The 144,179-nt window shown below is 38.2% G+C and overlaps 4 protein-coding genes across 4 annotated transcripts; 2 read left to right on the top strand and 2 right to left on the bottom strand.

Moving 5' to 3' along the window:
• Positions 1-39,930: 39,930 nt before the first annotated feature.
• On the top strand, positions 39,931-58,997 carry LOC139719374 (cation channel sperm-associated auxiliary subunit epsilon-like). The gene is made up of 22 exons (XM_071630789.1): positions 39,931-39,975; positions 40,622-40,746; positions 41,259-41,354; positions 42,376-42,525; positions 43,723-43,795; positions 44,806-44,923; positions 45,712-45,779; positions 46,583-46,741; positions 47,340-47,514; positions 48,811-48,974; positions 49,813-49,895; positions 50,493-50,574; positions 51,138-51,251; positions 52,416-52,553; positions 53,125-53,219; positions 53,795-53,840; positions 54,524-54,606; positions 55,464-55,563; positions 56,114-56,203; positions 56,746-56,906; positions 57,614-57,798; positions 58,906-58,997. Exons 1-22 carry the CDS (start codon positions 39,931-39,933, stop codon positions 58,995-58,997), a joined length of 2,442 nt encoding a protein of 813 aa, XP_071486890.1.
• Positions 58,998-62,460: 3,463 nt separating this feature from the next.
• LOC139719373 (cation channel sperm-associated protein 1-like) lies at positions 62,461-79,540 on the bottom strand. Its single transcript, XM_071630788.1, has 12 exons — positions 79,272-79,540; positions 78,457-78,698; positions 76,158-76,271; positions 75,215-75,353; positions 73,825-73,916; positions 72,319-72,468; positions 71,930-71,993; positions 71,308-71,392; positions 67,332-67,398; positions 66,686-66,761; positions 63,291-63,405; positions 62,461-62,478 (listed from the first exon to the last, which is right to left on the bottom strand). The coding sequence occupies exons 1-12, from the start codon at positions 79,538-79,540 to the stop codon at positions 62,461-62,463; spliced, it is 1,431 nt and encodes a 476-aa protein (XP_071486889.1).
• Positions 79,541-81,104: 1,564 nt separating this feature from the next.
• LOC139719341 (alpha-soluble NSF attachment protein-like) lies at positions 81,105-110,362 on the top strand. The gene is made up of 8 exons (XM_071630756.1): positions 81,105-81,296; positions 86,338-86,417; positions 95,776-95,892; positions 96,948-97,128; positions 98,192-98,339; positions 99,148-99,258; positions 106,556-106,606; positions 108,154-110,362. The coding sequence occupies exons 1-8, from the start codon at positions 81,205-81,207 to the stop codon at positions 108,250-108,252; spliced, it is 879 nt and encodes a 292-aa protein (XP_071486857.1). The 5' UTR covers positions 81,105-81,204; the 3' UTR covers positions 108,253-110,362.
• Positions 110,363-119,567: 9,205 nt separating this feature from the next.
• Positions 119,568-132,572, bottom strand: LOC139719340 (golgin subfamily A member 5-like). The gene is made up of 13 exons (XM_071630755.1): positions 132,365-132,572; positions 130,340-130,942; positions 129,387-129,602; positions 128,635-128,854; positions 127,291-127,414; positions 126,468-126,564; positions 125,837-125,943; positions 125,126-125,290; positions 123,950-124,177; positions 123,183-123,332; positions 122,331-122,418; positions 121,321-121,481; positions 119,568-119,988 (listed from the first exon to the last, which is right to left on the bottom strand). Exons 2-13 carry the CDS (start codon positions 130,896-130,898, stop codon positions 119,893-119,895), a joined length of 2,211 nt encoding a protein of 736 aa, XP_071486856.1. The 5' UTR covers positions 130,899-130,942; positions 132,365-132,572; the 3' UTR covers positions 119,568-119,892.
• Between the last annotated feature and the right edge of the window lie 11,607 nt (positions 132,573-144,179).

Below are 144,179 nucleotides of genomic sequence, written 5' to 3'. Positions count from 1 at the left end.
TGAACCCCACCCCCTGGGTCTGTGTACTCTTGCTCTGAACCCCACCCCCTGGGTCTGTGTACTCTTGCTCTGAACCCCACCCCCTGGGTCTGTGTACTCTTGCTCTGAACCCCACCCCCTGGGTCTGTGTACTCTTGCTCTGAACCCCACCCCCTGGGTCTGTGTACTCTTGCTCTGAACCCCACCCCCTGGGTCTGTGTACTCTTGCTCTGAACCCCACCCCCTGGGTCTGTGTACTCTTGCTCTGAACCCCACCCCCTGGGTCTGTGTACTCTTGCTCTGAACCCCACCCCCTGGGTCTGTGTACTCTTGCTCTGAACCCCACCCCCTGGGTCTGTGTACTCTTGCTCTGAACCCCACCCCCTGGGTCTGTGTACTCTTGCTCTGAACCCCACCCCCTGGGTCTGTGTACTCTTGCTCTGAACCCCACCCCCTGGGTCTGTGTACTCTTGCTCTGAACCCCACCCCCTGGGTCTGTGTACTCTTGCTCTGAACCCCACCCCCTGGGTCTGTGTACTCTTGCTCTGAACCCCACCCCCTGGGTCTGTGTACTCTTGCTCTGAACCCCACCCCCTGGGTCTGTGTACTCTTGCTCTGAACCCCACCCCCTGGGTCTGTGTACTCTTGCTCTGAACCCCACCCCCTGGGTCTGTGTACTCTTGCTCTGAACCCCACCCCCTGGGTCTGTGTACTCTTGCTCTGAACCCCACCCCCTGGGTCTGTGTACTCTTGCTCTGAACCCCACCCCCTGGGTCTGTGTACTCTTGCTCTGAACCCCACCCCCTGGGTCTGTGTACTCTTGCTCTGAACCCCACCCCCTGGGTCTGTGTACTCTTGCTCTGAACCCCACCCCCTGGGTCTGTGTACTCTTGCTCTGAACCCCACCCCCTGGGTCTGTGTACTCTTGCTCTGAACCCCACCCCCTGGGTCTGTGTACTCTTGCTCTGAACCCCACCCCCTGGGTCTGTGTACTCTTGCTCTGAACCCCACCCCCTGGGTCTGTGTACTCTTGCTCTGAACCCCACCCCCTGGGTCTGTGTACTCTTGCTCTGAACCCCACCCCCTGGGTCTGTGTACTCTTGCTCTGAACCCCACCCCCTGGGTCTGTGTACTCTTGCTCTGAACCCCACCCCCTGGGTCTGTGTACTCTTGCTCTGAACCCCACCCCCTGGGTCTGTGTACTCTTGCTCTGAACCCCACCCCCTGGGTCTGTGTACTCTTGCTCTGAACCCCACCCCCTGGGTCTGTGTACTCTTGCTCTGAACCCCACCCCCTGGGTCTGTGTACTCTTGCTCTGAACCCCACCCCCTGGGTCTGTGTACTCTTGCTCTGAACCCCACCCCCTGGGTCTGTGTACTCTTGCTCTGAACCCCACCCCCTGGGTCTGTGTACTCTTGCTCTGAACCCCACCCCCTGGGTCTGTGTACTCTTGCTCTGAACCCCACCCCCTGGGTCTGTGTACTCTTGCTCTGAACCCCACCCCCTGGGTCTGTGTACTCTTGCTCTGAACCCCACCCCCTGGGTCTGTGTACTCTTGCTCTGAACCCCACCCCCTGGGTCTGTGTACTCTTGCTCTGAACCCCACCCCCTGGGTCTGTGTACTCTTGCTCTGAACCCCACCCCCTGGGTCTGTGTACTCTTGCTCTGAACCCCACCCCCTGGGTCTGTGTACTCTTGCTCTGAACCCCACCCCCTGGGTCTGTGTACTCTTGCTCTGAACCCCACCCCCTGGGTCTGTGTACTCTTGCTCTGAACCCCACCCCCTGGGTCTGTGTACTCTTGCTCTGAACCCCACCCCCTGGGTCTGTGTACTCTTGCTCTGAACCCCACCCCCTGGGTCTGTGTACTCTTGCTCTGAACCCCACCCCCTGGGTCTGTGTACTCTTGCTCTGAACCCCACCCCCTGGGTCTGTGTACTCTTGCTCTGAACCCCACCCCCTGGGTCTGTGTACTCTTGCTCTGAACCCCACCCCCTGGGTCTGTGTACTCTTGCTCTGAACCCCACCCCCTGGGTCTGTGTACTCTTGCTCTGAACCCCACCCCCTGGGTCTGTGTACTCTTGCTCTGAACCCCACCCCCTGGGTCTGTGTACTCTTGCTCTGAACCCCACCCCCTGGGTCTGTGTACTCTTGCTCTGAACCCCACCCCCTGGGTCTGTGTACTCTTGCTCTGAACCCCACCCCCTGGGTCTGTGTACTCTTGCTCTGAACCCCACCCCCTGGGTCTGTGTACTCTTGCTCTGAACCCCACCCCCTGGGTCTGTGTACTCTTGCTCTGAACCCCACCCCCTGGGTCTGTGTACTCTTGCTCTGAACCCCACCCCCTGGGTCTGTGTACTCTTGCTCTGAACCCCACCCCCTGGGTCTGTGTACTCTTGCTCTGAACCCCACCCCCTGGGTCTGTGTACTCTTGCTCTGAACCCCACCCCCTGGGTCTGTGTACTCTTGCTCTGAACCCCACCCCCTGGGTCTGTGTACTCTTGCTCTGAACCCCACCCCCTGGGTCTGTGTACTCTTGCTCTGAACCCCACCCCCTGGGTCTGTGTACTCTTGCTCTGAACCCCACCCCCTGGGTCTGTGTACTCTTGCCGTACAAAATGATATAGAAAATATTAATTTCTTAAGACACAAACACTCGACCTGACATGACCCAGTATCAAAGAATGTGCCACACTTAGTTGATGGGTTGTAAACAAGAGTGTATCTTGTTTAAACTCCACCCCTGGATGTGGCATGTGGCACATGGTGCTGTCCGTTGGAGTCTTTGTGTCTTTTAAGAAATTAATATTTTTCTATATCTTTTTGTATAGTCTTGTTTACTACGTGATATGGGACACGCGATGCAGTCACACCAACACACACTTTATTTTGAAATCATTTTGTATACTGTGATGTATACAAAGTGAAGTGGATGTCACATGTCACATTTCACACTTTCACAACACTCCCGAAATTAGAAGCCTGAATAAATGAATTTTATTTTCCATTTCATTTTGTATGCCAGAGTATATAACATAGATATGTCAAAGTGCAGAGTGTACAGACCCCAGGGGGTGTGCTGTCAGTGCTGACTGGATAGGCACTGGACAACACACCCCCCCTGGGGTCTGTACACTCTGCACTTTGACATATTTCGTCTTATATACTCTGCATACAAAATGAGATGGATGTCACATTTCAATCTGGGCACTCTGAAAATAAAGACAAAACAGGTTCTGAAAATATTCTTTTAAATTTTCATTTCGTAACGTTATTTCATCTTTATTGCAATCAACTGTACAAGATATCTACAAGAAGTCCATGAAGCAATCTGCATTTCCACTAAAGATTTGATGCTTGAGCAGGTCTGTGAGATTGAGCGATTTTCAAGTCTTAAGATGAAGCTGTCGTTATTAGAGGGTAAGTCATGTTATTCAGCTAAATGTCTTGAGGCAATGGTGAATACGTTATAGGACATGCATCACAAAGCACGTCGCCAGCTATTTTGTTGGTTTCTTGGGAAGGTATTAAAACCAAAAGAATATAGGGTCTAAATTCATTTATTGGAGAGCCTCCATTCAGTCTTATGGTTTAAGATATTAGTAGATTTATATCGTCTGTCACGAAAAGCCAAAATGGATTGTGGATCTATCTAATTATTATCTAACCTTACTTGATGTACAAATGGTTTTAACAGCAGTTCCACCCGAAAGTATATAAAATTACAATTAAAAGCGAAACTTGTTCGCAGTCATTTGCCTTCTAAGATCATTCAGATTCTATCATAAAGAAATAAAGTTATCTGGGATGAAGCAAAGAAACAGCCAGTCCCCAAAAAGACAGCCAAGTCACTTACTAAAAACTTTAAATGCATTGCCCGGGATCGTAAAAGTCGTCCCCACCGTGCTGACCAATGTGAAGTGCGGGAGGGGAGGCCCCGGCCGTCGAAGATGGCTCTATGGTCAGCTCTAGTAATGGGTTGTTTGAGCGTGGATTAGTCTCGTTGGTTGTATGCCCCACTAAGGCAATGGGATGCTCGGCATTCTGGGTCGTAGACTGGACAAGTAACCTGTAGAAGTATTATTAACTAGAGACATAAAAACATGATATCAATCATAACTTTTCCGCAATCTACATCTCACTACACTGATCAGAATTGGTATTACTTTTTCACTTGTTTTTTTAGTTTTACTTTTTCAAATTAAAAACCAAACGGAAGTCGAGGATATAGATGATACGGTGGCACATGGCATGTAGTAGCATAGCAATTTTCTATAATTTCTGTCCCAAATATGGAATTCAAAAACCAAAGGCAATGAGAGCTTCCAACCAATACATTATCACCGCTTAAAACCGTATTCTGCTAAAATGATGTCCACTTGAGCTAACTGCTAGATTCTATAAATGGTTACGGAACCTGTACAAGAGATAAAAGAGATAAAGTGGCATATTGGACACACCCTATACCGTAACACAAGTGACACAATATATTGCAAGCATAGATTTAAAAGACACAGACTAAACTACTAAATGGCCCATTCGTGGCGGGTACAGGTGGACTGGTGTCTGCTGCCGGGGATGGCTCCGTGGTCGGTCCAGCAGGTGTCCGAACTTGGATTGGTCTCACTGGCTGCACGTCCCCCATAAAGGCTGTTGGGACACTCGGCATGGTGGGCTTGTCGACTAGCATTTACCTTTGATACGACAGGTATTAAATAGTATAAGTAACCAGTTAATACAGTTTCCACACAAACAATGCTACATAACATAACTTGTAAACATAAAAGAGCATTGGATGCACACATTGTGTGTAGTTTTTTCCTCACTAAGACCATAGATCTATATAGTCTACAGATATTTCGTGAAGCAAATAAATAGATAGATAAAGAAATAGAGTGCTACATGTGTTTTACTTATATTTGCTTTGAATGCCGGTACAAAGGAGCCAAAGTAGACAGCTGCCCAACTCCTGGGAGAGATGATGTCCACGAAACGGTCGTGTGATCCTCCCCGCTCCTCACCGGTATGATGTCGGATGCCTTGCTGCAGGGAAAAATGACTCGTTCCTCAGCATGCACGACTCCTCCATGTAGCATAGACTCTCCTCCAGCGGTGATACAGGCTGGTCTCTATCCACGCTGTCCCCTTTAATACTTTTCACTGACTCTACCCCCTAGCCAATGACAGGAGTAAAAACTCTCTTCAACGCCCAAATGAGAAAATCCCTCGTTTTCATTGGTGCTCACAAAATCAGCAGTTTCTCAATATATTCTGTCACGCGACCCAAAGTGGGTGCGGTTAACATTCCTAGTCAAGGATTCCAATCATAAGTCTAATTTTATTCAAATGCATGCGAATTCCCGCCAACTGATGTTATGTGGGGCAGACTATACTAGAAATAATACAAAAGGGGCAAAATGTCCAATGACAAAATACCGTGTCTTCATTGGTGCTACGAACAAAATCAGCTGTTTCTTAGGGTAGGCCTGGCCTATCACACGAACCAAACTGGGTGCGGTTAACATTCTTAGTCAAATGATTCCTTTCAAAAGCTGAAATATATTCGAATGCATGCAAACTCCCACCACCTGGTGCTATGTGAGGCAAGCTAAGGGGCAAACTGATGCTGTGTGAGGCAAACTACTACGAACATCACAAAATAGGCAACCTGACCACTCGATCGATGCCTTATCGAGAAAATGCCGTGCTTTCATTGGTGCTAACAAAGTCAGCAGTTTCTCAAAGTAGGCGTAGCCTATCACACGACCCAAACTTGGTACGGTTAACATTCTTAGTCAGTTGATTCCTTTCAAAACCTGAATCGTATTCAAATGCATGCAAACTCCCACCACCTGGTGCTATGTGAGGCAAGCTAAGGGGCAACGTGACCACTCCCTGCCTCATTAACAAAATACCGTGTCTTCGTTGGTGCTATCGAAATCACGCAGTTTCTTTTAAAAAAAAGTCGCACAAGGATCCAAACTGGAGGAGGTTAACATTAATGTGCTTGCTTTCAAAACATGAATCGTATTCAAATACATGCAAACTCCCGCCACCTGATGCTATGTGAGGCAGGCTCCCATCTACGGACGGTACGAAGGGGCAACCTGATCACTCGCTGCCCTAATGACAAAAAATACCGTGTCTTCATTAGTGCTATCGAAATCAGCACTTTCTCAAAGTCACCCAAGTATCCAAACTGGGCGAGGTTATCATTTTTAGTCAAGTGTTTCCTTTCAAAATCTGAATCGTATTTAAATTCATGCAAATTCCCGCCACCTGATGCTATGTGAGGCAAGGCACTATGAACAATACAGAAGAAACAAGATGTCCTCTGGGTGCCCTATATGGACAATTCCCCGTGTCTTCATTGGTGCGATCGAAATCGGCCGTTCTTGAAAGATGCCTATCACGACGTCCGTCTGAGAGGTGTTATTTAAACAATCTATCCTTTCTTTTTCATACCCCCAGATTTCTCCGTATCGTTCAGATGTTACACGCTCTATCGCAGGTTTTATACTGAATTGCTTTGACCATGGACATTCATCACCCGTTAATTACAGTTTCTGTCAAAAGCGTTACAATAATATTTTAAACATGCTTTCCTACTTGGATCCCATCATAACCGCCGACAGCCTAACTGAAGGAAAAAAAGGAGGCGTTATAGAGTGGCTTGGAACATGAAACACCAAAGCCAGAAAAATGCTACTTTTTCAATTGTCATCCTACACATATAGGGCCTACGCATAAATATGCAAAATCGCGAAGAGATGTCACTTCTTTTCTAGTAACCACCTGCCTGCGCCACCAAACTGAGTGCAGATAACACTTTCTAGTTAAGTGAATGCTTTCAAAAGCTGAATTTTATTCAAATGCATGCAAACTCTGACTGCCTGTTGCAAGCAACGGTGAGCATTACAAAGGAGGAAAACAAGCAAACAAGTCTCTTCCTTCAAGACAAATTCCTTGTCGTCTCCAATGCTAACAACCAGAGATTCAGCAGATTTTGTATACTATATTACCCAATCAAAACAGCTTGTGCTTTACATGGGGCCTGTCATATGAATCCTGCAAACTGTAAGAAATTGAATTCTATGATTAAAGCGATTATCGGCACCTGTTGCCTTTGAGACCAACTTCTGAAACCAAAGGAGCAAGATGTGTAGACCTACTCCCTGCCCTCATGACGAAATCCTTTTCTTCACCAATGCAAATTGAATCAGCAGTCCCCCCCAGCTCCTATTATATTTTTTATGTAATTAGTCGTAATACTGGTCTTAGCAGCCATATTGGAATTCAAAATGGCGGGCAAACCGTTCGTCAGACAGATCACATTATTCCATTTCCTAACCAAGCGTGTTATAATATTTATGAGCAACCAATTTCAGCGACATTCGTCATTTAGAACTTAAGATAGGGATTTTCAACTTTTTGGTCGAGGCGGCATACTGAAATTCAAAATGGCGGCCATTCGATATGTTTGTCAGACATTTCAAATCCATCCGTCACATGACTTTAAAGTTAGCATGTCCAAAAGCCCTTGTGTACGAAATATTAATGCCACAAGTCATTTAGAAGCCAAGACAAGAATCTTTAAGCCCTAATTGTTTCTTCATGGCGGCCATGATATTGGAATTCAGGATGGCGGCCGACCCAGTGGTCATGTCTCTTTGATCCTGCATTTTTTTTAAACTCAGCGCCCCCAAAATACTTCTAGAAACAAAATGTACTTATTAAGATGCACATAATCAGGTGTCGGCGACGATCATATAAGAAAGACTGCAGTGAACAGTCCATGCATATTAGGTCCATTGAAGGGCCAGCCTCCGGCAAGCTTTGCAACTTTTGTGAATCATAAGCATGCATGATATCTTAATACATTACCTGTCTATTCATATCAACAAAGAAAATATAATAAAAACAGCGAACATTATGCAGGAGAGGAATATGAACTTTTACGGATTCATCATCTCATCTGATTTGTCTATGGTTGTTCATTATGACTTTGCCGGGAAATCATGAAAAAAAGCTCTGATTTCCAAATTTTCCATAATTCAAAAAACATACATCGTTAACGTGTTTGGTTGATATTTTACTTATCAAAAGTCATGTTGAACAAAGACTCGATTTTCCTGTAAATGAACTATAGGGCCTATAATGCAAATGCATGTGGACTTTGCGTTGATTCATGATACCTTCGACGGCATGTGCAATGACCAAATGAATGTCTAAATACATGTCATATGTTTCATAATAGTCTTCTATTATTTTTCTTATACGCCCATAAAAAAAAAAACACTTCAAAACCAAGATCCTACCAGTGGCCTTAGTCAGTCAATTAGGTACTAATGATTAATGAAATAATTTGGAATTCAGCTTTCCCTAGCCTAACTGTCATGCTTCCATGTTCAAAAGACATTGCAGTTGAACACCCAAGTTATTTCCACTATACTGTGAAGACGCATTCCAAAGTCTTTTGTTAATAAAGTAGTTCCTAAATTTGGGAGCGTTGTGAATGTCAGGGGGGCTGAGAAAATAGAGGTACATTTATGTACTGTATACAACAGTTTCGTAATCAAAACGTCACTCTGTTATGACAATCGCGTCTAAAATAACAGATAAATAATGCTGTCCACTACTATACCCCCCCCCCAAAAAAAAAAAAAAGTTGGAGAAGGAGTGGAGTCTTTTCGCAATTTGTGCGAATAGCATATGGGTTCTACAGTATAGCAAGACAAACCCTAACGCTTACCCTAAAGGGGGTATCTCACTGAGCGGCGAACGTTTGCGAACGTAGCGAATTTGGGATTTCGCCAGGGTTCGTAAAGGGTTGCAAAAGGTTCGTTAACAGTCGCAAGAAAGTTCGCAAACGGTTTTTATTGTCGCAAACAGTAACTCTTGTCGCAAAGAAATTTTGAACATGTTCAAAATTTCTTTGCGAACCTTTGCGAATTTGTATTTTCGCTAACAGTTGCAGACATTCGCAAAACATTCGTAAGAATTCGCAAACAGTCGTAATACGGTGTCGCTAACATTTTTATTTGATTCGCCACTGCTAGCGAACAAGTAAGCATAATGGTTCCTATATAAAAGCTTCTGAAACAGACAAGGTTCCACTCTAAGAAAGTTCTTGAAGCTCTTGACATCTCCATCATGTAATTGCTACAAATGCTTTTCATATTGACCAAAGTCTGTCCTCTGCAACAATCACTCTCTGACCCAAACAGTCTTTCTTTTCTTCTTCCTTTCTTGTTTTTCTTTATCTTCCTTCTCTTATGCTGCACGATAGCTGTAGCAGCAGCCTGACAAAGCAGCTCTTCAAGGATAGCAACACGTTGAGCCTCTTCTTGGCAGAAATTTATCTCCATATAATGGAAATCCACCTTGAACGGATGTCACAAGAGATCTGAATTCAGTGGAAGGTTGTACGTTCGTTTTATAGGTCTGACTATGTCATAATCGCCTCGTACTTTTCTAGGTCCCAGAACATTCGCAAATTGTCTGAAAGGATTTGCAAACAGTTGCTAATATTTGCAAAACTGTCGCTAACATTTGCAAAATTGTCGCTAACATTTGCTAACAGTCGCTAATAGTCGCCACCTGTGTTTCACAAACACTTTAGCAAACATTCGCTGAAGTGTTGCTAATTGTCGCTAAACATCGCTAAAAGTCGCTAACTGTCGCTAATGGCAGAAGCGAACCTTGATTTTTCGCAAACATTCGTCAGAAAAGTTGGCGAATCTCAAATTCGCTATACGTTCGCAAACGTTCGCCGCTCAGTGAGATACCAGCTTTAGCATTTCACTGGCTTTGATGTTCCATGCTCCACGCCGCTCTTCCATAGTGTTTGGATATGGAGACCAAAGAAGAGGTTCTTGATTTAAGTAATTTTTAACTGTCTTTCAGAGGAAATTTTGAAATCTTGTATGCAACTTGGTGGTAATCGTGTATGGAATAATATTTTTTTTTCTTCTTCAACTCTCCTTGTTATTAATACCCTTTGACTGAATATTAATATCTCATAAAAAGGTAATATTTAACAATCTTGCGTATATTTAGTGCATAGTTGTATAAAATGTTTGCCGGGTTTAACACTCAATTATCAAATCTTTCGAATTTAGTATTTGGCAATTGCGTGTTTCTGCCTGTTTAGTCGCATTTTACAATTAAAGAAGTACATATTATTTTACTACATTCCTTCGTGTGTCCTATATAGATTTATATTCTTTGCACATTGTACAGTTGCTGCTGAAAATATTGGAGGGGCAGCGCATTGCTACTGGCTAGGATGTTGTATTTTAGGAATGATGCATATACTTAAACAGAAGTGCTGTCTTAGGTGAAAGCAACACCTGCGGTAGAGTGCATAACTTCTCGGCGGCATGGAGCATGGGCGAAAGAAAAGATTCTCGTTTCTTCTCCTCTGACACCCCCATGCTACTGTCAATGACGGGTAATCCCGGCTCGTCAAGTAATGCGTGATTTGCCAAAGCGGGTAACGTTTCTTTATTCAAAATGAAGCCTTCGACCGTCGAATATCATGCAAATAATGCATGTAAAGCTCGGGGCTGTTGCTCGGCACACTGAAATTCAAAATGGCTGCCTTTCGATATGTTTGTCAGACATTTCAAATCCATCCGTCACATGAATTTGAAGTTAGCATGTCCAAAAGCCCTTGTGCATGAAATATTATTGCCACAAGTCATTTAGAAGCTAAGACAAAAATTTTTAAGCCCTAATTTTTTCTTCATGGCGGCCATGATATTGGAATGCAGGATGGGGGCCGACCCAGTGGTCATGTCTCTTGGATCCGGCATTTTTTTTTTTCTTTCAGCGCCCCCAAAATACCTCTAGAAACAAAATTTCATACTCTCCGCCGATGCAAGCATCTCGACCAATCTTTACAGCTACATATCTGCGTTACTACCATACATACCAACAGCATGCATGAATTCCTGAATCTATAATGCCTAACAAACATGCTATGTTTGGTACTTTTCCAAACATAAAGAGTCTGCAATAAACATTTGAATCAAACACATCATTTCTAATCAATTGTCCATTTTGCTACTCGTCCATTTATTTCTATTTGCTATTCGTCCATTTATACTACAGTGTATAAGGGTTTGGAATAAATCGTTCCACAGTATATAAGTAACTAATTACTGTACTTGCTTCGTTCAAATAGCTAACGAATCAGCGATTCCGTTAGATTTTCCATTACTAAGCCTAAACTGCACGTATATGGTATAACCCCCTGTCAGATAAACCCTTGCAATGTCGAATGTCATAAAAGATTCTATATTGTTGTGATACGGAGAATAGATTCTTTGATATCATGCGAAATCAGTGCTCACTATGATTCTCGGTTGCCAGTATATAATTATTTGAGGCACTCGTATAGACCAATTCGGTTTGGGTACTGTTTTTCTGGTAATTTCTAACCGGGGGCTTCAAGTATGCCTGACAAAAGATAATTCATGCACTGACATTGCAACGCACCTGACTTATCTCATAACCCATCGAAAGTGCTTTTGTTCTTCTTTGGAAGCCCCCAGTTACGGCTGCCATTTTTTTAAAGCTACAGTGCTCTGAAGTCAGATTTATCTATACTATTACCATGTGAGGCGGCTTGCCCTCGGGAGTGCTAACATCGCTATAAACTATCTGTTACGAATTAGTCCATGGGCCAGGCCAGATATTGGTACCATCTCAGGTGGCAAAACCTTTTTGGTGTCGGTTTGTTTGTCGGGCATAGATATGCTTATCAAGCTATGATAGCATTTCCAAATGAGTAGCTTAGTCATAGTAAATGAATTTTTAACCAATTTGTTCTCGTTGTTATATCCCTATACTTCTGAATCGAAACTAACCGCTATACAAATAAGAGCACTGTCTTCTGTATGTTCCATAGAGCTGTAAAATGCAGCTCTATGGTATGTTCACAGGTGTTCTATTGTAAACGCGGTGCGCTTAGTCTTTATTCAAGGCAGCGAAGGGAATATCCAAAGGTTATGATGTCCACAGCGCTTAGTCCTTATTCTAGAAGGCGAAGGGAATATCCGAGGCGTATGATACAGTGTATATCCTTTTATCTAAAAACAACAACAACAACAAAAGCAATTCCTCGTGAATTTTACCGTATCTTTCAATTATTTATCATTTTTTCGCGAAAACGCTACGGTGAAAACGCTGATACCACGCCAATGTCGCTTTATTTCCCTCCAACAATATAAGATAATGCAAAAACAATGTACCGGTACACTACGATACATTATAATGAATGATATTGTAAATGAACAGAGTGATTTTTGTTTAAAACTGATATATTTGTTGATAGGGTAGTATAAAAACATTATAGATAATCGTTATAAATCCCTTTTATGAGAAACTTTAGATATGATAACGGTACATTGGTCTAGATAAAGACTAAGCGCACCGCGTGACAGCTGTGGACATCATAATCCTTTGGACATTCCCTTCGCTGCCTTGAATAAAAACTAAGCGCACCGCGTTTACAACAGAACACCTGTGGACATACAGAAGGCAGTGCTCTTCTTTGTATAGCGGTTTAGTTTCGATTCAGAAGTATAGGGATATAAAAACGAGACCAAATTGGTTAAAAATTCATTTATTATGACTAAGCTACTCATTTGGAAATGCTATCATAGCTTGATAAGCATATCTATGCCCGACAAACAAACTGACACCAAAAAGGTTGTGCCACCTCAGATGGTACCAACAACCCATTTTTCGGGTCTTGGCCCATGGACTAAATAATGTGGTATTGTTAGGCAGAACAGTAAGGCCAAACAAGCAGATATTGGTAGAAGTTGAATCCAGAAATTAAAGAATGGAAAGCTTATGACTATCGAAGTTTATTGCATTTTCCAAAACTGCAATGGCCGTCTCAAGCACATTAGTAATATGTGACGAGGACATTGTCATTGCCTCACAATTGATATCTGACTTGTTTGTTCATTAAAAAAAAATCTAATAAAAGTGTGTGTTTTTTTTTCCAATATGGACAGGGAGGTATCACCTCCCTGTCCATATTCACAAACAACATTGTAAAGCCGAATGCCCCGTCCTACTAATTGACGCAGACTAATGGAAACTGAGGCAAACTGATGCAAACTAATGCAAACTCAATGCAAACTACTAGTTAATGCAAACTAACGCAAATTATAGTGCAAACTAATACAAACCGTTAGCGGTGAAAATTAGGGAGAAATACAGCACCTGGACCTGGCTCTTTGTAGGCCACTTAGTTGTCTCGAAACAGATATCGATCAATAGTAAACCATCCTATCAACGAATGACTAACGTCACGTTTACTTCAGTTCTTCAAGCATCTCATCTCAACAGTCAACTAAAACGTGGAAAATCATTTGTATTGAAATACTAAGATATTTTTTGACCAAATAGATGTCACGTAGATTCTATTTTGCTTTTAAAATGTGGAAAATGTAGAACAGACAAAGGTCGAAATACTAATTAAAGCAAACTCAACACAAATTCCCAAGACACAACGCTATCCTATGTGAAAACCACGTAATATCGATTACAAATATCGAAAAATGATACCCCGAAATACTAATTAATGCAAACTCAACACAAATTCCGAGACACAACGCTATCCTATTGAAAACCACCTAAATCGATTCTAAATATCGCAAAAATGACACCCCGAGGCCAAGAGACAACGTTATCCTATGTAAAACTGACCTAAATCGATTACAAATATCGGAAAATGACACCCCGAAATCCTAATTAATGCAAACTCCAAGACACAACGTTACCCTATGTAAAAAAGACCTGATTCGATTACAAATATCGGAAAATAACACCCCAAAATATTTTAAAAATCTAGATATTTGACAACCTAGGTTTCACGGAAAGTTGGTACAATCAAGCATCAAATCTCACTCTAGCAGAAGCAAAAATTTAGTTAGCGCCAGATTAAATGAAAATTATAAGCAAGAGTGGCGCAGTGATGTATAGAAGACATTTTAATCCCCAATGTTTGCACTACCGAATTTTCAAGCAGGAGCTTCATTTTAAGAAATACCTCCAACACTGGAATAATTCGCAGGGAAATTTTCATGCAAATTCCGTTGTGCTAATCACAAATTCCCAGCAGTTTCTGGAAGATATTCAAATACTTTAAAATCAAAGATTGTGTGAATAAAAGTGGTGATGAATTCTATTACTTTTCCATTGCAGCCTCTGAATAAACAGCGAAAGAAATAGACTTGCTTAATAAGATAACACAGAAAAATACCCAAAACGAAGATGGATCATTTAATTGTGAAAAGTATGAAAAGAGGGCAGTTCTTTCTAGTTAAACTAAGTTTTGTAGTTATCAGATGACACATGTTAAGATGACTATATTTCGTCCCTTTCTTAATTACTGCATAAGCTTTTTTTTTTTTTTTTTTTACAGATTGTGACTTCTTTATCTGTAACGTGTCTTTTCACTCTCCCCCTCTTTCTCTTCATTTTTCTTCCTCTTTCTCTCTCTCTCGTTTCCATCTTTCCTTCATTCTTTGTTCACTTATCATATGCATATGTTTCCGTACGTCTTTGTTTTTTTTTATTTTCGCGTTGTTTTTCTCAACTATAATTATTATGTGACTCGTATTTCTTTCATTCTAAATTTGTACAGCTGTGCTCATGTCATCAGTTTTGGGTCCTTCTCACTCTTAGGAATTCCCTTTCCCCTCTTTTTATCTCCCACCGCCTCTCTCTCTCTCTCTCTCTCTCTCTCTCCATATTTTCCTTCTTTTTTTTTTTGTTTACGGGGTCGTGTATTATAACAGGCCTATACAATAACTGTACATTTTCTTGGTTCTTTTCATCAATCGTGATTCACTCTGATTTACTTATATACTTATATTTTATATTTTCAAAGTTACTTGCAACTCTGTTTGTATTATTGAATTGAAATATGACTTTACATTGGACTCCGATACCAAGTATATGGGTTATATAGTGAAAGAAATAAAATTTTAACTTTCCGCTAATCACAGTACTGCAAACTTGTGAAAGGAAAGTGTCTATCGATTAACAGGTTCTGACATGCAAACTCCTTAGCGCAGTTGGTCTTAAAATGAATCTGTTTCCCCACAAATTACTGACAATTACTGTACCAAAACAATCAAAATCACATTGGCTATATTAATAGTTGCCTTTGTATGTTAGTACTTTTATCAATGTTTGTTCACAACATCAGGTTAAACAAAACCCCACATACAAAGAATATTTATATACTAACCAATTTATATTCAACTTTGACACATCGACAGTCTATCATTTATTTTAAAAGACAATTTAGGAACCAAATATCACAACAATGTTACGTTCGAAATGTTAAATCCTTCTGCTCGATATCAGCTCCCCTCTCCATCTCTTCTTTCCCTTCTAATCTTAAGTTGTCTCATCTATTCCTTTGTTTCGTATCCTTCCATCTCATTTTCTGTAATCATTGCGGGGCTTTAGTTTCAGTTGTTATAGTTATTGGCTTGTTTCTAAAGGTATGAATACTTTGCTGTTGTTGTTGTTGTTTGTGTAAATTACGGTTCTGTTATGATGGGATTTTTTTTCGGGGGCCTATCTAATATACTGGCTGTGCTTTTGATTTAGACTCCTCCACTTAGGTTCTTAAACTAGTTATTTACGGTTTGTTGCAAGCGTCTATAATTTGACCATGTTTTGAGATTATTATGTTTTTTACATAAAAGACAGATTTTTACTTTTTTTCATAATCATTGTAACTCATTTTTTCCTGTTCTTGTGAACACAAAGTGGAAATGAATTCAGATCAATTCAATTAAAGTAACGATGTGATTTTTTTTTTTTTTTTGGGGGGGGGCAGTTAATACAAGCTTCGTAGGCTCCTTTGACTACATAAATGCTCTTCTGTTGCAAAAGTTTCATGTGCTTTATCATTTTTTGTACGTCCAAAAAAATGGACAAAAATGCTATTGTATAATCATTGTAAGTCAATTATGTTTGTTTTTGTGCTAGCGAACACAAAGTGGAAATAATTTCAAATCGAATAGAATTAATCAATCATTCATACAATCAATCAATCAATCAATCAATCAATCAATCAATCAATCAATCAATCAATCAAGCAATCAAGCAAGCAAGCAAGCAAGCAAGCAAGCAAGCAAGCAATCAAGCAATCTCCTAGACGGTGCATTTTGTTTTACCTATTGTTGTGAACAAGCATTCATGAAAGTATTAAAATACAAATATAAGTCAATTATCAGTATTGATATTACCTATTATTCCATCGTTTCGGCACAGTAATTGGCAGCAATTTGGAGGAATCAGATACAGTATCATAAAGAAAATCGATCTAATGCGCTCGGGAGCTTGCGTTGCACGATCTGTTAATCGATCGACACCTTCCTTTCATGACGTGTTTGCGGGACTGTAGTCGAAAGTTGAAAGTTCATTTTACTCAACAACCCATATTCTGGCTATCGGAGTCCAATTTAAAATCATATTTTATGTTATTACTTCAATAATACAGAGTTGCACGTAACTTTAAGTCTATACAAACAACTATGATAAAGTAAATAAGAGTGAAATACGATTGATGAAAAGAAACAAAGAAGAATGTACAGAAACACACGCTTTATTATCATAAACGACATAGTGAACAAAAAGGAAGGAAAATATGACGACAGATGAGAGAGAGGGAGAGAGAGAGAGAGGATACACAAAGAGTAAGAGGAAACTGTAAGAAGGACACAAAGCTGATGACAAATTCCTTGGACAAATTAACGAAAGAAATATGAGTAACATAATAATAAAAAAAAAACAACAACAAAGAAAATTTAAAAACGTTAAAACGTACAGAAATATATTCATACGATGAATAAAGAATGTTAAATGTTTCTTAGGGGCAACATGTATGGGTTCACATGTCTACGGGCAATAGTAAATAACTTCTGTGTCCCCTGACCATCATTTTGGCTCCATTTATTTCATTTTATTTTGTGTGACATATACAGTAGGCCTACAGTGCATTCCTTTGTAATGTTCATTCTGGTTTTGTTTCATGTTTGAAATGTTTATATGTATCCTATATTCTTTACTTGATCGAATGATTACATGAAATATGGACACAAGAGCGAGAAGAGAAAGGAAGAGAATGAGGGGAGAGTGGGATACATGTTGCAGATAAGGCACAGGCTGTAAAAAGGGTTATGTAGGAATTAAGAAAAGGTCGAAAAAATATTAGTCATCTAAACAATCATATTTCCTTAGTAACTTTAAAACTTGGTTTAACTAGGAAGGACTGCCATCTTTCCACAATTGAATAATCCACCTTCATTTTGGGTATTTCCTGTGATATATGATTAAGTATTTCTTTCGCTGCTCATTTAAGAGGCTGCAATGAAAAATTAATCACCAATTTTATTCTTATTGCAATGGGTATAAAATCTTTAATTCCTAAAGAATGTGATTTATCTTCCAGAAACAATTGGCAATTTGGGATATGCCCGACGGAATTTGCTTTAAAATTTCTCTGCGAATCATTGGAGTGTTGGAAGTATTTCTTAAAATAAAGCTCCCGCTTGAAAATTCGAGAGTTCTAACATTGGGAATTAAAATTTCCTCTACATCACTACCCCACTCTTGCTGGAAACTGTTATTCAGTCTGGTGCTAATTAAATTTGCGCTTCTGCAAGAGTGAAAATTTGATACAGGAAAATAATAGTGTTCTGGAAGAATGGTTTTACATGTCCTATATATAATATCGTGTTTGTTTGTTTTTTAATATCGAGGTGTTATTTTCAGATATTTGTAATTGATGTAGGTAGTTTTCAGGTAGAAAAACTTTTTGTTTTGGAATTTGCGTTACTAAAGTGTTTCGATGTGTCATTTCCCGATATTTATAATCGATTTAGGTTATTTTAACATTGGAAAACGTATGAGTTTGCATTTGTACATCGGGTGTCATTTTCCGATATTTGTAATCGATATAGGTGATTTTCACATAAGATAGCGTTGTATCTTCGGGTTTGCATTTTAGTACTAGGTGTTACAAAAAAAAAAAAAAACATTTCCCACTCTTGATGCTTAATAGCTCGAAAACTAGGCCTATACCGGGTGTCCCAAAAAAAGCGGAACGGTGGATTTTCGGTACCTTGCGTTCTAAAAGTGATACATTTTTTGACATCATTAGAAAGAGCATCTTCCGCAGAGGACCATGATACCAAAATCATTAAATTTGGTTCAGTACTTTTTACTATACGCCAATTTCTGTAAATGCAGTCATTTTCAATTTTTTGCGACTTATGAGATAATGATTTGGGTGCGACACGCGTTCCATACTTTGAATTGTGTAAGCTCGTTGATCCATGTCAACAAAAGATAACGCTTTCATATTGGGAGCGCGCACACACAGACACACACACACACAGACACACACACACACACTGTTTTTCCTGGCCGTGCCCAATGTGAAAGCTGTATCTTTTGTTGACATGGATCACCGAGCTTACACAATATTCACCGTATGGATCGCGTTGTCGCACTCAAATTATTATCTCATAAGTCGCAAAAATCCGGCGAAATTTGACAATGACTGCATTTTCAGAAATTGGCGTAGAATAAAAAGTACTAAACCAAATTTAATGATTTTGGTATCGTAGTCTTCTGCGGAAGATGCTCTTTCTAATGATGTCAAAAGATATATAACTTTTAGACCGCAAGGTACTGAAAATCCACCGTTCCGCTTTTTTTGGGACACCCGGTATATCAGATAAAACTGTCATTGATATGAGTAATAGCTGAATAGTGTACATTTTAGTTGGAGGTGATTTGAATATGAAAACCTATATTAGTTTTATGAAATCCATGATTAATTTCAAAGTTAGGTTCCAGATTTTGGTCAAATTTTAACCCTCTGTACAAAACCTGAACTTTACATAGGAACTAATGACGTGTATGTGAGTGTGTACATGCAATGACCCTGAACAATGGACCTGGATACCACCTGTTCAGAGCTCTGCTCCAAGGCACATGAATGCTTAATTAATTATTCATGATGGATTACCTGGGCACTGCTAGTTTAAATTCCTAGCAAAGGGTGAAATGCATGCACATGAAAAAAGTAAGCACATGTTTCCATCACCATGCATGTGCTTGCGTACACCACATTTCAGAATGAATAAAGACTATGTGATAGTGGGATTTCTCATGAATAATGTAGCATTCAAATCCTGGTCATTGTCCAGGACCATTGATTGTCTGGGTGTCAACTACACACTTCCGTCAAGGAGGTTTAATACAATGGAGTTCCAACTGGCTGCAGTTATTCAAACAGTTGTCAGATTTCTATTGATGTACAAAAGAATTCAACAGGTGCACTTGTGCCTTTGATGATCGATGTTTCAAGCCGCCGTCTTGCTGAGCAATCTGAAGATTCATTTTGAACGTTATCATAATGTTGGCCATATTTTGTTTATTCATTTATTAAATGAAATGAAATTTAACGTAATGATAAAACATGTAAAACAAAAGTAAATTCCGTCCAGAAATTTGCGCAAAAGTGTAAATCAGAGCTGTATCATGTGAAAATGTTTAAAACTGTATACTATCCTGGAAAGCTGCTTTTATCACTTTTCCGCTTAATTTCAACAAATGAAACTAATGTGGAATAAACTTCAAGTATAATTCTTTATTTATAGATATATCAGATTAGTGCCCGGGTATGCCCAGTCGAGTAATTTTCATCTTTGTTTCAGCATTTTTTGCTCAATTTCTATTCGCGCATCTTCGTGTCTGTACCACCTACCTTTTATAAGAAAGGATAGCGAAAAGTAATTACCATCACAAAGACTTAAGGGCTGGTGATTATGCAATGAGACACGAGTCAATTGTCTTCCTATCTGAGCGGCAGATCCAGTTTGCCACATGCTTCAAATATTTTTGAGCGGCGGCTTCGAACATCTAGCAAAGGAAATAAGACGGTTGTGACTCCATTCTCTAGAACCTCCTTGCTTCCATACACACCAGCTGACTTCTGTGCAAAGTTAAAGTTTTGTATAGAGGGTCGAAAATAGAGCAAAATCTGAAACCTAGCTGAAAAATTAATGTTTAATTTAATGAAACTGAATTATGCTGTCATTTTGAAATTGCCTCCAACAAAATTGTAAACTATTCAGCTATTGCTCATATCAATGTCAGCGTTATCTGATATATAGTTTTTTGACTATTAAGCATCAAAAGTGGGAAATGTTTTTTGTAACACCTAATAGTTAGGGGTGTCATTTTCCGATATTTGTAATCGATATACGTGGTTTTTACATAGGATAGCGTTGTCTTTTTGAGTTGAGTTCGCATTAATTAGTAGTTCGGCCCTTAATGATCGATCATTAAAATCCGTATTTTTGTGCCTCATTCTGTTCTACATTTTCTGAATTTTGAAAGCAAAATAAAATGTAAACGACATCTGTTTGGTAAAAAAAAATATGAATTCGATGATATTTCTATAAAATGGTTTTCCGAGTTTTTGCTGACTGTTGAGGTGAGATGCTTGAAGTAGCAAGTACTGAAGTAAACATGACGTTTGACGATAGGATGGATTTAATTGATCGATATCTGTTTCGAGACGACTATCAAAGTGGCCCAGGAAGAGAAACAGGCCCCAGGTGCTGTAATTCACCCTAATTTTCACCGCTAACGTTTTGTATCAGTGTGCATTAATTAGTATTTTGCGTTAGTTTGCATCAATTAGTAGTTCGCATTGAGTTTACATTGAGTTTGCATTAGTTTGCATTAGTTTGCGTTGCTAGTAATACTACATCAGCACTGATTTTTGACATTAGCATTCACTGAGGTGTTGTCCGCATTTTGTGCTCTATTGGAAATATTTTTGGATCATTCAACAGAAGATCGAGTCTGACTTAAGTGACTAAAATTACAGTGAAGTCCACTCATCAACATCGCCGACAACAACGCGATGACTCACTATCTTCCTTTGATAGTCGGTGTGATTCTGCCGCACTGCTCTTTACTAGGTCTAGATATCGCAGCTGGATCTCATTGGCGGTAAGTATGATCAAGACTCCTTCATATTCAAACTAGATCCATCTTTTGTGCAATGACGAATAACTGTGATGATGAATGCCCTTTTGTTTTAGGCATTTTTAAACTAGATCCCTAATCAATATTGTCTTTTGTTACACCACTTACCCCCATTGTCCATGTCGATCATCCATCTATCTCATGATCCAGGAACTAATAATAGTCACATAAGTGTACAAGCACTCCCTACTCAACATAGGCACAGCATATAATAATAACAATTAATAGGGCCTAGGGCCTATATGGTAAACGCCCAGACTAACACAGCAGGTTCATGAATATCTCGGCATTTGGTGAGAACAATGTGAGAGGCTTCATATCAATTTCAATATCAATTCATTGGCATTCACATCTCTGAACAAAATGTCATAAATATTAAAATACAATTAGAATCTATGCATAAAACAACTACAAAGTACAAATTGGATGGAAACTTCACCTGAACGCTGAGAGAATGCACTGAACTGTCTTGATAGGAAAATAAACATTGAGTGTGTAGGCTACAGACACAGTTCTGGTTGAGGTGAGGATTTAGCTTTTAACGTTTTGCGAGATATTCAGAAACCGCTCTACAAGATGTCAAAGAGCATGCAATTCTAAGCAGGGCTATCAAAAGTTTATTTGATGAAAGTCGGTTTTCAAATGGCTGAGATATCCAAAAACAAGGTGAAACAAGTTGAGATCCTGATAAAAGGCGTGGCATGTCGCCTTTTTTTATTATCACTTTTTTGGATATCTCAGCCATTTGAAAACCAGTTTTCATCAAATAAACGTTGAACCCTTCTTAAAATTACATGCTCTTTCATATTTCATAAGAGGTTTCTCATTATCTCACTTAGAAATGTTCAAAACATGAATCTCCACCTCAACCAGTACTGTACAGTCCCTTTAAAAGGTCTACTGTAATTGAGTAAACAGACCTTTTAAAGTCTGTATTCTTACAAAGTAGGAGAAATGTGATTAGGGCTAGCTATGTAATGTTAAAAAGCAACCTTGTTCAGTCATAGGTCCTAGAACAATATAGCACAGGAAAATATGGAGCTCAGATATTTATTTTGATCATATAATTGAGGTTAAAAAGAATGATGAAAAAAAAACAACAACTAATGATAAGACTCGGAAAAGCCACAGAAAAAGCCACAAGCCAACAGTATCAGTACTACATTGTACATTACTAACAAGTGGAGACATTGACAGAAAAACTACTAATGTCATGATGATTCAGATGGATATGGTCACAGTTCTCTTTAATACTTATCAGGGTGACATAACAAAATGCATAACATAGAACGTAGGATAGTTAGGAATTTATCGGACACATAAATATGACATGTAAACATGAACTATAACAGCAAACAGAACTAAAATTTTGAACTAATCAGTGCCTTTCCTGTTAGAGTGCAGTGTGACAGAGTATCATAATTCTACTAGTTTGTATGATCATCCTGTTATACCCCATGAAACAAAAGTTGTTCAATAGATTTTTACAGCAATGTTGCATACGATTTTGATATTCACCTGCTTCAGAGATTGGCTTATAGTAGGCTTAACACTATTTTTAATAGTCGTGATTATTAATAGTATTGAAGAAGCTTAGTGCTGAGGTGGTGAATTGATGCTGGATCAAGTAACAATACCAATATCATTTTTATGCCTAATATCATGTGATGACAATTGCTTTTTTTACATGACTTGGAATTTTTACAAACTTTGAAGAAAATCATATTTCTTATCATGCAAAGATGTAAGGCTCAGGTTATTTAAAGAGGCCACTTGATCACTCAATTTTTGAGATACGTATAGACATATATTGCATGTAGTAGGGAATAGAGAGATAATGAAGTCTGATATAAGACTTGATCTAACTCCATAATAAAAAACATACAATTATACAGTTGTAGCCCTAATGTAGCAACATGTACATTGTCACTGAGACTTGTCGCCATCAATACTGGTAAATTGTAGTAACTAAACTAGCTGTACAGTCATACCACAAAGGAATTCTAAAATGCTTCCTAAAGTAGTTTAGATTATTTCTCTCCTTCAAGGCTTTCTCCTGACACCATATCTAAACTGTATTTAAATAACTACTGTAGTAGTGAGAATATGTATCAGTTGGAAGTATGATGCATCTCATTTCAGGGCAAATCAAGAAGCTCTCTCCAGTGAGGCAAGACTCTACTCAACAAGATTACCGGTAAGTCTGTAATTTGCTCTAGGACCACTGGTCTAACAACTAGCAAGTGATGTTTTAACAATCCCAATCAGTGAAATTCACTTTTCAGGTTACACATCTTATGATCCCACATCTTTGATAAAAACAATGTAAGTAGACATTTAGTTACTGAAAGATGTTATTATCATACTTATCTAAAAGGAATTAAAAAAACTTTTACTGATATATTCTCTTTATTTGTGCATTTGGAAATTGAATTTTAGATTTCAGGAAATAGTCTAAAGTTTGCATTCATTCTTTCAAAACATTTAGTGGTTTTTAGTCCTACGGTGGTTTGCTATGCTTCACTCATTCAATTCAATTCAATTCAATTCAATTCAATTCAATTCAATTCATTAATTTCATTCTCATTTTTCTTCCAACAAAACATAACACAAAGTGAATCAGGAATTCTATCATGAGCATACATACATTACAAAGTACAAAAAATAAATGATAGTCATCAATCTAATAAAGATAAATTATGTATACATACCAGAAAATACAAAGTTATGTTTATGTCTTACTCCAGAAGTAAGGCTGAAGTTGGACTGTCAGTGCAAATCTATTTATATTACATCAAACGTCTATCACAGAATAAAAAATTTGAAAAGACTTGGTAGACTTTGTAAGTATCTTTTCTAAAAAATATGATGCATGAAATTTTCTTTAATGCTTGTATGTATGGGTTGGAATATATCAAAAGATTTGACTGTATTAAGGCAAATTACACAGTGTATAGTCATGAGTGGTGCCAAGTGCATAAAGACCTATGGTATCCAGTGTCTTATTTCTCCTTGTTGCAAAATCTTTGTTACGTCATTCATCATAATGCAGGGTGATCGTTGATTTTCTATGTTACTCCATGACAATTAACCAAGTTTGACAGTCCCCTATTTTTATGCCTCCGCCACGAAGTGGTGCCGGAGGCATTATGTTTTCGGGTTGTCCGTCCGTCCGTCCGTCTTTCCGTCCGTCCGTCCGTCCGTCCGTCCGTCCGTCCGTCCGTCCGTCCTTCCGTCCGTCCGTAATGAATTTTGTGGACAGGGTAACTACCAAAACCTTTTGAGGTATCCTAATGAAACTTGGCATGTATGTGTATTAGGGGGTGAAGTTGTGCCTATCAACTTTTGGGTGCACATGCTCAAGGTCAAAGGTCAAAAGGTCAAGGTCAAATGCTTAAAATTTTACTATTTCCCCCATATCTATGCAATGCCTGAAGATATTTTGTGGAAACTTAGTGTATACATGTACTACCCAATTAAGATTCTCTGGTGAAAGTTTGGGGTCATGAGGTCAAAAGGTCAAAGGTCAAAAGGTCAAGTAAAATGTTAAATTTTCACTTTTTTCTCTGTATCTTGGAAATTGTTCAAGGTATCTTCATGGAACATAGGATATATATGCATCTACTGACTGGCAGTGGTTATCTAGGGAATTTAGGGTTTATGGGGTCAAAGGTCAGGGGTCAAAGGTCAAGGGCAATACTTCAAAATTTTACTATTTTCCTTATATTTATGCAATGCCAGCAGGACTTTAAAAAAAAAAAAAACTTGATGTATGCATGTATAACCCAATAGAGATTCTCTGGGATTTTTTTTTTTGCCAAGAAGTCCAAAGGTCAAAAGGTCAAAGATCAAGTGAAAGTGCTGAACTTAATTCTTTCTCCATATCTCGGAAGTGGCTCAAGTTATCTTAAAACTTAGAACATGCTGAATTTATGTATGTTCTGCCTGACAGTGATTCTCTTATAAATCAAAGGCCAGATGAAAATGATAACAATTTACTGTTCAATACAGAAATTGCGCTTTTTCTCCATACCTTGAAAATTAAACTTATGAAATGGTCAAAGTCAAGTTAAAGTTCTTAAATCCCCAAATACATGCTCTCCTATTCATCCAATTAAACATAGGTCAAGGAAGGTAAACATTCAATACATTTGTGACAAACATGTCATTTTAATATTTTGCCAATTTTGTGAAAATGTAATCACACATTGTCCACATGTACTATAGACCTATCAGGAGAATCATGCATTATGGCGGAGGCATACCAGTCGCCATAGCGACATTTCTAGTTCTCTATTGGATTGTTTTTATCTTTTGACACGTTATATCACATTGATTTGAAATTTATTCATAAATTAGCCCTAGATTGATATCTGCAACCTTCTGAAGGGTCTTATGTCTAATAAAACACAGTGTGTGGACATATTGCTACAATATACTTTATTCTTTCCACCACAATATTATATTGCATGATTCATGTTCATACATAATACGCACACATAGAGATTTAGTACATCATTTTTCTATATGAAAATTTATCTACACAGATTTTTTTTTTCTCTCAAATAGCATTAACAATGATAAAATAACAAATCTGCACATCCAATAATGCACTTGCACCCTAATTCACCATTGCACTGATGCATTTTGTAGCTGCCTTATTTGGTTACACAATTTGATAGGCATTAAATGATTTGTAAAGAAATATAAGCCATAATATGCTTTTCCAGAGGCCGCCATCAAACTCAAGCTTCAGCTTAAGATGACGGTCTCCTGCATTTTGTATGTATTAACTCGATTGAATAAGTAACGTAGAGGGCGTCAATGGAGTGAGCACACAATTTTTTGCTTGTCTCAAAAAGGCATCTAATTTTTCCCAAATTGAGTCAAAAGGACACATTCTGTGGAACTCACGTAAAGCCTGCTTTGAAACATCGACGTAAACTTTCAAAATGGACCAGCAGCTTCAGAAAAGACCAAAGAGGCTGGCCGCCACGAAACCGAAAAACTACGGCACAACTCACACCATCCGCAAGTCGCCTGTTACTAACTCGAAAAGCCCGCCAAATTCAAATACGTTGCCCGGGTCTGCTGCCGTCGCAAGCACCTGTAGCCCTGGAGCTGAACCAACGCCCACACCTACGGCGCAGCAGGAAGACGGCGCTTCGTACATCGCTGAACCTGATATTCAAGACAACATGGCCGCCGTGGACGACTCTGAAGTCCCGCTCGCACCACCTGATATCTCCGACTCCATCCTGTCTCCTATGTCCCTGAAGCTTGACGCATTCTTCACATCTACAACAGAAAAATTTGAACGCATGATCAGAAACGCGGTGGATAGCTTCATTTCAAAGCTCAGTGACTTGGAAGGAAAAATTGGTGCCTCCTTGGAGTTTGAGCGGGAAAGAATCGACAACCTGCAAACAAATCAGTCCAAGCTGGAGGAGAGAATGGAGAAAATGGAAAGAGAAATGGAAGAAATGAGAGCCAACGTGAGCAGAAACGCAGCAGCTGCAAACAAGAGTGAGCGGTTCCTGAGGAGGAATAACTTCCGTCTTGTTGGAATACAGGAGGTTCCATTGGGCCAACGGGAAAATTGTGTCGACATCGTAGAGGAAGTCCTGCGAGAGAAATTTGATATGAGCTGCAAGGTGGAAAGAGCCCACAGAGATGGACGACGATCCGAAGGCAAGCCGAGGCATATCCTGGTCAAGTTGCTCTCCTACAGGCAGAAAGTAGATGTGATGAAACGTGCGCGTGAAGTCCTGAAAAACGAGCCATATTTCATGGTTGATGATCTCACCCCAAGCGACCTACAGGAAAAACAGAAACATGTCAAGAAAGTCCAAGACCTGTACAAACAAGGTACTAAACTTCGATTTTTTGCAGGAAAGTGGCGCCAAACCGGTGGTGTCCCATTTAACTTTGAGTGAGGATTCTCTTTACACCACTTAAACTTACCTTACTAAATGTAGGTTTAAATTTTCAAGACAGGCAGGAATCCGTTTAACAACCATGTATTGAGTGTATAATTCTGATAGGGAATCAGAATTGTATATAAAAGTTGACGCTGAAAACTTATGTTAAAATTTCTTATAAGACAAACCGACAGTTTTAAAAATAACTGGTACTGATGCAGTGCTTATATACTCACCTTTTTTGTCCTCAATCACTTTTGGGTGATTGAAAAGTGATTTTGAAATAGAAGGAGTATTTTTTTTTTCTATAACATGGAGTGATAAAGTAGAAAAATTACAAATTTACCGTATTTGTTTAAAAAAAAAAACTTTTTGATCTTCATGCCATGGCATGATTGCTTATTTTTTTTTTATCTCTCCCATTCTTGTTGCATTGATAGGAACTGCATAGTTGTTGTTTTTTTTGGGGGATAAATTAGCCTGTCTGTAATCTTAAGATATAATAAAACAGTCACGTTTAATATGAACGTATTCATATTCTGTAAGTATTATTACTAACGGTAAAAACGGTGACCTATAAACGATTATCTATAATTTGAATAAGCCAAATGTTTATTAATTTCCGATTCTCTTTCGTTAAAAGAAACAATAACCAGAGTTAAATACGGATGCTCGGACATTTGATATAAATTGTGTAATTTGTTTTATGGAGTTTTGATATTGCATCCAATCCGTTGTACAAGCTCAAGCTGGTTATACACTAGCTGCTTGGCATTCAGATAGTTTCCTGACACCATCCTATCATGGCAACATTTACTGAATAGAATGGAGTTACTGCATGGATATCTGACACAATATGACAGGTGTACGTAAAATTTTCAGTCATATTAAAGGAACATTCACTATGATTGTTGTTATAGTTGTTCTATGATGTAAATTCATAAAACATTCTAGATAATGTACATGATTTTTTTTTTTCGGAGGGCTTCTGCAAGCGCTATGTTTGATAACATACGCTTGTAATTAGCTGATTTGTGTGTTTTTTTTTTCTTTGAGTCACTACAGTCGAAATGCAAACAACCATAATCGCCTCTTACAATGTATTTGGCCATCCAGGACCGACTATACAGTCTCTCAATCTGTTCGCCCCCATCAGTATTTATTTATTTTTTTTTTTTTTTGCATAATTTTGCTAGGTTGTTCTCATGTATCCATTGAGATCATCGCAAAAAGAAAAAGAAGCTATTTCCCACTTGTTACAACATGCTGTGTTTTTCACTATCCTTTTTTATTTACAGCTGCATGACGGCAGGTGCTCGTTATTGAGTCACTATAGCCCTGTTGTTTTGATCCTTGGTATTCCATCATAGCTAAAACGAAACGGTTGTTTAAAAGAAATGGATCAAACAGGACACAAATTTTATAACTGTTGTTGACCATCACTCAAATAACAAGCGATACACCTTTGCAAAGTTTTCACGGTGACTTCATTTTTTTTCTTTCTCTCAATGGAAAAAAAAAATATATATCAAGTTTTATGAGCTATAAATGAATTTCTTTAGAAGAGCTGTTTTTATATAAACTGTTCCTCTTTCTCATTTATAGATGCAATAACGGCTGTAAATTTGAATTTCCATTTTGTTGCACCCATACAACGTCTATCTGTTTGATGTAAGTTGTATGTATAGCAGTGTCCTAGTTGACTTGAAGTTATAAATAGGAATACTCATCTTCTACTACACCATTATACGGAATAGTTCTTTAGTTGACTCGTAAAACTGATGTGCATGTGCAATCTATAAAGCAAGTCACATAACGCACGTTTATGACTAGGTCGTCTACGTGTACATTACGAATGTCATTTACGAATATTTCTCGCTTTTTTTTCTCAATGACATGTCTACTTTCATTTATGCAGAAACGTTAGCCATCAATCATTTTCTTTTTCCCCGCAACTCGAATATATAATGTTTCTTTTCCATACACGAGCGCAACTATATTTATAGTTATGGTAGACATGATCCACGTTTTAGTGAACTATTGTACAAAGCGACTTACTGCCGATTTTCTCCGTAACTTTGTTTTCTCAAAGTTTTCCATGGTGTTCAGTAAAGCTGGATAAATAGGCCACAGAAATGTCCGTCCTCAATTATGATATTTGTATCACACGATATTTACAGAACGCCCTCGGAAATTTGCACTTTGTTCATTCTTAATTTCCTTTTCATTTAAGTAGTATTTTTACTTATACGATCATTACTGGTCCCTGTCATTGATGATTATCTACTTACCTTGGCAAAGCAATCGGCTCTTTAATCAGTGATTATGAACCCTACCCCATAGTTTTTGTCTGCCGTGGTTGCCCCTCGTGACACTGCAACGACGGGGTCCCTCTGAAATGTATTGTCATACGGTTCCTTTGTTTGTTAGAATTTTGTTCGAGAATGCGGGCATGTGAGTTCGATTTGCAAATTCTTGTTTCGTGTAAGCCTCTGCTGATAAACAACCCAGTATTTGCATGGGTCGTTGTATCATGGACTCATATATAATCAAACGATCTGATTTTTTTTCTCATTACTATTATCCTTATAAGTTTGCATCACAATGTCAACCTGCCACACACACACACGCATCTCATAGTTATGCAGTTCTGTTATAATGTTAATTTGAACAGATTGCAGTTGTGTTAAAATGTTATATAATAGAGATCTGTGTACGGTTGTCTGACACCGGGAAATTTTTTCCAGTTATGTTCTAAGTCTGTAAACACTCTCCTAAAACTTCTGGCTTTGTAGCTCTTTTCTTTCTCAATAGTGATTCGTTCATCGACCCCAAGAATGTTCACGGCTACTTTTCATTTGTTTGAGCTTACGTGTGGGTAGGTTCTATTTGTATGCTGTTCACATTAATGGAGTCGTGGTCACTTACCCTGTGTCCCGGTATGCAGCCTACTAAATTGGGATAAAGAACCCTTTGTTTATAATGTGAACAGTCATGTATTATATGTATGCATGACTGTCCCATTAAGTTATCCAGTTAAGTTTTATTCCCACTACATATGATTCTGATTACCTCACAATAATCAAGGAATATAGTTTGATATATTTGATTTCTTCCCTTTTTTGCGTATACATGACTACCTTTTCCGTGTTTGCTACTGTTTACTAAAAAAAAAAAAACCCGTTAACGGTGTTTAGTTGTCCTTTTTGTCCCCTACTTTGAAAATTTATCTGATTTGAGACTAGCAATGTTCAATTCTCATGTTACGACACGATTTGCGTATGTATGTATGTATGTTGTCTTTCTGTCCTTCTTTCTCTGTCATCTTCCTTATGTTTGTCCTCTCTCACCTATCTTCTTTTTCAGAATTCTATGTTTATGTGTATTTGCCTACTCGCTGTACGATTCGCGAAACCGGAATTGTTTGTGCTTCACCTACATGTATGTCAAAATATCTTATACCTCAACCCCGGCAGTTGATATGCTTTCATTTTGGATTTTATGCTCCTCCTTATGGCTAGTCAACTCAATTCAGCGTTTGATTCCCTTAATGATGATGAACTCTATGATTTGTTTAGATGCTCCCCTACAGAATTAAGTCGGATAAATTCACGTTCTTCCGCTACTTTTGATAACCTCATTGCCAATAATGTTAATTCATCTTCGAAAGATTTATATGATGATTACGATTGTGAATATGATTCCTCCCATATTTCTTCAAAGTATGTTACAGTTGATCAATTCACAGATCTTGTTAAAAGTTTTTCAGAAAGTACATTTTCAATGTTACATCTGAATATCAGGAGTATAAATAAGCATTTTGATGATTTACAGATATTATTAGGTAATCAAATGAAAAAACAAATTTCTGTAATAGGTTTAACGGAAACATGGTTATCTTCTGATATTAATTTACCATACGCATTAAATGGTTATGAGTTAATTGTCAATAATAGAGTGAATAGGACGGGTGGGGGTGTTGCGTTTTATTTATCACAGAAATTTGAGTTTACTGTTTGTGAGGAATTACAAATTATGAATGATACTATAGAGTCCTCGTTTGTGGAAATTTCCATTCCGCAAAATAAAAACATTATTGTTGGTATTGTTTATAGACCCCCAAGTTCTAATCCTAAAGATTTTTTGAGTTGTATTGTAAATTTATTGAAAAATCCCCTGTTGGTAAATAAAAATATTTTTATAATGGGTGATTTTAATATTGATTTGATTAAAAATGACGATAATACGTCACAAGAATTTTTTGAAATATTTTTGTCAGCCTCATATTTGCCATTAATTTCGAAACCCACACGTGTTACAAATCATTCCGCCACCCTTCTTGATAATGTTTTCACTAATGTATTGCAAATTTTAAACTCTTCTATTATTTTATCTGATATGACTGATCATTTCCCTATTATAGCGTGTTTTGATCTCGGGTATTCGGTAGATAAATTTGGTTTTTCTCCAACCAGACGTAGAGCTACACCAGAAAATTTGGCTAGCCTTGGTGCTAGCCTAGAAAGGGCTGATTGGTCTAGTGTTTACGATAGTGATGACGTTAATATATCATTTAACAATTTTTCAGGGATAATTAGTAATTATTTAGATGAGTATATACCTAAATCAAAAGATAAGTTAGTTAATTATAAAACATCCCCCAGATTTCCGTGGATATCAAAATCTCTTCTTCGTTCAATCAATAGGAAAAATAGGCTATATTATAAATTCAAAATGGAAAAAACTGAGAAGTCAAAAGAAAAATATACTTCCTATAGAAATACTTTAACTAAGATTATACGGTTAGAAAAGAGGAAATATTATATGTTTCAGTTAGAAAAATATAAACATGATATGAAGAATACATGGAAGGTTTTGAACCAGGCCATGAATATATCAAAAAAGAAATCAAATATTACAACAATTAGATATGGCAACAAAATATATGAAGATCCAAGTGACATAGCTAATATTTTTAACTCTTATTTTTCAATGATTGGGGAGAATTTGGCTAGAAGGGTACCACAGTCAAATACGCATTTTTCAACATTTTTAGGTCAACCAAACCCAAGTTCTATCTTTTTTGTTCCAACTACGAAATATGAAGTTATTGATATTGTTACTGCAATGAATGACAAGCGAAGTGCTGGTTACGATGACATAAGTAATTTTATTTTAAAGGGAATTATATTTTCAATCGCTGACCCACTTTCACATATTTTTAATAGATCTATATCATGTGGTGTTTTTCCTGATTTTATGAAAATAGCTAAGGTTTTCCCTTTATTCAAAAAAGGCGATAGTTCTGATATGAGTAATTACAGGCCCATTTCTTTGCTTTCATCTTTATCTAAAGTTTTGGAAAAATTGATATTTAAAAGAACAATTAATTTTTTAACTTTTCATAACGTTTTTACAAATTCTCAATTTGGGTTTCGACAAAAACACAGTACCATTCATGCCCTTTTGAAGTTTATCGACCACGCAGCGCATACTATTGATAATCATTCCCATCTTATTGGTATATTCCTGGACTTCTCCAAGGCCTTTGACACAATAAATCATGAAATCTTATTTTACAAGTTGTCTCATTATGGGATAAGGGGGAAGGCCTTGGAGTGGTTCAGGAGCTACCTGCAAAACCGCAAACAATACGTATCTCTGAACGAGAACGTTTCAAGTCTCGAATTCATTAAGTGTGGCGTCCCACAAGGTAGCTTATTAGGTCCTTTACTTTTTATCATTTATATCAATGATTTTTGCAGATCATCCGACGTGTTGTCATTTATACTTTTTGCTGATGATTCAAATGTTTTCTTTTCACATCAAAATCCAGATGAACTTGCGCACATTGTTAATTCCGAATTAAAAAAAGTGACCCAATGGATAAGAGCTAACAAATTATCTCTTAATCTTTTGAAAACTAAGTATATGTTATTTAGTAACTCTACAGAAGTTTTACGTAAAGAGATTATTTTTGATGACATTCAAATAGAACGCGTATCTCATATAAAATTCCTGGGGATTACAGTAGACGATAAATTTTCATGGAGGCCGCATATTATTAACATAAGTACAATAATATCACGTAATATTGGAATCATTAATAGACTTAAGTTTCATATTCCATTGTCTTCTTTGCTAACGTTATATTTCTCTTTAATTTTACCTTATCTTAACTACGGTCTTTTAGCATGGGGTAACGCTCATCAAACTTTATTAGATAGATTACTGGTATTACAAAAAAAGGCACTTCGTGTTATTTGTGGCGTCCCGCCACGTTCCCATACAGATCCATTATTCACTAAATATAAGATTTTAAAAATTAAAGATTTGTATTTTTTTCAGCTTGGACAGTTTATGTTTAATTTCAACACAAATGCACTTCCCTGTATATTCAATTCAATGTTTGCAAGGAATCAATTTTTCCATAATTATCCCACCAGACAATCTTCTGAGTTTCATCTACCTCTTCTGAGAACATTATTGGCTCAGAATACATTTATATACACAGGCCCTAGATTCTGGAATTCATTAAGTAGCGAAATAAAAAATTCTCCTTCTTTGTATTCCTTTAAGCGTAAGTTGAAATCCTTTCTGTTAAACCATCTCTGATGTTCGTTTTTGTTAATCAAGTTCCAACAACCACAGAGTTTATCATCCAACCATCAATCAATTGATTTCTGAATTCATTAATTTATGAAATAGCCATTATAATTTCTACACAGCTGTATGCAACCACCGGCTGTTTAAAGAATTTCTTCAATTCCCTCTTCAATTCTCTCTATCGTTTCTTTGATCAGCGTGTAGGCATTCTCCTTCTTTCTTCCTTCCTTCATTTCATTTTCCACCTTTCTGTCTAGTCGTGTCATGTTATTGTGTGTCTCCCGTTTGTTTCCGTCTTGTGTAAATCATACTTGTGTCCAGCATATACAAATAAGTATTTAGTTAGAGTTTCTTGAGTGGTTCACAATCTACAAGCTTGCTTTTTAGTGGACCTCTCAGTTCTCCTTTTTTTCAACTGAAACAAAGACTTATATTATTTTGCGTATACATAAAATGTTACTTTATTATTGTATCATTTGATATCATTTGCAAGTTGTGTGTATACGATTGTGATAATAACCTAATTCATACTGTGTTGTGTTTTGTTGGAAAAAGGAGAATGAAATAAAATGAAATAAATAAAATAAATAAATAAATAATCAATGATTTTCCAATTGTTTTTGTATGAATATAATTCACCTATACATTATTTCATTATTGGTACATTATGACTGTATTTCTATTCATCTTGTGTTGGATATAATATGTTATAGTACTGGAAAATTGTTTGTTATGTTGTATAACTTTGGGCAAGTCCAAGATAACACGCGCGTTACGTATGGGACATTCAGAGACTTTTATGACCTGAAAAATAGTGTTAATGGCTTTTGATCATATTAAACTTTATCATGGTGATTGATATCTAGGAGAAGTATAATCATGCAAAAAATGGAGAAAAATGACCTTCACAATTATATTCTAGAAGAGAAAATATGTGCCGTTACGTATGGGACTAGAAAATTTTTGTTTTTTTGAACATTTTTTTCAACCTCAAAACTCTCTGAAAGTATTTCATTCTACAACTTGTAACTCACTGTGATGAAAGTCACAACACTTAAGATTATCACAGGTAAGTTTTGTGTCATTAGGTAAAAAGCTCTAATTACAGGTTCTAATTAAAGACGGACATGACATGTTACGTATGGGACAGTTACGTATATGACAGTTTGTCCCCCATTCATTTAGTGTGTGAACAACCATGTTTATGGGTATTTTGCATAATTATTGAAGTAAAATCAGTTGAAACTACTCAAATACTGATCCAGATTGTCAAGGAAACAATATTTCCCAAAAATTCACCATCCTAATCATATTCAATCATATTTTTATATTTTTATGACCAACCTGAGTATGCATGCCCTTTGTCCCCCATTCGTTTAGTGTGTGGAGAGACATGTTTATGGGTATTTTGCAAAATAATTTTGCAAAATACCCAGAAACAAATTTTTGCATAATTATTGAAATGGAATCAGTTGAAACTACTCAAATACTGATCCTAATCCAGATTGACAAGGGAACAATATTCCCCAAATATTTACCATCATAATCATATTTAATCATATTCTATATTTTTATGACCAACCTGAGTATGTATGCCCTATTTTTATCAGGATAGTTACTACTGAAAAATTGAATAGTTTAAAGTGTTTACTTCCATTGATGAAGGGCAGTTTGCCATTTCGTTTCAATAAAAAACAACTTGACACAAGAAATATTAATTTTTATAAATAAGCAATACCTGCTGCGTGGAACCCCAGTGATCAAGTAGATATACACGTGTATGATGTCTGTCTAGCAGTCAGGTCATTGATTCGAGTCACACCTCAGTATGTATACCCATGAATTTTGTCGTGGCTATTATTGAAACCTGAATAAGGACAATTTGTGTATCACTTGCAATAAAAAAAAAAAATCATTTTACTTTATATTCTGTTTAAATATTTATATCACAACCATTTCAACTTGGATCTCCATCACTAAACTTTGAATTCCTCTAGTCTTAGGATTGTATGCTCTTTAGTAATTCATATAATTGGTTTCCAATCATCTCATTAAATGTTGAAAACTGAATCCCCATTTCTACAAAAAACTATACCATCCCTTTAATGCTGATTTTTCATTGTGTATTTTGCCATTTTCCCCTCCCCCTTTCTGAAAATTGTTCAGTCAAGTACATGTATTGTTTAAAGTGTCTATAACTCAAAAAGTAGCTGCAATGTTGGGATGCTTTCTTCAGGATGATTGACCATTTGTGTACTGAGAGACCTTCCCAGCTAGCTACATGCATTCACATGCATTATGTATGAGTATGTCCCATACGTAACGCATTTGTCCCATACGTAACATTATTTCAATGCCTAATAAAAAATATTCCTTTTACTGTTTTTATGCCTCCGCCACGAAGTGGTGCCGGAGGCATTATGTTTTCGGGTTGTCCGTCCGTCCGTCCGTCCTTCCGTCCGTCCGTCCGTCCGTCCGTCCGTCTTTCCGTCCGTCCGTAATGAATTTTGTGGACAAGGTAACTATCAAAACCTGTTGAGGTATCCTAATGAAACTTGGCATGTATGTGTATTAGGGGGTGAAGTTGTGCCTATCAACTTTTGGGTGCACGTGCTCAAGGTCTAAGGTCAAAAGGTCAAGGTCAAATACATAAAATTTCACTATTTCCACCATATCTTTGCAATGCCAGAAGATATTTTCTTGAAACTTAGTGTATACATGTATTACCCTATTTAGATTCTCTGGTGAAAGTTTGGGTCATGAGGTCAAAGGTCAAAGGTCAAAAGGTCGAGTAAAAGTATTAAAACTTCTTTTTTTTCTCTGTAAATTGGAAAATTGTTCATGGTATCTTCATGGAACATAGTATATACATGTACTGACTGGCAGTGATTATCTAGAGAATGTAGGGTTCATAGGGTCAAAGGTCAAGTGCAACACTTCAAAATTTTACTATTTCCCTCATGTTCATGCAATGCCAGCAGGATTATTATTTTTTTTTTACACTTGGTGTATGCATGTGTAATCTAATTGAAACTCTCTGGAGAGTTTTGTTTTGTTTTGTTTGTTTTTTTTTGCCTCAAAGGTCAAAAGGTCAAAGATCAAGTGAAAGTGCTGAACTAACTTTTCCTCCATATCTCAGAAGTGGCTCAATTTATCGTGAAATTTACTGCATATTTATGCATGTTCTACCTGAAAGTGATTACTAGTATCTTATGAATTTTAGGGTCAAAGGCCAGATGAACATGGTAACAATTTACTATTCAGTACAGAAATTGCACTCTTTCTCCATACCGGTACCATGAAAATTACTCAATGCATAAATGTATGAATGGGTCAAAGTCAAGTTAAAGTCCTTAAATCCCCAAATACATGCTCTCCTTTTCATCCAATTAAACCAAGGTCAAGGGAGGTGAACATTCAACACATTTGTGACAAACTTGTAATTTCAATATTTTGCCAGTTTTGTGAAAATGTAATCACACATTGTCCACATGTACTATCTAGACCTATTAGGAAAATCATGCATTATGGCGGAGGCATACCAGTCACCATAGCGACATTTCTAGTTTCTTTTTTCTATGGTATTTAATTTCTCTAAACAATAAATTAGAACTTTCCAAAAGGGCATTAATATAACCTTAGCAATTTCAGAAAAAACCTAAAAAAATGACCTCAATTTGTTACGTATGGGACATGTCATGATAGGACACGAGCTAATTTGCATAATTAATTTGCATAATCCCTAAATTTTCATACCAAGTTAAACTATTTGATGAACTTCTTATGTCCACATATTAATCAAATATCATTTGCTTTCCTTTGAATTAATATGAATTTTTATAAATGTCCCATATGTAACACTGTGTTTCACATTTATGCAAATGAAGTCCTTGAAATTTGCATAAATTTACGTGATATAATTTTTTTCCTCCATGGAAATAGAAACTTCAACTCATAAGCTTCAAAATGATACCAAACATGTCAATATTGAGCAAAGATGAAATTTTGCCTTCTGAGGGGACCTTATCTTGGACTTGCCCCTTTGTGAAAAATGCAGAAATAAATCAAATTACAAAAAAAATAATAAGATCTACATTTTTCTTTGCAGTACTTTATGTTTGTACTGTGCCATCATCAAGAAAATGTATTGCAATCAATTTGACTTTGTCTTTCTTGTAACACACCTATTGTGTATAGCTACAAGTTGACTACTTTGGAGAACGAGAAAATTTCCTCAGATGGGGAGTGCCGGCTCAGTGCAGGATTGCAAATGCATCGTAAGTCCTTCCGTCTCAATAACTTGTAGAGGTTATGGGCTTACCATCTATTTGAGTACATTGTTTCAACCATGAAAGCTTTTATGTGCAGCAGTAGTCTAGACTTTTAAAACTAATGAAACGATTTAATTCTTTTATTCTGACTCACATAAGCCACACAAAATGCGTGCTTAGCCAGAGAGGCTTTATCATCCATTTTCCTTTTCTATTTTATGGCCAATGTTTTGACACAAAATCAGCTTGTAGAGTGTTGATTGAAGAGTATGAAGAAAATTTTTATCTTTAAGATCTGATGTGAACATATAATATCTTGATTTTAAGCACATGAACAGGAACATACTTGAAGGTGTATCCACATTATCATTCATTTAATTTCATGTTAGTACTATGGTTCTCTTAAGAACTAAAATGTTCATACTTTGACTATATTGTTTAGACTTGGAAATTTAGATTGGAGAAGATTTCAAGCTTTTAATGTTCAAAAAGATAAGACCTCAGTTTGCCCATTTTTCACTTAGATCATTTCATTTCACATCTTGCTTGGCTTTAGGGTTTACAACTCTATCAGGGCAATGTAGTAGTAGGTCACATTATTTTGTAGTTGAAACCTTACACACATTAGATTCTGTTGACGTGTATTGAAATAACAATAAAGACTTTTTTCTTTCCTTTACAGTCACTTGAACACCAGGATTAATTGTAACAAAGCTGGCTTACATGAAGTGAAATTGCAGTATATGGAAGGAGGTGGAGAGGTATGATTGTTCTTGATTGTAGTACACTACAATCTATTCAAGTAAATGCTGGTTTCGGAGAATGATTTCCTTGGAGTAAAGTACAACATTTCTTATTGTAGTGTGTTGAGGCTTATATGCTACAGGCAACTCTCGTTATAAAGAAGTCCTTAGGACTGGAATTTTCTTTCACTATTTCAAAATTTCATCATTGCTGAGCAATTAAAGTATATGTAAAGACATAAATAATTTAGATTATAATTTGGGGACGTGATGTTAACTTTGGTGTAACAAATATTTCATTGTAACCATGTTTGTTGTAATGGGAGTGCACAGTGGCTATCATCAACTTTCATTGATCACTGTTGTTGATTTTTATTCTACCTTAGTTCCTGGTATTTCTGATCATTAAAGAAATGTCATCACTTTTCCTACAAAAAAAAAACACTGCTTGGAGATCTTGTTGTACAGAAGTTGTAATCAATCATTAGCCCTCAATCAAAACTTGGATAGAACAGCTTTGCATTTTATTTGAGATCATTCTATAGAATGTTTTCATTATCATTTTTTTTATTTCAGAAAGAAGATAGCCGAATCCTGATCATGAAAAAGAGTCCATTATGCTATGACTGGTATGTGGCTGCACTGGAAGGGTGAGTATGTACACAAGCCAATTATTGACAAAGTAGTCTGCCAGATTGATTCTCCTCTTTGACCTCATGAGGCTAACTTTCAAAAGTTCATTCTTTTGTAAAACAAAAATGTTGTTTATACATCCTTTGCAAGTAGGTTCTGCTATCTCGCTGAATATTATCTCAAAATGTATATATTACGAGTCAAATATCTCAAATGTTTAGTTCACTTCTGTTAGTTGAATTTGTTGATGTTTGTTTTTAATCTTACCATATTTGTACAAGTTATTTGGGTATATGTATTGATATCTTCTCTGAATAGTAGAGTTCATTTATAAGGTGATTTTGTGTATTTTTTACACAAAACAGGCAGTGTTGACCTAACAAACATAGGTTGGATGGTGTCTGGCTTCTTTCAAGATTTGTGGTCAGTTAACTTGACTCATTCAAATAAAATCACAGACCATTCAATACCAGTGGATTCATTAGCATGTAATGGTTTTCACATGAGCTTTGTTTTTGTGTTTGTTTTTACTTGTTGATGTCTCCATGTGAAAGAATATCTACCAAGAAATGTCAATCTTATGCTAACATCTTATGTTGAAAGTAGAAACCAAACAGCAAGACAACCTTCAATCACTGTGCGAGTGTGGATAGTGGATGCTTTGCGTATGGATGTGGATGAGGGGAAACACTCTGCCGACACTCCTTCAGAGGTAATCTTGTGGTCTTCCAAATTGAAAGGAAAGACATACTTTTTTTTCTAAGATGTGTTGTCAAATGCTAGATAGATACATTGTACATGTAGATAGTTAGATAGATAGATAGATAGATAGATAAATAGAAGATAGGCAGATGGATAAGTAGATCTTAATTTGAGTGCTTGTAGACATGAATAAGTAAATTCTAAACTTTATGCGTGGTGCATAGTTGTATATAGCATAGACCTAAAGGGATGATTTATGGGTAAATTCTTACATGTTCTGCTAAGGTAGGCGGCTGCAGGTTAAAGAGAGAGAGAGAAATAGAGAGAACTACCGTAGGTTATGTATGAGTTTTGTTTCGTTTTATGGCATTTGCAGTCATATGTGCTGACTGACTATACATGCTGTTTACAAGATACAGAATCAACCATTTTCTTTGAGAGGAGGGGGATTAGAATTTTGACTGATGGGCATAACAGAAGATATTCTCTTTTATGAAATAAGAACAGATATTTAGGAGATCATGGCACATCGTTGAGAGAAAAGTCCAAGGTGCATTCATTTCCTCCTCCTTTCCCCAAACAATATGAGCCCCTTTTTAAAACCAGCTAGAAAATAATTATATTTACTGCTGCTTGTTTGTTTGACATCCCCTCAGTTTTCTGCCGATTTGTCTGCCATCTTTGCTGGCAAGGGTCAGATGCCCCACCTCACAGAGCTCAACCCAGACCCAAGATTTTCCCAATGGGAGTGGTCAGATGGGGTTTTCCTCACTCAACAAGGGTAAATATTCACTCAGCTTGAAAATGGATACAGGCATATCTCTCAGTGGACATCAAACCAGTATTTCAAAATTTGTATGGAGTGCACAGCAAGTGTTCAGGAGCTACAGAGGAAGAAATTTAAAACAGACAACCATTATAATCCCTCTTTCCTAAATGTTGATATTCATGCAAAAGTTTGGACGAAATGATAGTTTCAAAAATGTGGTGATTAAAACATATCTGCAATGTACTGTCAGAATAGCATAATTTACTTTGATTTGTTTGCACTACACACTCATCTCCACACAAACACACATGATTCATTTTATCTTCATTTCAGTGTGTGTGACTATGTGACTTTATAACAAACTATGATATAATATATGCACAATCGTAAGAATAATTTGATTCTTTTCCCCAAGTAAGAGAAAATCTTGTCATCATACCGTAAAATAGTCACAGATGTGCTTCTATCTTTCTGTCTTTGTTCAATTTCAACTGTGGTTCTGGATATATGCTCTTCACTGCAAGGTTCTGGGAATTCAGCATTGATGCATCAAAGAGTAACACCAGGACTGTGTTTGTCACTGGCAAACCCAGCATAGCTGCACGTGGCTGCTTTATCAGGTGATCTTAGCTAGATGTATTTGTTTGCAAACTATTATATTGTTGCTGGGGCAACAAGACCTCGTATCTATAAAATGTCAAATGTTTACGAGAGCAAAAAAAACCCCCCAAAAACATGGCAGCCAAAGCATCATATCAAATGGGATCGCCTTTCCTTTGACATGCTGTGGTGGCTTCATTTTTGGGGTAAGACAGCTAGGATTTGGACAGGACATCACTTAACTGATTATCTGACCATTAATCAAAGAATGTCATTTTCACCAAAATTTGAGGTACAACATCTTGCCACCCCAGCAACAAAATGTAGCTTTAAAGCATATTTATTAGTTCTTCTTCCTCGTTATTTTCTGTTAAGTTGTTGTTTTGTTTTGTTTTTTATCTGGAAGAGCCTTGCCAGTGATCAAGCACACATTTTATCGAGGGCCCTGTTTATCAGTGCACCTGTGTGCATACATATGATACTCATCATCCAACATTGCCCTTTATTATAAAAATCATGTCAAGTAAATACTGTATTCACAAAACAAATCGATTTTTTCAAAATATGGTTTGAAGTACTAAGTAGTTCTTTTGAAACCAGTACATACAAGTATTTGATTGCCTGTAGTTTGATATTAAGACTAGATAATTGAAGACATGATTTAAGTATATGCTGATGCAGAATCATTTTTTTATTTTCTAGGAGAGATAGAACATAGTGGAACTATTGTAAAATGAATACAATAGGGCAATACCCCTACAAGAATGCCCCTTGTGCAGTTTAATCGTGGACAAGGAGTCCACTCTTACGCTGTTCACAGTGTATGTCATACACAATTTGCTGCATTTCTTTCAAATGAACTTAAGAAGAAAGTCTATTTCTGACAAGGCGTTACACATCAAATTGAATTGTAAAATTCATTTGCTAGATTATGAAATGTAGACAGTATGAGATGTACAGCTCCAACAATGAGAAGACTGGTAAGGTAACAATCCATCAGATAGTGAGAATGTGAATGATGGAATTTCCGTCTTCATACAGGGACACTAAGGAGCTCATTCCATGGCCCTATGTGGATGAGAGGAGAGAGCTACTGAAGGGAGGAGGTACAGTAACCCTCAGGGGACAGCCCCACATTAGTCTGGTTGTTACAGACCCTTGTGAACTCAACACAGCTGCCCTCATCATAAGGTAAGTGCATCTTAGGAGAATGCTAATGTAACCAGCTCCACTAAAAGCATAAACACTTCTGGACACTGTTGCTGAAAGTGTTGCACTTCAGTGCAACTTTTAGAAATTAGATGCAAGTCTCCCTCCACCCCCCCCCCAAAAAAAAATATGTTCAATCTTCATTATCATACTACTAATTACTGTAAAACATGATATATTCGCGGCATGAAATTTTCGCGAATTGGAGCTGACAGCCTTTTTCGTGGCATGAAATTTTCGCGAATTGCTTCTGGCGTTCAATGCATGTAGTGTAGACAAAAGCTTTTGCGTGCATTTTAATTTCGCGAATTTTGGCGCTCGTGAAATTCGCGAAATTAAAATGCACGCAAAAATTCCTCGTTTTACAGTATTGTTGCATGTATTCCACTAGATGACAAATTTTGAATCACATTTGGTAAAACCTCAGATATTTTTTTTCCAGCACATTGTGCAAAAGTGAAATGTAATTTGCAACCAAATGCATCTTGCAGTCTACAACGCTTAGTGCTTACTGGCAATTGATTGCAAGTTGTGTTTGATATTTGCATCTTATCCACGTTTGAAAGGTTCAGAATCCCCTGGAAAAGGAGATTGACCAATTTTACCAAGAATACACAGCTGTGATATATGAAAACTCTTTGTGAGTGCTCCATCCATTTACGGTATGATTTGTATATTGTTGCAGCAAAGAAAAAAAATGGTTCCTAAAAACTTGTGTATCATTGGCAACACTGACTGCTTCTAAAGCTTATTGCTGAATGTTTCTTTTTTGATCTTGTGATAGCTGCTGTGTAACCCATATGTAGCACAAGTATATTAATTTGCAAATTGGAACTTAAGTTATGATTTCATGAGCGATTAAATTTGCAACTGATAGCCATTGTGATATGGAGTGATAAGTAAATTTTCCATTTTCAGGAGAAAAGTTTAATTATTTCCCACCTTGGCTTACAATACACAGCGTATTTGTAGTTACACAAGGCATCAATATAGTGAGTTATCAATTTCGTGAATTTGGGATCTTTGTTTGAGCAACAGCTGTTTCCTACTGACTGGGCATATTTGTCTAGACCTTGACATGGCTTGTTCTATAAATAGCATCTTTCTATGCAACCTTCACATATTCCTTTCACAATAAACAATGACATGCCCTACAAAGTTTCTCCTTTCTCTTGTCAGTGGGAGATGTGTTCTTACTCTTGATGGATTCATATCTACTCTTGATGTTGCAGTCCCTGACATTGTGATAACAGTGAGTGTACTTCTCTAAATATGCAATCAAACTCAATAAATAGTGCCAATAGATTCAAATCAAAGTTTGTAAACTGATTCAATTTTTCCTCTCTCTGTCTCTCTCTTTCCCATGAAGAACACATGATTGAATTATTTTATCAAAGGTAAAGAAATGTAGTGTCATGTAAAGAGAAAACGCTTTAGAATTTTTGCTCCCATTGAGAATTATGAAGAACTACAAAGAGTACAAACATTCACAGTTCTTCCTGATGACTTTACATTATATATTCCAGTGAATTAATATAGATATTTCATTTTATGAAATTAAGTAGTTGTTTACTTGAGCCGTTTCTCTTATATAATGCATTTATCATGCCATAAACCCTGACATATTAGGCGTTTTCACATCAGCCAGATAAAAATCTAAGCTCGAGATATTTTTCGCGAATGCGAATTAGCGCGCTATTTCATTTCTTATTCACATCAGCCCTAAGAGAAAGCCCGAATTTTTTTCGAGCTAATTCGACAGCTGAGTATGTGCAAACAGCATCAGTAATGTGTGTGCCCTCTCAAAAATTCCTCATGGTTTGTGTGCAGTTTGCCTCGATCGATCGGGTCACACACGCTAGGCATGATGGGATGCATCGCGCTAATTTCTCGAGTCGTTTTCACATTATCAAATAGCGCGCTACTATCCCGCTATTTCAGAAATTTCCCAAGTTGGACTCGAGAAATTTTCTCCATCAGAGCGATACAATTAGCGCGCTAATTTGTGTTCACATTATGAAATAGCGGCTGCGCGCTATTTCGCTATCGGGATAATTTCTCAAGTCAGAAAATAGTGCGCTATTTTGAAACATCGGGCTGATGTGAAAACGCCTATTGAAAGTTATTCAATGTATTTACCCCAAGTTTTTTCCAGATTATATTTCAGTCATTTATGTTCATATTGCATTGTGGTGTATAACGAGAAAGAGAAGAAAAGCCTGGAATCAGTGTGATATCTTTCTCTATGCTGTACTTTCTCAGAATGGTATGCAGAATGTGACAGACATTGCCATTACCTCATCACACATTTTCTACCTGATGTCTGAAGGGGCTCTTCTAGCACAGAATCGCACATCAGGGGACTTCAGCCTTGTAGAAGGTATCTGAATGATAAGTGTTGATGTTGACATTTTTATGGCTGCATTTATCTAGAGAGAGAATCATGTTTGAAACATGATTTACAACACGGTTTGAAAATGCGATTATTGGGCTGCCGTGTGTATCTAACCATTATATAATTGCAATGCTGCTTTGTTCCGTTCGACCCTGGAAGTAGAGTTCAGCTGAGGCCCAAGCTGTAACGTGCGAGGTGTATACTGCATGGAAGTTGACTTTGCAGCTGGAGATATAAACGCGGCTCCAAACAGCATTGCATTTACCAGAAGGGCGATCATGGTCTCAAACGCATTTCAAATTGCCCTTCCAATGGCATTTCAAATCGGCGTTTCTAAACACGTTTGAAAACACGGTTGCATCTATCTATTGCCCCAAAATGCCTCAAATGCGTTTAGGATCGTGATTCTGCCTCAGATAATTTTAGATAAAAGCACCCTAAGTTATCAATTTGTTCCGTATTTGATCATTGCAAAAAAAGTGTTGTTTTTTGGTGGATGGGGGGGGGAGAGAAAATTGAATACAGAATTTCAAGAACAATCAGTGAAGTTACCAAAGGGACTTTTATATTTGAAAAGAAAATTGATGTCAAATCTCTAATAATCATGGTATATCTGTCCAAGGAAATGAGTGTTGCATACACAGAGTGCTTTAACTTGAAACACATCCAAGGTAACCAAATGATATGAGTGGTAGTGGTGATTATGTGTGTGAACGAGGCTTTGATGAAACATTACTCATAACACATAATTCTTGTTTGCTTTTGACTGTTAGTTCCACAGAGTGTAGTACTCCGACAAATTCAAGGCAGGGAATGGTGCCAACATTCTGAAATACACATGGTAAGAGTTTTAACTTTCATCTTTCTTTCTTATTTCATTTCATTATCTGAGGTGTGTCTTGAAAAAAAAAACAGCAACGAAGGTCTTCTCTTTCAAACTATGAATAGATGTCACACAAATAAGCACATCATTATACTTTGACAAATCATTTCATTATCAGAAGGAACATGGAACTAGCTGAGAGGGGTTAATTTGTATTGGTGTAGCAATGGCAAAATTATCTGACAGTTGATTTGATATTGTTGAAGAGACTATACATCATGACCCTAGATGTGACAAATTCATAAGGTACATGTACATATCCAGTTTTAAAATGCTATCAACAGGTGGATATACAGTGTGTCTGTGATTTGTGCCTGAACATCTCTTTTCACATGAAGTTATACAAATGCAGGCATGATATTGCATGTTTTTTGTATGAGGAGATATACATGTATACCTTCAGAGAAATTTATATGATAATTTCAATGATCGTATGATTTTCTGTATCTGCATGATGTCTGTACAATTATGCCATCACAGCATAGGTGTTACTGTAAACATATGAGGTCAGTTACTCAGTAACAATTTGCATTAAATGTAATCTTGACATGACAGATGAAAATGTTAAGGAGGGTGAAATGGTTCAGTAAAAGCTGGATTAATGACTGAACAAGGGATCTGATATTCACATGCCTTCTGACATTCCAGGACTTCTTCCATCTGCATAGTGATGCATCAAAAAGGCCTTGCCACTTTGCTGTCAAAAGCCTTACCTAGTTGTATTAACAACTTGGCTCGTTTTTCCTTCTTCCTCCTTACAGTTTGAAAATGCCATGTTCATTGGGTGGAACGAAGAACAGGTGTACATCTGGGAGGGACCTGAAATGAAATGGAAGATCCCACTACACCAGCAGCCCTGGCCTATTCCTCTGTGGCTAGATCTTGATCACCTACAGGCAGGTGTCATAGGTCACAGCAGGGTCAGGTCATCATTAAATAAAGATAATTGCATAGCATTCATGGAATACCTTATGATTTTGGGATAGGTAATGTGGTGTATACATGCAACTACGTCCTATCTATTCTTTTAAAAAAAGTAATAGTAAATCCAAATGGGATACTGCCTTGCTTCAAAAAGATATCTCAGTAATAACTGATGACAGCTATATTTGTTGGAAATTTTTGTTGTATCATAATTTGTAGAAAGTGGCCTGTTTTGAAATATAGTCATTGATCAAATATGATTTGCATTTGCAATCGCCGTAAGTGCTAACGATTGTTTAATAAAACGGGTTGCTGAAGTGAAAATTCTCAAGATACATTGGACTAGCTTGTAATTAGTGCAATATTGATTTTTAACCACTACACGTCCTCTATAGCCAGTGTGTAAAATGATAAACAGCTTGAGTAAACACAAGGTATGATAGTTGGAGCCTGGTTTTTCATTTCACAGACACCCCATCCCAAGAAAAAGCCCAGTTTTACAAAGATGGCAGCTAGCTGAAGTCTGATACGTGACTAAAGTGCATGTGTTTGTGCCGTTCTTTCATTGACTATAAATTGCCTTCATTCCTATAGATCTCTGTTGAGAATGCAGCATTCACCACTGACCCCCAGGAGGTTGCTATTCTCCTGAGACTGAGTGATGGTGATCATGTTGTCTTCACTGTCATCAAGTTTGACATGGTGTCTGTTGGGTGGAAGGACCATGTGCCTCTCTTTTACAATCAAACACGACCAGGGAATGATAGTGGTGAGTTGTCATGCTCATTGGTACTCTTTGTTTAGAAGAGGACAGTTCAATACTAACCTTCATGTCTCTCTGTACTTTGCTACACTGAGTGCCTATGTTTTATGTGACCATCATTGACATCTTAAGAGTTACTCAAACTTTATCAAAACATACGACTCAAAATTTGTGAGACGACAACGTGCACACTGCTAACACACATTAGCGATAACGGTATGCAGCACACAAGTTAATAGCTTATTTCTGTCACAGCAGATGAATAACTTGTGGATATATTCCTTTTTATGCCTCCACCACAAAGTGTTGTTGGAGGCAATATTTTTCCATTTGATGAATCTCGGTCCCTCCTTCATTCCCACAGATTCTCAGAGATATGCACCTGTCAGTTTCTTTTCTAATCTAATGTGAAGAAAAGAAATCCCATCATGTGAAGGCTATGACTATTGTATTGATGATTGAAAACATTTAGGGAAATCAAGAGAACTTTGAAGTGAATGTAATGTTTGTCAGTCAGTTTGTCAGCTTCACCTTGTAATTGGTTTTTGTTTCCTGCAATGCTTAAGTTTTACTCCATCCTTTTGCATGAATGTGACTGTCATGTTTACACCACCACATTTTAATTTTGACCAGGTCTCTCACTCATGTTTATTCATGGATCAGAGGAAAATCTCATCATCTGGGACCAGGAAAGTGTATACTACAGCTATCATGCAGGTTAACATGCATTTTAAGCAATACTGTATAACCAGAGATTTTCACATATGCAGGAAGCCAGGATTCATGAAAGTAAAATGCATGCGAAAGGTTTTGTCTGCACAGTGCATTGAATGCCAGTGGCAATTTACGAAAGTGTCATGCCGCGAATGTTTCTGGTTTTATGGTATTGTACTCTAAATGATTTAGTATACCTGGGGCCCCATTTAATCAAAAGATAAAATCAATTTCAAATTTCCTTACCACACAGGCTGCCATAGACTTAGAGTTGAATAAAACAGGGCCCAGGAATACAGTCATAGAATAAACTCAATCAAATGTGAGCATTCCTATGGTGAGGACTCAGTTTTGATAGTAATTTGAACTTAAAATGATAACACATTTGTCTAAGCAGTAATCTCTATTGCTACATGTTAACATTTCATTTTAGAAATTAAGCTAGATAGGTAAATCTAGATCATCATTCAAAATATTTGAAAAATCAGGAAAAATGAGGAGTAAAAGAAACTTTGATTACAATATTGCAGTCTGGGAAAAGCACTTCAATATCATGCAAAAAGACATCTGTTTTTTTTTTTCCTCCAGGTTCTGATCTTGGCAAGATGGCTATTCTCAATGACCCAGCTAATGACTCTTTGGTAGAGTCTTCCATCCAGCAGGTCATAGTGACTGAGAGCGGTCCAGTAGCTCTTCTCTCCACCACCAATATCCTCTATACCTCCATGAAATACCAGCAGAATCTCATTAAGGTAAAGAGACAAGGATCAAGATGATGGGAAGTCTGTCATTGATGATTTGCCTTCTTTATGAAAGTACATATTACCACACCCTATTGTCCTGTGCCGTTCTTATGTGTAGTGTATTTGTATTGATCTTTTTTTTTTTACTGTACTTAATTGTTTGTTTCTTGGTCAAATAGATAATGAGAATGATGATAATGATAAGAATGCACACCAAATGAGGAAAATATCTCAAAAGAGTGGGCAAACAATAGGCCTACATGCAATGGTGGATTATAGCAAAATTTCATTCTGTGGCACTTCTTATTGAAAGTGAAGGGTAGTTGATAATAAATTCTGTGCTGTACGTGCCAGTCATTCAGTAATACAGCATATACATCGTAAAAATAAACAGTAAACTTTGCATACTCTGAAATCATTGAAATATGGACAATATGTTAACCTAGATATTTTGGACAAATTCATTATGATAATGTGGCCTGTTCCAGGCAAGAATGAAAACGCAGAAGTTATAATGCAATTAATTAGGCAGATCTTAGACCTGAAAATGGTAGTCGGGTATTTCCAGCAATTATTCATTCATCCATTTTATTTTTCCAGTGTTTAAAATGCCCATCTAGCTAGAAAGCTGTTTTCAGAGGGGCAGTGACACTGTGTACATTGTTCAATAAAGTGAAAATTATTTTCTAGCACAAAACAATGCTGCCAAACAATACTGTAATGTAGATGCTGCAGTCATACATCTCAATTCAGAAGGAAAATGACCATATTATTACACGTACCAGCCATGCAAGCAGTACATACGAGAAAAGTGACAAGGTTGTTCATCCATCATTGTATTCCACAGCATTCTTCTCTTGCCTCTCCTGACTCTGACTTGGCTCTGTATATTGACCAGCTTGATAGAGTCTACCTCCTTTCTTTCAATGAGTGAGTACCTCCACTACCTTTACCTGCCACATGATGTTTTATGTCCACTCTGACTCATGTATTAGTCCTCTAACGATGGTGGGTAATATGAAGTTTTAGCCTGGACTTTCTCTGAAGTGACACCTTTCAGACTTTATGGATGTTCTTCATTTATTGACATGCAGGTCTGTTGGTTCTATCTGCTTGGAACTGTTTTGGTATTTAATTACATATGTGACTTTAGAACAGATCAAGCCTTGTTCTCTCTTTAAAATGAAACAGTGACATCAAATGCAGTCATAAAGAGTGACATGAAAAATGAATGAAAAGAGGTACCTGTCTCCTACTTCATTTGAGAGGTGTGTTTTAATAACATGGTGATACATGGCACATCTCAAAGTTGTCCTTTGATGATATTTTTTGATATTACATTGTGATCTACAAACTTATCCTAAAGATTGATAGTTATAAGTCTCTGCAATCAAACAAAAAAGTCATTGTGCAAATCTGATACTAAGGCATTTGACAGAGGCAGTGTCGAATTGAATGAAATGCATGGCACACAATCTTTACTCTCTACATCCTTGTACGATGTACTATTGTGTTAATTTTTGACAGGTCTGATTTAGAGAGGGTGGGTTATGCCTTGAGGCCTGACATCAAGACTACCGTGGATCTGATTGACCCAAACTTGTGTGCTGTAAGATAACAATCTTTGTGTATTCATTTCAGTCTTTACTCCATGTCCATAGACTTAAATGTGCAGAGCTGGTGTTTAGAGAAGTTTAAAAACAGCTTTAACAGTGATGTTCAATTCTGTACCATATCTGACTTTTGTAAACTGTGAAAAAACTGATGAAGAGAAGAATGAAAAATTAGAACTAACAGATATCTGGGCCCCATTTCATAAAAGATGTTAGGATGGCAACTCTTGCTGGAATGGCAACTTCCAATAGCAACAGCCAATCAGGAAGTTGGATTCTAGTCGTTACCATGACAATTGCCATTCCAGCAAGAGTTGCTATCATATCAACTTTTTGTAAAATGGGGCCCAGGACACATGATTGTGCAGCATTGCATGCTGAAATGTTTCAATCATAATCATGAAATGGTTTATCTCAGAAGTTTTTAATAGATGATGGCAAATTTTAACAATTGTAGGTAGGGCAAAGTAGGTAGTGGTTAGGATAGAGATGATCCTTGGGATTGGATTTCTATTGTATACCAATGTCAATTCTTTAATTTTCATTCCCGTCTGTATAGTTTATCCAGTTCCGTCACAGTCCCAAGTATCAGGTATACTACATTGACATAAGGGACAGTGCAAGTTTCTGGGCTGAACTCATCTTCACAGCAGACAGATATAATGACATTGAGGTGAGTTGAAAGACCAGGAGTGAGGCAGAAATTCTAGATTGCATTATGGAATTCAGCTGATCTCATTTGTGCTTGCTGTCTACACTGGTAATACTGCAAATATATACCAGCTACTTTTTTTGTCTCTGCGTGGATGCTTGGAATCAGTAAGTCAGAGTATACATTAGGGAACCTGATTGCCCCTAAAACTTCAAACTGTAACCAGTAAATTGTTCTATGAGTAACATACATTAAATATGATAGCCATCATTTGTGTATGCTACTGTTTGTTTGTTGTCTTTTTCTTATTCTTGTTCCTTTCTTTGTGTCTTCTTTGTTTTACTCTAATGAAACAGATTGTTGCTTCCAAGCCAGAGAAAATAAACATGATGAAGGACACCTTTAGGGATTTCTATCCTGGAAGACGATTGATAAATAAGGTGACATGATGTAACTTAAGGCTTCATGATATAGTTTATATCATTGTCATTTGGAAATAAGTAAATATATAAATTTGCCGTCTTAGCCACGGAACATTCTTGATAGACTCATATGATGCACAGGTCCTCAGGGCTACAACACACTCTGACACGACAGTGACCATGATCTTTTAAGCCATGGATCGAGGAAATTTGTTCTCATTTTAGCATCTTTTCTAGAGAAAAAGGTGGAGTGCAGAGTGAAATATTTTGAACACCCTGCATTGAAAAAAAGCCACCGTCCTTCATATTATTAATGTGTTTGCAGTTGGGGAATTTAGTTGAGTCATTTCCATACAAATACAGTGTTAAAAGAACAAAACTAATGTAGAAAGTAAATTTTCTTTACAAAGTGGTTAAATTTTCAACTGAGAAAGGCTTAGGTGATAAGATCATAAGAGTTATTGACTTTCGAGTTTTGGTTTTGTTTTTTGTTTTTCGAGTTGATATGCTGTCAGGAATGACTCATTTAGAGAGAAAAAAAAAGGAAAATAAATGAAATACACATGGAAGCTATCAAAATGCCTGTAATTTTATTCAATTTAAAGGGTATACAATTACACATTGTTTTCATGTGCTAACGTTGGTATAAGGTTAGGTCTTTGGATGTGATTTACAACAAAAATCAGAATATATATGATATGTAGTGGCGTCATTCTGCATATATCTTTTATCTTGTTAAAACTCTGCACATTTCTGTACATAGACTGTGACAGTTACTAGCAGTTTTCAGTATGTGCAGCCTGCAGTGTATCAGGAAGCTTTAGCACAAAGCACAGGATTCGTTACCATGGAGATGAGACCAAGGAGACTGGGTACTGGCTGCAATTCTCCACTTCATATGGTATGAACAAACTGTCCTATAAATCTTTATTTCATTGAAATCTATTCATATTTCTGTATGACTCTAACAAGTAGGAGTTGATGGTATTGAAACTTGAAAGTGACTGTGATGAGTCCATTGGCCAGTAGCATCGTATCAACATCGGAAACTCCAAACTTTCTTCTGAAATGAAGCAATGATAAGAAACAAGCTGGTGAGTTCAAAAAGCATGGCATGCTGTTTCCAGCACTAAGAGTCAATCACCCCGAGGAGCCGTTTAGTTAAATTCTAAAACCATAGCATTAGAACCAAGCATCATGAAGACTTCTCTGAAGAGAAAACCAGGCTGTGCTGTATTGCAAAGGAGAATCAAATCATTTTGTATGATAGTTATCAATTGCATCCAAGAAATCAATACACAGGTCCTGCTCACAATTCTTAATAGTTGGACCTTGACCTGGTGAAGAACTTACTTCTTATACAAGGAATGCACAAGTTTAACATTCTTCTGGTAAAGTTCCACATGCACCCTATTTGTAGACTTGTGTCTTTACACTGAGTGGTGACATGTTTGTATATGATATTGCTGCAGATTGCTCACTTAGAAGTTGGCTGTCCCCCACGGAGACATATCAAGGTGCAGAAGCCAGCAGAGTGTGATGATGTGGGTTCTTTCACAATAAGCAAGTAAGACTCTTGGAGAAGTTATACTTCGTATTTTTGAATTGCATCTTCATGTTAGGGAATGGAAATGCAGATTTTGTTGTGGTGTCACTTTCTATGGTTGTGAATGTTTCATCACTATTGCAAAAGCACATTGAAAGTAAAAAAGTATGTGTATTACGATGATTTGTATCTCCAGATGTGGTTGATTCCAGAAGATTCTCCTAATGAGGATGCTCCACCCCCACCCAATGGGGATAATCTCAAGGCGGAACCCTCAAACATCATGGGTTTCGTGTTGTTTTCCTTTTATTTCTATTCTTTTAAAGAGCTAAAAGTCTGTGTGTGTGTGGGGGGGGGGGGCAGTTTTGTGGCCCCCATGATGTGCAAGTTGTATTTGTATTCAGTCACATAATACTGATAATAACATGAGGATAAGAGTGACTTTATTGGTATTGATGTGAGATGATAACACTGTAGCTGTGTAAGCAATTTGTACCTCCAAAGTATAACATTAAGTGTATAATATTAACAATGTAGAGTAAAACTTGGAAGGTTGATGTCTGATGTTTGAACCCCTTCTTTGCTACCTCTTGCAGAGATACATTCTGGCTGGCCAATGGACAAGCACCAACTGAGGATATGGTAAGACAACACATTGAATAATTCCCAAACTTTTTCACTTGTAGTCACCTGCACATGAATATCGTGTCATTTATGACGTGTGCCAAATATCACCATATTGCACCTAATGTCTGTACTTTGTAAAAACACAGGAATAAACTAGTACATAGTGCTTTGTTTGAAGAAAGGCAACTTGAAGCAGTGTTTGTAAAGAAAAAAGCACATTGTACTGAGTTGCTTGTTTTAAGTAATTACTCTTATGTGTGTCAAAGAGAAATTACCAAGTATGGTTGAAAAGTGCAATTGTGGACTGCAATGGAGAAAGCATATACTTATGAAACTATAGTGCAAAAATTGCACAAATGTGTCTGCTTGTAATGTGTAATAATATTTCATCTACTTGATTCTGTGGAATTAAAAAAACAACAACATTTGTTTAACCCGACTGACCGTGAAAAATTACTCAGGCAAAATGTTCACTTTAATAGTACTTTAACATCTTCTAAAGATCATTCATGTACAACACAACATTACCGCGAACAAAGTATTCATGCACAAATGTTTACACACACAGAGGACAAAACCAAGCATATACTTTCACATGCCTTGATGCTCAAGAAATAGCCATAATTTCCTAATCAGAGCTAGCTCCCATTTTGTCACCTCTTTGTTTGAGAGATACAATATCGCAATTTATCATACAGGAAGTAACTTATAACCAGGCAGTGCATGGATGCCCTGTGCGACTCTTGGCTGGGGAGACCTTGTTCAAACCTATCATAGAATTGTGAGTATCTGAAGACATAACTATCATACGCTGAACAGCCGAGAGTTCTTATGTCAACATTTTGTGTGTGTGTGCCATTCTGTACGTATGGAAGTAAGTTCTGTGGAAGTCACCGAAGTCATAAAACCTATTGGTACAGAGAATACTGGTATTGACCAGAATAGCAGCTTGTTACCTTTCATTTAGAAATGAGGCAAATGCATTCAAAAAGCAGCAACTTATGTCAGTGCAAAGCAACATTTGTGGATGTAAATTTGGACTTATGTAGCAATGTGTGGACATCAGAGACAGTAACTTTTTACATTACCATCAGGTACAAGGATAGAGAAAAAATACTGGCTGCACTTCTAAGGAAATAGGAAATGTAGTATTATAACGTTCTCACAATGAAGAATTCATTTTTGTCACTGCCGACAGTTGAACTAAAAAATGTTGATATCACAGAGTGATGAATACTGTTTATCATTCAGTGCAAAATGGGACTTAATGTCAAAAATTGTTTGCTTCACTTTCTTCCATCGATGCACTTTCGAGAATGACATATTGCGTTGATAATTGTGTCTGTTACATAGTTTGATGAGAAACATATTTCATGGAGCTGGCATAGAAAACTATTTCTACCGTCCCAGCACATCGCCAATGACTAGTCCACAGCTTGGCTGACAGGATGCTAATGGCGATGATCATTAATTTCAACTCATCTAAAAATATTAACTTCTTAACACAAGAAATCACACTGCACAGCATTGTCAAGTAGGTATATGGTAATAGGATTTACAAAATCAAAAGAATAAAGTGGTGCAGTTATTGTAATTGTGTGATGCTTTTTTTGCTGTTGTTTTTGTTTCCTCCCTGAGATATGATGGTGACACCATGGTGGAAAATATGACTGCAAACTATGTGATCTGGGAAGACAACAGAAGACATGATTTCATGTACACTTTATCCATGAATACGGTAATAATCCTCAACAGATATAATTGTTTGCGCATGCGTGAACATTTTCCTAAATATTAGTATTTTCTCTTAGCTTTTGAGAAATATCTAAAGTGTACAAATCAGGACAGTGGCCAACTGAGACTAATGAAATTTGTCACATTTATGAATACATTGAGGATAGAATACTCATTATTCAAAGGTGATTTTGCTACACAAAAAGTGTTTTTATAACAACCTAGATTTTGTAAAGGATATGTGGAAAACTCACAACAAATGTGTGAAAACAAATTAATTGTGTGTACCCACATGGCAAAGGGCCTATTGATATTGAAATGTACTTTGATGTTAATTTTGGAATACAAAATGATGTCTGTGGACCAGGGCCATGTCAAGAAATGTTGGTTAGACAGGAAGCATTTCACAGAGTCTGTTTATCAAAAGAAGTAAAGTTACACAGTTTCAGGCATTTATAGCACAAAAATTCACAGAATATTTCATGATAAACCTCTGCACATGCAGAACCTGATTCTGTGATGGAATTGATGACCATGTGTTCTTCTTCACATAGGTTGGATGTCTGAGAGAGGCTCAGACATGGGAGGAAATGACCAATCTAGCTGGAAGAAGTGGGCCGATGCAGGACATATGGGGTCCTCAGGTGAGTGTAATAAAAAGGAGATATCACTGCTGAAATTTGAATTCATTGTAGGTTCATGAGAGATTGAATCTTCTTACTAGTTCAGTGAGAGTTTTGTGTAATCATAGACAAAGTTGTAGGGTGTATTGCTAATTGATTTTTGGTCCAATGTGAGAGTGCTGTATTGCTCAGTGTGTATAGGACCATCGTACCTCTTCTCAGTCCCTTGCTTGACTTCGCTGCTAGCAGTAGAGGTGCCCTCAGATAAGGCAGTACCTTATCTCTATTGCCTAGTCTTTTGGAAAGGAATTAAAGATATTGGTCTTGTTGGATTGCTAGCTTATAAGCACCTAATTGCTTTCTTCACAGCCAAAAGGTAAATCCTGACTAAACTTAATAACTTTGATTGGGGGGGGGGGGGGGGGGTGATAGGCGTGTACTGATTTCTTTTTGTGTGTGTGCATTTGTGTGTGTGTGGGGGGGGGGGGGAGGGGCAGAGATGTGCACAGTTACGTGATTGCAATTTTTATACTGCGTTTTTGATTATTTCTTTCTACCCCCAGAACTATGAAAGCTGCTTCATCTATGGTGTCACTGACCCACCTGTCCTGGAGAGTCCCTATCAGGTTCTGAACCACTCCAGTGAGAACAGAATCCAGCTACGGCCACGTGGGGGCACAAGTCTCTTCCTATTCACAGCTCAGGTTGTCGACCCAAACTACAGGTATGTGTTTGTAGATCTGCATTCTACACGGCCAAAGTTTCTCCAAGTGACTTCATTTGTGGGAGTCATCTCTGTTCACGAATCCTTTTAAGGTTGTAGTGATAATGGAATGAAATAGATAATATTAGAGTAGAAGTAAACTCTATGGGACACTATTATGCAGTATTGCTATTGATATTTAAAGGGTGATCTAGTTTCTTAAATTCATGCAATTACAAATCCCTGTAGAGAAGAGTAAACAGGAATGTCATACATTTGCTGTACATGGTTGTGAAGAAAGTGTAAATCTTGGAACTAGCATGTTGTGATAAGTTACAGTATACCTAAACTCACTCATCACTAGATAATAGCAAGCTAGTTGCTTCTTCATTAAAAGCATTGTTATCACTGTCATCCATATTTGTGTATATTTTCAGTATGGCATATATTCAGTAGATGTGACAAGTCGTTGTTCCTTGTACACTGCCACCAGACATATTTAGCATTTACCCAACAGGGGTCCCCCCCCCAAAAAAAAAAAACAACAACAACAAGTTATTCATCTCGAGTATTTCTATTCAGATCCATTTCAAATCATGACTCAATCATTTCCTGTTTGCTAAAGACACCATTGTTCTCTACTAGTTTGCAAAATACAAGATACATGCATGTAACATTCATGCAGCAGCCAAGCAAACCAAACATTTCTCTCATTGCATTCTGCTCAGTTTCTGTCGTCTCCTGGCCAAGTTTGCCATCGTGGTAGAAGACGACGTGGTGGAGTTTTCCACAGCCACGCCCGTCATGAAGATCTCCATCGGTACTTTTGCTGCTGTCACCTGTACAGTGGGAATCCTCTCTTACCTCTACTACAGACAGAAGCACATCCAAGACCTGGACCTCGACATCCAGCGTAAGTATCCGAGACTTTTGTCCTCCTCATAACATCTCATTCACAAAAGCCAGAGTCAAGACTACCAACCAGTATATTAATTCATCGTGGTAATCTTTGGCCAGACTGCATGAAAACATTAATCCATTGTGGTGTATTTAACCTGTTGAGGATGAACTAATTTTGCTATAACATGCATTTCCCATAGACACCTTCCCGAGTATACTCAGGACTAGTCTCAGGTTAAGTAACTAAGAGGCATGATATCATGGCTATAATGGCTAATGGCATGATATAATGGCTATTTGTTAGTGTTATTTCTTAGTTTGCTTAACTTTTGTAAAATGTCAAGACTTATTTAATGAAACAAAGGACAGTCTTGATTCTATACATGATACCTATCAAACTATGGGTGCAACAAATTACATTACAGGTCCATCTGATCAAAGTTCATGATCTTTTTATCAAAATACAAGATGAAATAGGGTGTCAAATCAAACATGCAAATTCATTAAGCCTTAGCAACCATTTCAGATGTTTGGGGAGTAAGAGATATATATTGATGAAAGCAAAATGTATGTCTTCTTGAGGTTTTCTCATCTAAAGGCATAGGCATATCATTGTGATATAACTCAACATCTAGTTTATGTATTTCGGGAGTGTGTCTTGTGTTTTTAGCGCAAACTACGTTGTCCTGTACTAAAGTGCACTCCCGTAATAACAAACATGGTTACAACGAAATTCCGGTTACAACGAAGTAAAATTTTAGGCTCCAACCTTATAAGGTCTATGTTTCTATTGTTTATTTGTTCAAATATAATGAAAGAAAATTGCCGGTTCTGAGCACGATCATTATAACAAGAGTCCACTGTACTTCATTCTCTGACAAAATTGGCAGAAATCTTCCTCACAGGAAAGTGAACTCGAAATTTAAGATTGGGGACTGTGGTCACAATGGAGACCCAAGGATGAGGCCACTATGGAAGAATAAATACAAAATGAAACAGAATACAAGCCTGAATGGAAAAGTTCTTCATTTCCACAATTCCATTCAAGGTTTTATGTCTGGCAGACCGTAGAAATGAAATAACACATCATAAATATCTGCACATCAACAATTTTTTTCAGATAACTATGCGGACAGGACAGAAACAAGGGATACGGTGGCGACAGGGCTGGGTGAAGAACCCGGGGATGACAGTATCCCAAATACTGACTGATGACACTGCCCATCAGAGGGATGGTATTATCTTGCCACTCTTACAGACGGCGGAGCTATCATGGCATTCCAGGTGTTATGTCTGTATGATCATGCAATAGACTCTCTTTACGGGAATTCTATGAAAATGTAAATGTTATAACCTTGTGTATGAACAGTAAACAGTGTTGGAAGCAAATGGAATTCTTAAAAGATTACTTTTACGATCTAGATAAAAAAACCTCCTTGTTTGTTGTCAATTCTTATATTCAGTGTTCATCATAGGATGAGTTTAGCATGTTAACTTTGTCAGAGTGCTTGCATCTATGAAAAGTATTTGCATGAAATAATGGCAACATATGAGAGGTGTTGGAGGAATGAATTACATTCAGACACTGCCTCGAGAAATTTGACTGCTCCAACCCAAGTGGCCTGTCTTAAATGGTATGGTTAGATTGGGCAATTCATACTGGTAATTAATTGCATTTACTGTATGCCCTTTATGTTTTGCAAATTGAGACCTGTTAGATGATTTTGCAAGAGGTTGAATTCATGATCGAAAACCTTATTGACAAAACCATTAAGATGTATTATCCCTTATCCCTTAAGAGGAAAGTTAGAGAGTTCCCACCTTGGATACGACATAGAATGAATTTATGTTACAAGGGGTAAATATTTTCTGGAGTTTTTAATTTAACAAATACAATTGTACATGTATTGGTCAATTTGTAAAACTTGTGAAGCATAAAGTCACCAGTTAACATTTTGACATACAGAGTACAGTATCCGGGTAACAGGGTATATATTCATAGCTGATAAACCGTAACCTAGCTGCTCCAATGAAATAACTTACGATGATTATACACTTTGTTGTGAAAACAGGTACCAAGTTCTTCTCTGCTTCCATTGGAAAAAGGTGATTTCTCACATTTTACTGCAGTAAACAAATTTATCTAATCCCAGCATATCACGATCTGGCTTTTAAAGACTCATTCTATTTCATGTGATATACATCAGTCTTCACTGCAACTGTTCACTAATGATGCACTACAGTGGACTCGCGTTAAAACAAAGTCCTCGGGATCAGCAGTTTTCTTTTGTTATATCGAAATTGTGTTATAACTGAACAAATAAACAATAGAAATACACAGAGCGGATAATGTTGCGGCCTGAATTTTTACTTCGTTGTAACCGGAATTTTGTTATAACCGTGTTCGTTGTAATGGGAGTGCACTGTATAAAATCTCTTGAACTAACCAGTAGAAGTTATGTACTTGAGTTTTCTATGTGTGTACATGGCTATGTCTCAAGTGTCAAGTATTGGTGAGTGGTATTACACTTTTTGTCTGTCAGACTTTTATGTCTCTTTGGAAACTTTGCTTGTATTTTTATGCCAGATAACTGAAAGAGTTCAATGTTCATGAGCAGAGTAATTATTCTTCATAAATTATGTATGTACACATAACTTAGTTTGCATATTTTGGTAAAAATAAACAGATGGATTTCACTACAATGAGATGGTTTTTCCTTCCTAATAGAATAAATATATGTGTTTGCATTGATGTAGTAAGAGAATTTTCCATTACAAAATTAGGAATATCATCATTTAAGAGGTTTGTTGAGTGTTACAAATGATTTTGTCTAGCTAAAGAGTCAAATTATAGTTGCAAGCAGTGGTAGCTGTATGTGAAGGAATAGCTTTAACATTGTCTACTTTTCCTTCACAATTCAAATGTACCAAATATCACATAGATAGTACAATGCAGATTTAGTTTCCATGATTCTTAAATTGCTTTATAGCTTTTTTTTTGCCAAAGCAACAAAGATGTCATTCTCCAGATCTTAATTTTCACTGAAGATTTGCAAATGTGCTGTTGTTGTTATTAGCTGTCCAGCGTAATATTTTTAAAGATATCATAAAGTGCATGGTTTCCGTGTTCTATACCTCTCCCATGGATAAAGTACAAACTATAGCTGGAATTCAAGAAGGTATAATTCAAATTTTGCCCATGGATAATGCATATTTTGATTACATTTATACTCATGACATATTGCATATGCCAAAAGACATCCAATAATGAACACATGCTGACACACACATGTATGAGATATTCCTGCTTTAGTCAATGGACTGCATTTATTAAACCATGGATCTGACTTATAACAGCCTTTGTTTATTTGAGATTATTTGTTCTAGAAGACATTAAAAGATCACAAAAATGCAGAGTAATTGGCGTCTTCAAATTCTTTATTGTCTCATACAAGGTGATCGTGAGTACAAAATAGTGTATTATATTAAAACATCTTATTTACAGTGGCACATGGCATCAGATGACTTCCTAAGTCACCTGGTATGGGCATTTGAAATAAGTGCCTACCCCTTATATACAAATAAATATAATTTATTTATCTTCTAATTGACATGTATCCTGCGAACAAAATTAATGTTCTCATCCAAATAAAAAACAGAAATACCAGTGGCAATAAAAACTTACTCAAAATTTCCAAAAAACAAAACTTTGGTATTTTCTTTTTCAAGTACGTCTCTTCAATAAACTATACCCCTCAAAGCTTTCAATATTATTGCAAAGAAAACAGCATACTTAAATGTTTTTAATCAACTTGACTGATGCCTGCCATCAAATATTTGTGTAGAATAATACAAATGTGTCTGTCTGCTTCATACATCTGTCCATAAATGGTCAATAGGAGCAGGTCATGCCTGTAAACTCATGGGGTACAGATATTGAGCTTGTGCATTTTTTTTTCTTACAAAAGAAAATTCAATAAAATACATAAATTAAAGTGTACATTTCATTTTATGAAACCAAAGTACAAGTGAGGAATAACAATGTCAACTGAAAATGAAATACTCAAAATGTACTACTGACATTCATTTGACTTAAACCTTAAAACCAAGAGAAGGAAAAAACACATTGATTACTACTTCTAGCATAAAAACGAAAACAAATGATTTCAAAGGGTTTTGTCCTTTGTTGATTGACTACAATTCTGGAAATTATTTATTCACTTAATCATGCCTACGTCTACAACCAGGACTAAGGGATCACAGTAGACTAACCCTGTTGATTTAAGGTTTCATAAAAGGCTTCTATCTCGAAAGTAATAATGTTGAGTTGACAGAAGTGAAATAACTCTGTTCATAATGTTTGAATTACTCTGGGTATTATGAAGAGGGAAAAGAAATATTCAAACAGCAAATATATTGTAAATTCCTGTATCAAATACATCCTGCAGATTGACTGAAATATTGCGCATGAAGAAATGTTAATGTGATATAGGTTGGTATATTAGATGTTTATAAGACACGAATGCTTGTAAATATGGAAGCAAGACTGTCCGTGAAACCATTGGTATACCAGTATATCACTGTGATTATCAGAGACTCCATGGTGGGATGATAATAGGTCACATGGTCTAGATGGCTGCTAACAGAATTCTGGCACGTGTGGGGCTACCAGCTCCTATGCATCATCAACAGTCTGAAAATACAACGGCATAATGAAGAACAATTCAAGGTTTAACATGTAAATAATGTTCCACTCAAGAGGAATAGATTATCTGTGACATTGCATGACAATAGCACAAGGAAGGTGATCAGGTGAAAGACCAAGAGCATATCTCTCTAAAGAAAGTCAAGGTATGACAATAAGGGTTTCTTGTATTCAAAGCAATAAAACAAAATGGGATTTTACCAAAAAAAAAAAATACATGTACACATATGTACACACACACACATAGACACAGGTACATACATACATGCATTCATTCATCTTTTTATCATGATAAGTAGATGTCACACACACAAATTAAAAAAAAAATAATTTGATGACAATAATTTTGAGGAAACAGTGCTGCATGTACAAATTGTACAACAAACAGCCCCATAGTTTCACATGGGCAATACACAGATATAAGAACCACCTTTTTTTTTTTGCTTGTGCCTTCTGGGATAACTTCACACTCATATTTAATACATGTGTGCAGTAGTTGAGTGACTTTAGACTGCCAACAGAGAGGTCACACTGTACTTCTAAAACAAAGAAAAATAATTTTACCTCAATATCTTGCATATAATGACGTAATTCAAACCTTGACATGAACATGCATTCAGAGGACATCAAAAACTTGTCACTTTTTATTAAGAGTTGATAAAAGAAAGAGAAAACATGGCCATGACAGCGATTGTGTTATATTTTGGAAACAGTGAGCTCAATTTGAAGTAGGTAGGCTTCGCCTCTTCTCTTCCTTCGGTAACGAAATTGAAAAGTGGATTGACATTCCACCAACTTACATCTTGCACAAGCAGCACGACCTTGTCTAGAGTACCCTGCTGGTTGCGGAGAAAGTGTCCGTTCTGTTCGATGGAGGCCATCAATTGCAGGAAATGTGACAGGTATTTCTTGTCACTAGCCATAGACAAGAACACAGAAGAGAGACAGACAGACAGACAGACAGAAAGACAGACAGATTAAACATGCATGTCAGACCCTTTGAAGTTTTTTTTTTTAAAGAAAACTAGAAATATCACTGAAGGTGATTAATACCCCCGCCCCGTGACGACAGTCTTACCCAAGGAATGATCTTTCCTTGATCTTCTGCCATTTAAATGCCGTTACCATGGCAACGCAGCTTCCGACACGTCCGAAAAATATGTCTTGCACATCTTCCCACCAAGACTATTGTGTGTGCCACATTTCATAAGCTTTTGTCAAAAACTGAGGAAGTAGTTCAATCCACAAGATCTTTCCTTGATCTTCCGCCATTAATATGCCGTTACCATGGCAACGTAGCTTCTGACACGTCCAAAAAATATGTCTTGCACATCTTCCCACCAAGACTATTGTGTGTGCCACATTTCATAAGCTTTTGTCAAAAACTGAGGAAGTAGTTCAATCCACAAGATCTTTCCTTGATCTTCCGCCATTAATATGCCGTTACCATGGCAACGTAGCTTCTGACACGTCCAAAAAATATGTCTTGCACATCTTCCCAACAAAACCAATGTGTGTGCCACATTTCATAAGCTTTGGTCAAAAAACTGAGGAAGTAGTTAAATCCGCAAGATCTTTCCTTGATCTTCTGCCATTAATATGCCGTTACCATGGCAACGTACTTTCGGGTACTGTCAAAAAATGCGTCTTGCACATCTACAACCAAAGGCACACATCTGTACCAAGTTTCATGGAAATTGGGCAAAAACTGAGGAAGTAGTTTGCAACACGAAATTTTCCATCATTTTGGCTCATAATATGTGAGCTGTTACCATGGCAACATACTTTTTGTCACTGTCAAGAAATGTGTCATGCTGACCTATATCCTCAGACAAACATTCAATATGAATTCCATGAGAATTGGAAGAACACTGATGAAGCAGTTTTGCCATGAAGCATTTTGCCCTATATTTTACCAATAACATGCCGTTACCATGGCAACGCACTTTTTGCCACTGCGGAAATATGTGTCTTGCACATTAACATATTCAGATGAACATCTGTACCTAATTTCATAAAAATTGATCAAAAACTGTGGGAGGAGTTCGCGACGCAAGATTTGTACCCATTTTTGCCCATAATATGCCGTTACCATGGTAACGTACTTTTGGGTACTGTCAAAAAATATGTCTTGCACATCTACAACCCAAGGCACACATCTGTGCCAAGTTTTATGGGAATCGGTTGAAAACTGAGGAAGTAGTTCGCGACGCAAGATTTGCAACGGACCGACCGCCCGACCGCCCGACCACCCGACCGCCCGACCGCCCGACCGTCCGCTGATTCCTATATACCCCCTTCAAACTTCGTTTGGCGGGGGTATAAAAAAACTCATGAATTCAGAGACAATGGGGTCCACTTCAGAGAGGGTGTCTTGTTGCTTATATTTGTTCTCAATTCTTTCCACATTAGCTCTCATTGCAATTCTCGGTGTCGGCAATACCTAGGTGTCGTGCGCAGCGCAGCGTTATAGATGCATTATGGCATAGCTCACGGGACAAACTTGCCCCGGTTTTGGCTGCACATGCAATCAGATCACGCTCTGTCGTCATCCAGAGATATTTTTGGTGAAGATTTCTTTGCTTTCCATCATGTGACTAGCACATTAAAGCCTTGCAGTAGTGAACCATGACTCGAGTGACCGCAAATCAGTAAAACTTAGACACTTTCAACTCTTTTAAGCTGAATTATAGCCAACAAAAAAAGGGGTAACAACAGAAAAGCAGACAAATAACTCCATCGAATCGTATGGGAACCGCGACTCGCGTGAGACAATTATTAACCAGAAGCAAACAAGGGCACTGAGGAATCCCACAGTGCATCTGTGACAGAGCTCTTCAGCATGCGCAGAAATTTTCTGCGCATTGGCGAGACCGAGAATTAAGCAAGTATGAACAGTTCATACTTGCTTAATTGCAATGCCATTTTGTAGCAAACTATGCAAGGGAGACACCCTCCCTATTCATTGCACTTGAAATGTGTGAGAGTGAAAATTAACTGAAAGTAAAATGTGGCCTAGCTAAGGCATGAAAAAGTTCTAGTACAATAACGTAATGGAAGACTGCTCACAGGTTGACCAATGACTGACGGCTCAACTCACTATTGGTCAATTCCATTGTGACTTATGGGACAAAGTGACAATTTTTGGCAATTTCAAATGAGTATTTTGAGAAAATAGTTGCATCAAATGCATTTTTCTCAGTTCATGGTTAGATCCATCATATCACAGTTTATTGAAACACGATACTTAGTTTGAAAAGTATCATTGCATTACGTACAGCAATGAAAAATTGCTGTCGTGACTTATGGGACATTTGAGGACCACCGTTTTTCACATGGGAAAGTAAGTTCTGAAATATTCTTACACACACAGTCTCTGGAAAGATATTTTCTTTCCTGAATGTAGCAAAGGGTTGGTACTTACCCTGAGCCAAGTGGTATGAATATCTACTCATTGGTACAGTAGCAGGATAGGGAAAACCAGTGTGACTGATGGGACACAAAAACGTGACTTATGGGACGCTATCAACTACCACATTTTGAGATTGAGAGAATAATATTTACTGATGCCGGAACAAGTTCTAGAACATCATAAAACCAATCTATGACCAAAGAACATTCAGAAAATAAGCCATCTGAGAATTACACAAGCTGTATTATGGTCATAATAGTGTATCAGAAATGACAGTATAAATTCTGCAAAAATTCGCAATTTTCATGAAAAATGAAGGTTTTTTGGACATAACTGAACTCCACGTTCACTGATGTTCACAAATGAGGTATCAAAATATCTGTTGTGAAAGGCTGCTTTCAGTAAACAATACCAGATCATCTAATTATGCTTCATTAATCATCTATACTCAATAGTTTGATTTTCATAAAATGCACCCTATCCGTGGAATTGACCTATTACATGAATGCTGATGTTGCATTGTTCAATGAAAATCACTACCAAATTTACAAATGTTCTTCCTCAAATACTTTTAGGTATAAACATAAACTGAATATTATATTCTAAACACCTACAGTAAGACTACAGTGAAAAAACAGATACCACTTGTTATTACAAAATACATCATTGCATTGTTTTGTCATTCACATACACCCCTCTGTGTTTTGCCTGTGTTTTATTCAAAAGCAAGCATAAGGTTTGGCATCAGAACATTTTATTATGGGATAAAACATGTCATCTCACCCATCCGTGTAGTCTTCACTGCTGTAGTAGTCATCGATGCTTCTCATTCTTACATTGGCGTGTGTGATGGAGGAGACTATTTGGTTCATTTTTCGAGGGGAGAAATGAAACAATGCACAAAATTCATTCCCTCTTGAATAATGAGAAGGCATACATGAACTCTGAAACCAATGCAAAGGGTTGTGTCGGCACAGCTGGATTTTTTCAGTTAAAAAAAGTGAAATTATTGGTATTCTTTTACATCAATTTTGTGTTTTTTCAAAGCATCATAACCAACAAAATGTAAGTAGTTTTCGAATAATGTGAATCTTCCAATATCAATGCATATTAAAGAGTCTGTTGCACAGATGAATCATCGGCAAAAAAGCAAAAACTTCAGGTCTCTGCCTTCATAGACATGCTCATGATATCATACATAGACATTTCTGAGGATCTAATTTATGGCACCTAGCCAATGACTTGATTAATGATGCTTAAATAGTTGCATATGAACATACATGTATATCTCAATCATATCCAGAGCAGTCTTTTCTTTTTGACACTATCCTAACTGTTCTTGCATGTTACGAGGACTTTCAAAGAATGTTTCCTGTAACGAACTTGACTAGATCATTAAACATGTGTCATGTATGGGATTGAAACGTACCTGTTGGCTTCATTTCAATTGGATGGCTTTGTGTGCCATCGTCAAACAGGGCATCCTCTGCAGCTTTCTGAGGTGCAAGGGATGACACAGAAGATGAAATAGAGGCATATCATTATATCTGCTTTGTGAATGTGGTGTAACAAAAATGAAATAATGACAGGTCAAAACACTTTGCTGAAACAATATAGCACTAGAACAAGGTCATAACCAGATTGAGTCCACCCCATCTGGAGCAATTTCAATTCAATTTCAATTCAATTCAATCATAGTTTATTTCCAATCAACGAAAATCAAAAACATAGTACAATGTATACATGTCATTAAATGATATTGTTCAAACGCTTGCAAAAGATTCATGTAATATACGAGACAAATTATAGAACAACATTATATGTACAATAATAAAGAGGAAAACTGTACAAATACTACGTGGGCGAGCGGAAAATAAATTCGATCATGGAAAATAGTGATCCACTAAAAAGCAAAGCTTGTCGGACGTGGATCGCTAGATAAATAATGAGTGAATGATATACTATTCTATAACAATATACATGTAGTTATTTTGAGATACACAGGTCGGGAAAAAAATATAGAATACCAATGCTATAGTGCCCGGACACTGTTCATTGAACCACGTGTACCGGGAAAATATGACAAGGACAATACATTCGTACACACATTCATTTACCCAGACGCATATACACTGTTGGACGAGAGACAGTACCGAGAGGAGAGAAGACGGTAACAATACATGTCTACGAAGAACAATAGACAGGAAAGGAAAAGGAGAGAAGAAAGAAGAGAGGTCTGCACACAGAACACGCCAAGTGCTGCGATATCAGGACAGGTGAAAGCTCAAGCATAAATTATAACAATTTAAATTATCTAAGATTATAAGTAGAAAGTAAATGTTTTCTGAGTTTATATTTAAATGTGACAAATTTGGGGGAATCTTTTAAACTATTATCTAATTTATTCCAAAGTCTGGGTCCGGTATAAAGAAATGTATTTTGGGCATGTGCGGTTCTCATTAACGGAAGATGGAATTCGTCGGATCGTCGCGTGGGATAGTTATGAACATGACTATTTCGATGAAATAAATCGTGGAATATTTTAGGTAAAAAGGTACTGTTGTAATTAAACATAAACTGACCAAGTTGAAACACATACAAATCATTTACTTTTAATATTTTATGGTCAGAAAACAAAGCATCTGTATGTTCTCGGGTATGTAAATTAAAAACAATTCTAAGCGCTTTCTTTTGCAATAAAAGAAGTTTATCAAGTAACATCTGATATGTATTACCCCAAGCAAGAATCCCGTAGTTTAAATAAGGGAGTATCAAACTAAAATAAAGAGTTAATAATGCAGATGAAGGAAGATAATATTTTAATCTATTCATTACGCCAATGTTACGTGAAATAATTTTACATATGTTATCAATATGATTCCTCCATGAAAGCTTGTTATCAACGCAAACACCAAGAAATTTAAAAGAAGAAACTTCTTCTAAGGGAGTAGTATCAAATGTTATATTGCCTGGGAGGCTATCTAGAGAATTACTAAAGAGCATAACTTTTGTTTTTTGAATATTTAATGACAATTTGTTTGCGTATATCCATTGTATGACCTTTATCAATTCTTCATTGACTGTTCTTATTAAGATATTTGGGTCAGGGTGGGAAAAAAAAAGATTAGAGTCATCCGCGAATAATATGAATGATAGTTTCTCCGACGATCTATGAAAATCATTGATATAAATAATGAATAACAATGGGCCTAATAAACTCCCTTGTGGAACACCACATGCAATTGTTTTACTTTGAGAGTCAAAGCCGTTGACATGTACAAATTGGGATCTTTCTGATAGGTAACTCGTGAACCACTCCAAGGCCTTTCCACGTATTCCATAATGAGACAGTTTGGCGAGAAGTATTCCGTGGTTAATCGTGTCAAAGGCCTTGGAGAAGTCCAAGAAGATACCTATTGTGTGTGAAAGTGTGTCGAGTGCGTGTGTGACTTTGTCGATGAGGGCAAGTAGTGCGTGTGTTGTGCTGTGATTTTCCCTGAATCCAAATTGAAAGTTTGAAAATATGTCGCAGGTTTTAAGAAAACGTACTGTCCTGATGTAGACTATTCTTTCAAGAATCTTAGAAATAGAAGATAATAAAGATATGGGTCTATAGTTATTGACATCATCCTTCTCCCCTTTCTTATAAATAGGAATTACTTTCGCAATTTTCATGCTATTTGGCACATGGCCAGTTGCAAGCGATGAGTTGATAATATGCACTAAGGGATCCACTATTTGAGGAATTATGTTTTTTATCAAATAGTTGTCAATTCCGTCGTGGCCAGGACTTTTACCTTCTTTCAAATTGGCAACAATCTTTATTATTTCTTCTTTATATGTTGGGTCAAAAAATATAGTTTTAGAGTTAGGTGTATCTAAAAAATCACTAAAAGATTTACTAGAAAGAGGAATATTTTGAGAAAGATTTTTTCCAATTGAAGAAAAGAAATCATTAAAAATTTCAGCCATGCCAGCGGGAGTGTTGCTGGAGGCATTGCCCCACCGAACTTCAGAAATATTAGATGAATTGTTAGGTGTATTCATAGCATTCTTTAATGTTTTCCATGTGTTTTTAATGTCATTTTTATATTTGCTTATCTGATTAACATAAAAAAATTTCTTCTGCGTACGCAATAATTTGGTGAGTGTGTTTTTGTATGAAACGTATTTTTTCTTATTTTTTTCAGTGGGATTACATCTATATTTATAAAACAAATTATTTTTCCTATTTATAGATCGTAATATAGACTGGGTTATCCACGGGAGTCTTGGAATTTGCTTATATCTATTTTTTATGTTACGCAGGGGAATATGGTTATCGATTTCAGAGGTAAGAGTAGATATGAAATAATCATAAGACAAATTGACATCGGTAGTGTTGTATACAGAAGACCAATCGAGTTCTTTTAAACTGTTTTGGAGACTTGTAAGATTATCTACAGTAATCTTACGACGCTTATAATAATTATTTTGTTTATTCAGTTTAATTGGAACCTGAGCAAATATAGGAAAGTGGTCAGTGATGTCTGAGAGGACGATACCAGACTCAGGAAGTGGAAGAACATTACAAAAAAATGTTGTCTATGAGGGTAGCCGATTGGCTGGTGACACGGGTAGGCTTGGAAATTAATGGTAAAAGTGCATATATATTATTTTGATGAGCATTGGATGGATGGATGGATGAATGGATGGATGGACCAAAATATTGCAAGCAGCACATGCATATTATGGTTTCAGTGGATATTTATATTGTTGAAGACAAGTACCATACCAGTGATATTTACCAGATCAAAATTATCTCCATTGCAACAATTATCTTGTAAGCAAACTCTGCTACATAATTGAAGGGTCATTCAAAAGGCTCTTAGAATACAAGGAAGGACTTGTGCTAATATCCACCTCCCATGAAAATAAAATTTAGAACTGTGCAACATTAAAGGGTGAACAAATGGCTCAGAGAGAAGACCTGTGAGTAAAGAGGTTCTAAAAAGTGGGCAGGTCAACAAATGGCACATACGATAAAAGGGCTAGAAAATGCTAAGTTACAGGGTTGATGCAAATGATCTTCAAAATGAAAAAAATACACACAAAGGTTTTGTAGAATGGATAAGTTTACAAAAAGGTCCTGCAAAATTGAAAGATTAAGCATGGCATGGACAAAGAAGAATAAAGAAACAGCTACAATAATTGGTTACAGACTCTAGGTAATGACTGCTGAGGGAACAATGTCATATGTCCAAAACACTGATAAAGATATCAAATCCTAACAGATTTTATCCTATATTTATTTACCACCTTCATTCTTCAAAGACTGCTATCCTTTACCTGGCATCAACAAGATTATATTTTCCACAATGCTGCAGAGGTAGGAAAATGGATGATGCATTTCAACATCCACTCACCTGGGCTGCTTTCCTTTGGGCATCTCTCTTTGAGGCTGCTTCCAGGGTCAGCTGAAAGTTGTCCACTAGCACAGCTACAAAGAGGCTGTGGGATATAGCTCGAATTATCAGTTCGTTCTATGTGTGACGTACACAAATATACCATTTTCTACTGATTCATCATTAAGAAAAAGAGGACTGTAGACATAATACACATTATTCACCAAAAATGGGAAGAATTACATTTCACACAGATTAAAAACAAACATGAATTTTAAGTGATATATATATATATATATATATATATATATATATATATATATATATATACGTACAGGTGTATGAATTATAGTGGTTTACTATCAGCTATTGATAAAGACATATGTGATATCAACTATCAATATGAGATGTCTCATACCAAAAGTATCAGAAAAGCCAAATAACTGTTTGGTGTTTCTTTTTTTTACAGTTATGTCCATATTGCCAACAAAATACATCTACTATTGCCATCTTCTGATGACTGGAGTAGTAGAAACATGAAGGCGAATTTGTAAACAACGGTCAACATCAATTAATATCTAGGAGGGATAAAAATCTATTAAAGCCACTCTTGTAGATTAACAGTGATAATTTCAGTACTCACTTGAGGAAGATGAAGTACTCCAGAAAGATGTATGTTATCAAATACAGAATGATGTGACCATTCCCTGGAAAGATAAGAACCACAGATTTGTGAGGCATGGAATTCATCACGCTATCAGCTGTATTGGCTAATTTTCGATTGTCTTCCCATTCAAAAAGAAACATATGTAGAATAAAGTGATTACATATTTGTTCAGATCCAAAACATTGATGCCATACTAGAATCTTTTGTGCTTAGAAAATTTCTCATGTTGGAAAGCAACCACTATGAATGAAAAGATGCAAGTGACACCAAATTGACAGTGTATTCACAAACGAAAAGAAGACACTGTGAATTAATGTATGATCACACTAAAATCTCAATCAGCCAAGACAAGAGAGTTCACCCACTTGGGTCTCTGGCCACTGCATCACGATAGATGTAGAACCAGTCATCCAGGGTCAGTAACTGGAAGAGAGTCATAGCGGCTGAACTCAGGTTTCCAAATCTTTCCTTGTCAATTTCAGAGTAGAGACCACGCCCGATCACTGCAAACATATCTGGACAGTTTGCTGGTCAAGATCTGAAGGGTCATCCATATCTGTGCCAATACTAACAAATTCAAATGACAGATGTACATCATCTCTGAAAGAGACAGAGGAAATATTAGATTACATTTGAGATCTTGAATATCACTAAGTTAAAAATACTCATCACTTCCATTGAGATGTTTACTATGTAGCAGTCATGACATTCAGTCAATATGATGATGTAAATATAAGTCTGGAATAGTCTCAAGTAAGGCTATACAAGACAACCTGAAATTGCTCATGCAGGAAATATTTCATAATTTCTCTCAGATCTTTTAGTCATAGCTACAAGAGCAGTGGGTCAAACTCCAAACTATACTTTCCTAAACTATACTGTACTATACTATACTATATACTACACTATGCTATACTATACTAAACTATACTATACTGTACTATGCTATACTATACTATACTATATACTACATTATACTATACTATACTATATCATATTATATTTTGGATAAAAAATTTATCCTCTGGTGATTGGTTGGAAGAGCTTCACATGATAATAGGTATTTTCAGCTATTTCTGAAAGATGACACTCCATAAAGTACTATTTGCAAAATGACGTCACTTCTATGACGACATTTTGCAAATAGTATACTATTTGCAAAATGATGTCACAAAGCAATTACGAAACTGTGCACAGCTTTGCACCGTCACTCTGTGAAATGTATCAACTAATTTCTAGCAAAACAATTGTGACGCCACAAAGCAATTTTGACATTGCGCATTACTAGTTCTGTCACTCTGTGAAATATATCAATTTCTAACAAAACAATTGTGATGTCATAAAAACAATTCTGACACTGCGCATTGCTTCGCACCTCGCGCGTCGCACTTGTAAATGTTACATTTCAACAAACATCACAAAGCAGGTCCGACATCGTGCGCAGCAACCAATGTAGGATCCCTACACAACATCGCATCCATCATACGACTTCTTGCTTTGCATTATGATTTCCCCCCATTTCCCCTTCTTTTGTTTAAATTTTTGATCCAAAATATAAAACAAATATACTTTGCCTAATTTTGAGTTTCTTGTTAAAACTATAGGCCTCGGTGCCTAAAAAAGAACTATTCACTTCGGGGCTGCGCCCCTCAGTGAATAGTTCTTTTGGAGTCACCTCCTGCCCATAATTTTAACAAGAAACTCTCGAGGCAAAGTATATTTGTTTACTATACTATATTGATACTATTTTTTCTTTATAAGGAAAATAGGTTGTTTGATAGACTCTCCAACATTTAGAAGAATCTCCCATCAACAGTGAAGATGAATAATATTCATCTTCACTGTTGATTGTGTTGCATTCAAGAGGATACACAAGAAGAGTGAGATGAGCATGACGATAGCACCCATAGACTGGACAGACTGTAGACATGTGTTCATGATGACCTGGAGGCTTCGCAGAAACCTGATGCACGTACACACACACACACACACATACACACAAACAGAGAGAAGGAATGAAGATATGATACTGTATACACGATACGTACGCCATATGTTCAGCGAGTCAAAATTTTTGCGAAAAAGGACTTGACGACGATTCCACGAGTGGTTAAATTCATGATCGTGTAGTTTTTTACTGCACAGAGATGTATGAGTGCATGTCAAAATCATGTCGGGATTTTTGCATGTCTTTAATATTTTAATATTTTTGCGTGTCTTTAAATTCGCAAATAGCACCCAACTCGCAAAATTCACAAAAATAAAAAAGTCGCAAAATATTCGGCGTACACAGTAGTCTCAGTTGTATATTACTGTACTTTTCTATAACTTGTTTCCCATTTATCATTGACCTTATTGTTTGTAACAAATCCAGACACATTTTGCAGTCAAGTTTAATCTTTATTTTGTATAAAATCAGGCTTAGCTCTAGTCAGAGAATTTCTATGTCCAGCTGCAATTTGTACATTTCCACATTCTGAAGTTCTTTCTTTTTACTCTTGTTTTGCAAAACACCAAACTTTGTTCACAGCCATTATCTTCATTTTGAAAATGCAACTGCATACATATCAACATTTTGAAGGTGTTCCTTTGGGCAACACCATGTAGCAGACTTTATTGAAGATGAAAATCCACACAACTTTTGACAAACGGAGCAAGCCACAAAAACGATCCCACTGTGCATACATATGGCACAGATGAGTGGAAGTTAAATGCAAAACTGTATCCAAAAATGTTTTTTGGACCCATAAAAAACAACAACAAATTTGTCCCATGTGCACCATCAACCTGCATTCCGCATAAGGTTGGTGTAAGTTTACAAAAGGATATGTGTTGAAAGCTGCTACTATCTTCATGTTTTGTTTTTGTTTATTCACCACTACCTTCTACCTTCTACCGATAGCCTCACCAAAAGAGTTTATATATGAGTAAGTACTAAAGTACTTACCCGCCATATGCCCTGTATAATTGCTATGTGATAGCATGGAGAGATACGGGGCACTACGCTTACCCCTCATGCTAGCATGCTAGCATATGGGCCACCAAGGAGCAGCAAAATCAATAAGTGCGAACTCGCATAGAAGTTCGAAGTTTATGCAAGTACATCATGTAAAAATGTAACTTGAGCGTACAGAGCACACTTGCACAGAGAGAAGTCCACCATTACTAAATAGGGCATATTATGTGCAGTTTCCTGTGATCACAGACATTACTTTAAAGTTCGCCCTCTATAGGTAGTGGGAAAAATCTCTTTGGTCTCACCTCACAGTGCGGAGCACTCTCAGGGCCTTCAGTGCCCTCATGGCTCTGAAGATGCTGAGAATAGCCAGAATCTGGACCTCGCCTCCGTAGAAGACGTCGATGCTGAAGTCCGCCAAGTTGGACAGGACGATCATAAAGTCTGGGGAGAAACAGGACGTTGATTTGAACTGAAATGAGCTCTAATCATATTTACAGATAAATCAAGAAAGTATATATGCTAAGTGGTGCTAGGTGGTTTATACAAATGTTTCATCATGACACATTTGTTAAAAAACATGTATAATCTCTCACAAAGCATGGTGCTATAGAACTGCTGAAATGATAATGATAGCATGGTTAAATCAGAGCATACAAACATTCACAGTCTGGATGGAATTTTGCCAAATAGGGCAAACAGATCCTTGTAGTATTGCACATATCGGTATTTGAAATTCCAATTGGCATAATAAAATGTGCATTTAAAATGCACATGTGGCTTAATTCAATTGTAACATTTGAAATATACTTTCTGCAGAATCTGTGATAATGCAGGCCATTTGATACACAAATGTACAGAACCTCGCACGTAAAACGTTATTTTTGTGTGTATACTTTGAAGAGTCTAGGGCAATTACCCCCTTGGCAATTACCCCAGACCCTTCCCCTGATCCTAACCCTAATCCTGAACCTTATCCTAACCCTAACCCAAACTCTAACCCTAAACCTAACCCTAACCCTAATCTTTACTCCAATCTTACCACTAACCAGTATTTAGCTGGGGGTAATTGCCCTGATAAGGTTTTTTGAACACTGAGCTACTTCTCATGTAATCAAAGTCTTGATACTTGTGGTATACCGTCGCTGCAACGACTTCCATAAATCATGTCTCCCACCTCTATTTTCGTTGTTGCAAACTGTCATATTATGAGGAAATTATACACACTGTGCCACCAAAGAACATTACCCATGACATTCCACTGCTCCTTGAAAAAGTCCAGCCTCCAAACATATATCTTCAGAACACACTCCACAAAGTAGATAACCAGCAATACATAGTCCACAATCTTCATGTGCCATCCTGGAAGATTCAGAGAGAGTCATGCACTGACATAGTCAACATTTCTAGTGCTTCGAGTACAAGTATCAATTACTGAAGGTCAGTTCATTCAAACCAAAATGATTGTTTATATCAAATGCAAGTAAAAATGCATCTGTTCACAACTTCAAATATTGCATGTACCTACTTTGATATAGTGTACTTGTAAGCTTCCAAAAGGTACAGTATTGTCACATCAACTGGGTCATTGCAGACAAGCATCACAGATTGGCTGCATATGTCATGTGAATATTATTTGTTTGCTTTAAATGAGCATGTAATCTTTCTTTACTGTATTGTTACTATTAAGGTATTTTTTCACTACATATTACAGTCAACCTTGCTTAAGTCAACCTCGCACAAGTCGAATAATAGCCTAAGTTGAAGGTCTTTTCAGGTCCTCTTCTCTTTATATTCTATCGATTTTAATCCCCCATAAGTCAAATTTTCTCTATTGTTAAAGTCGAAGCTATTTCTTCAGTCCAAATAGATCTGCCTTAGGCAAGGATGACTGTATATTCACTGTCACAACAGAAACACACATACACACCAAAGTCCACGCATTTGCAAAACAAGTGTAACAATTGGTTAGCAAATTTGATGACAAGAAAGACAGTATTCCCCACACAGAAACACATACACACACACACATTCAAACATACAAACACAAATACTGGTGTCAAATACCTGGTATTTTTGTGTGTATCAACAATCTTTTATGTTCCTGACAACTAAATGTCTGAATGAGCAACACACACAAGTCACTCTGAATTCCAGAACTTTCTTCAGATCTACTGAAGATAACATTTTTTTTTTTTTGGGGGGGGGGGGTGATATTGGGAGGAGTTGTATCAAAAGCAAACACACGAATACAAATGCACGCACACACACACACACCACCACCACCACCACCATCAAACAAAGCAAAAGAATGTCTGCATGAATAAAAACATGCAAATCTCTGTAAAGTTGTTAAAAGTAATGTAGAAAGTACAATGCTTGCCTAATGCTACTCTATATTTTCCCTTACAAGAACAAATTCCACATCTCCCATGGAATAAATTGTGGCAAGTTAAGATTTTTCTCTTCAATTGTGTCAGCAAGAGTACAACCCAATGCAATGCCAGTCAAGCATTTCGTATTGGAGAGACTAGTAATTGACTGTGGTGACTTTATGATTAAGAGCTACTTTATTCAAAGAAATACCAAATAATACCGTGTCAGTGAAGAATGGGAGCCACTCTCATAGGTCTAAACGTAATGATGTGATGCTGAATGTACTTACCATCTGTTTGACAGTGTCACAAAAATGAGATGAGTGATAATCTTACTACCACCATTATCATCATAAAGGCCCCCTTATTTAATACAAATTGTTTCTATGACTCGATGAGACGTAATGTTAGCTAAATTTATGAATTTGTATAACGGTCCCCTATCTCAGTTGTCTGCACTTGTTGCTAGGTCCAACAATCACACATTTATTGGAACCACATAGCACAGATGTTAGTGAAGATTGCTTTTTTTTTCTGTCGTCAATTGGTAGAGCGCCATCTCTTGGTGAGGGCAATATTCACATCTAGCCACAACATTTAGAACAGGAATGGAAAAACATACTGCATACTATGTGCATTTAATTGCTGATGACAGGGGTAGTGAATATCTTTCATACATTTAGCTCTACAATGTTGCTAAAATCCTCACAGATATGTGGGCATGAGAGGATTGTCACCCTTGCTGCTTATATCTCTTATTGAATGCTCTCATTTGCTACGAAGCAAAATATTGGAATACCTAAAATGCAAGCAACAACGTTGGTCAATAATTAACTCAAAAGTAAAACATGACTTGTGCAAGTGTAAAGATTCTATAACTATCAAGAACTATCATTAAAGAGGAAGCAAGGAAGATTTTTTTCTTTTTGTTTTTGTTTTTAATTCATACTTTTTCCATGTTTCTGTGAACTTCTGTATGGAGAAAAAAGAAGGAGATAGACAATTAGATATACTGGTAATACAGAAATCTTACCCAATGAAAAGTCTGGTGCATTTTCCACAATTGTCAGGTGCATTTTGGAGAACTTAGCATGGCCATAGGAAAATCAAAGGCGTGCACGAAACCTGTAAACACGTGACAAGCCACAAATACTTTCATAAAAATTCATTACCTGCTCTGACCTGCACCACACTGAACGTGAGTGCGCACAGAATGACCGTGTTGAGGAGGATGACGGTCATGATGAAACCATTGAAGAGGGTCGACTCCGTCAGGTCGTAGAGCTGTCGCCGGAGGAAGCCCGCCTGCCGGAGGACCTTGTTCCTCCTGGCCTGCATCTCCTCCTCCTCCTGGTCCTCTTGCATGTTGATGTTATTGGCCTGGAAGGCATGGGCACTCTGCATGGACTCCATCCTAGGGAAGCAGCAACGGATGGGGATGGGGGATGCAGTGAGAGGTTGAGCGGGGTAAAAGGCACGTGATTATTCTATTAGTGTAACTGACATCCTTGATTCTCATTTTTAAATTCAAACTTGACATCTAAGGTAGACAGTTTCACTAGCAATATTTCTTGAGAGTTGGTGATGAAGAGGTCCTTCACCCTTGCTCATCCCAAGTAGACAGCATCATCTACTGGTACATCCAAGCCATGGTTGACATATATAACACAAACAAGGTGCCACTGATTGTGTGATGAAATAGATAGATGCATTAGTTTGGGCACAAATATCTCTATACACCATGATTAAGTACTGCATCCAGCTTGCATCTTCACACGTTACAAAATCTTTATGTACCGGTATTTGTAATGATTAAGAAATTATGCATATCCTAGGCCTAGTCTACTTATTATGGCTGCAGTGGTTCTTCAGAGATTTAAGTTTGTGCCATTTTTGAAGAATTTGTCTGCATAACACAAGTGTACATTATTCAATGTTCCACTTGCATGCAATCAGTTAAACCATGAATACTTTTAAAAAGATTTACTTTTTGAGTGCAGTACCCGTGCCCCCATCCCCATCTTGCTTGGTGCCTGGGCCGGCCCCTTGGAGGTGCTGAAGGTGAGCTGGAAGAACAATGTTCTGTGGTCCAACAAGGGTCTGCCTCCTAGCTGCCAACCGGGAATAGGGCTGGTTGTTGGCCTTGCGGCGGTGGTTGCGCAAGACATTGCGGTGGTATGAGAGGGACAGGAGATTATTCCCCGATTCGGCTGGTGGCAGATCATTCTCGGCCGTGCTGGAATTTTCTTCAATCATCCTTGGACGCAGAGAGCTCTTCACAGAGTTCTATAAACTTCTACTTGTTCACGATTCCTGCATTAGGGTAAATGGATGAGCAAAAGCTGAAAGAAACTTTCATGAGCTTTGAACTTTGTTGACCTAATCCATCCTTCAGTATGTGTTCTGCATAACTCTGTGATCAATTAGCAGATGAAAAGAGTGGTTTGATCCACCATATGAATTCATACTTTCACTGAATGAATTGAAAGTTAATATAAGATATAGACATGACAACCTAATTTCTTCTGCAAAATGTTTTTGCCATATCACTCAGTGGTGAATCCAGATATTCTCTCAAGGCTGACAAGGGGGGTGTAAAAAATCTAGTGCCACTTCCTGGTTTAATCAGCTGACAAGCAAAAAAACAGGCTCCCGTGCAATTTTTTCCGTTTCTCATGCCATTCCCGAGTTTCATGGGCTGTGAAGCAAAAAGAAAGAAAGAAAGAAAGAAAAAAAAAAGCTTCAGCACAATTTTCTGGTGCAAAATTTGAAAGGGGGCCCATGCATCCCCTTTCATTTTTTTTTCCAAAGAAATAAAGGGGGCACACGCCCGTTGCTCCCCACCCTGGACCCATGCACCACCGTCACTGCATAAAATTCTATTCTCAAGCTCAAGGACAACACAATAATTGTTCGTTCCATTTTCTTTTCTCTTTTTTGTAACCTTTGGAATAAAATCTAGCTCAAGATTGGTGTTGTATTTGTAAGGATTGTAACGTTAGAAAAAGAAACACCCAGACTGGCCAGCCACTGTCTGATCGATTTTCCCAACAGAAATAGCTAAGGCCACTACGGCTCAATATCATGATAAACATACATTATAGCCAAGAGAAAAAGGAAAGGGGACAGGGGACATCCATCTAACCTTAACACGTTTGTTAGACTTATTTTTGGAGTTTTTTAGACTGTGGTGTCTAGAATTCTATAGATGTTTATGGCGATCCACTGGCACTGACGCCACTGTGAATGAGTTCGATCGATCCAGCTAATAACATAACACCGGTACCCATAACACCTTGTTAAGTTTGTTTGTTTGTTTTTTTTTAAAGAAGAAAAAACTAGAAGGCCCTAAGCCTAACGTTATTCAGTAAGTTTTAGCAGATCTACGAAAGACCAGCTGATACTTCATCCACTTACCATGGCCCTTGATGAATACTGCTAGATCATAAAGCGCTAGTAGATCCTAATTCCTATGACCTAAGCAGACTTCAAAATCAAAACAAAAATCGAACTTCGCGCGGTCATGACCTTACCGGGATGCGTCCGCATCGGGATACCGTACTGTGTAGCTAGCTAGCTAGCTAGATGACTTCTCTGAGATCTCTACGATTCATTCCGATCCGCCCCGACCTTTCTAATACATACTTTAGTAGCATAGCAGCACGCGCGCATCCCATATTATAATGTATGAATGTGTGTAAAATAATCGGTGTGTGCGCGCGTCTATTCTGCCAAATGTATGTAATTACTGTGAGCTGAACTGTGTGTACTATCTTGTGTGGTGTGTACCGTGTCGACACAAACACGCAGTACGCACGTTTCACCACACTGACATCATACGATTTACATCCTCCGACAAGGGTGGAACACGGCCTTTTTACTTGATAAATAGTATCGTAAGCTCCCCAAATTCTACCAAAATGGCAGATAACGAAGCTAAAGGCAAGCAGTTTATGGCAGAAGCCGACAAGAAGCTGAAGTCCTCACAAGGATTCTTTGGTAGCATGTTTGGGTAAGCAAAACCGGTAACGTTATAGAAATCTAGGCATAGGCCTAAACGTTAGTGATTCACAATCAGCTGCTTCATGATCATCACTCTATCACTATCAGTGCAGTGCCAGTGCTATCACTACCAACGTTAAACTTGTTCGTACATAGAGTTTTCTTAGTGCTAGTGAATCTACAAGTACAACGACGCAGAACACTAACAATCTAATCTTGCTAAGTTCTATTGAAGTATTAGACCAAGGGCCTTCTTGACTTACAATTGTACAGTGCAGTGTAGTGAGCAAATCAATAAATATTACCCCAAATTGGGCATCTTCGCAGCAATGAATTACCATTTGTTTGGTCAGAGTGGGATGATCATGTAATATGTATGTTGATGTATGGTAGCCCTACTACATATCATCGACCACCTTCTTTTAAACCGACCGCGTATAATTCGCGCACTGAACACTTAGTATGCACTTCTCTACGCGCAAAGCACATAAAAATGGATTGGCTGTGTACAAGGAGCGCCCCGGGGTTAGGGTCCATAGTGTACAGCCCCTTGCTTGCCTTGGCCTTTAACCTCGTCTGAGCTCTGCCAAGGAAGGAGGAGGTTAAGTGATCTTCGGCTTTGGTTTGTCTGTTTGAAAATTAACTCTAAAAAGTTGAGTACAGATTAGAATGAAACTTGCATTATAAGTCAATATTGACCCAAGGAACACCTCATTCAATTTTGGTAGTGATCCAGGAATTTTTATGGAATTTTTGAAGGATTTTTCATCCTTTGGCATAAGGTCAACGAACTTGGGGTTCAAGCTGTGCGTACTGATTGAGGTTTACATACGTGCACTAAGGCACATGATTTGCTCGGGCAAGGCGCCGTGCAATGACATTTATAAACAAAATGCTTCTATTTTGGGAAATTTCATGCATGTGTGTATAAAGGAAGGAAATGAGTTGCTGGCTTGGCGGAGGTCTGTGCTCTCCGAGTGTGCTTTTCTAGTGATTCTTTCTTGATCTCATATATAGCAATGAAATTCTATTTGAAGACAAAGTGCTAGAATCTTTTCGACATCTTTTTGGGCTGTGTAAAGTTATTGATTCATGGGCAGCCACTACATGGACACACATGTGTACACACACACACACAAGCCTCACCCACGTGGGTGGTTTGCGCGATTTGTGAGGGGGTCGGGATGGATGAAGGAGACATAAAAATATTCAACATAATTGTTGTGGCTAGCTAAGCTAGGATGTTCAGAAATGGAAACTTACTGCCAACTTTCTCACGCTTTGTGCCATAATCATGGCAATTTACTGCGATGCAACATTATACATGTAGAGCTTGATAATCGTGCAGCGGAGAGCAAAGGCATGCAATATCGCGCAGCGGAGAGCAAAGGCATGCGAAATCGCGCAACGGAGAGCAAAGGCATGCGATATCGCGATTGCACAGTGTTCGATGTGTCAGCTACGCAGCTAGAAGCGCAGTGAGTGAGGCGGGCTTATAGTGACCTTATCACTTGTCAAACGGCATTCCACACTGCAAGAGAAGCTCGCCAGCTGCTTAGTGCGTGGTGGTTCATGGGATATCACCGTGGCGTACAGGGAATAAGGTACCGATAATATTTATCCATATCGCAACATCGCCGTTCGCTAGCTGTAGATCGCCATTTTGAATCTGTAAACCAATCACATGCGAGGTACGTATTTTAGCAAAAAAAAAGCCGTAGAAACTACCTCGCATGTGATTGGCTAATAGATTCATACTGTATGTTTCTGCAGTTTGAACGTGACGACGCGACGGGCTGGTTGATGTGTGTTTTGCGTTGAAAATTCTACCGAAATATTGGATTATTCATTAATCTGGTGAGTGTAGTCTATTCTTGAATAGTTGATTTAACTATTCAAGCTTAAATTTGCAGACCTAGGGCCGTGAATTAGACGCAATCGAGAAGGGTGAGGTACCTCACCCAATTTTCCATAGAGACAGTGGTTAAGAACATCCACACAGCAATGGGTACTGGTACCTTCCGTCTGTCTACGGAGGACAGCGTTAATGGCAAAATATAAAAGAGTCCTCCGGACAGACGGATCTTTCTGTCTAGTCTGTTGGTTGCACAAAAGGGTGGTCCTTTTATTTCTGACCCCATGCATGTTTCACCTCAGACTGCACTAATTTTTGATACGCTGTCATCCTCAGTGGCACATGACATCTTGATGTGACTTTCAAGGAGCAGCATGTGGTTTTACTGCCACAAGTATTTCAAGTACTTAAAGGGATGATACAGTATTGGTGGAGATGACAATTGGGCTTTTGACTTTTTGCGAGATACCAAGAAAACACTTATGATATAGTACAGAGCATACCATTTTAAGAGGAATTCAAAGTTTATTTGATGAAAATCGAGTTTGGAATGACTGAAACATCCAAAAACAAATTAAGATAAAGCAATCACAATAAAGTGTGGGTCCCACACTTTATTAGAATCACTCTTTTTTGGATATCTCAGCCATTTCAAAACCAATTTTCATCAAATAAACGTTGAATTCCTCAGAATTACATGCTCTTTCATATTTCGTAAGGGCCGGGTTTCTCATTATCTCACAAATAAATGTTAGAAACCTGAAATTAGGTCTCAACCAAAACTATACGATCCCTTTAAGAATTTGAGGAAGATAGGTTTGCAATAACACCATGTGTTCATACGAGTACAAATGTATACTAGTAGCCCTTGCAGGGACTGTTGCATTGGCAGAAGAAGAGCCTAATAAGAGGAGAGTTAAGGAGGGATGTGACATAGGGAGCATGTGAGGAAGGCAAATAGTGACAATCAAGGGGCAGCAGAGAGCGGGAAGTTGAAGTTGCCTTGGTGGAGATAAGAGAATAGGGGACAGAGAGAGTAGTAAGGGAAATAGAGTGGAAATCAGGTAAACGATTTGTGAATCATTGGGAGGAGAAAGATGAAAGAGAAAGGAGGGGGAGGAAAAGAAGTTGAAGGTTGGAAAATCATGGATATCAGAGAAGTGAAGTAGATGTGAATTTCTGACAGATGCTTGACAAAATGAAGGGTGAGAAATGAAGCTGGTGAGCGATGTGGACTATGGAATGTGGAATCAAAACAACGAAATGGAAGAAGTAAAAGAGGAAGGAAAGAGGCAAGACGAGGAGAGATGGGACTTACACATATATGTACAAACTGTGCAGTGTATGAGAAAGAAAGGAAAAGGAGGAATAAAAGCCAAGAAAGTAGGGGGGGGGGGGGAGAGATGAGTGGATGTGGGAGGGATTGCTGTAGGAGAGAGAGAGAGAGAGAGAGAGAGAGAGTAATAATTAAAGCAATATTAGTAGAACACATCATTGAAAGTTTGAGGAAAATCAGACAATCCGTTCAAAAGTTATGAATTTTTGAAGTTTTTGTGTAGTACCCGCTGGATGAGAAGACTACTGCAGTGTATGAATAACTTAGATGTCACATGCGTACAACAATATAAGGAAAATATAAAGAGAATTTCACAAAATTCCATCCTTTGAAAAAAGTACACATTCCCCTGACTCGTTACCGATAAATGTTATGGGTAATATTATTCCCCCTGCCTTTAGAAAGAGGCAAGTCAATTGCTCTTTTATTATGCGAAAAAAGTGAAAATATGTTGAATTTTCTTTTATATTTCCTTTATACTGTTGTACGCATATGACTCACAAGCTGTAGTAGTCTCCTCATCCAGCGGTTCCAACACAAAAATTTAAAAAATTCATAACTTTTGCATCGATTGTCCAATATTCCTCAAACTTTCACTGATGTGTTCTACTAATATTGTTGCATTTTCTCAATCCTATTTTGGTCCGAAGAAGGGCTCCTGTGGAAGAAGGAAATGGAAGAGAATATGAAGTGAAATGTACAATGTAGTCCTTGAGGGGAGGAAGAACTACAGGTGTAAGAAATAATCCCAGTTAAAAAACATATGTAAAATGGTGTGAAGTGGTTCTGAAAAGGACTGTTGGGTTGTAATGAAAGCAGGTAATAAAGGAGGAAGGAAAGAGGGAAGTCAACAAGAATTATTTGTAAGAGAAAGGAAGGAGTGAAGTGAAAATGACTGAACAAGAGCTCTGGAGATCTAGTTATAAAGAAAAGCTAAGATACTCAAAGTACTTAACGTTTCAGGCAAATTGATTGTCCTTCATCAAAAGTAAGACATGACCTAAAGAGGAGGTGAGCTTTATATTGAGGATGCAGACCTAGTTTGGAGATCATCGGCCAAAGCAAGCAGAGTGGCAGGTGTTGACGTACTTAGTGGTGTGTTGTGATCATTGATGAGAGTCTTATCATTATCAACGACCACATATGTAGTCCCCTATTTACCTATTATTTTGTATATGAACATTGCTAAGAAGTTTTTTTTTTATTTAGCAGTAGCAGAGTACTTAATTGAGATACAAGTAGTACACTTGTTTTTTTGTTTGTTTGTTTGTTTGTTTGTTTTTTTTTTGGGGGGGGGTGTCTAGGTTTTTGAAGAAAATGTGCAACCCCATTCCATTACTCCAAGATACAGTGTATGTTCTTGAAAACAAACCTCATGCTAATAAAGTGCATTTAAAAGTGATTGTATGATCTATGATCCTGATAGCATATTTCAAATATTGATTGACTCTTTGTGATCACTGAAGATAGTGCTGTCAAAAAAACAACAAAACTAAAAAAAAAAGAGATGGTGATTGCTGAGTATTATACATTTGTGCAAAATGTGTGGATGATATACTTATGGCATGCCAGTTGTAAAGATGGTAAACATTCTGCCCTCTCCCGTTGTACATGTATGACATTTTTATTCCAAAGTTGTAAAAATTTGTCTGCAAATTTTCAGTAAAGCATTCCATGACATGAATGTGTCATGTTGGAAAACTGATTTGAACCAAAATCCCAGCTAATCAACCAGTTGTAGATCTCAAGGGTGTTTTATGCCAAAGTTAAGGCTCTGTTTCTCAGCTGCAGCATGTACTGTTTTTGAAAAGGCAGCAGTCATAGTAACCTGTTTTCTTGTCTTTTTTTTGTGGTGGACAGAGGGACCCAGAAGCAGGAGGAGGCCTGTGAGCTGTATCAGAGGGCTGCAAACATGTACAAGATGGCCAAGAAATGGCAAGGTGAGACTGGATTCTGTGTGCCATTTTACAGAACCCCTTGACAGGAAGTGAAACAAAGATTGCTGATTGGTGATGTCACTCATGTTTCTGTTTTTTCACCTTTTGTGCACCTGAACTTCTATGAACAACAAAACATTCTCTTCCAAGTCCTGCTACTTACACTGTATTCCCACATCCATACAAAGTTCATAAGTGGATCCGGGGGGGGGCACCCTGGGTGTGCGCCCCCCTTTTTACCTTCTTAAAACAAAAGAAAAACAAAATGAAAGGGGGCTCGGGCACCCCCCTTTAATTTTTGAAGAAACCATCATTGTCAGCGGATGTAGTGGCAGCAGAAAATTGTGCTGAAGCCTTTTTTTTTTGCTTGCTTGCTTGCGCTCCCCCCCCCTTTTTTTGAATCCCTGGATCTGCCCCTGAAGTTCACTGACTTGTCATCCATTTGCCGTTGCACCGTAAAACACTGTAAATCATCGTAGCAGGCTATTGTTTTTTGTTACCTGAGTGTTCACAGTGTTTTAATGTGTCATTGCTTTGCAGTCACAACAAGACCTAGCTTCTGTAATTGGATAATTCCTGTTTTCCATGGATTACCTCCCTTATGTAGTCAAAACCAAACAAAAGCACAGGAAGTGTTAAGATGGAATGTAAGCACTTATCACCTACTTATCACCAATTTGTGCCCCCCCCCCCCCCCATTTGAATTCATAACCCACAATGTAAGCAGAGGATGGGAAGTGCATGCATTATTGCATATAGACAAATGTTTCTTTCACATATATGATACAGAAAAAAAAGAATATTAAATCCATTTGTAAATTTCATTTGATACAATGAAAGATAAAGTGCTTTTTACATATTTCCTGCAAAAACAGACTTTAGCTGACACTCAAATGTTGCCTGGCAACAGGACATTGCTTCGAGTGAAACCAGCTCCACTTTGTTTAAGTACTTGATTATGTAGTTGTTTCATGAAATGTTTATAAATTTTCATACTGTTTGAGATCATGTGAAGTGAAGAGGATATCACAGCAAAAGAAAATTGTGAATGCACTGGTATTATGCTTTGTGAAGACTTTGTGTGTAGACTAGAACAATTCGGCTGACAATTACAAAAGCATTGATATTCAAGTTGTGAAACTGTTCATGCTGTAAAGAATTGTAGTTTTGATCCTAAGGCGGTCTTCTTGACTAAGCCTTGTGCTCAAGAGTATACTTGATGCTTTTGGGATGTTCTTGTTTTGTTTTTATTTTTTGTTATAATCAGCTGAATATGATACAAGGGAGATTATTTGTCTTTTGAATATATCCGAAACTGTCTGAGTCTGATGTGTGTAGAAAGATCAAGGGTGATAAAAATTTGCAAGTTGTTATGGCAACAAAGCTTGATTTGTGAAGGGGGAGATTTCCATGTTTGATGCATGCATAAAGGAGTGCTTCATTCGGATCCACTGCGGATCACTAGAGTGTTGAGTTGTGTGAGGACTACTAGTATACATGTGTGCTGCTGCAACTCCACTGCGGGCAAGGTGTGGTGTGATGTCAGATGTGGGCAGGAAAACCTAATTGACATTGGCGGGGAGAGAGAAGGAGACGACTGTGCCAGGGTCGGCCTTCCTCTTTGAAGGGAGATGGACTAGATGATAAGGGTGCATCTACCATCCTCCAAGGGGAACAGTGGTTGATACACCTCAGTTTCACCCCCTCTCCTTAACCCCCCCTACGTAATGTGTCTCTTGCCTTTGTGCATTGTACTTAATACATCGATCTATTACTAATTTTACTGTGTAACTGTACCTGGTTAGAATCTGAGCCATCACATACAATATGTGTTGATAATAACTTTGCCTCACTCGTAAGTCAAAAAGTTGGCTATAAAGTGGAAGAAAAAGTCAACCCCTAGATGAATAAATCATTTAATTCTAATGATAAATAAATCTATAAAAAAATCGGACTACTGCATATAATTCTCAAGCTGAAAACAAAATATGCAACAAATCTCTCACTGGCTGTGAAATATGTTTATGATATACAAGCTGATAAGCCAGACCTAATCTTTGAAGTCAGAGGATTTTCTTGGGTCCCTATAGATTTGACTTAGGGAAGATTGGCTGTAAGTATTGAAGTGAACAATATCAGCATTGCCTCAGAGATAGATAAAACTGAAACTATAATGAATGGTGTTGCACAGCAAGATTTTCTCACTCCCCCTGGTGATGTTGCCTGTCAATTAAATGGAAACAAATCTTGTGCCAAAATCTAATCTCCTTGTTAGAGCACTACAGATGTATGAATTTTTTATCATATTCTACTATTAAAGGGGTTTTGTTTCCCCTCCCCTTTCCCTTCCCCCTCCCCTTCCCCCTCCCCCTTTCCCTTCCCATGCCTCATCCTCACGTTGCCTTTCCCCATCTTCTCTTGTTTTGAATGAATCATTCTCTTTAATACACTGTAGGTATAGGTCTGTTCATAATTATGATTTGTAGCTCATGTGCACAGATCCCCCAATGACATTCCTGTTTCCTCAGTTGGTTAGCCTCTTTTACTTGTTTTTAAAGTGACATAATGCATTGGCTTGCCCAAAGTAACAATTTATGGAATTCATGATTAAGTAAAAAATATATGCACATGCATACTACATGTAGACCAGGTGACCAGAATGGTATGTCAATTAACACATGTAGAAGGATCCATTTCATTGTTTTGCAATGAATGCATTAATAATTTTGTCTTATTATTGCCAAATACTACGTGTAGGCTTCCATTAACAATTTGTTGATGTCAGGTGAATGTGCTGGCAAGCGCCATTTATAAGGATTACATCAATGATCATTGCATCACAGATCTACCAACTGCTTTATATGTCTACCCTGTGCCTGCTGTCACAAATGACCTATTTCTGCTCATGCACACAGTGGAACTACACACCGGCTCAGTGTGACATGTGTGCAATTTTCTGTGCGTGGTTCATTTGTGGAGATGCAGTGATATTTAAGAAGACTAGTCATATTCAGATTTTGTTGCCAAAAAGTGCCAACATGCATTGACAAGAACTGTACATGAATATTGTCTATGAAAATAAAATAACAATCTGGCATTCGATATTCATGATTTTTTGGTTAGGGAGATGACCTTTAAAATTGTCTTGTTACTTGTTTGGTTATTGCATGCCATCAATTATGTCATCTGGAAGACTAGGCAAAAATCGATGATATCACCCTTTTTTATGCCTCCGCCAACGAAGTGGCCGGAGGCATTATGTTTTCGGGTCATCCGTCCGTCCGTCCGTACGTCCGTCCCATTTTGTTTTTGTCGATATCTCAAGAACCGTGAGGTGGTTTTGCATCAAACTTGGTATGAGGGTATATCCTGGGGGGATGATACTTTGTTTGGATTTTAGGGTCACGGGGTCAAAGGTCACAGGTTATTTTGTGAAAAAAAGGTTGAAATTTCATGTTTTTCTCCATATCTCGCAAATGGTTCAAGGTATCTTCATGGAACTTAGTATATATGCATGTACCGATGGGCAGTGATTATGTAGGGAAGTTGGGGGTCATGGGTCAAAGGTCATGGGGGTCAAAGGTCAAGGTCAACTCCTCAAAATATCACTACTTTCCTTATACTGTACTTATGCAATGCCTGAAGGATTTTTTTTTAACTTGATGTATGCATGTATAACCCAATATATATTCTGTGGGAAGTTTCTTGCCAAAAGGTCAAAGGTCAAGTGAAAGTGCTAAATTGCACTTCTTCCTCCATCTACATATCTCAAAAGTAACTCAAGGTATTATCATGAAACTTACATATTTATGCATGTTCTACCTAACAGTGATTCTCTTTGGAACTGTGAGGCCAAAGGTCAAAGGCCAGGTTTAGATAATACTATTGTACCATTTGATACTGAAATTAAACTTTTTCTCAATACCTTGAAAATTACTCAATGCATATGGGCAAGTCCAAGATAAGGTCCCCTCAGAAGGCAAAATTTCATCTTTGCTCAATATTGACATGTTTGGTATCATTTTGAAGCTTATGAGTTGAAGTTTTGATTTCCATGGAGGAAAAAATTATATTACGTAAATTTATGCAAATTTCAAGGGCTTCATTTGCATAAATGTGAAACACAGCGTTACGTATGGGACATTTATAAAACTTCATATTAATTCAAAGGAAAGCAAATGATATTTGATTAATATGTGGACATAAGAAGTTCATCAAATAGTTTAACTTGGTATGAAAATTTAGGGATTATGCAAATGATTATGCAAATTAGCTCGTGTCCTATCATGAGATGTCCCATACGTAACAAATTGAGGTCATTTTTTTAGGTTTTTTCTGAAATTGCTAAGGTTATATTAATGCCCTTTTGGAAAGTTCTAATTTATTGTTTAGAGAAATTAAATACCATAGAAAAAAGAAAAAACAGTAAAAGGAATATTTTTTATTAGGCATTGAAATAATGTTACGTATGGGACAAATGTGTTACGTATGGGACATCCTCATACATAATGCATGTGAATGCATGTAGCTAGCTGGGAAGGTCTCTCAGTACACAAATGGTCAATCATCCTGAAGAAAGCATCCCAACATTGTTGCTACTTTTTGAGTTATAGACACTTTAAACAATACATGTACTTGACTGAACAATTTTCAGAAAGGGGGAGGGGAAAATGGCAAAATACAGAATGAAAAATCAGCATTAAAGGGATGGTATAGTTTTTTGCAGAAATGGGGATTCAGTTTTCAACATTTAATGAGATGATCAGAAACCAATTATATGAATTACTAAAGAGGATACAATCCTAAGACTATAGGAATTCAAAGTTTCGTGATGGAGATCCAATTTGAAATGGTTGTGATATAAATATTAAAAAAAAATATAAAGTAAAATGATTTTTTTTTTTATTGCAAGTGATACACAAATTGTCCTTATTTAGCTTTCAATAATAGCCACGACAAAATTCATGGGTATACATACTGAGGTGTGACTCGAATCAATGACCTGACTGCTAGACAGACATCCACGATACAGTATCTACTCGATCACTGGGGTTCCACGCAGCAGGTATTGCTTATTTATAAGAAATAATATTTCTTGTGTCAAGTTGTGTTAAAATTGAAACGAAATGGCAAACTGCCCTTCATCAATGGAAGTAAACACTATAAACTATTCAATTTTTCAGTAGTAGCTATCCTGATAAAAATAGGGCATACTCAGGTTGGTCATAAAAATATAGAATATGATTAAATATGATTATGATGGTAAATATTTGGGGAATATTGTTCCCTTGTCAATCTGGATCAGTATTTGAGTAGTTTCAACTGATTCAATTTCAATAATTATGCAAAAATTTGTTTATGGGTATTTTGCAAAATTACTTTGCAAAATACCCATAAACATGTCTCTCCACACACTAAACGAATGGGGGACAAAGGGCATGCATACTCAGGTTGGTCATAAAAATATAAAAATATGATTGAATATGATTAGGATGGTGAATATTTGGGGAATATTGTTTCCTTGACAATCTGGATCAGTATTTGAGTAGTTTCAACTGATTTTACTTCAATAATTATGCAAAATACCCATAAACATGGTTCTTCACACACTAAATGAATGGGGGACAAACTGTCCCATACGTAACTGTCCCATACGTAACACGTCATGTCTGTCTTTAATTAGAACCTGTAATTAGAGCTTTTTGCCTAATGACACGAAACTTACCTGTGATAATCTTGAGTGTTGTGACTTTCATCACAGTGAGTTACAAGTTGTAGAATGAAATACTTTTAGAGAGTTTTGAGGTTGAAAAAAATGTTCAAAAAAACAAAAATTTTCTGGTCCCATACGTAACGGCACATATTTTCTCTTCTAGAATATAATTGTGAAGGTCATTTTTCTCCATTTTTTGCATGATTATACTTCTCCTAGATATCAATCACCATGATAAAGTTTAATATGATCAAAAGCCATTAACACTATTTTTCAGGTCATGAAAGTCTCTGAATGTCCCATACGTAACGCGCGTGTTATCTTGGACTTGCCCATAAACTTATAAAAGGGTCAAAAGTCAAGTAAAAATCATCAGTTCCCCCAAATACCTGCACTCTGACGTTTTAATCATTCATCCAATTGAACCTAGTTCTAGGAAAGTGAACATTCATCACATTTGTGGCAAACCTGTCATTTTAATATTTTGCCAATTGTGTGAAACTGTCATCACACATTGTCAAGACATTGTACTATAGACCTATTAGGAGAACCATGCATTATGGTGGAGGCATACACCAGTCGCCGTAGCGACATTTCTAGTTTTTTTCTTTTTTGTGTGTGTGACTGTAATTACGTTCTCAGCAGGAATTGGAAAGTGACTTGCCCATTTAAGGCTCCAAAATTCAGATTGCTACCTCTCACATTTACAGTCTGTATGCAACCAAAAAATAGAAGTTTGCGATAAACTGCTTGTTACAGGTTCATGCATATACGTGTACCCTAGTATCTTAAAAGGTATTGCAACTGGCAAAAAGGCGGAATAAACTGGCTATGTTTTTTTTATTATATTACCCAATTTTTAGATAGCTTTAAGCATTTTACCCTCATGTGATGAAAAAGAAATGCATCTCATGAAGTGAAGTTGACTTTTCCTCCTTGTGTGCCTCAAAAATTTTCTGTATAAATAATTGTACGCTCAGACGATACCCCACTTCACGAGAAATGTCCTGTTTGCCAAGACTTTCCCCGGCAATCCCATCATCTGAACCCACGGCTGGGACATCCCCCGCTCCCCCCGGCAAGCTTGTCGAGTCCAGCAACAAATTCTGGCAGGGGACTGACCTTGATCTCGCGGGCAGCTGTTTTTATCATAAGTGCGCATGCTCAAAATGTGGTGGCAAAGAACTACTACACGTGTTTGCAATCGCGCGCCCTACAGCGCCACGTATGGTGACCTAACACACAGCTGAAACCACCAGCCGTGATTTTGTCCCCCTTTCAGCTGGGGTTTTCAATGCACATATGAACGGTCAACCGTAAAAAAGATACAATCCCTCCAAACATCCCCCGCAAAGGGGGGGGGGGGGGGATCGTCTAAACGCAGGGTATATTACTAACTGGTTCATTAGTATACAAATGATGCACAGGACAGAGTGGATCAGTGAGAATTGGATGCGAGAGTTTAACTTTGGAACTGTTTAAACCCACGAGGGCAGCGAGTGGATTTTAGACTGTTCGAAAGTTAAACGAGGGCATCCAATTCTCACCGATCCACTCTATCCTGTGCATCATTTGTGTATAAAATGGGCCCGTAAATTCATGAAGTACAACCATTTTCTCCATCATGCGTCCGGTACACCTACAACACTGTACAAGACTTGAGCCATGCGTGCAGATTTTACCGGATGCATGGCCATGCGTTCGGATTTTACCGGACACATGGCTCAGTGTGGATCGGTAGAAATCAATGCATGACAATTGGCCAATCAGATTGCAGAGATTCTAAAGCCCATCTTATAATAGCATTTTGTTTCATGATAAGTTTTGCCAAATAGTTCCTTGCCGGCATCTACCAGATTCCCCCCCCCCCCCCCCCCCCCCCCCCCCCGACGTTTAAAAAAGCATATCATGCTGCTGATTCAGGAGCACTCTGTATCTGTTGGATGTTAATTTGCTGTGGATGTGTACTGCACTGCATTCTGATTCTAATCAACATGCTACAAAAGTTATGTTGTCATGCCTAGGAATGAATGACCTTGAGTAGTAATACATGTTCTGCATTTTCTGGCTGTGCACCACAGGAATGCTCTCATATTTGTAGGCACAGAATACACGTAAGTGCAAATGGCTATCACTTACATGTATGTAGACTTCACTTTAACACATCACAGAATTGGAGTGTAAGAGTGGCAATCAGCATTCTATGTGAAACAAGGCAAGTAATTAAGCATATCCTATGGTAGCAAAGAGGTATGACCACTGAATTAAAAGCCCCCACCCCCCAGGGATCTATGTACCGGTAATCACAGAGGTACACATCAGCCCTTGTGTGTTTTGTGCGTACCTAGTGATCGAATTTGTCAACCAGTGTGTGTGTGTGCTATGGATTCTAATTACTGCATGTACTGTATGTTAGAGGAGTGTGTGTGTGTATAGGACTGTCAAGGGTTTGTTAATTGTGGGTGATATCATCATGTGACATCCAAACACCATATCATCCCTGTCATACAGTGAGAGAGCTGCCTGGCTGAGATACAATGGATATATAGCTACAGCCAGTCAGTAGGAAAATCTTTTATGCCTTGGACATTACATAGAATACAATAGTCACCATATTACAATGAGGACATGATACTGCTCTAAACATGTTTAGGTTGTTTATCTTTACTCGCCATTTCATTGGGTTTCTGAGCTAGCACCTGTAAGCCACAGTTTCATTTTCATTGTTGTTGTGGTTAACATCTCTCAAGAGAAAACAGAGATATTTGTACAAGGAGAGAGAGAATACAAAACACTGCAATACCACATGTTTTGGCAAACTCTGCAGTTTAGTTTCCACTTTATCCAAGAGAAAGAACAAATTCAGAAGAGTAGCAGCTCTGTGTTTTTATCTACATCTTCTAGTGATGTTTCCCATCCCACTGCAATAAAGTTTAAAATCTGAATTTGCTGTAAAATCATCATTCTGAACAAAGTCCACTGTGCAAGTGCATGCAAGTGTGCTTAAAGTACTGTACATGTAAGTTTGATGCCACACGTGTGCCCTGTTGGGGTATGTACATGTACTGCAGTATGTAGCACACAGACAGCAGACAATAATACAAAATTTTAACATTTGAGGGTGGATACTGTACGGTGTATGAGGCTAAGACCTGCTTCAGATATTGAGAGAATCTAAAGGCAGTCAAACCATGAAGAATTTGAAGATAACAAGGAATACATGGAGAACCCATTGTGAATTTTAAGTATTATGTTTGCTGTCTCAAGATACATGTAGCTGTTGTGAGGAATTGTTATGACTTAACCTTGTGGATATTGGTGCATAAAATCTATGAAATTTGTCATTTCAGAATAAGACTAAAACAATTCATTCAATCCACAGCATAAAATAGTACATTGTCTGTGTGTTTTTGTTACTTAATAATTGAGAGATATGAGGAGTTACAGTGCTATGATATAAGTCCCAAGTACCAGTGTTCATGAATGACAGCCTAAGCAGATATTGATTTACTTACAAATCCTCGAAATTTAATGACCCAGTGATACTGTGGCTATTGTGTATCATGCCAGTGGCTTCTGGGATCATTAGAATACTGCGCTTCTGCTTCACTCTAATTTCTATTGTTTTGTTGTTGTTTTTCTTGACAGAGGCTGGCGATGCCTTCTGCCGAGCGGCCACTGTGTCAATCAATTTGGACAGCAAGCATGAAGCAGCTACGAGTTATGTCGATGCCGGCAGTTGCTACAAGAAGGTTGATCCTAAGAGTGAGTTCCATGAAAACACGGTGGATATGGAGAAACATACTATCAATACAAAGCAAGATATTTAAGTGGCATGAAATTTTCCAAAATGGGAGCCAACGGCCTTTTTCGCGGCATGAAATTTTTGCGAATTGCCTCTGGCACTCAATGCGTAATACACAAGAACTTTACCTTAAGTACATTTTAATTTTGTGAAGTTTGGCTCTTGCGAATGCATGTGAACATTTCTGTTTTACTGTAATTGACTGTTTGCACATTCTTTAGGTGCGTGTTGCAAATTATCACAATTGGACCACCTCCCCCCCCCCCAAAAAAAAAAATAAATAAAATGAAATAAAAATATTGATAATAATAATAATGAATGAATAAAGAAAGTTATCTGGTAAATATTTCTTACAGTGTACATACATTTAAGGTATGCAGGATATGTAGTTGTAGTTAGAGTATAATGATTTCTTTTGCATCTACTGAATATTAAATGAGAGTCAGCAAGCACCTCAATTTCACTTCACATGTGTGTAGGCTGTTAAAACTTTGATATATTTGGCAATGATTAGGTACACCCATGTTTAAATCCATCTGCAGCAAGATTTTGCAAATTGCATTTTTGTGCACATTTGAGTGACTGTGCAACAAGATGTGGTAATTTGATGTGTGTATATTTATTATTCTATGCCACTGTAATACTCTATTAATTTATGGCCTGACAGGTTATCTAATCAATGCAATTCAAATTTCTGCAGAAACAAATATTGTATTGTCTCTTACCATAGTCAAACAAGGAGACAGATCTACTAGAAAATATTGGTTATAGTGTTATCCATGTTATGGCGAATTTTTATTCATTCATGGTTGTTTCACATTAATAGTATTATAAGAGATGTGTATTTTACGTATCCATGGTTGTTTTAAGCAGTATTGTAAGGGCAGTGTAATTTATCGTCCATTGCTGTATTTACTTGGTATTTTGAAAGGCAAGTATCCATACTTTGGATTAGACTCAGATCTTGGAACATACATGTTTGTGAAATACTCTGTGATTTTCATAAACCGCACAGAGGCAATATCGGCTCTGCAGCAGGCCATCGAGATATACACGGACAAGGGGAAATTCACCATGGCAGCAAAGCACTACATCAGCATAGCAGAGATCTTTGAGAACGACCTGGTGGAGCTAGACAAGGCCATAGAGAACTATGAGAAAGCTGCAGACTTCTACAAAGGGGAAGACTCAAATAGGTGGGTGTGACCATGACACTACAGAACAGCTTCATCACTAAACTAAAAAAAAAAAAATAATAAAATAAAAAATTATATATCGTCGCTGGGGCCACAAGACCTCGTATCTACAAAATGTCAAATGTTCAAGAGAGAAAAAACAAACAAACATGGCAGCCAAAGCACTGCATCAAATGGGGGGGGGGGGGGGGGGGGGAAGCATTTCCTTTGACATGCCTTGGTGGTTTTATTTTGGGGGTATGAGGTAAGACAGCTAGGATTTGGACAGGACATCACTTAACTGATTATCTGACTATTAATCAAAAAAAAGTCACTTTCACCAATTCATTTTCAGATAGATGGTCTTTGTCGTCCCAGCGACGATATGTATACTTTACATTATACTCCTCACGTGCTGTGCATTTGGTCATATGTGTCCATGCATCCCTGATCTTGTAGGCATATATCTAGGGAGTCCCTTTTGGTGAATTTTATGAACACTTACCCTAGGTATGCCGCATAAAGAGTTGATGTGCTGATTGTAAAATTATGGTCAAAATCCCTCAGGGTCCGACGTCTCTGGCCTTGGTGTAAAATGTCATTTTCCAGCCATAACTGCAGCTAGGAAAGTCCAGTTAAAATGGTATTTGGTAAGATATGTAGAAAATGTTGGATGTAGATGTTTGAGCTTGGTGCTTCTTGCAGATAGTGAGAAATAGATGAATACAAACAAAAGATAAGTTGACCTTGCAGAATCCTACTAAGATAGACAGGAGAAATCAAATTACCAGTATATGGACTCAAAGTTCATGTAAGCTTTTGTGCTGTACTAATGCACCATGAATGCATCCCACACGGGATCACTATTTATAACCGTATTTTCTAATCTGTGGGTAATAAATGACAGTCAATTTGTTTCTCAAATGAGGGGCTTGTAAAGTTCATAAAGCACCTTAGCTGCTAAAGACAAAGAAAAGAAGAGAAAAAGGCCTTCACCTGAACAACATCCTAGACTGGATCCACATAGAATTCCATCGTAACCTGATATGTGAATTACTCTCTATCACCCATTTGCTGCCCACAGTTCGGCTAACAAGTGTCTGCTGAAGGTGGCCATGTACTCTGCACAGCAGATGAACTACTCCAAGGCCTGCCAGATATATGAGGAAGTTGCTTCATCAGCGTTGGAGAATTCCCTTCTGAAGTATAGCGCCAAGGATCATTTCTTCAAGGTTAGTTGGACTTCAACCAAATGGGGAACCCATACCGGTCATATATGATAACAAAAGCTTTTACTTGTAAAGCAATTTTTTGTTTACCTGTTTGGTCTCGAGTTTGATGTTCTTTATAAAGCATCTTTTGTGTGTGAAAGAAAATCAGGATCATGATTCCAAACAACCTTTTTACCATCACGTTCAGCAAATCATGGTCGTGATGTGCTTTCCAGTAACGTTTTGTGCTTTCCAGTAACATTTTGTGCTTTCCAGTAACGTTTTGTTCAATTCTTGATGCACATTTCTCACCTGAATGGCTTGACTTTCCAACAAATCCACTTTCCTGGAGAATCCACCTGTATGGAGCTGTCCCTCAGATTGCAGAACATAAATGAAGTCCTGTGTGTGAGAGAATCACGCATCCAGTGCACATTAAAAAAAAAAAAAAAACAGAAATCCTGCTGTATTCACTCATCACAAAGAGCAGGTTGCACAACCCCAATGAAAAATGAAAGCAAGCTAACAAACAGCTTGCATTCATGTACTTGTTTAAATGCATGTATGAGTATTAAGAAACTTTTAAAAGCAATCGGAACTATTGTAAAAAGAGAAGAGCCTTGTGAATTTTTTCAAACACTAGTATTGATGCTGATTTATTCACACTAGATTTTGCTTTAGATGCACTCAGTGAAAAAAAAAACCCAACAACAACAGGAGGCATGGTTCTCTGTGAGTTTGATTGGAATGTGCATATGGAAAATGTTGATAAATCAATCAGGTTGGAGGAATCATTGTATGGTTTCTCTGTGCTTTGATCACATGGCAGGCGGCCCTATGTCACTTGTGCATAGATCTGCAGGACACTCAGATAACCCTCCAGAAGTATGAGGAGTCCTTCCCAGCGTTTGCTGACAGTAGAGAGTACAAACTTTTACAGGTATGGTACATGCTGTTTTGTTATATGTGTTGTGTGTGTATTTGTTTTATTTTTGTGCGTGGAGGGGGAGGGGGGAATGGGTGAGACATTTGGTTTATTGATCTTGTGCGCAGTTCCCTAAAATTTTGCAAGGATCGGTTTTCATAGCACACACAAAACATCTCTGAGGAATACTGTCAAACCAGAAGTTTTTGCATGTGTGAAACTTTTGGAAATTTAGCAAGGAGCAAAGATTCGCGAAAGTAAAATGCATGCAAAAAGCTTTGTCTACCCAATGCATTGAATACCAGGGGCAATTCGTGAAAGTTTCTTGCCGTGAAAGAGGCTGCTGGCTCTAATTTGCAAAAGCGTCTTGCTGCAAAGGTTTCTGGGTTTACAGCACTTGTGACTTTTTCTTTATTTCTGGGCATGCAATTAGTGAAAATACTTGCACACCAAGCATTTAGTTTGGCTGGACCAGTAATACTGCTTTCATGGCAGTTGGGGGTGTAATGTGATGCGAGTGCTGGTGCACATGTGTACAGTGTGTGTGTGTGTGTGTGTGTGTGTTATGCGAATGTGTGTATGTTGTGTGTGTATGAGGGGATGTCCCATGGAATAAACAAGAAGAATGACTCACTTTTCAAGGCCACGTGGAGGATGCATGGGACTGGGTACAGACTTGTCAGACTTGGGCACTATCAGGTGCTGCAGACTGTATGCCTTGCCCCTGCTGCCTGCTCTTTAAAGGGAAAGTTAGCACCCAGCTAGAAAGTCACATTTAAAATTAGAAAGGATAAGTTTTATCAAGAGATTGGCCAGGAAATTGAGCGAATTTCTATGAGCACTAAAATTATGAGTATTTATGCGTACACATGTCCTTTACTAGCATCAGCTGCTGTAATTTCAAAGAGACGACGACAACAACAACAACAGAAACAAAATCTGACCAGGAGGGTTAGATGTTAAAAGATGGAATGATTGGACTGGATTTTATAACTTTCTTGACAATTTCATGTTCATGATGTCTAAGACTTTGTCTTCTTTTTTCAGATTTGCTCAATTTCTAAAGGCATTTGCTTTTCATTGATTGAATTGAGTAGAATTTAAGGATAAGGATTTTATCTTCAATCAATGGATGGCGATCAGATTATTTTTTTCCCCTTGCTTTTAATCCGTTGCTTCCATGGTGCATGGATGCTCCATAAAGTTGATACATGGCACAAGCTGTTCCCGGTCAGCATATGGGCAAAGAAAGGATGTTGCAATGAGGAACATGCTGAATTAATAGACCGGGGGCCCAGAAGATTTATTCAGCTGAAAAGGGTCACACTTTTTAATGGTCTCATCATGTAAGGATGTGTCCAAGGGTCAATAAAATGAATTGCTGGCAAGTCACATCCTGTACCGTAAGCCTAGGGACCACAAAAAGGGACCCCGAAAAATGGATTTATTCAGCCGAAGGGGGTCACGGACAAAAGTTGGTGGATATTGTTCCTTTGGGTGTACTTATCATGAAAACAACAATGCCAGCTATTTTATCCTGTACGGGGCCCCAGACAGTAGCCCCAAAGGGCCCCACAAACATAGTGTTATTCAGCTGAAAAGGGTCACGGCTAATTTCTTTTGCAATGGAAGTAGTTCCCATCAGAGATATCCAAAACACCAATGACAGCTATTTTATCCTGTACGGGGCCCCAGACAGTAGCCCCAAAGGGCCCCACCCCCCATAGGCCTACGTACAAACACACACAAAAATTGATTTTATTCAGTTGAAAAGAGTCACGGCTAATTTCTTTTGCAATTGAAGTAGTTCCCATCAGAGATATCCAAAACACCAATACCAGCTACTTTATCCTGTACGGGGCCCCAGACAGTGGCCCCAAAGTGCCCCACCCCCCATAGGCCCTACGTACAAACACACACAAACATTGATTTCATTCGTGCAGCTGAGAAGAGTCACGGCTAATTTCATTTGCAAGGGAAGGAGTACCCATCAGAGATATCCAAAATACCAAAGCCAGCTATTTTATCCTGCACGGGGCCCCAGTCAGTAGCCCCAAATTGCTCCCTCCTCCCCCCCCCCCCCCCCCCCCCCCACATACACACACACATTGATTTTATTCAGCTGAAAAGGGTCATGGCTACTTTTTTTTGAAATTGGAAGTAGTAGGCATACTCATCAGAGATATCCAAAACACTAAAGCCAGTTATTTTATCCTGTACGGGGTCCCAGACAGTAGCCCCGAAGTGCACCCCCCCCCCAACACACACACACACACACACACACACACACACACACACACACACACACACACATTAGTTTCATTCAGCCAAAATGGGTCACGGCTAATTTCTTTTGCAATGGAAGTATACCCATCAGACCCATCAGAGATATCCAAAATACCAAAGCCAGTTGTTTTATCCTGTACGGGGCCCCGCACAGTATAGCCCCAAACACGGGTAATTTCTTTTGCACTGGAAGAAGTACCTATCAGAGATATTCAACACACCAAGGCTAGTTATTTTATCCTGCACAGAGCCCCAGGCAGTAGCTCCACAGTGTCCCATCCATTATACATGTACTGTGAATCAGCTGAAAATGGTCTTACAAATTGTTTTGTAACGTTAATATCAGGGCCTACTGAACAGAGATATCACAAACACTACAGCAAGTCATCTTATCCTGTATACGGGGTCCCATAGGTTACAGTAGCAAAACACTCAAGAAATTTGCAAAGGAAGCATACTTCTGTATAGTGCACAACCAAGATGACCATATTACAAAAACCAGTCATTTCATCTTGTACTGGGCCCAGGTTACAGTAGCCATAAATTGCCCCTCCCCCACATAATTATTATGACATCATTTAGCTGAAAGAGTCATAGTTGCTTTTCTTTTACAATCGAAGTAGGCCTTAGTTTACATCATAGATACCCAAAACATCAAAGCCAGTTAGGTTTTCCCAGCCAATTTCGCACTTTTGTTGGTTCATTTGATAGAAGGTTCGAATTCGTAAAATGGGTATTCAAATTGGCTGGTACCCTACGTTCATTCAAATTCGCATTAACTTGCCGAAAAGGGTATTTCAGTCATTAAATTTCGCGAAAGACAGTCAAATTCCACACGTGTTCATTCAAATTCAAATCATGCTATTTCTTTGTTTCAGATCATTTTAAAGGGACTGTACAGTACTGGTTGAGACCTAATTTCAAGTTTCTAACATTTTAGGTGAGATAATAAGAAATCTCATACGAAATATGAAAGAGCATGCAATTTTATGAGGAATTCAACATTGATTTGATAAAAAAATGGTTTTGAAATGGCTGAGATATCCAAAAAAGAGCGATTCTAATAAAGTGTGGGACCCACACTTTGTAACGATCGCTTTGTTTTACTTTGTTTTTGGATGTTTCAGTTATTCCAAACCCGATTTTCATCAAATAAACTTTGAAATGCTCTTAAAATGGTATGCTCTGTGCTATATCATAAGTGTTTTCTGGTATCTTGCAAAAATTTAAAAGTCCAAATTCTCATCTCAACCAATACTGTACTATCCCTTTAACATGTCTTTCTATGTGTGTTTTTGTTTCATCTATAAATTACTGTAATAAAGCAGTAAAAGTATCATATTTCTTATCTAGTATAACTGGATTTGGTTGTTCTGTAACCAGACTGGTAACGCTCCTTCTCTTTCATATACATGTCATTATAGGCCTATACGTGTACCAGTAATGCAGATTAACTTCATTTTTTATAGTCATGACAGCACAATAGATACAGACGTAGTCTAGAAGACACAGAAAGAATTATTTAAAAAAAAACATTTGAGGATCATAACCTTGACTTCTTGGAACTGGCCGACCGCTCGTAATAAAGCGCTCGTAACGGCCAGATAATTTGTGGCTTCTTACTTCTTTGGATTCAAAATGCACGTTAACAAAATGGTGTCAAAGTCTCTTAAACGAATACGAAAACATGAAATGCTATGATGCTTACAAAACAATAACTACGATGAAAGAAAATAAGGAAAGAGGCCAAGCATGAACATATCTGTTTAATTGACTGCAGAACATGTTAAATTAGATGGCCAGAAATCAATTTGAATGAACGAGCGCAGCATGAAATCACGTGACCATATCATTATGAATTTATGAATGAACGGATAGTGGAATGGTACTTGTCTTATATATGGATTTCAGTCGAAAAAGTGGTATTCAGAATAAGGTTAGAGGTAATGTGAATGTTTCAAAATAAATTTGAATGAAGAGATTAATATGACATTGAACTACCATGTCATCTAGGCGAAATTTTTGCTAAATTTGATTCAACATTAAAGAATTCGATTAAAAGAGGTGCGATATTGGCCTGGATGCAGGGCCCTTGACAGGTATAGCCCCAAGGTATTCCCACCCCATATGAATTAAGTGTTTTTAGGTGAAAAGAGTCATGTATGCCTATTTTCCTTGGCAGTGGAATTAACAGCTGAGATACGTAAAACACAAACCCATCCAGTTAAGGGGCCCCCAGCCAGTAGCTGGAAAGTGCTCCCGTATTATTTTATTCTAAGTGAAAAGAATCACTGCTATAATTTCTTTTGCAATGGAAGTAGTACTCAACGAGGTATCAAAAACACCGAAACCAGTTATATAGCTGTACGGGGCCCCACGGAGTGTTCCTCAAGTGTCCCCACATGTAATTCCACTATAAAGATCTGCATCCCGATCTATTCAATCTGTCAGATCGGGAGAGAGCGGCAAAAGTGTACGGGGACCGGGAGCATCGCAGCAGCAGCGTTTGGGTGATCGGGTTGGATCTGGCAATTTTACAGATCGGGAAGAAATTTTGAAATGGTTCAAAATTTCTTCCTCATCTCCCCATAAAGATTGACCTATTTTGAATCGTAGCTCAAACGGGGAGAGAGCAGTGACAGTGTAAATACCGCGGGATGAGCGTAACAATTCCAGGTTTTTCTGACCGTAGTAACAGCGGCACAAGAACGGGAAATATAGTCTAAACTAGACACCGACGACATGGTCCCGCTGCTGCGCCACTTTCTTGATCAAAGCACGACCTTCCCGCTTTAACGACGCTCTCACTAAGTTCTCTACTCTCGTATAAAATCAAGGCCTGTTTCCTACGACGCTTCATTCCTGCTTCGATAACGCTGTTAGCCGCTATAGCTACGCTGTTCCTACGCTTTCCCAGACTCAATTATGCATGTCTTCCGCTCTCGCCGCTTTAAAATCGAACGTAGCCGATACGCTGGAAAATGTTTGCCAGAACAGCAAAACTGATGATGATGAGGAGGACGCGTTGTCGTTGTCGCGAAAATGAAGACGAAGGAGCGCATATTTAAGAAGAAGAAGAGATGCAAACAATAAAGAGAATAAAGCAAAACACTTTGGAGCTACTGTCTGGGGCCCCGTGCAGGATAAAATATCTGACTTTGGTATTTTGATATCCGATGGATACTACTTCCATTGCAAAAGAAATTAGCCGTGACCCTTTTCGGCTGAATGAAACCAATATATATATATATATATATATATATATATATATATATATATATATATATATATATATATATATGTGTGTGTGTGTGTGTGTGTGTGTGTGTGTGTGTGTGTGTGTGTGTGTGTGTAGGGGGCACTTTGGGGCTACTGTCCGGGGCCCCGTACAGGATAAAATAACTGGCTTTAGTGCTTTGGATATCTCTGATGAGTACTACTTACGATTGCAAAAGAAAGTAGCCGTGACCCTTTTCAGCTGAACAAAATCAATGTGTGTGTGGGGGGGGGGAGGGGGAGGGGGTAAGGGGGCAATTTGGGGCTACTGTCTGGGGCTACTGTCTGGGGCGCCATGCAGGATAAAATAACTGGCTTTGGTATTTTGGATTTCTCTGATGGGTACTAATTCCATTGCAAAAGGAATTAGCCGTGACCCTTTTCAGCTGAATGAAACTATTGTGTGAGTATGTGTGTTGGGGAGGGGGGGGGGCACTTTGGGGCTACTGTCTGGGGCCCCGTACAGGACAAAATAACTGGCTTTGGTGTTTTGTATGTCTCTGATGGGTACTACTTCCATTGCAAATGAAATTAGCCGTTACTCTTATCAGCTGAATAAAGTCAATATATGTGCGTGTGTGTGTGTGTTTGTACGTAGGGCTTATAGGGGGTGGGGCACTTTGGGGCTACTGTCTGGGGCCCCGTGCAGGATAAAATAGCTGGCTCTGGTGTTTTAGATATCTCTGATTGGTACTCCTTCCATTGCAAAAGAAATTAGCCGTGACTCTTTTCAACTGAATAAAATCAATGTTTGTGTGTGTTTGTACATAGGGCCTATGGGGGGTGGGGCCCTTTGGGGCTACTGTCTGGGGCCCCGTACAGGACAAAATAGCTGGCTTTGGTGTTTTGGATATCTCTGATGGGAACTACTTCCATTGCAAAAGAAATTAGCCGTGACCCTTTTCAGCTGAATAACACCATATTTGTGGGGCCCTTTGGGGCTACTGTCCGGGGCCCCGTACAGGATAAAATAGCTGGCATTGCTGTTTTCATGATAAGTACACCCAAAGGAACAATATCCACCAACTTTTGTCCGTGACCCCCTTCGGCTGAATAAATCCATTTTTCGGGGTCCCTTTTTGCTGCCCCTAGGCTTACGGTACAGGATGTGACTTGCCAGCAATTCATTTTATTGACCCTTGGCCACATCCTTACATGATGAGACCATTAAAAAGTGTGACCCTTTTCAGCTGAATAAATGCTCTGGGCCCCCGGTCTATAACTACCAAGAAACTTGTCTGGCTGATGAAACTTGCTGTGATAATGAGATGTTTTGGAGTATTTTGAGATCAAAAGAGTGTAAAACTTTCTGTTGCATACATACATACAACTTTTATTCCTGATTAGCCCTCCCTGGTCAGTAGTGGGTAGGTAGAACGTTGTGTAGTGATTAATCGTATTTCCTAACAAGCTGCATGCAATTCGCTTTTGTTGGAAGATAGATGGATACTGCTATGGCCCAATTTCTCGATTATTGATAATCAAATATATATAACATTGTTTGGCTACCGTGATGAGAGGTGTTCTCAGATTGCTATATGCCAGGTACTGTCAGCGTACCCTTCTGACTAATATTTCATATTTTCACTTTTACCCAAGCAATGTCGTGTTTTGATAGCGTTATTCACACATTTCTTAATGCATATACATGTATGTCTTTTTCAGAGAGAAAATTGACAGTTTCTGCAGGCGTATGAAAACTATGTTTTACCTTTGATATCTTTGCATTTCTCCCCACTTCCTTGTGTAGAAATTGATCGGGGCTTTGGAGGAGCAGAACGAGGATGCCTACACAGAGGCTGTAAGTATTGCCATGGGGACATGGGTTGGTTTGTCAAATAGTTGCATGCAGAAATCAGTTCTGAGATGTGATATTCCGATGGATTATCTACAAAATTTAAGACTTGTATAGTTCAAACAGTCATTGTTGATATTCATTTTCAGTCATTTTTTTTTTTTTTTTTGTTTTGATGATAGTTTTGATAGTGCTATCACACTTCTGTCTTACACAAGGTCAAATGTGTTCTCTGGTTTAGTCAAGCAATGATGGCAGCTGTGCTTTCTGTACACATTGACCAAAATTGCATTGGCCTCATTCACCTATTTCATGTTGTCATTAAAAGCAGGGTAGTCCCATTTATAGCCAAGTTGGCCTACATTCGGTAGGAGCCCTGCAGTAGATGCATACTGAAACATACAAAATGAAGTGAACAAGCAAGCATGGTTACACAAGAAGGCTCCCATAATGAGGATGGAAGGATATGTGTTGTTTTAGCTTTTTATTCTTTAAAAACCATCATGGTTGCAAGTGTTTCAAAGCATGTTTATGTAGATTTCTTTTCCAAGAGAAAATCAGTGGAACTTCAGCTGTTGTAGAGCAATACTCTGCCAATTAACCATTTTCTACTGATTTCTGATCGTACATGTTAGAATGAAACCGGTTGTGTATTGTCATCAAATTTGATGTTGCAGCATTTTTCATGCGAGATGCTACATAATGTAGTAGCTGCTTATTCAGTACTCTGTGCTGCATGCCACTATGCACAACCCACAAAACGACAATTGGCTGTGTGCCAAATGGGACACAAGGAGATTATCTCGGTGAATCATGCAACGGCCGTCTTTGTGATTCATGCATGTATTTTTAAGTGCTTGCCACTACACAACTTTAGGCATGTAATTCTCCCTATCGCATAGAAATGTAAATATTTCATCACTAGCGGTCGTGTCGACGCGCTGGACATACACTTTATGCACATGAATGAGGTGATCTTATGCACCCATGGCCAACATATGGAGGTTGAGCGGGTTCACATTTTTAGTGCCGACATGTTCACTTTCTGGTAATGCAGAATTACTGTGCAGCAGGCACGAGCAGAGCGTATATGCCGTAATCGCATCCAATTTTTCTTTTTTTTTTTTGGTCATGATTAAGACATTGTCACTTCACAATAGAAATACATTTTCAGAGTACTGTATATAACTTTTTCCCAACGTGTAACAATTGCAGAGAAAATCTACAAAACTACGGCAGTTTGGAGATAGAGATAGTGCTCCCTGTTTTTTGTGTGCAGTCAAATAGAACTTACACTGTGCCCTGGCACAGCATTGTCAATACATTGTTACGGAAATTAAATAGTGCGAACGCCATTTGAGTTTTTACAACTATATGTGATGGGAAGAATTGAGATCACTCGTTGAAGACCTCTCCCTCTCTCTCTCCCCTCTAGCTCCACTACCCCCCCCACCTCTCTCATCCCACCCCCCCCCCTCCCACCTCCCCCATTAATCTCACATGATTTTTCACTTCTCATTACTGTAACATGATCATGATAATGTTCCTTGCAGGTGAAGGAGTATGACTCTATCTCCCGGCTAGACCAGTGGCTCACCACCATCCTCCTGAGGATTAAGAAGAGCATCAGCAGTGAGCCAGACATGCGGTGAAGTCTGGACCAGTGGGACCAGCAATGCAAGCATCCCTAGAGTAATCTATCATCACCCCTATTACAAAATATATCCACCAGTTATGTCATCATATCATCAACAAACAATGCTCCTGTTAGTAGGCTATGCTAAATCGGAGTAGATTTGGGAAAAAGAAAAAATGAGACAAAACAAACAAACAAATTTATCAGCCGTGATTATAGTAATGGCAAGCTCGAATTATCCAATTTTTGCTTGCTCATCTCTTTCTAACCTGCTTTCCTCTAATATGTTCTATCTCACCCAGTAATACATGATATGCAAACTAAAATCTACTGGGGCTGGCATAAAAGAGCTGAATGCTTGGCAAAATACTGACAAGCTCTGAACCAGCAGCTCTGTGGTAGAGCACCAACTTTGTGTTTGTTTGGACATTTTTTTTTTCAAAAAAAAAAGGAAGAGATCATGAGTTTTCTTTTATTCTGCTGCATAGCCTGACATAGTACAAGCTACACTATTGTATATATACATATATTACAACTGTATCATGTGAGATATAATATTCTATTGGCAACATCATAAGCCACTGTGATTTGTATGTCGGTTCTTGTAGGGTTAGATCCACCGCTATCATATTTTACATAGTGTACTTTGACATTTTTCTCCATGTAAATTTTTGTTTTTCTTCAGAGTTTAGTAACTTTGATTGTATTTGCTTCTATTGTAAAAATGTGAAATAATATCTAATGTGGACAGTCAGTAAATTCATTCTGTTTTTAAGTGGGTCAACACCATGAATACTGACAAGCAATAATACGGAGGTATGGATGTAATCCCCAGTTACTTGAAGTGGTAGCTTGTGCCGCTGCCCGTGTGGGATTCTTACTAGTTACGTCCTCAATGTGTTAGTATGCCAGGGGATGTGGCACAACTTTACACTGCCTGTGTCATAAACTGTGATTTGACATGGATTTGAAACGAAACCCAGCTCCTTACCTGATACATCAGCATTGGATTGATGGTCAAGGGTTGAGATAACAGAGCATCAACTGTCCAGTCACAATCCAGAATGGAGGGTAATTCATTCAGCAAGGCAGCCATCTTTTTTTCTTTGTTTATTTGTTTGGCAGTCTTTGAGTGTTTATTTTTGTTAATCACTCAGCAGATACTATTAAACTCATTGCTTAATAGTCAAGATATGATATTTAACACTCTCAAAATATGAGGGTTTTGTCTACGTACCATAAATGTTTATTATTGTTTTTGATTTCTTTTCCCACTCTTAATACACAACATGATACTGGCATGAAAATCAAAGACAAGCAAATATTTTGATTGTTAGATTTTTTTTTTCTGTGCATATTAATATCATTTCTAATATTTTTCTGAAGGCCAGACAGAAAACATGCAAGTTCTTTTAATGTGAATTGGTTGAAAACCTTATTGCATGCATATTTCTAGATTAACAGCTGTACAGAAAGTTTACCCATTATTCACACCATTGAAAATAGAGAAAAGAACTTGTTTTCAGGCTTTCCCAAATTATACATATTTATGCTTCTTGTGCTATGCACTATGCAATGATTGCATTTTTTAAGGTTGTGCTTCACTTGTGAAAATGAAAAAAATATTGACAAAAGAAAACCTCAAGATTCAGTGGAAGTGTTTGAAGTTACCCTGCCCTACAGGAAGGAAGATTATATGTGTACATCAAAATGATAGAATGTATTATGGATGTACTGACATCCAGTTTGATACGAAGATCAAGAATTGTACAATTATCATGGCTTGGATGTAGCCATAAGATTTACAATATTGAGACATGGACTAGACTTGTATTTGAAATGAACAAAAATAAACTTCTCTGGCAGTGAAATGGATTGATTTCTTGCAATTATTTATTCCCCCTTTGGGTTTCCATGACAACAATAGTGTGTTAGTAAAAATATTAATTTTCAGACTTACTGCTTCAAAATATACCCGGTAAAGGTTGTTTTTTTTTTCTTTCTTTCCTTCATGTGTGGAGTTTTACCATAGGTATCATATAACGTCCTGTAACAACTCTTGAAAAGACAAATGTTTTTTCGTCCTGCTGTAATTACTGGTTAACAGCCTAATTAACTGTACTTTCTCATCAGAGAGACGAGGTTGATGTTGCTCATGTGTATCAGTGCATGTATTCATTCGCTCATGTCCATACCATGTCACAACAGCATTGTCGCGTTAGCAGTCGTATCATTGATGCACAGTAGGCAAAGTCTATGATAGTTTTTTCCACTCTGGGAGGGGCAGGAGGAAGAACTGAACTGGGGATTCAGTATCATTTGTATCATATTATGTTCAGTTGAGTGTGTGTGTGTGTGTGTGTGTGTGTGTGTGTGTGTGTGTATGACACAGAGATATAAAAGAACCAAGAAAAATTTAATTCTGCAAAAGTGAGTCTTGCCAAGGCATAAGGGGTTAACTGAAGTTTTGACACAATTGATTTACAATGAAATTCACTGGGTTATTACTATACATGTGGTAAGAAGGTCAATGTTAATTTCGTAAAATAGTATTGATTCTTAAGTCTTCTCAAATGGAGACAGTTTGGATATGTACTATTTTAGTGAAGTAGTTGCCTTGGTATTATATAGTTGTGTAGGTGTGGACACATGTTCTCTCTTTTGTTTTCCTATTCAGATTACCTTCACAGGAAGTATCCTGTGTAATTCAGGTGCATAGTAAGTCTCAGACATAATGAGATGGGACAAACCTATACCCTATTCAATGACTTGACAGTCAGTATTTAAAAAAAGAAATAATAAACTGTTAAATAGGTATGTCGTCTTTATACATATTTGATTTCCTGTTTATCCATTGAGTATTACAACTTTTGTCAAAACTGATTATTGTCAAAACTGATTATTTCCCATGATGCAATGCAAGAGGTTTGTTCTGGATTTATTCAGGAATGTTGTGTGACATGCCATTGAGAGTGAGCAAAGAAAAAGTCAACTCATTTGACCATCAGTGTCTCCACTGTGTACATTGGCAGTACATGTATTATTATACTAAGATGGCTAGATTTCTAAGGAATACAACATCATTGTGGAGTGGTTATTGTTGTCATTTTTGGGTTTTTATTATATTAAGATGGCTAGATTTCCAAGGAATACAACATCATTGTGGAGTGGTTATTGTTATTGTCGTTTTGGGTTTTTTTAAGCGGTCTGCAAATGTGAAATGGAAAAATGATCTTGGCAAACTGCTTATTAATGTAAAATCCTGGCCAACCTAGCAGATTATTCTTAAATTGTAAAAACCCATCTGAAGCTAAGTGGTTGGTGACTCAAAATGTAACTTTGTGGTTTGAAATTGCATTGACGAGTAATTTGATATTCCATTTTTCAGATTTTTGTCGTCTAATCGCGGTGATACATAACCTGTTGAGTTGAACTTTCTTCATTTGAATAGTCATTCCAGTCACCCAGTTTGCATGTATGTGACGAGTTATTGCAGTTTTCATATCTATCTGTTTGTGATGATGTGTAAATAAAGATCATGGAATATTGAATGAAAAAAAAAGAAGAATCTATGTCAGAGACTAGGAGAAGTATTATATAATGCTTGTCTTTTCATTGTTCATTACAAACACAACAGCAGCAGAATTTGATTTCAGAAAGTTAGGTAATGTGTAGGCCTATATCATATATTTGAGGACAATTCTTTATTTCTGATTGTCTCTTTGTAAATGCTTCCTTTGCTTCCTGTTGGGAAGAAAAGATGCAAACACTTGTGCCAGGCAACCTTTTCAAAAGTGGTTCAGTTGAGTACAAATGTTTATAAAAACATAAAACCTTACAATAGAGTTTTTCTGGCAAACCACAATCCTCATACTTCCATTACTCTCAAATGAAATCTTACAGATTGTGGATCAATTATTGTTCTCAAGCATTTTTGTTTGTTTGTTTTTAAATGTCCAGACTTACAAAATAATAATGTGGCCACCAAAAACGTCCTTTCATGTAGTGCATGAGTATTATTGTGTGTATCACACACTACTTGTAGTTACTTGGAATATAATTTTTTGGCTCACAAAACAAGCAGGAGGAAGCATTTTTACCAAGTTTCTCTCATATCTTAATAAATCCATCTGTCTAATGATTCATACTGTGCAGCTATAAACTAGTGAACTTAAAGAATTATAGTTACTGAAGTGTTTTGGGTGTTTTTTTTTTTTAATACAGCTGTACATTGAAATGGAGCACACTATGATTACAAGTGAGTCATTCGCTAGTCGGTTATCCTAGCTTCCAGCTAATCAATGCAGACGCTTGTCTCAACAAACATCTGGGTTCATATACAGCATAGATTTTCATTTTCACAAAATTTGCGAGTAGGTTAAAATTTTCGAAATCAGCAGTGTGACAAAATATCGCCTCCCATTACAGAAAGGCAATACAATGTGTACATCATTCTCGATCACTAATCTAACCACTCACTGAATCATCTTAAAAGTTTCAATTATTGGTTCCAAAAAGACAAACATTGTATGCTTGCAAAAGAGATGGCATATGCTGTGTATTTATTGTACATTTTTGGTAGTTACAACTATTAAATCTTGGCAGGTATCAATCAGCCATGTGCATTGTTTGTGGCAAAGGAAGCTAGAATTATTGCCAATTATTGCAAACATGTACACCTTCCTCTGAAAGAACCATGGTCAGGATTCTTCGTCTTGTACTGACATTACATATAGTTCTTTTTTTTTTAAGTCACTATATATCAACAAAGGGTTTGTATGAGATGAATACTGGCTAACCATTGATATGCCCCCTGTAGCTGTGTGTATCATATGCAATCCGCTACCCTCAAAACGTTACATGAGCACCAGTGTTGGATTACAAGGTTCGACTGTAGAGTAGTAGAAGTTCCATATGACAGTTGGTACAGTGCGTGGTGAAATGACTGCTGCAGTAATGCAGCCAATATTGTAGTAACCACTTGAAACCAACAACTTGAAGTCTAGCAGGACACTGGTAAAAAGTGTATCCCAGTTAATTGCATACGGTTTATTTCATACATTTACAGTATGTCTGCTGTTGTTGTGTAGGCTGATTTTCTGTACCACTAACTGTTGGATTGAGTCTAAATTGTAGAAAATTCAAGAAAAAAATACTTGGTCTTTCACATTGCAAGTTTTCATGTGTGCAGAGAATTCAAACTTTTGAAATAACCCAGCTTGTGAACACAGTTCTAACTTGCATTTTTATCTTCCAAGAATTCTGTCCCATTTTATTGTAACTCGACTTGGAAGCAAACAGTGTTCTCACTTTTAAAGTAGCATGTGTTGAAAGAGCTTCTCTGATCTGTGTAGGCTGATCAAAACAAAATTCTTGTGCTTTTTTATATGCTGAAAGATCTTTATTGGATATGCAGCAAAGAAGAAACTCAGCTTAAGTAGGAAAAAGATGGTTGGAAAAAATATCTTCAGCTGAACTTCAAAGAATCTTTGGACATGGCAGCAGTGTCCTTACATTAAATCTCTTTTTGATGAGATACATGTATTGCTTGTGCAATCACATCTATTCTATTGTATTTGATTGTTTGAGAGTCTGCTCAGTAGATCATATCATCTTATGTGTATAAAAACACACACCATATATTCAATTGTTTATGTCTTTGTGCTACTTTTACATTTGTGGGAAAGAGAACAAACTATGGTTGGAATTACGACAAGAATGTGTGACACATGGAAGGAGATATTTCAGCATGCTTTGTAATTTGAGCCTCGTCATTTTGAATAACAGGAATAAACACAGGTAAATTATGACAAATCAACAAGTGACTGTGTGTGGTTTTGTTGCTTTTTTTTTATTTCTGTCAATGTATATCACTCTGTAACCAAAGTGACGCATTTCGAGAGTTCCTGCATAAGAAAAGGAATAGTCTTGCTAATAGCATCTTCAGTCAGCCTACATTCAATATACATGTAAATCACTGTCGGCCTTATCCCTACACCATATGCATTACAGTGTGTACAAATTCATATTAAAGAATTAATGGGCATGAATACAAGGACTGGTTAAACGTAACAATGTAAAACTGCAGTGAGAACCTAGAGTTTACACAGCGATGTCTGAACTAACGACAGCATGCTGTAGCAAATTCTTCTTTATGATTAACTTGCCAACTGGAGTATGTATCATTAATTCATATTGGGACGGGACTTGGTATTACTTTTTGTGTTCACACCAACACTCAACAAGACTTCATCAGCCAGGCGGCAAATATTCAGCATTAGAATCATGAGGGTGCCAACACTACAAACTTAGTGAACACAACACAGCATTTCACCTGTGGTGGTTTCTCAGATTATGATGCAACAAGTAACAGCAGGCACCATACTTTGACATCATAGACATGTAATAAGGGCCATGCATTGTTTCAAGTCAGTAGATGGTGAGTTTGTGTACTTCATTCACATAATACCCACAAGATATCAACCCATTCTTATGCAAGGGTATTGCAGTGCAGTCCCATTACAACATACATCAAATCATTGATAGTGGAAATGCCAAACTTTGAAATGTCAAATTTAAAGTTTGATACATGGCAAAACAATACATTTATCAGAAGCGAAATACAGATAACTGCAAGGGTAAAGATTGCTATAGATAGGGGAAAAAAGGAACCTGAACTCATTTTCACTTTCATATGGCAATTTCATTGATAGAAATTTGACAAGTACTTGCACCATTCTTACAGTCACATATCATCTAAATCAAGGATTTCTCTGCTACAGTCACACACTACCGTTCTGAGCCTGTGTGCTCAAGCCTTGTATGGATTTCAAATGATTATACTGCCAATAACACTTAAATCTAAGAGGCTTTGTAGAGATTGGACAAGCTGTATAATCTGAGACCCACATCATACATTGCATCCTGCCCCCAGTGACACCCTGGATTTTTGCTGCTACTGTGGTGACGAGTGTTCACAGCTGACTGGATGTAGCATGGCTGTTGCTAGGTAACTGTCATTGCAGTTATTGTTACAAGTTTAAATATAATTGTTGTAGGACGTCCGCGTCTATGGGAAATGCGTATTGTAGCAAAATCAAACCGTCCTCAACAGGTTGAAACATCAGTCAGTGCATCAGTATGGGATATACACAGATTTGACAATTAGATATGTACTCATTCATATACAGGTAATTATGTTACCACACACACACACACATGCACAAACACACACATGCTTCAAACATGTATCACATCTGATCCAGACAAGAAAGAACCAGTGTAGAAGAGGTTCCTAGATTTCTAACATGAAACTTTTTACTTCTGTCATTTGGACGAAGCATCCATTAAACTGATGTGAAGTGAGAAAACTCGCATACCACTGGTATTACCACGTAACAACTCAAATCTCCTTGCCTTACTGGGACAAAGGATACAAGGCACTTTTATGTCTGGTAAACTATTGATCTACTGGCTTCATTTAAATCCTTGATGGGCATTAATTCACAAGATGATAGAATTCTATGCATTGCATGGCACATCACCAAGGGAACTGCTTTCCAGACTTTTCGGGGAATATATAAAAATTCTCCTAAGTTCATGATCATCACCAAAATAACAACACATGCAAGTTTCTGTACTACCATTGATGTAAGTTGGAAGCTTTTTTTTTTTAAATGTGGATCATTACAATAAGATGCAAGTTCTGCTATTGGTACAAAAGCTTCCACAGAGTGGCGGATAGGAGTGAAATCTACTGATGTAATATTCATTCTTTTGTACATACACATAACACATTCACATATTTATCATATGTATTTCTTTACAATTCTATGTACAATGGTCCACCAAGGGGGTGTATCTCATGAATAAATAACAAGTACACAGCTCCCCATACTAACTGAAGGCAACATGTACAGAGCATTAAATCTTTTCAGAGCCAACACTCTGCTTACTTCCTACCAGTTCTCTACAGCCAAAACATCACTGATCTTAGACTCGCCATAGTACCATGATCTATCGGGAGAACGTCTCTTACTTCGTGATGACAAGTGTATTTCATTGTACTTTGTACCAGTGACAGTGTTTATCATTTGGACAAGTTAAGAATATTACATCACAACCTTTGCTACAATGTCATCTTCATTTCATACAATTGACTATGACTTAACGGTATCTCAGTGTCATAAACATCTTCTCGTTGTGGACAATCAGTTTCTAAAAGTGGCAAGATTGGACTACTTGCTGCCATAGATGCACAGGGAATAACAAGAACATTTGGCTTTTTTTCCCCTTCTTTCAGACCAGCCAAATATCAGAAAACAAAACCGTGCCCTCTGACAAGCATATTTCCCTCACTGACACTACATAAGACAGTGGGCCTCTCTTGTGAATTACAAAGAAAAGTATGTTCTACATGGAGTGTACAGCAGCACCTTAAAAACTAATATTTCAATAATAATGCATTTTATCATGTTGATGAAATGTTTGTATAATACAGCATATCAGTGCCATCTTTATCCAAGCTGGACTAAAAGAGGCCTCAATTCAAGTAATAAAAAAAGTGAGAGAATATTACAGAAATCCCAGATACTTTTCCGTTTTATCTGTGGACAGAATAAGCCAAAGTTTGTTTAATGCTACTCTGACACCTTAAAAAAAAAAAAAATTAAAAAAAAAAAAAAAAAAAAATGCACAGGTAAATTCCTAGGAATGTGTGCAAAGGGGCTGTCACTTTCAACAAGCCATGCTTGGGGGGGGGGGGGGGGGGGGGGGGGGGGTAATCCTGCTTAACTGTGTTATCCTCCCCCCATCCCACATTTGCCCACACAAGGCCACACACTCGAACAGATGAACAGTCTATACTATGAGGAGCTCAGGTACCACAGGTTTTCTGTGTTAAGAAAGCAGTACCAATGGTAACATTCATGAGAGTTTCAAATGGCACAACAATAAAAAATAAGAAATATAACAAAAAACACTCTAAATATGATAGTATATTGCACAGCCACATGGATTTATTTGGGAATTCACCCTATATCAAAATTAATAATTAAACACTATATGCAATGGGTGACAAATTGCCCAGAGAAACCTACCCTCACATCTTCTTGCATTTTTAAGTACCGCATGTTGTCAGGCAAACAAAGCTTTTTGAAAAAAAAATCCAAGGACAGACCAATTCAATCATTTTATGCATACATCACTTCATGAAACATATCTTGCACAAGGTCAAGTGTACATACAATCCAATCAGTGAATCTTCCTACTGTAACAGTGTTTGTGTACTGGTGGTATCACACAAAAATTTGAGTGCCATGTCATGGGGTTATAAAGGTTCTGCAATTCCCTTATCTAGGTTTGTGAAGGTCTATAAAGTTCTGAACACATTATGCTGTGGTGGGGTTTTTTTCTTGTCTAAACTAACAGCCTTTTGATTCAAGCATCTTTTTCATCATGATACTGTCAGAAATTAGCATAACACAAGGCATCATGGGCACTACTAGCCTTTTGCAAAGGCAGCTCGCTATAATTTCAGCACACGCACACAGAGGGCAATGGACTCACACACACAGCGTGCAACCGGCGAGCTGCGAGAGTCCCATCCGATAGCTGTGCGCGCCATATGCGAGTCCATTGCAAGCCGCCCTTGCAAAAGGCTAGGGCACTACAAGCAAGGGGGTAAAAGGGTGACTATATACAGCACCATACACACTTTGTAAACTGCATAACAGCAGTAGATCTGGAGCTCACTTTACTGTACAGTGCATTTGGCATTTGGGATTGCCACTGGATAATACCTACTACAACCATGACTTAACTGGCCTTATATGACTCTATGGTTAAGATTCTATGAGAGTGTGGCCTACTTCACTTTTACATGTGTACCTGAAAAGTATATGAGATTTGAATAAGTTCATCGGACAATATTTGCCTACACCACGGCTGCCAATAAATGAGATTCGAAAGAGTGATGTATAACATATCATGACATGTTTGTATGGTAAAGTGGGATATTCAGGCAAAATAAAATACTGTAAAAGTGGATATTTTCGCGCGAGTAATTTTTCGCGCTCAGCAGGGCACGATGGATTTCGCGTGTTTTTAATTCCGCGGAATCAGGACATTATCTACTGGAACATATGGCATGCAAAAATATTCGCGTGCTTTTATTTTCGTGCTAGCATCTGGTTGCGCGAAAATTTCCACTTTTACAGTACATTAAAATTACACATACTAAATAAAATCATTACTGTGCAATACAGTGACAACAATGCAAATGGTATGTCACATGGGAACCTTGAAATAATCCAATTCAGAACTAATATTTTAGTTTGATGTAGGAGTAGCAATATCTACAAGAGAACTGTATTAAGCTCCAGGATATAAACCAATGGTATGTTACATACCAGTACATGTTTGGCTGGCTATTAAACTAGTTTACCATGCAAAAACACAGGACAATGGTTTTACTCCTACAAGAATCATTATACATGCACAGCTACTCTTCTTATGGCCACTTTATTGAACCCTCAGCAGTATATTTCCTTTCTCAGAAGAGGTCACTTGATCACATGGACTTCCAAAGGGAAGTTGTGAGTAGCAAAAATATTTTGAACTGGCTGTCAACAAAGATCTAGGAAACAAAGGAGTGTTCAAACCCATGGCATATCAGTGGCAAAGGCTGTGAAATTCTTTTCCCCTCATCTGGCGGGACCGACAGTGCTGTGCTAAATCCTTGCTTCACGCAGCATGTTTCATCCCGAATATTTGACTGGGAAGTATGTTTTGGGTTAATACTTCAACAGTGCAGACACACCTACCGCTGGATAAACTCATTGCTACTTATCGAGTAAGGGTAAACAATGACATTGTCATCGTACAGACCTTTTTTTCCCCCCTTCATCACAACACATACAATGGCAGAGAAAGGGTATAATTCTGGGTAGAATGAATGCACTTGCAGATCAGTCTCAATCAATATTACTGAAGTCTTTACACACCACCAATAAAAATCTGTGATAATCTACATAACATACAGATAAACACCTTGAAATGATTTTGCACTGTCTGTATGTGAGCAGCAGAGGAAAATGGGGCACCACTATAACAAGACAGAGAGGCCATGTTTGAAAACAATTATGCACATTACACTGGACGAACTATCCACCTATAGTAACATTGGAAAAGTCAGAAACCTATGAGATGAAACCGGCTGTGTTTTGGACTCTTCAAGTGTTTGGGAGGATTAATGATTAAATCTATGTCTGACCAAGTAATGTCATTATTTGTTTTATTAGATAATGGAATAAATGAAATTCCACGGTGGCCAATTTTGCAAGATTCCCAGGACAGCACCAGCTCCATATAACGCTAACTGAACCACACAAACAAACCATTGTTATGCATCTGTAATATGCGAGCAATCAAGATGAGTGCAGATGAGCCATCCTTCATGCCAGTCATCATTACACTAGCGCCCTGTAAAGAGTAGAGTTTGGCCTTAAAGGCAAATTAAAAGACTGATCACACGACAGCTTTCAGCTGATCATTTCAGCTGGATCCATAATCAATATTTGGTAACAAACTTATGCAGGCCGATTCCTGTAATGTTCACTCGGGGCAGTTTGATCAGCCATGGAATGACGTCACATGATTACGGAGCCTGGGGGTGGATATCTTTGAAGTCCTTGCCGTGTACCTCTGGAGTGTACGTCAGAAGAACGATCATCACCCACAGATGGAGCAGGAACTAAAGGGATGAAACAAATGCAGCAGAGGGAGACACTGAATATTATACCTGCAGGCTACTGCACATTTTATGAAAACACTGGTATATGACTGTGATTAAAAAACATGTCTCATTGTAACCAAGTTCTTTTGAAAATACAGTTGCCATAGCTTAAAGGTCCTGTTTACCTTTGGGAGAAGTGATTTAAAGAATGTTCAAGATATCACATTTCCTGCATATGTGTAGGTCTGTTGTATCACAAAACATCTTACCACATAATATTTTCCCAATAAAGCCTAAAATATAAGGAGATATCAGTATTTTTCTCAATATACCATAACTGTAGAAGGTTTAGTCTGGAAACATCTTTATTATAACTTTTGTTCACATTTTATGTATTTAACAATACTTAACATCAATCATACGGATTCAAATGTTTGCAGAGTTTGTTTCTATCCCTAACTCACATTTTAGAAGTATTTTAAAGCACTAATGCTGGGTTTTTGTTTCATCTGGAAATGGTAAATTATGCCTTTAAATGAGTCCTGGATATATAGGAACATCTCTTTGATGGGACAAAATGGCGGCAACAGTTCCAAGGCATATTATTTTTACTGAATAAATTGGACTTATTCTCATCAATTAATCAAAATTAAACTTACTACAGGATGAAAGTATAATGTACATCCAACAAAGTCTAGCTACAGGTATCAAAAGCTTCTTATTAGCCTCTAGGCCTGATACAGCAAAGGCTGGCCATGAGCATGACAATGCATAGAGCTTTCACTTAGTGTGTATGCGTGCTGTTGCAAAGTGCATGTTTGGCTGGATGTGTGCACAGCGGCATTCACTAGCACACGTTATGTTTCTGAACTCAAGCAGCAGAGAGTGAGCAGCCCATGAAATCTTGCATGTAAAGTTCCAACAACAACAGCTCTCTAGGTGTAAGCGTGTGTGTGTGTGTGTGTGTGTGTGTGTGTGTGTGTGTGTGCGTGTGTGTGTGTGCGTGTGTGTGTGTGCGTGTGTGTGTGTGTGTGCGTGTGTGTGTGTGTGTGTGTGCGTGTGTGTGTGTGTGTGCGTGTGTTATCATGTCATACACATACAATAAGCAACATGACAGAATTTCTTCTTAATACACGTAATGAAAGACTGCCAAAGTGTCCAGGAAAACAAAATGCAGTTCTAACTGACAGTGCTATGAAACCAGAAAAACCTTACACATTAATAATAGAAAATTGACATGGGGGAAATGTCAACTTGGGATTAAACTGCAACTTTAGGTTGAAAAGCTGGATGTACCCAAGAGAAGCAATGGATCTGCCATGCTGGAAAATAAGTCCCACTCTGACTCACCATGTAGCAGATGACAAAGAGTCTTGCCATGGGATACCGCCGGAGGAACACACCCAGCCTGATGCTGAACTTGTCTATGGTACTCGCCGCCCTCTTCACGTTCCTCGTCATACCGCCATCAGACGGAGTCTCCTGCATGAACAGTGGCAACCTCTGCCTAGCTCCTATGGGAAAATAATAATACAATGCATAAGTATGGAAAGGGATGAGATCAATTACTAAATAGTAACCTTGACAATGATACCAGTGCCTTTACCAGTAATCATTAGAGAGCAATGCATTCATAACATCTAATCACAACTGTTGCCCTTAACTTAATTATATCTTACCATTCACATCTCTACTAGTCAATATAAAGCAAAGATATGTCTGCTACACAGGGTACCCAATGGCCATGTTTTTCTACAGCTTGACTGATGACGAATGACCAACAAACTAATGTACAATCTTCTGATACACAGAATGTTATTTGGAATAATGCTGAATCCTACATTCAGCTAAATTTGTGTTGAGACAACTCTCAGAGTACTGAAAGAATTCATAAAGACGGCAGTGCCATAATATCATCTGAGTTAGTACACAGAAATCCTTTTAAAACAAGATCACTGGAACTGCTAATTTCACCTCATTATACCAGTTACCTGGCTGTAAATGTACTAAAAAGAGAGAGAAAGAGAGAGAGAGAGAGAGAGACCAGCTAAGAACAGTAATGGAAATCAAGACTGCTGAATTTAACTCATTAGAAGTGGTACCACGTTATGACAGATTTTCCCTGTAGTTAAAAAATTTGCCGGTAGTGCACTGGCAAACACGTAATGAATGTAAAGCCCTCAATTGGTGTATCATAACTGCTTCTTGCCAACTTTACAAAAGAACTGAATGGTCGGAGCAAACAAATTGACAGATAGTACAAAGTCAGATCCAGGGGCAAATGATAAGATGTCAACATTAAGAACAATGCTGATGTTAGAAGTTCACACTGAAATCACAGGTGGGTGAAACATCACTGCAACTACCTTCATCATCCTCGTAACTTGTCAGATTCACTGTATGGCTGGGGGTGAGCCTGGTTGATGCTTGGACCTCATTGTACTGCCTCTGTGAATAAGAAAGCAGAACCACATCAGACAAATGAAGCAGCATATTATGTGAATATTTCCTTCTTCCAAAGTTGCACCTGAAGACTTCAGCAGTTAACTACCTCCTTCACATTTCTGCATCATTAGGTTTTCCCAAAATGCCTTGCAACATTCTTTTTTTGTACAAAACATTCTACTTTAGCACATAAACCAAGGAATCACAACATTAAGAAAAAAAGTGTCATATTCCCGACAATCTTGTTTTCTCTCACATGACAAACGCTGAATTCATTCAAGGCTACATTTCTCACATACATCTGTTAAAGCTGACAGAGGCCACATGACATATGGAGCCTACAACTCAAAATGGTATAGGATACTAAAATGCATTTGTTACAGATTCTTGGCTCAATGTAGGAAAACATCATCATCATCATCAACACCACTATCAACAACACCATCATCATCACTATTAGCAATATCATCATCATCATCATCATCATCATCATCATCATCATCATCATCATTATCATTATCATTATCACCATCATAATCAATATCACCATCATCATCATAACCATCATCAACATCACCTTCATCACCACCATCATCACCATGATGGTGATGATGATGATTGTGATGATGATGATCATCATCATCATCATCATCATCACCATCATCACCATCAGCACCATCATCACCATCATCACCATCATCATCATCATCACCACATCATCATCATCATCACTATGTGCCCCTCCCTGGCCCAGCAACGACACCCACCTGTAGCCTCTCCAGCTGGTGGCCCAGGGAGTTCTTCTCACTGCTGAGGGTCTCCAGCATGGTCTGCTTCTGGATGAGGCTCTCGGTGAGGGCATGAAGTCGCCCCTCCAGCTCACTCTGGGAGCTACTGCTCACACTCTTGGTCTTCAGCTGCCCGCAGTAACAAAGACAAGACAGGGGGTGAAGTAAGCGTGTTAAGTTTCACACAAGTGGTGCATTTCAGTTTACAGAAGGTTCAATCTGAGAGGATGTATGGTTTTTGAAGGGGCCATGCACGAGATGTTGACTTTAAAGTAGTAGCGCAATCAAATCAGTTACTGAAAAAGTCACATTTGTGTGGCCCCAAGAAGTCTCCACTCACCACATCTTCTTGATAGACACTTAAAAATGAAGTAACTGTCAAGCACTATACAGTACCAAAGTGTGACATCATGGCCATACATTGCCATGGAAACTAGTTCTAAACAACCTCGCTTAGCCCAAATATCTATGAATAACAAGCCTGCTATTAAAAATATGCTTGTACCCAGATCCAACCCACTGCCTGAACCCTGAGTAAGCATGCTTTGTTTGGAACCAGCACTAAGCTCTAACAAAAGAGTGTGACATCATTACGTTAAATAGCCTGTACACACTGTTCATGTACACTTACTAAAAAGTCACAGGAATTTTACATTTCAAGTCATATTTAGCCTACCTGCCATTAAACACATAACCTTTTTTAGGCTGTGAAACATTTCAAAAGAGGTCAAAGGTAAGGGACCCACCTGGTTCCTGAGCCGTTGGATCTCATCATCCCTCTCCTTCAGCCTGCCTTGCATCTCAAGACGTAGCTTGTGGGCGTCATCCTCCGTATAGCGCAGCTCCTCCCCCTTGCGGGTCAGGTCTGTCTCCGTCTCCCGCAGCTGCTGCTGGCTCTGGGAGAGCTGCTCCTCCAGGTCCCGTAGCTGGTCTTGCAGCGACTCCGTCTCTATCTGCTGCATGGACTCCAGCTCCTGACGGGATGAAAACAAGAGAAAAGGTTTCTCTACTAAAGAGGGAGTTATTGCAAAATCAAGTTTTTCTATTATGAAAACAAAGAGAGAATAATCTTTAAGAGGGACATTTCAGTGAGAGTGTGAGCATGACAATAAGAAAATGATGCTTCTGGTGATGCTTCCTGGTGGAGGCATAAAAAGGTGTTGAAATTGTAGCTGTGAGAATGCAAGTAAATACTGGATGTCATAAATACTTGGCTTTGCTGGCATGAAAACCTGCAAATGCATGAATCAATATACTAAGGAAGCGATCAGAAGTTAGGAACACATCTAGTTCCTGTGCTTTGCAGTGTTACATTCTGTTTGTTAATCATTAATCTGTATTAAGCAATCCTTGGCATAGTTTGCCATACCTCAAAACTTTCCTATTTTGCAATCTGTGAGTGTGCACTAGCCTATAGATTCATTTTCACCCGACAAATAGCAGTCAGTAACAAATGGAAATCCCTCTTGCAAACTTTCTACCCATCATTATTCATAAAATCTTTTTAAAAAACCCACACACACACACACACACACAAACACAACATGAAATAAAACATAAATGCAAAAGCTATAAATAGCCACTGCTAGCAATTTTCAAAGGCAGGGCTTATGCACTTAATACTCCCTGTTGGTCTATCATAAATCTGTATCATGTAATTTGAGGCATATTTTGTAAAACCTCAAACCTTACTTATTTTGCAATCTGTAAGAGAAGCCTGGAGATTGGTTTTCAATTGACAAATAGCAGTCATAAATAATAGAAATCTCTTTTGCAAACTTTACATCCATCACCATTTCTAACATCTTAAAAAAAGCGAAAATAAACACACAAAAGCTGTAGCCACTGCAAGAAATTTCGGAAGATGTGGCCTATATGCCCCCTCCTCTTCCCTTCCCATGGCGGCCAGTAAGAGTGCTGACCTGCAGGTCTGTCCTGAGTTGGTCCATCTTGATGTTAGCTTGCTGTAGTTCCTCCCTCAGCATGTCTCTCTCATTCCTCAGCTCTTCCAACTCGTAGGAGACAGCAGAGACTCCTTCCAGACCCTCTGCCCCTTCCTTCAGACTGCTTATCAGTTTATCCTTCGACTGTGCAGAAAAAAATGTCAATCAAGGACATCACTTTTAGTATTTTCTGGATTCCTAACATTGCAGCAGTCCCATTCATTAATCAAACAACATATATGACGGACAGTCGAGTCAATGGCCTCAATAAAAGGTGTACACATGTTTTGACTTTTAACATTCATTCATCTATACCCCAGAAAAGCTTCCTTTCCTGTGTAATTTATTGGTGGCAACACAGAACTCTGCTGAAACTCATCAAAATAATTTTGACAATGTAATTTAGGCAACAAGCCCTTTTCACCTCAAAAGGAATCAACTGAAAATTTGTGATGCAACAATGAACATGATCACAAAAGAATCACAACATGAAAGGGCATTACAATCATACAATGGTTATGCAAATAAAAAAAGCAAGGATATAATCATGATCAAAACTATTAAATAGAAAAGCAAGCATATAACCATGATCATAATATACAGATAAGGAAACATATAATCATGATCATAACTTATACAGATAAGCAAGCATATAATCATGATCATTTCCAGAGACATCTTCAACAATACCTGCAGTATCCTTGTAGCCTTCTGTTTGTAGTCTGCCAGCTCCTGCTTGGCTTCCTCTGCACTATTCTTGGCCACTCTGAGTTGCTCTGATAATTCCCTGGAGTGAACTGCACATCATGGATAAACCATAACATTACTGATCCTAATCAAGGCATCAACAAAATTTGTACGGTACTCTCACTCATGATAGATATTTACTCACCATTTCTTGAACACCAATTCTTTACCTATGCTCACGATTTGAAATGTTTTGTTTTAATTTAATTTAGACAAAGAAATACTTTTGAGTAGGCAGCAAACCTTTACTCTCCGCATATCAAACTACTCCAAGTCAAAACATTCTCAAATAATAAGTACTTTTTTGCTAAGTACTCTTTCTTGGAGTAGACTCTTTTACAAGATGATACATTTAATGCACATACTGTAGCTATCTGCATAATTCACACTGAAGACAGAAAAAATAAGTACTTGGTTGCATACATACATAATATCATGTGCTAGCATTCAAGATGAAAAAAGATACACACACACACACACACACACACACACACACACACACACAAACGCATCAGTGAGATACCACCACATCACATTTTTAAACAATGTTAATTTGCGATTAAATTGACTTTACCTTTTTCATCATTGTATTTCTTCTGTGCCATCGAGAGGGACTCAGTGAGAGTACGCTGCTCCACCTCAATCTTTCCTTGGCGTTCCATGAACTCCGTCTACATGTAAATTATGACCAAAACACAAAACACATCACAGTCTGAGAGCTTTCAAAGGGCCATTAGGGAGATATTTGTGTATTCATGCACCTCAATGGGTAAACACAACTCTGAAATCTGGGAGGGTTTTATATCTATTGTCAGGACATGACGAAACATCTAACTTTTCAGAGAGCCTTCCCCAGAATATGATTTGGCAGCTTTGAAAACACTAGAACACAAACAAGGCATAAAATTTCTTGTGTGGCTGTGGTTAACACATGACGACCTATCACTGACAACTTACTGTATTAAAGTAATTACTTGGTGCCTCAGTGAGAATATTATGAAGAAGTGCAGAGAATACTATGGTATGGTAAGGAGAATGGCAAAACCACACACTAGTTGGAGCTGAATACAAACAAGTTATATCTTTTGTTGATAGCTGGGTGAAAAAACCAAGTGGAATGGTGGCAATGGAACTTCATTAGCATACCACACTTAACTTACCAAAGATCTGGAGTATCACAACAGCTTTAAAATATAATTAAACACAATCATTCCCTATACCTTTATTCAGCTCATATTGAAAATGTTAATATCAATCTTTTCTGCATTGTCCTCTCCTACACTTAGTTTCCATTTGCACAAAGGTACAGCTTGCTTCTTCATTCTTAAAATTCACAACAGAAAACTAAAATAATTCACAAACATGGAAAATCTTGGATTTAGGGAATTAGAGCGTACCTGTGCTACCCGATATGACTCCTGTTCCCGCTTCAAGGCAACCTCTGATTCATGGAGCTTCTCCTTGATGGAATCCAAGGCATGGCTGTGCATGCCACTGGAGTCACTGTGATCCCGTAGGATCCTGATGCAACGGACACAAGGGACAAAGAAAACAGAAGTAACCCACAAGTTGAGATCAAGGTGGTCCACAACCTAATATTTGAGTTTTTACTTAGCAACAATGCCAGAAACTGCATGAAAGCTGCAGCTATCAACAGTCCTACATATCCTATAACATTGTTACTGAACATGCAATACTTACAACACATTACTTTTCATTGTGATCTCAAAGATTCTAAGGGCAGTGGACACAAATAATGAGAAAGACCTCATTATATCCAAGATATCAGTGGATATCCATGGATAGTAGATAAGAAACTTGAAAAAGTGCTGGCTGTTAAAGTGAAAATTTTCGCACAGCGGAAATTTTTGTGCACTTTGTGCAACGTGCAACTGGCAAAAAATTAAAGCACATAAAAATCTATGCTTCCTGCAAATTATATGTAATACGAGTTCATATGTTGATTCTGCAGAATCAAAGACAAGCAAAATTGACCTCAGCCAGTCAAGCATTTTGGCTTCTGAAAATCCTAGTTCATCACATGCATTACAGTTCTACAGGATTTTGAAAGAGTCACTCTCTCGCCATAGAGAAGAACTATCAACAAGAAACAGTGAAGATCTGCATGTGTATGCTCTGCATTAACTACCTACATGTGATGTTGCAGTATCTGAGTGGAATTCATAAACTGCCTCTCCAACATGCATATGTAATAATACATTCTTAATAAAAGGTTGAATTACAGCAAAGTAATGATAAGAACTGGAACATTGAATACAGATACCAGTACCTTTACAGTCAGCAATGAAATGGTTCCATGCTTTATATTTCATCAATGATTGCAAAAGAGGGACACTACTTTCTAGGTGATAATGTAAACTGGAAAAAGGAAAAGTACAGATGATATCTAGTAACAACTTTCTACCTGAAACATTTGCACTAACCTCCAGGCAAAGCAAGTTGCTAAGACCATTTTCTTATCACTATGCAACTTGGCTTTATAGGTTCACTCAGGGATGCCAGTTACAATGGAAGAGAGGATCTGAAAAATCCTCTGCAATAAGCTGGTGTGTACATGAACGGGCATAAAATTTAATTCTGCCAGGACCCAAATTCAGGCTTTCGGCTGAAAACTGGTGTCCCTGTTCCAATGATGCTTGGATGAATGGAATGACAAATGCAATGCCACAGTAATGCACATTGTGAGTGATCAGTAGCTAATGACAGAGACAGAGACCCACCTCTGCTTCTCTGCATGCACACTTTGAATGGTCTCCTGCTTGGCCTTGATCTCCTGGTCCGCCTCCTGGAGCCGGACCCTGAGCACCGCCAGCTGGGAGTTCTTGGCATTCAGCTCCTCGTTCAGGTCGTCCTCATGCAGACGGAGCTGGCGGACCACGGCGTCGGAATTGGAGATTTGGGTCTGGCGTCGTTTCAATTCATCTTTCAGCTGGTTCACCTCTGCAGGAAATCAAATGTCAAACACAAAGTTTAGCGACTTTAAGGTGATAAGTTGGTGTAAAGGACACACTGAAACTACATAACTTTGTAGAAACTAGGCTGCCAGCTTCCTTTTAACCTTGAAAAGAGAGGAAGTCTTATGGCCTTCTCCTACATTGCAAGGAGATATTCAATTGTCTTAAATGTTGTAACTTGTTGCTAGGATGTATGCGTAATGATTGAATTTTGTGCCTTGCGTGTGTTGGTTCTGACTCTTCAATACCTCTTCCTTCACCTTTTTCCCCTATTCTCTTCAGTCTCTTCCTGATATTCCTTATACACTTATATCTTTCTTTTTCTAAGACAGCTGCCTCATGTTTGTTTGTGTGTATGATTTTCTTTGTTTTTCTTTGCTTTGTTCATAATAGTACAATCCTTCATTACAATGCTGTACGGACCTTGTGAATTATGTGTTTTCAGATGTCTGATTGAAATTGCATTTTTGTTGGAAATGAAATTAAATAAAATGCACTGAATCAAAAAGGGTACTCACCGCTCAGGGACTTCTTGGCCCGGTCAAGAGCTGATGTCATCTCCTGGTTGAGAGATGACACCTCCTGGCGGAGCAGCTTGTTCTCCAGCTCCAGGGAGGAGAGTTGCTGTGACTGAGGGTCTCCGTGCACGGGGCCGGCGATCGTCTCAGCGGGCTCACTGCGATCATCAGGTGATATATCGCTGCTGGCCGGTTCACTGGACTCGTGGTGCTCCTCTGCCGACACAATCATTCACGTCACTCACAGTAAACTTTAATATAATGTATCTCTTCATGCTCACTATTCTAACGCATCTACATGCACATAGAACATGAAAAATGTTGAATGCAGGTGGGCACTACAGACTCTTTTGTCTGCAGAATCTATCAGAGTATTATCTCCCATACTGACATGCCAAGGCTATGATATACAGTGTACATCGTGCAGGGTTGTATTGGGACATTTTATGTTGTTTTTTTCATATAACTCAACAAAACACATTTTTATATAAACCATTCACAAGCTTGACAAAAAGCATTCATTCTGTCATGATATACCCAATTTTTCCTATCGATACAGGTCTCCCTTACAGGGAGCATGGATCTGTTGATGAGAACTCTGACTTGTCCTCACAGCTGCATCAGAGAGGAATATAGGTGACCACCTCATCTTGCCTTGCCTCATCTTAAATTAATATCCATCTTTCTCAAAGTAACAAAACTGCGTAATGATCACTTGTCCAGGGCTCGACATAAGCAGTAGTCCAATGGCCTGGGGCTGCTAAAAAGTGATGTCAGGCTACTAAATTTATCTTTTGCTGGCCAGAATGATCAAGATGGATTGTCATGTTTTCTTTTATTGCAGAACACCAAAATTTCAAATTAATAGATTTTAGCGGCCAGAACCACTAGAGAAAAAAAAGTGTCGAGCCCTGCTACAAGCAGATTTTTGGAAGGCATCACTCAAATTTTACCTTGTTGATGGTGAGGAATGACAACAAATCCCGCATTGGTGGCGCTACTGCTCTCTGTCCTCACACTCTTGGTGGAAATGTTGGAGGAGGTGCTGGACTGGCGGGAGTGACGCCCACTTGCACTGCCATTGTTCTTTTTCCGCCGATCCTGGGAGGGCGTGGCGGGGCTATTCAGGAACTCAAACAGTTTTTCATCCTCATCATCTCTCCTAAACCTGGGCGCTGCTGTGGGAGTCCTTGAGCGCTGCACCTGTGACTGCTGTGAGGAGGTTGGGGACGATGACATAGCGCTCTCACTAGAAGTCCTTTTCATGTTTGCGCTGCCGGCAAGCTCTGTGGCCGACAGATTCATGAAGGAAGAGGAACTCCCACCGACCGAAGATGCGGTGGAGGAGGATGAGAAATGTCTCGAATCGGCAGGAAGACTCTGATGCATGAGCTGAGATTGAGCAGCATGAGGCTGCGATCCCGCCGATTCATTCTTGCTACCCATGGCTTGGGATGCAGACTGGTCCAGCGTGTTTAGGAAGCTCTCTGCTCCCTTCAACACCCACGACATTTTTCTCGCAGGAAAGTCCGGAAATGCGCTGGAAAAGCTGGGTGCTAGGGAAGAAATTCCAGCAATCACTGAACATGAATTACAACATTGTTTGACACATAGACAGAAGTCTACTGAATATTGATATCACTAGACAACATTTCTTGAGGTGCCATGATAATGAACTCGAACAGTCTTACTAGTATGAAGAAAGGGTAGAATTAGTAATAGGTCTACTAATAATGATCTCCAAATACATTGTACACCCTCACAACATTGTGAACAAGATTAACTAGGAATGTCAATCTGGAACAGCTACCACACTTTTCTTCTTCTTTTTTTCCTACTAGTCTAGCCAAGTACTAGTAGGTCGAGTCACCTTTTACAGATTTATTAAATAGACGCTTTTGAACGAACTAAATTGCCTCTAAGTTATAAATTCTCAGTGTGAATTTTACAGGCCTATCGAGTATTGCATTGCTAGTAAACAATCACTTCAGACTCTCGACACAGTCTTGTGTTCACAAGTTGATCCTGAGAAAACAGCAGTCATGTTTTAGACTAACGACAGTAACGTTATAGATCCAGACTCTACCAGTGCAACTAACTACACGCAGCCGCTGTCGCGAAGCGACGCGGCTGCACCTGTATTCCTTCGCAGACGTTGTCATTTTTCAGTGTGGTTGTGCGACTCCTTCATGAATATCTTTATTAATCGTGGAAAACTGAAATACAAGGAATTATCGTAATCTATGATAATCATTCAATAATCGGTATGCGATTTTTTGTTTAATTACGTCAAAAACTCACCGAAATCTGTGGCTGTAATCAGGTCTGTAAACGTCCTTATTGCTTCACTCCTCATCTGCGTGTTATTTGAATGGAATTCACTCTCGTATACTACAACGTACAACGTAGGTAGTCGGAGAGGCACCCTCTAGCTCTCCGACTACCTACGTTGTACGTTGTAGTATACGAGAGTGAATGCCATTCAAATAACACGCAGATGAGGAGTGAAGCAATAAGGACGTTTACAGACCTGATTTCAGCCACAGATTTCGGTGAGTTTTTGACGTAATTACACAAAAAATCGCATACCGATTATTGAATGATTATCATAGATTACGATAATTCCTTGTATTTCAGTTTTCCACGATTAATAAAGATATTCATGAAGGAGTCGCACAGCCACACTGAAAAATGACAACGTCTGCGAAGGAATAGAGGTGCAGCCGCTGTCTCTACAGCGGCTGCGTGTAGCTACCAGTGCAACCTGCTGTAATACTATAGTGTAACTTAAATTCAGAGTTATAGAATCAAACTCATGGGTCATTTGATTAAATAACTATGAAGATCCGATAACTGTTCCGTTTTACAAAATATCAGTGCAGTGATGACGCTGCATACTGATTGAACTTATTGTAGGACCTATATTTACACTAGTAAACAATATTGTATTTGTAAACGTGAATAGGTCTGTTGCTCACCTGAGCTGTTTTTGGTTTCCTCAGCTGGCGGCGGCCAAAAAGGTTGACGGTTCAGTCCATTCGCCTGGACAACATTCGTGTCAGAATGAGACAGCACCTGCCCCTAACTTTTCTAGATTTCGAGTACCACTCATTGAACTTAGAAGCAAGTTGTTGTCATTTGTAGTAACTCTGTCATGTCGTTCATGTTCTAGTAGCTACCCGTCGCCGCTAGTTCATGCTACGGACTGTACGGTACATTGTGGCGGTGGAGCAGTCTACGTACGTGTGGTTGTTCACTAGCTACACTGCACTGCTTGCGTATACATACGTGACGTGGGTGGGAGAACTGCAGTTATCGTACTCCAGTCGCTAGCGCTCGTATTGTAGCACGAGAAATGAACAAAACCAAAATAAAGACGTGGCATGTAAAGATTTAAATTAGTGCTTTTTAATATAGTTTTTAATAAATTAGTGACACACTGGATGAACTAAAAAATAATAGTTGATGGAAAAAATTATATTAAGAAAAAATTAGGTTCATGCATTTAAAAAAAATGTCATAGTTACACGTGTGGAAACATATAAATGAACAATCGTACTCGTACATGTCATCCAGCTCTTTACCACTTATCCCTAAAATTTAATACTGATACACAGCTTGTATTTCTCATTGGATAAGATCAATGGTGCCGCTGTGGTACAAAGGTATTTCATTAAGAAATAATGATAATAATAATAATACAAGTGAGATTGTGTTGAAAAGTCAATTTGAGAAGAACAGTCTGTGCACAAATTTTAAACAGTTTTGTATAATCAGAAAAGATATTTATTCCGGTTTGCAAAAGGATTGAGCAACGTTTCCCAAGCCCGATAATAATGACGACTTAGAAAAGATTCTTGACTTTCCGTGATACTAAGTACATGACGCCTCGAAAGTAATATGACACCGACACTGAAGTTTCTAAAAATTCGCTAGCAAATTGCAAGAGCATGTAGCAGGGCCGGCAGAATGTTTTTAAAAGTGTGGGGGCCCATTAAAAAAAAAATTTAAAAAAAATGGTCCTCAGCTCATCTCTCCCCCTTCCATTTCCGTTTTTTTTTTTTCAGCTGAACAGCAAGAAGGAAAAAAAATAGGTCTTCAGTGGAAAAACATAACCTTACCGCGCACTGGCGTAGCCAGGGGGGGGGGCGATGGGGGCGGTCGCCCCCCCTAAGATTTGGACCGGGGATTTGGGAGGCGAAAAAAAAAATGCGTGTATACTGTATGCATGCACATGAAGCGGGTCTCCTTTGCAACCTTTCATCAAATAAGATATTTTTTTGAATATTTCACTCAAAGTGTGCACCAGATCGTTGAATTTCAAATCAAAATATGCAAAATCTCTCGTGCTTGGGAGGGGGTATCCCCCTCCCAAACCCTCCCCCTCTGTGCCTCTTTCCCTAGCTAAGTACACTTTTTAGATTTACAAAAAATTATGAATAATTCTGAGTGCACAAGACTTATCACTTATATTCCGCAAACTCAAGGTTCCCTCATGTATAAGGGGAATTTCCCCTTTTAATCGACCCTTTCCTCCCTCAGCCCCCCCCCCCCTCCATCAGTTTTTTTTTTTTTTTTTTTTTTTGGTGATTTCCCAAATGTTGATTCCATCAAATATGCGTATACGAGATATCTCAATTTCAACCTTAAAAAGGCAAAAGCTCCATCGGAAGGGAAGGGTGGAGATAACACTCGCCCACGCCTTCTCCCTGCTCGCCCACCCCCCCCCCCCCCCGCCATGCATAGAAGTAGACTGTGGCTATACCCAGATCGCTTTATTTTAATTCTAAAGACGCAAAAGTTCCTCGAGCGGGAGGGGGAATCCCCTTCCCCTATAAGCTCTATCTCACTAGACTTTATACATACACACTGTTGATGGTGCACATTCGGAATAAGAGCTAAATTCCGTGATTTTAACACTTCGATGAAAGATTACTGCACCAAAAATTTTGCACCAGATCGCTGAATTTCAGGTCTGAAAACGCAAAATCACCTTCGTGTGGCAGGGAATATGCCCCTATCTACACCCTCGTGTGCATGCTTTTTCTGTTTGATTGCTGAACAGACAGCGTTCATGATATTCAGTGCAAGAATTAATACAAGAAGACTAGTGTATTTAAATTATACCATTTTATAGTCAAATTGTTCAATAATAATCTACACTAAAATATACTGCAACCTTAAACAAGTGGGACTGTTTCAAATCGTTAAAACGCGCAAAAACATGCATCAAATTGCACCATTTGCAACATGAAAATGCAAAAAGTTCTCACCGTGGGAGGGGGGACACCCTCCTCCAACACCCTCCCTCCCCCCTCGCTCGCTCCACTCGCTCGGGTTCAGTCGCGTTCATGATATTCAGTGAAAAGAATTAATACAAGAAGTGTGTTTAAGTTATACAATTTAATAGGCAAATTGTTCAATAATAATCTACACTAAAATATACTGCTACCTTAAACAAGTGGGACTGTTTCACGTCGATAAAACGCGCAAAAACATGCATCAAATTGCACCATTCCAAAATCAAAATGCAAAAAGTTCTTACCGTGGGAGGGGGGAAACCCCCCTCCCACACCCTCCCCTCCCCCTCGCTCGCTCCGCTCGCTAGGGTTCAGTTGAGTGGTCGCGTTCATGATATTCAGTGAAAAGAATTAATACAAGAAGTGTATTTAAATTATACCATTTTATAGGCAAATTGTTCAATAATAATCTACACTAAAATTTACTGCTATACACCTTAAACAAGTGGGACTGTTTCACGTCGATAAAACGCGCAAAAACATGCATCAAATTGCACCATTTGCAACATCAAAATGCAAAAAGTTCTTACCGTGGGAGGGGGGACACCCCCCTCCCACACCCTCCCCTACCCCCTCGCTCGCTCCGCTCGCTCGGGTTCAGTCGCGTTCATGACATTCAGTGAAAAGAATTAATACAAGAAGTGTGTTTAAATTATACAATTTAATAGGCAAATTGTTCAATAATAATCTACACTAAAATATACTGCTACCTTAAAGTGGGACTGTTTCACGTCGATAAAACGCGCAAAAACATGCATCAAATTGCACCATTCCAAAATCAAAATGCAAAAAGTTCTTACCGTGGGAGGGGGGAAACCCCCCTCCCACACCCTCCCCTCCCCCTCGCTCGCTCCGCTCGCTAGGGTTCAGTCGCGTTCATGATATTCAATGAAAAGAATTAATACAAGAAGTGTATTTAAATTATACCATTTTATAGGCAAATTGTTCAATAATAATCTACACTAAAATTTACTGCTATATACACCTTAAACAAGTGGGACTGTTTCACGTCGATAAAACGCGCAAAAACATGCATCAAATTGCACCATTTGCAACATCAAAATGCAAAAAGTTCTTACCGTGGGAGGGGGGACACCCCCCTCCCACACCCTCCCCTACCCCCTCGCTCGCTCCGCTCGCTCGGGTTCAGTCGCGTTCATGATATTCAGTGAAAAGAATTAATACAAGAAGTGTATCTAAATTAAACCCTTTTATAGGCAAATGGTTCAAAAATAATCTACATTGCAAAATAAACTGCTACCATAAGCAAGTGGGACTGTTTCACGTCGATAAAACGCGCAAAAACATGCATCAAACTGCACCATTTACAACATCAAAATGCAAAAAGTTCTTACCGTGGGAGGGGGGACACCCCCCTCCCACACCCTCCCCCCCCCCCCCCCCCCCTCGCTCGCTCCGCTCGCTCGGGCTCGGTCGCTTCGCTCCCTCGCAGACTTACCGCCCCCCCCTAAAATGAAATCCTGGCTACGCCGTTGTTACCGCGCTCACACTTCAAGATCTCTATCTATTTCTATTTAGTGCCACTTACGCACTTCCGGGTTAAAAAAAAAAGCGTGGGGGGCCCAAAGTAATGACACCTTATGTATTCCTTTGTATGGTGCACAAAAAGTGTGGGGGCCCGAGCCCCCACGGCCCCCACGGTTCCGCCGGCCATGTGTAGAGCAATTAAGTAGAGTAAGAGATCTAGATGGGTTCGGAAATTATTCTTTGGTGATGCTGTGGCCGCATATTGTTATACCCATACAACATCGATCCACGCTGATTAAATCAAAAAAAAAATGGTTTTATTCTGTGAATAAAATCCATATTATTTATTCTTTTTCTTCGTTGCCACTAGGCCGTCTATTATCATCAAACCCAAAGCCTCAGGAAAGACCATATGGGTTGGCAAAACGGCCATGGCACTTGGGCAGTTTTGCCAAAGACAGTTCAGCCTGAAAAAAAGGATCACATTTGTTGTTGTTTGTTTGTTTAAGTTGTTGTTGTTGTTGTTTTGTTCTTTGTGATCTTGTAAGTTTTGATAGACTAACACAGTGGCAAACAGATCTTCGGCAGGGCCGCCAGCCCAGTTTGAGCAGCCTGACAACACACAAGCATATAGCCATGAACTCCATAAAACCATGTGTGCCAACATCCTTCTGCTTTTCTTGTGTGTGCATAATTGTCTAAAGTAGGCCCTATGCATTAGGTACCTAATTGATCAAACTCAGGCTATGTAGGCCCTGTATACAGCCGGCGCCACGTGTTTAAAAGTGTGTTGGGGGGGGGGGGGGGGGGGCCGGGGCGGGCAGTTTATATTTCTGGTGCTACTTCCGGGCTTCATCAGGTAACAATTAAAAAAAAAAAAAAGGTCTTTGAACTTAGCGCAACTTCTGCTGCCACTTCCGGGTTTCAGTGGGTTTTTTTTTTTTCTGGTGCCACTTCCGGGGTGAATCTTGATCTGCACACACATATGGCACACATAATACATGTGTGTGTGTGCGTGTGTGTGTGTGTGTGTGCGCGTGCGTATAACAATGTGTGTTCAGTATCTCTTAGGCCAAGTAAAAAAAGAAAGTAGTTTCTCGTCCGGGTTTTTTGAGCAAGGCGATGAGGGAGGTCCTTACTATTTGATATCTTACTATTTTTTCGAGGATTGTCAAAATGAAAGTAATATGTGTTTCTCGTCCGGTAATTCTGAGAAAAGTAACGAGAGAGGGCTTTACTATTTTCTATATCCAATTTATGAAATGAAATATCACTGTGTTAAGTGGTAGCTGTGTTATGAGAGACCAGGTCCCAAGTGTATGTCTTGCCTGCACTCTGTGCATTTTCAAACAAATAAAATTAATATAGCATACTTGAAATGAAACTTCATGCATGCAGAAATACATTTTGCTTTTTCTTTCCATTACAGATGTCAAGGGAAAATGACCATCTTAATACTGGTATTTCGTGTTGTAATGGCATTTCTGATACCAGTGTACTTGCAATTCTGATGTATTGTGCTATAAATTGAAACAGGTATAAAACATGTCTTTCAACAAATGTACGACTGAAATCAATTCCATGATATTCAAAACACTGCTTTATTTATTATTGTGTTTGTGACATTTTGTGTCCACACAGCTGGTATACAGTGTATGTATAATTATGCATTTCTTCACAGGTATACAATTGTAGCACATTCAACTGGAAACTGGCTTGTACAATTGCAGATGGATGTCAAAATGATACGATTTATGGCTTTATAGCATTAAACAAAGATGTTTCTTCATGTTCTAAAAAGACATTTGATAATCACTCGTCATTTGGATGATGATTGTACAGGTGGAAACTCGATATAACGAGATGGTCGGGACCGGGTCGTTTTCCTCGTTATAGCCGATATCTCGTTATATCAGTAGGCATAAAAGAAGGCATAACATAAAGACATTAATTTGCACACGTGGGACTACCCATCATCTTTCAATCAATACCAGGTACTGATAACTGTGTCTTGGTAATGTGTGTGAGGTAATTACTCACCTTTATGGGTAAGAAGATGTTTTTTTCGCCAATGAAATCCGATATCAAGAATGTTTTTCTTATTAATTGTAGAATATATGTTTGAATTTGTAAATCTACATAGCTTGCGATTGTGTCAAGATCGTCTGTGGATTGGTATGTGGTTATGGTATGGGTGTTGTGTGTGGAAAGCTTGAATATGGTCTGCACAATGCTGTGTGTGTGTGTGACACATTCTGTATGTACATTATAACTGCATGTGTGTGTGTAGATGGGGAAGTCCCTACGTAGAAAGCCAATCACAGCATCAGATTGCCTCACACTTGCTAAATGTCATGATGATGTCATGTATACGGCCGTCCCGCCACATTTTCTGCATGTATCAGTGCGCACACACACACACATACATACGCGTACAACATGCGGGGCTAGCTGTAGAGTGAACTGTCATGAAGAAAATGTGTGTGTACAAGACAGTTTTTGGCGCATCGAGCTTTACAATCTCGGACCGTGATAGCACAGGCGAAGTTAAGCTTTACCCGAAGACATTTTGCTTTACCTCGCTATATCAGGTTTGTATTGGCTATGTTTTTCTTTGTTTGGAAATCACAAAATTTATCTCGTTATAGCAGTTATTTCGTTATTGCCGATCTCGCTATAAGAGTAGCATTTCACATGGACTTGTGTGGAAGGAAATTTGGGACCGGAAAATTTCCTCGTAATAACCGATATCTCGTTATAGCAGTGTTCGTTTTATATACCGAGCTTCCCCTGCCCTGTATACCACACTACAGATGTTACGATTCACGGCCGTGTCCGTGAATTTACGTCGTAAAGAAAAGTATCCCGCAGAAATACGATACAAACGAGAATCCGTGGAAAAGTTATTTATTTTGTAGATACACCCATTTTACAATTCCACATTTGCTGGAAAAGCGCACTCATTTTCTCTTCAAAATACATCGCCGTCACTGGAGATGCAACGTTACAGAGCAGAGTGTACGGGCCTCTACACATTCGAATGTGTTCATGCGTGCGATGGGGACCCGATTTGGACAGCTACAGACACGGCCGAAAAAATAGTAAATATAAAAAAAAAGTCGATGCCGCAACTGAAAATCGATGCGGGCGGGGAGCGGGCTGGGACGAGAATTATGAATTTCTTGGTATTTTCAGCGCCATTTTGAAAATAGTAAATAGTAAAAAAATCGATGCGGCGGCCAAAATCGATGCGCGCGAGGACGAGAAACTGGTTTCTTTTTTTACTTGGCCTTATAGCTTGATATCTTCAGGGATTGGCATTGATTTGATTTTGAACTCCATCCGTTATAGCCTACAGCATGCGAAGGGAACATTATATTGCCAATGTAGGCATTTGTCAAGTGATAAAGGCTCAAAGTGAACATGTCAGTAGTCTGATGGACATTTGAAAAAGGAGAAAATAGGAAAAAAATAATTCATTGAGATTCCCATTGTAGATTTCTGGGTTCTTGCCGTCTTTGTAAACATCGTGGTACAAATTCAAATTCAGATTGATGAGGAAGACCAGTTTAGTTCGAGGTCGATCAGAATGAACAGAAGACCTTTTGGCCCTATGAGTCCGGAGCACTGTCCACATCTTCTTGAGACTATACTAAGTCGTTCAGGCAGAGTTGGTCCAGCCCTTAGATGTAATTCGGCCCCTACTGAGAGCGTAGTATACTCCTAGATTGAAGTTAGGCCCTATATATCTTGGAGATAAGGTTTTGTTTTGTTTTGTTTTTGTAATCCTGTTCAACACGCTGAACAGAAATGAGAGCATTAATTTTTCATCAGCAAGTTGGAGAGATATCATGTTTATTCGACGGGCCTAGTAAATATTGCTAACACAAGGAGATGGTTATAATGACTTTGTAGAACTCAAAGCATTTTGTGAGTACAGTCTCTAGATTCATACAGTACATTATAATTATTGTTATTTATATAACTGGTATGGGCTAACAAGCTGACAAGACGTGATGATGGATATTAGTCACTTTTGTTATAGCGCCAGCATGCGTCGCCTGTTTCCACTCGAGCGAGAACGCACACACACACACACACACACACACACACACACACACACACACACGCACGTACTACTGTAGTATACACACACTGTAATATACTTTTACGGAGGGGCAGATAATCAAGTGGGTTCTTTTTATCTTCACAGCCAATAAGAATGGAAAATTGATTACAGAATTGAAATTCACTATCATCATTTTGTATCATTGGTAATATAGGACTGGTTATAGATACACTTTGTAGAGTGAAGTAATAGCGGTAGAAGCAGCAGGAGCAGCAGCAGCAAACATATAGTAGCATATAACAGTATAGTAGCAGATGTAATGGTAAAAGAGTGGGAGTAGGCCACGAGGTCAGTGGATTAGGCCCACAGTAACGGTATAGTATATCATCATAGATAATAGAGGGAGTATTGGAATTTTGGGCACCGTGACATCTCACCTTAAAACAAATGAGATCAACAAGGAAGGTCGAGTATGCTTCAAATGTTAAAGGACAAGATCACCTTCATGAACATGTGGGCTGATGATGAATGCAGCAATATTAGTAGAACACATCAGTGAGAGTTTGAGGAAAATCGGACAATCTGTTCAAACGTTATGCATTTTTAAAGTTTCTGCCCACTCAAGGCAGGATGAGAAGTGTACTACAGGGGCCGCGAAACGTTTTTTCAGTGTGTGTGTGTGTGGGGGGGGGGGGGGGCCCTGTGGGACCGGGGGTGTCAAGGTCAAGCCATAGTCTACTTGTAGGGCCTATGGGGGGGGGGGGGGGCAGGGAGAAAGCATGGGAGAGTGATATCCCCACCCTTCCCGTACGAGGGAGCTTTTGCCTTTTGAATGTTGAAATTGAGATATCTCTTATACGCATATTGATGGAATATATGGGAAATTATCAACAAAAAAAAATGATTGGGGGAACTGAGAGAGGAAAGAGTTGATTGAAAGGGGATATTCCCTTGTGTGTATACATGAGGGAACTATTGATTTTTCGGAATGTGAGTGATAAGTCTTGTGCCCTCAGAATTTAAATATTCAGAATCTTAAGGGGGCGACTGTCCCCACCGCCCCCCCCCCTTTTTTTTTTTTTTTTTTTTTTTTTTTTTTTTGCTACGCCGGTGCTTAGACGTGAACTTTATGTAAGAGCGGAATCTTTGGAAATTCAAATTCGTGGATGTTATGATTTTTTCCCGATTTTTTCCTTTTTTCTTTCTTTCTTCTCTTCCCACGAACCAAAAGTGTGGGGGCTGCAGCCCCCCCCCCCCAGCCCCCCCCCCCCCCCCGGTTCCGCGGCCCCTGTACTATAGCTTGTGATGTCACAATATTATTACAACGATATAAAGAAAGAATAAAGAAAATTCAACATATTTTCACTTTTCTATAAAAGAACACTTAACTTTTCTCTTTCAGGGGGAATAATATTACCCTTAACATATGTCAGTAACAAGTTGAAGAAATTCGTACTTTATTCAAAAAGTGAAGTTTTGTGAAATTCTCTTTTAATTTTCTTTACGTCGTTGCACGCAAATGACATCATACACTGTAGTAGTCTTCTCATCCAGCAGTGACTGTGCAGATACTTTAAAAATTCATAACTTTTGAAGGAATTGTCTGATTTTCCCCAAACTTTCACTGCTGCGTTCTGATAATATTGTTGCATTCAATCAATCCACATGTATATGAAGGTAAGCAAGCCACATAATTGCACTACATTATCTTATCTCCTTCATCCTTACCATCAGTTGTCAGTTATGTATTGATATTGCATTAACTCCTCTGAGACTTAAATAGTAACATTAACTTTGTCTTTTATATTTATTATTTTCCCTTCAATTATAGTTATGTGGTCTAAGCAGGTATCGGTGCTCCATAATTTCCATTTCTATGTGTTACCTGATCTTATTTTGTTTATAGGTACGACTGAATAAGTTTGCTTCAGACCCACAATCACCTCAAATTTTCTTTGTTTTCTTTCTTTTTTTCTCAGTACGATAGGATTTACAAGAACTATATTCTTAAAAACAGAACTAATGATGAAGTAAGGTATTTCTCCTAGGGGACCCATAAAACAATGATAAAACAATTCTGGTAGCATCGATATCTTGTTCAACTATATAGACATTCTGAAAACTTTTTTTAGATGCGATGTAAAAAGTTGCAATGCCTCAATACTACAGCAATTTATTGAATTTTTATCTGATCTGTTGTAATTTAGAGCAGACTGTCTAGTCAGATTGGGCATTCTACGGACACACGTTTAAATCTCACCAGAAATACTCCGCTCGAAGATAAAATTATATACCATTATATGGATTCTTTGTGACGCAGACAATGCTAATGAGGGAAGCATGCAGGATGGCAAATTCATTCTTTCAACAATCGTGCGTTGCCGTGACAATTAACAATCAAGACATCGAATCACTCACACAGTCGTCTGTGAGCGAGGCCTTGTTACATATTGACAAAGAAGTCATAAAACGGCCGCAGACGACGCGCATTTCAGCTAACGGCATCGTAAAAAAACAACAGGACGGTGTACATCGCCATAATATAGTATCACTTAAAACAATCACCTTGAAGTCTCCGTATATTGTTCGTGTTGTACGTGGCCTCATACTCAACACGTAGGCGGTGTTATCACTGTGATTTCAACGAGCAATTTATTGTCTGATAAAGGTCTTCAAAAACCTTTGAATGCATGCGATAATTGATAGGCCCTAATTTTAGTGATTTCCGTGGATCGGCTGAGAAAAGATATGGAAAACGAAAGAACAGAAAATGAATTGGGCATAAATTTCTTTTTTAAAATCATTCTTTGTAATGTGTGTATGTAGGCCTGCTATATGTATGGATAATGTGTGTACATAATGTATTTATGTATATGAATGTGCATGTATGTATAAATGTACGTATGTTTGTATGTATTTATACATGCAGGTATGTCATATCAAATGCATGTGCATACTCGGTTATATTATTATGAACGCATATATTCTTGACAATATTAACAAGAGGCCTCAATGCAACAACCATTATTCTGTATCACACCAATGCTCGCTTACAGGATCTTATCAAAATTAATGAGTAACTATGTGACTATGAATGATTATAATTATGCACATGCCAGAGTATACCAATTCATATGGAAATTGATTGGAAATCAATGACGTATGTACTATATAAAAAAAGGGAGTTACAGTTGCCTTCAGCCTTTATATTGTCCCACTATGACATTATCTGTGCACACAAGCTAAATAGTATGATTTACGCTGATGATACACAAGTATATATTCTGGTAAAGAGAGGTAATCAGTCTGAAGCAATTTTGCAACTCCAAGCCTGTATGGTCGACATAAAATATTGGTCGGTTCACAATGGTCTCAAACTCAATAAAGATAAGACTGAAATTTTGAATTTTACAAGCAAATTCAGGCAATACGGTAGGATTGAAAATATTTTATTTGATAGCAATTGTATACAGAACCTTGGTGTAAGACTGGATAAACATATGACATTGTCAGCCCATGTGAATCAAATTTGTAAAACAGCCTCGTTTGCTTTGCGCAAGATTGGAACAATCCGTCCTTTCCTTTCCAAAAAGTCGACAGAGAAACTTGTTCACGCTCACATAATGTCTCGTCTTGATTTCTGCAACGGCATTTTGTATGGTTTACCGAACAAAGAAATCCAAAAGTTGCAGAGAATACAAAACTCTGTTGCTAGGTTGGTTACACGTACTCGACTTAATGAACATATAAGTCCAATTTTAAGACAACTGCATTGGCTGCCAGTAAAGCAACGGATTGATTTTAAGATCTTAATCATGGTATTTATGTGTTTGCAAGAACTAGGTCCTACTTACCTCTAACAGCTTATAACAAAATATCGTCCAGCAAGGAATCTTCGCTCTCAGTCCAAACTTCTGTTGTACACCCCCACAATAT

This window comes from Diadema antillarum, unplaced genomic scaffold (assembly GCF_040938485.1).
Source record: "Diadema antillarum isolate AM-2024a unplaced genomic scaffold, OU_Dant_1.0 scf00000109, whole genome shotgun sequence".
In the NCBI taxonomy this organism is placed as follows: domain Eukaryota; kingdom Metazoa; phylum Echinodermata; class Echinoidea; order Diadematoida; family Diadematidae; genus Diadema; species Diadema antillarum.
Note: the sequence above shows the minus strand (reverse complement) of the source record. Positions and strands in the feature narration are given on the sequence as shown.

What these genes read in the sequence shown, in the direction of transcription:
- LOC139719374 (XM_071630789.1), top strand. Translation starts at nt 39,931, where the DNA reads ATGGATGTGGATGAGGGGAAACACTCTGCCGACACTCCTTCAGAG. An exon ending in ACAGCTGCCCTCATCATAAG is followed by an intron (nt 42,526 to 43,722) that starts GTAAGTGCATCT and finishes TTCTCTTGTCAG; the next exon opens with TGGGAGATGTGTTCTTACTC. An exon ending in TCCCTGACATTGTGATAACA is followed by an intron (nt 43,796 to 44,805) that starts GTGAGTGTACTT and finishes GTACTTTCTCAG; the next exon opens with AATGGTATGCAGAATGTGAC.
- LOC139719373 (XM_071630788.1), bottom strand. Translation starts at nt 79,540, where the DNA reads ATGATTGAAGAAAATTCCAGCACGGCCGAGAATGATCTGCCACCAGCC. An exon ending in GAGTACTTCATCTTCCTCAA is followed by an intron (nt 71,393 to 71,929) that starts GTGAGTACTGAA and finishes TATATCCCACAG; the next exon opens with CCTCTTTGTAGCTGTGCTAG. An exon ending in AATTGAAATGAAGCCAACAG is followed by an intron (nt 66,762 to 67,331) that starts GTACGTTTCAAT and finishes TGAACCAAATAG; the next exon opens with TCTCCTCCATCACACACGCC.
- LOC139719341 (XM_071630756.1), top strand. Translation starts at nt 81,205, where the DNA reads ATGGCAGATAACGAAGCTAAAGGCAAGCAGTTTATGGCAGAAGCCGAC. An exon ending in GAGAGTACAAACTTTTACAG is followed by an intron (nt 99,259 to 106,555) that starts GTATGGTACATG and finishes TTCCTTGTGTAG; the next exon opens with AAATTGATCGGGGCTTTGGA. An exon ending in AGGATGCCTACACAGAGGCT is followed by an intron (nt 106,607 to 108,153) that starts GTAAGTATTGCC and finishes TGTTCCTTGCAG; the next exon opens with GTGAAGGAGTATGACTCTAT.
- LOC139719340 (XM_071630755.1), bottom strand. Translation starts at nt 130,898, where the DNA reads ATGTCGTGGGTGTTGAAGGGAGCAGAGAGCTTCCTAAACACGCTGGAC. An exon ending in CATTCCTCACCATCAACAAG is followed by an intron (nt 129,603 to 130,339) that starts GTAAAATTTGAG and finishes TTGTGTCGGCAG; the next exon opens with AGGAGCACCACGAGTCCAGT. An exon ending in CGAGGATGATGAAGGTAGTT is followed by an intron (nt 121,482 to 122,330) that starts GCAGTGATGTTT and finishes TTCCCATAGGAG; the next exon opens with CTAGGCAGAGGTTGCCACTG.